Genomic DNA, 144,179 nt, shown 5'->3' on the forward strand with positions numbered 1-144,179 from the left:
CATTAACTATAGTGGAGGAAATCTGCATTAACTATATAGTAGGGGAAATTACAAATAAATTCAGTAGTTTATTTTGCTACTTACTAAACTCAGTAGCGTGGTAGTAATAATTTCTCTAGAGAGCTAGAATCCAAAACATTTGATGAATATAAGTGAGAATTATGAACCTCTAAGTTTGTTTATTTTTCTAAGGGTCATGATCCAAAGGAACCAGAGCAGTTGAGAAAACTGTTTATTGGTGGCTTGAGCTTTGAAACTACGGATGATAGTTTAAGAGAACACTTTGAAAAATGGGGCACTCTCACAGATTGTGTGGTAAGTTAAAATCTAAATAAAGATACAAAAGTTAGATGAAAAAGATTTATGACCTGGGGCAACAAATTGTAACATGTAAAATATGTTTTGTAGGTGATGAGAGATCCCCAAACAAAACGTTCCAGAGGCTTTGGCTTTGTGACTTATTCTTGTGTAGAAGAGGTAGATGCAGCTATGTGTGCTCGGCCACATAAGGTTGATGGACGTGTAGTAGAACCAAAGAGAGCTGTTTCTAGAGAGGTATGTCAACAGTTCATATGCTGTGTACTCAGCATGAAATTGTTACAGAAAGTTGCATTTTTTACTTCTTTTTAAAAATAGGATTCTGTAAAACCTGGTGCACATCTAACCGTGAAGAAAATTTTTGTTGGTGGTATTAAAGAAGATACAGAAGAATATAATTTAAGAGACTACTTTGAAAAGTATGGCAAGATCGAAACTATAGAAGTTATGGAAGATCGACAGAGTGGAAAGAAGAGAGGATTTGCATTTGTAACTTTTGATGATCATGATACAGTTGACAAAATTGTTGGTATGTAACAATTTCTTAAATCTGGGATGAACAAAAAGAAACATTCTAGCTTGAGTTGTGAATTGGATTTGATAAAATTACTTGTAATTCCAATCCATATAATAGAAGGATCACACTTTTTAACATTAAGTGCAATAAACTCACTTTATTATAACTTGCTTTAAATCTGCCTTTTCCAAAGACAAAATTGTTGGTTTTTATTGAAACTTTGTTCTCTTTAGTTCAGAAATATCATACTATTAATGGGCATAACTGTGAGGTGAAAAAAGCCCTTTCGAAGCAAGAGATGCAATCTGCTGGGTCACAAAGAGGTGAGTTGTATGATATGTATACATGTATGTAGAGAAATTGTGAATGTATGTTTAGGACTTAACATTTCTGACTCTCCTAAATTATTTTAAAGGTCGTGGAGGTGGTTCAGGCAATTTTATGGGACGAGGAGGAAACTTTGGAGGTGGTGGTGGAAACTTTGGCCGTGGCGGAAACTTTGGTGGAAGAGGTAGAATGCTTTTTAAATCTATTTCTAACATACCTACCTGATTTTTATGGTATCTACAGTGTACTCATTTTTGTGTTTTGCATTTTCCCTCTTAGGTGGTTATGGTGGTGGTGGTGGTGGCAGCAGAGGCAGTTATGGAGGTGGAGATGGTGGATATAATGGATTTGGTGGAGATGGTAAGACTTTTTCATGCTGTTGTATTTCAGCTACTTTTTGTATATTCTTTCCATCGGGAATTTTTAAAAAATGTGCTTGACTTATTACCCTTTTGTCTAATTACAAATGTGTATGATTTAGAACATCAGAGATAATTACATTCAAGACTGTTTGGAGATGAAATGTGACATGTCTTCAGGGTTATATATATGTAGGTTTACTGACTCCTCTTTAAGTGGTATTTCATAGAATTATGTTTTTTAGAGGTGGAAGAGGACCTTTCATCATACTGTTTTTACACATATAATAATGTTGAGGTCCAATCATGTTATTTTTTAACTCTTGTCTTCAGTCTTAGAATCAATACTAAGTATATCCTAAGGCAGAAGAACAATGAAGATTAGGCAGTTGGGGTTAAGTGACTTGCCTGGGATCACACAACTAGGAAGTGTCAGTTCAGATTTGAATCTGGGACCTCCTTGTCACCAAACCATTCTCACTCCACTGAGTGAGCCACTTAGTTGCCACTCCAGCCTTGCTTCTTGTAAAGCCATATAATTTTGACCAGACACATTTATAGTATCACTAACATGTCATTTATATCTCCAAGTATACAAGTAGCATTAATAAGTAACTTTCCTGAGATTTTACTACCCCTCTGACTAGTAATTAAGATTAGTATTCTAACAGTTTATATCATGGTTTCCTTTGGGTTCTCATTACTGTTGTAGTTCTAGTTTGCCTGATTGTTATCAGTTTTGTAATGAAAAATAGATGAAAGTAACCATTTAAACCAACTAGTATAAGCATAACTTGTTATTGAGGTATTAAGTCACAAGAATACATTAAAACTTAAACTGCAGCATGAATTTTGTCTTCACATACTTTAACAAGGACAGATATTGTTAAATTTTTTGAATATAAGACTAATAAGATAAATTGCTGGAGGTTAGACTGCAGTATGACAATTTTATTGTAGTGTGCTTTTTGAGAGTTTATTTATGAGAGTAATGAGAGTAAATTATTAATTTAGCATTCATAAAATCGGCTGTATTGTAGAATAGGTATGTATTTATGTTCCTGCTTTATTTACTTTTTTTTGTAGGTGGCAACTATGGAGGTGGTCCTGGCTACAGTAGTAGAGGGGGTTATGGTGGTGGTGGTGGACCTGGATACGGAAACCAAGGTGGTGGATATGGTGGTGGTGGTGGAGGCTATGATGGTTACAATGAAGGAGGAAATTTTGGTGGTGGTAAGCATTACAAATTTCTTACTTTAAAATATGGGTAGGTTTAAACTTTGTATTTAGAATCCTGTGTAATTCCAATATTATGGGTGCTCTGTTGAAAACCAGTATCTAATTAGCATTCAGCTAAACATTTTTAGGATATGATCAACCTTAGAAAGGCTTTTAACAATAGTAGGTTAGTAAAAACTTAATGTGAATTGATATTAAAATGAAAGTTCTCATTTTACTTTTGTATGGGTTTTGTTTTTCTTTAATAATTGTTGTCTGCCACATCCTTAGCTAAAATTATCAAATACCACTGTTGTCACTTTAGGGGTTTTTACCTTGATTGGGATTAATGTTCACATCAGTGGATCTGAATGGTAAAGGAGCAGACTTAAACCCTAGGTTAAATACCTAAGCACTTTGATAGTACTTGGGGGTGGTATGTAAGGTTTTTTTTTCTAAAGCTAGGTTTTGTTACCCATGTTAATGTAATCTTGAACATAATTTATGTGGGTGTATAATTGTATTTGTATGAGTTTATTCCATTTTATTACAGTTACAGTACCTGCATGAGCCTGACAGTCAACAGCATTTGAGCGCCTTCTGTGTGCAGTGCTGTATCAATGAGTTTAGAAGTTTGGCTGAGTAAGAAATAATAGCGAATCAAACAGTTGTATTAACTTTTAGGGTATTCACTTTCTGCCTAGACACTAGAAAACAGGGATAGGCAAGCTCTACTGTAGTACAGGGGCTACTAAACTGTTTCTAAGACTTGTGGTATTCATATTGCTTTGATTCTTGCCTCTTTTATTGTTTTGTCATTTCTCTTGCCCCATCCCTTTCCTATTCTCCCCTTCCAATGCCTTAGGCCTGTCAGTTGGCATCCATGGGTATTGCATAGTCCCATTAGTGACACATTTAAAGGGTTGCTAGCATCTGTGGAGAATACTAACATGGTTGACAGGAGAACATATGCATACAAGTAGTTTTACAGGGGAAATGTCATATTTATGTTATTATACAGTAAAAAAAATGACAATCTTTGTAATTTCAGGTAACTATGGTGGCAGTGGGAACTATAATGATTTTGGAAATTATAGTGGGCAGCAGCAATCAAATTATGGACCCATGAAAGGAGGCAGTTTTGGTGGAAGGAGCTCAGGCAGTCCTTATGGTGGTAAATATTATTAATTTCTTTCCTTAAAATTTGAGATCTCGATTGTAAAGAAAATTTGACATACATTGTTTTATTTTCAGGTGGTTATGGATCTGGTGGTGGAAGTGGTGGATATGGTAGCAGAAGGTTCTAAAAACTCATCAGAAAAGGGTAGGTATTCTTATATATTAATCATGATGATAAAGAATAAATGGAACTTTTCACTGAGTGTAATAATTTTTTTATCCTATATTATTCAACAGGCTACAGTTCTTAGCAGGAGAGAGAGCGAGGAGTTGTCAGGAAAGCTGCAGGTTACTTTGAGACAGTCGTCCCAAATGCATTAGAGGAACTGTAAAAATCTGCCACAGAAGGAACGATGATCCATAGTCAGAAAAGTTACTGCAGCTTAAACAGGAAACCCTTCTTGTTCAGGACTGTCATAGCCACAGTTTGCAAAAAGTGCAGCTATTGATTAATGCAATGTAGTGTCAATTAGATGTACATTCCTGAGGTCTTTTATCTGTTGTAGCTTTGTCTTTTCTTTTTCTTTTCATTACATCAGGTATATTGCCCTGTAAATTGTGGTAGTGGTACCAGGAATAAAAAATTAAGGAATTTTTAACTTTTCAATATTTGTGTAGTTCAGTTTTTCTACATTTTAGTACAGAAACTTTAATGAAATGCGGTTTTGAAGGTGTTTCCTTGTTAGTTAACAAGTAGAGAAGATCATTGTTAATTACTATTTTGTATGAATTTTGCTAAAGTTAACTGTAAAGAAACACCTGCTGACTTGCAGTCTAAGGGGAATCTATTCTCCCCAAACCAAACCATAATACCCATTGATATGAATGGGAGCTGACAAATGGAGAGAATAGATCATTTGTATGTTTGCAATGTGTGTTTTAGATAACAACTAGGATTGGGTATTTAAATTAGTATATTTGTGAATTGATAGCATTAAGCTTTACCTTTCAAATGAAAATTTCAAATTACCTTTTGGGTTGTGCATATATATTTTTTTTAATTGTAATTCTCTATGATTTAGTGTGTTAGCTCTGCCAAGTTCTAGCTGTGTTTATTAAAAAGGAAAAAAAAAAAATCCATTCTAGAGTTACCTTGGCCACCTTTGAAACTTCTGCCATAACATAATGTTGGTTTAGGAGATATCTATAGTCTCCTGATTAAGTTCTGGATGATGGAGGGGTGGGAGTAGGGGCAGTAGTTTTATTTTTTCTTTCCCTCTCTTTTGAAAGATTTTTCTTAATGAATTTAAAGAAATAGCCCACTACAAAGTCTTCTGTATCCAAACAAATAATGGATACTTGGGTTTTTTGTTTGGTTTTTATTTTGTGTTAATTGGTTTAGGGGAGGGGAAAGAGGCCCAAAGATCCTCAAAATACTTGCCTTGGTTTAATGTCTTTTTAATTTATACAAGCTGTCAGAGCAAGAGAATAAAAAGCACGCATTGTGAAACACTTAAATGGCTGGCATGCTTTCCTGCTTACACCATATGCATTTTTCTGGATGAAACCAAGGATAGCCTAGGTATAATCCTCTAAAACTACCTTCTTGCAGCAGCAATGTAGCACAATTGTTTGGTACACAAGCTTTTCGCTTCTGAAGACCCTGAATTCAAGTTTGATTCTAAGTAAGAATTCATTTGCACTTCAGTGCCTAGACAACATGTCATCACCATCATCATATATATATCTACTTCAACACAATATTGGTATGAGTTATCAGTTTGCTTGAAAAACACTGATTGTGAAGGAGTTCCATGATCTAGGTATCTTGCCAACACTATGTGGGACAATATCCCCACGTAAAGTCTACTGTTTTGCGCCAGATGATGCTTAATGTTTCTTTAAGTACTAAATATATCTATATATATATGTGTCCCACTGTTGTCCTTTCTTTGGCCGTTGAACATTTTAATCCAGAAATTTCTATTTTCTGTTCAATTAAGCACTGGGCAAAACAAGCAATAAATGGAGGGTGGGACCGGTTTTCAATGAATTTACTCGTGTTGCTTTAACTTGTGCCATTGTTCAGTATTAATATGTGGATGCATGCTTTGCGAGCATGGAAATGGGTTGCAGATGTGGCAATTTTCCAGAAGTCAAACTCACAAACCAATAAATGTCATGAGCAGACAACACTTGATTGTTAATGAGCATATGTCAATAAAGCAGGGTAGAAAAAAATAGGTAAATATTGAAAGTGGTTAAGTTCCTGCCAGTTTTAAGTTCAAAAACTTGCACAAGGACATATTCAATGTTCATGATTTAATCCTGGGTTCTTGGTTCAAAATAAAAGCTTGCAAAGTATTTTCTGACAGTGATAAAGATAGAAGGGGGTAAGGGAGAGGAACATTCCCTTTCAAGTCTGAAATTTGTTTCAAATAATGGTGACACTACTTAATAGGTCATGAGGCCAATTGTACTTTTGTGTTAACTCTGGAATTAGTTTAATAATGAGAAATTGTCAACTTATGAAAAAATTGTTTGCAACCTATAAGCAGGTGGAGTCTGATGTTGACCTGTTTATAAGTTGTATTAGCTTAGTTTTTGTGCACAGAGTGGAAAAAGTAAGCCATGAGGAAGGCGGTTTAACCAGCATTAAAGGACCTAAGATGTGCATTCTAGCACATTATGGATCAAAGGCAACTCAATAAGACAGGACTTCCGCAGCCTTTTGAGTGGACAAGTCAGCATATTTAAAGAATGTCAAGGCAGCAGCAAGAGCTTCAACTTCAGAGAAGTGAAGGCATAAGATACTGTGCTGATAGTGAGCTGCTTTCCAAAGGCTAGTTAAACTCTGCAATAAACAGCTGAAATATCGAAGAAAGTCTAGCAAGAGTTCTTCACCTTTTGGAACATCCTTGAGTGATAGCTACTTGAGTTGGCACAGTCGATAGGTCTAGCATTTAGACCTGCAAGGAAGGGCAATAAGCATTTAGGTAAGGTTTGCCTTTGAATTTTTTCACTAATTAACGGGTAATTTTTTGTAAAGCAAGGTAAGAGTAATCTTTTTGATTTACAGGTTGAATGAGAACTACTTGCCTATATGAGGAATGCCTTGCATATCATCTTAAATTCGAAGGTTTCTGGCTGGGTAAGACTTAACAGTGTACAAAAGAATACCTGCATATGATGTCATTTAGTTTCCCTTTCTACTATACATGTCCCATGCACATTTTAAGCGTTTCATCTCTTACCCAGTTGAGTGATTCCCTACCTCCCCCCTCCTCCCCATGTACACATCATCATTTTGAAACTCCATTTGCTTAATTCTGGGACCATTTTAACAAGGGAACTAACCATTACCTGTGGTTTTTATATTACAAAGCTAATATAAAGCCCTTTGATGAAGCAGCCTGTCCACCTCAGTCAATTGTGACAAACATGAAAATTGTTGACCAGGTTATTGAGTAACGGATAAATTTACTCTTAATGGGGCTTAAACCCATTTACACTGAACAAAGTCACACAACAGCTTCATATCAGTCCTGTCGGGGTCATTGTATGTTCCATTTTAAAGGTGTGGGTTCTGTTCAATGATTTGCCAGTGCTATCCAGCTTATACGGTTTAAAGCTGGTATTTAAACATACCAAACTAATGGATGTCTTTCTATGAGGTGCTTGGAGCATATAAGCAGAGTGTAGGAGATGTTAATTACAAAATGTAAATGTTGGCAGCCTAGCATTTAGGTACAGAACTTGGTTTGCTTCAAGTATATGAACCCTTTTAAAATCCTTATTTCTTAGAATTAAGTATTTATTCCAAGGGAGAAGAATGGGTAAGGGCTAGGCAATAAAGCTGACTTTCCCTAGGCCACACAGCTAGGAATTGTCTAAAGCCAATTTTGAACCCAGGATCTCCTGGCTCTCAATCCAAACCACAAAGCTGTCTCCTATCAGGCCTTATAAAAAGCTTTCTTGTAGAAATGACTTTTAGGTATAAGCATATTTAATGAAACTTAACTACTTGGACCTCCATTTCTATAAAATACTTTTTAATGAAAAGCAAATATGAATAAGTTTATAGGGATATCCTAGGCATTTGAATTTATAATTTTCCACCTGGTTATTTTCTGATCAACAAGATAAGGTATATTGCCCACTGTCTTTAAAATTATGAAAATAATTCAGAGCCTTTTTTTTTTCTTACAAAGACTAGAAGCTTGTGTTTGGTACTCTTATACCAGGTGTAGAATTTGCCCCAATCATTTCCCACAAGAAGCTAGCAAATTTTCCTCATGTGAGATAAAGCAGTTCTTAATCTGGATTTATAATTTATCAAATCAGACTAACAATAAAAGAATATGTGAATCTGATGCATACCTTTGAAATCTTGTAGAATTCAGTTCAATGTTAAATTCTCTAGGAAAAAAGGTTATTTTTTTTTAAGGGTAGGGGAACAGAACAAAACCATTTTCCCCCTAAAAGGGAAAGTGACATTGTTTAGGATTTTGGTTTTTTTTTTTTAGGACTTTATGCAATCTTAAGATGGGGGGGTGGGGGGAGCTACCAAAGTTAGGAAATCTACTCCCTCCTTTTCAAAGGTCTGATGATAATTAAAGGAATTAAGGCTTGTGTACAAATCAGTTATTAACCTCCAACAGGTGAGTATATTCTCTTCCAAAACACCCAACTATTTAATGCACTTTAAAATAACACTTTAGCGGGGGCATCCATCATCAATAACAACATAGACCAGAGGAGCAAAGTACCTTAAATGATCTCAAATGATTTTTTCACTTGGTTTAGTGGATTCATTTCACCAGGAATTTTTGCTTGCTAAACAATGGTAAAGAATTCTAAGTAACATGTATTTAAGTAAAATGTTTTGTTTTTGAAAAGTTAGAAGCAGTCAAACTTGTGCCTATTGATTTCCCCAATTATGAATACAAATTTCATAAAATTTTACACATGGAATAACTGGGTTCAAAACTGTCCTGGATGTATTTGTATCTTAAAACATGATTGTTAACAATTCTTAGTGCCCATTTGACCAAGGGATCTAGATTCATGCAAATCTGCCCTAAAAACTTCTAAGGAGGAGAATCCTAATTTGGCTATTTTACTCTGACACCAGTTTAAGAGAAAATAGCTCAAACTATTGCATACCTAAATGACTGGTGCAAACAGCTTTGTTGTCAAAGGTGGCAGTCAAGTGCTGCTTTGTTGTAGCAGCTGACACCTGTTTCTAAAACAGCAGGGTTTCTGTCATAACAAATATAAAGGAACACTACATAATCTGCTTACTGTTATATTTACTTGCTATTAGGGTAATTGTTTAAACAGTGGAAGAATTTTATACAAGTACTTTCAAAATACTTTAAGATGTTTTGGATATTCAGAACTTAGAAGGGATTGCTCATAATGCTTAATTGTAACAATGTATACAGAAATATATTTTCATTAAAATCTTTTTGCAAAATGTGTGTGGTGTGTTCTGTGCCAACACAATTCTAATTGGAGGCATGTATTGAAAACATTTTCAAAGCAACAGTGATGGTTGGGTATACATGGTCACAATTCAGTGGACATTAAATACAAACAGGTAAAGTAGAAAATAGCTGAGATGCTGATAAGGAGGGGAATCATCTTGTTTAATTCTGCAAGGACTATGGGGAAAATTGAGAAAAATTCTAACAATAACACAAGTTGACCCTAACTGTAGAAACAGTAATGGATGAAATAAGCAAATCCATCAATAACGAGTTCGGATGCCTTTGAAAAGACTAAAAGGGATACAAAGCAATTTGAAGCGCTTTGCTCTACTAATAGTGTAGCAATTTTAAAATAGCATTCAGAGTATATCTGAAGGATACAGGTTATATATTTTAGGAACTTGTACCATCTATAAGTGTTGTTAGGTGAAAGGTGCTTTTGAACTTGGCCTCCTGGTTGGATGGATCATGTGTCTTGGTCTTGTATAACATTTAGTGAGCTTAGACCTGTTTATGACAATGAGTACATATGATTATGATGCAGTAAAATCTATGAGTTGGAGATCAGGTCCTGATTCAAATCAAAGTGGCCACAATTTAGCTGCATGACCTTGGGCAAGTCATTTACCTTTCACCTGTAAGGATTAAGTTGGGTTGCTTTAACCGTAGTTTGTAGGTTATTAGATGCTACCAGAGGTTGTGCAAATTCTGCCCATAAGAACTTTGAAAGTTATTACTGTGTATAGGAATGTAGTGATTGAGATGTTTATGTAATTACTGGCTGCAAGAAGGTATTTAAGGAAATAAAATTAGTTGAGCCATAAAGTAGAAATGTCTTTTTAGCTATCTTAGCTCTGGTATAGATGTCTGGTCATCTCCATTTTGCGCAAAAAAAAACCCATAAGCAGCGATGAACCAAAGTATAAAAATCCCCTTTGGCTACATAATGACTTAAGAAGCAGTTTGTAAACATGTTTTGTATTTTAATTTTGTTGAGTATCTCCCAGTTATATCCTAATTTAGTTTGCAGGTACACATATGAGAGGGCAGCATGCAATGGATCTGGAAGATACCAGCTCCTGGTATTTCACTGGTAGTTCCTCATAATACCAAAATCATTCCTTTGTTTTTAGACAATTAGGTTGACAAGAACGAAATGGATCCCATAGGTATGGTATAAAGGTGGGTATGTAAAGTTCAGCTGTAATGCAGTAACAAACCAGTATAAAATGGAAAGTTTAAATTTCAAAAATGCCCATGATTCTTTTTCTTGAGTACTCTTACACAGAATGATTTTTAGATGTTACCAAGATGGTGCTTGAACATTTATTGCTATTTTCAGTTTCAAGTGTTATATTCAGTATTAAGCTTGGGTTTGTTTGTTTGTTTCCTGAGGCTTCAATTGTTTTAATATACAACTTAACCAATATAGTTGGTTTTAATGTGGAACTTTTAAAATTTGTCAAGCACTGATTATTCCTGTAAGGTATGGGTATTGCTGATAATCCCCATCTTACAAATGAGTAAAGTCTGAATGGTGATTTGCACAAGGTCACTAAAATAACAAATCTTAAAGAGGCAGGATCCAAGTTTTGGAACCTTTTGTACCACTTACACGGAACATGAAGGTAGTAGGTATGAAAGTGGAAGGCATGCTGAACTTGGTAGTCCTAGCTGTAAAAAAGCAAGTAACTTGTATTGGCAATTGATTTAGCTCTAGAGCTAACAAAGGCAGTTATTGTTTTGGTGGTGGACATGTAAAGTATGTTTATCTTATGGGGAAGAAATTCTTTGGACTTTAGTGTTAAAAATTACTGTTGAGGGGCAACAATTAGGTGGCTGTGGAGAGGTCCTGGGTTCAAATGTGGCCTCACTTTCTAGCTGTGTGACCCTGTACAAGTCACAACCCCAGTTACCTAGCCCTTACTGCTCTTCTGTTGTGGAAATGATATCAATTATAAAATATAAAATATATATAAAATATAAATGATATCAATTATAAAATATAAAAGATAGGGGTTTAAAAAGGGAAAAAATATTGATACTTACCCTGCAAAGCCGGATCAATAATACACTGAAAATATGAGGGATTTTGTCAAATTCAGTGGTGATCACAACTATGTGATTAGTCAACATTTGCTACTCCTTGCTTATGTCCCCTGGCATAACACCCCCTCTTAGAATAAAAAGATGTAATGAAATTATGTTGTCTATTTAGAGTGTTAAGTATACCTCCCTAGTACCCATCTAGTAATAGCACCCTTCAGAATGCTAATGCTAAGCATTTTGTAGGTCTTTACTCATCTAAGTGGAAAAATTACATTAAGTATATATTCCTTGGGAGGAGAGTTGCCCTTGATGGGTCTTCAGGAAAAGATCCTGAAACATCTGCATCACCAGTTTAATAAAGGTGATTTATTTATAAAGGTTATTTATTCATAAAGACATTTATAAAATGTCTTACAGGTTGTAAAGCATATTATAGTTGAAGTATTACTAATTTTATTCCCTTTTTATGGATGAGGAGAGTCAAGGTTTGTGAAGATAAACTACTAGTGCCTGAGGAGAAATAAGACCCCAGGTTGTACCTTCCCCTCGTCCACAATAACTGCATTGTCTCATATGAAAACTTCAGACTTTGTTACAGGGATTGAAAGTAAGCTCCAGATATTGGAAATTTATTAAGAAATGAGTGGTTTGGAATTTTTCCATGCTTGACTGAAATGTTGTGACCTGTGAAACAAATTTTACAAGCATTATGACCCACAATGTCTTGGGGATTAGGGAGACAAGGTATGAGAAAGGATTATAACTAAGCATTTTAAGTCTGGTCCTAAAATTGCTTTAGTTCCAGGTGAAAGACAATATTGACATGGTGGATGGGTCATGAGCCTTGGAAGATAGGTTCTGAGTGCTGCTTCAGATGTGGTCATATGATCTTGGACAAGCCAGTTAACATCTGGACTCAGTTTTCTCATCTCTAAAACAAGGGGATTCAATTTCTAGGGCTCCTCCCAGCATTTAAATTCAATTCCTGTCAGGTTTGTTCCTTGATTGCAATCTTCTCTTTTCAAAGATAGTATTCCCAAACATGTAGATTTTGCTTATTATAAAATACAATTCAAATAATACTTGCTATTATGTACTCCTACTAATAAACTTTTTATCCAGAAGTTAGATTTAATTGGCATAAATTTGACCTCTGACTATCAGTGTGACCTTGGGCAAGCCACTTAACATATACCTTAATGAACTGGAAAAGGAAATGGCAAACTACTCCATTATCTTTGTTAAGAAAACACCCTATATGGGGTCATGAAGAGTCAGACACAACGGAAAAACAAAATAAGGGAAGTAACTCCCTGAGGAGGAACTCCCTCAACCAATCCAGACACTGGAAACTTCTACAATTTATAATCTTGGAGTTGTCTGAGATGTTGAGATTTGGAGTTGTCTGAGATGTTGAGATTTTTTCAAGATCACAGAATTGGCATATGAGAGGCAGGATTTAACTCCTCCATCCTGGATATCTTGTCATTTAACCTTCTGACTAGAACATCATCTAGATCAGACTCCCAGAGACCATTACCTTCTCTTCCTATTCAGTGAATTCATTTAACATTGGAAATCCACCCTGAAGTTGAAATGTCTTCCTCGATTACTGCATATTCAGTTGGCCCATCATATCTAGGGGGACCAACCCAGTGCTTCCCATATCTGCCCCAAACATTTCTCCATCTCATTTTCCTATTCTTGCTCTGGGTCAATTGCCCATGGTTCCATTCTCTATCCCACAAGCCAGACCAAAGCTCAGTTCTCTGATTGCCATTCCAGTGTTGTCCCCTCCAGAATGTAAGCTCCCTTAAGGTAGGCTCTCTCACAATAGTATTTGTATCCCCAGTCCTAAGCAATTACATAAGTAGTAGAAATACCTTTTCATTTTTCACATTCTGTAGGCTGGCTTTCTAAGCACTATATCGCTCTACATCTTTATTTAAATTACACAGCCAAAACACTATAGCAACACTATGTATTTTAAGAGCCAGCTGGATAAAAAGTCATCATACCGTTTAGGCCAGTTGAATCCCTGGTGAAAAGCATATTGAATACTTGAAGAATAATTTGCCTTGTAAAGTCTTGCCTGTTAAGTAATCAGAATTTAGGTCTGGAAGAGAATTTAACCTCATTTTCTGATGAATATTCTAAGGCTTGGAAAGGCTAAGTGACTTACAGATTTCTAAGGCTGCCTACATTGCCCTCACCCCCTCAACAGAGGACCTACCCTATAAACTCTACTGAGAAATTTGGAAGTTATCTTTCTTGAGCTCCTTGTGTGGGGTAAGCAGGGAGCAGAATGCACCAGCACTCAAAGCAGGGTAGGGGCCTGGCACTCCATCTCTAAAAGGTTTGCCATCACTGGAGCCGACTGTTAGGGTTAAGTGACTTGCCCAGAAACACACAGCATCTGAGACCACAGTTGAACCCAGGTCCTTCTTTTCTATCATATCTTCAATTTCCTACCCTTCTCAGTCAATTAACAAGCATCTATTAAATGCCCATGTACCAAACAGTATGCTAAGTGTTTGGGAGCCAAAAAGACGTTCCTTCTTCTCAAGGAGCCATGGTCTGATGAGGAAGACCACTTGGAAACCATGGTCACCGAGAGACTACCACTACAAGCAAAATATATATAGGAAAAATTGGTGAGATAATAATTAAAGAGGATCAGGAAAGGCTTCTCATAGGCAATAGCATTTTATCTGGGACTTTGAAGGAAGCCAGGAAAGAGCAGACCAGGCATGGGGAACCCCAGCTTGGAAGAGAGTGCTTTGTGTGAGGAACAGTAAGGGAGCCAGTATCACTGAGTCACAGCACATTTGTGGGGTAGGGGGTGGGAAGGAATAGGAAGCCCCAAAAAGTGGGAAAGAACCAGATTATAGTTTTGAATGCTAAGCAGGGTCTTATACTTGATATTGGAGGTGATAGGAAACCAATGGAATTTACAGAATCTAGTCAAATCTGGGCTTTAGGAAGATTAATTTGACAGCTCAATGGAGGCTGGATTAGAGAGGGGAGAGACTCAAGGCAGAGGGTAACAGTGGACCAAGTATGACGTTTTTAAGAGGCTGCACTAGGGGGGTGGCAGTGTCAGAGGAGATGAGAGTGGATATGAGGGATTTACAAAGTGCTTGGGATCTTGTAAACAGATTGAATATGGGGGGGTGAGTTTGAGAGAGTAAGGAGATAAGGATGACACCTATGTTGTGAGCCTGGATAATGGCATTCCCTTAATTTATTGTTATAGGGAAGTTCAGAAATAAGGAGGGGTTTCCAGGAAAGATAATGGTTTGAGTTTTGAACCTGTTTTTATATTGCAAAGGATTTAATGTAGATGTCATGTTAAATAGAATTTCCTAGTTGTAGAACTTTAAAAAAATCTATACCTTCTGTCTTAGATTAGATCCTAAGTATTGGTTCCAAAGCAGAAGAACAATAAAGGCCAGGCAATTGGGGTTAAGTGACTTTTCCAGAGTCACACAGCTAGAAGGTATCCGAGGCCATAATTGAGTACTCCCATTTTTGGCTTGGCTCTCCATCCTCTGAACCACCTATCAGGCCTCTAAGTCCTTATTAGCAAACTAGAGCTGGGGCAGATGGGGCACAGTAGAGAGAAGGCCAGTCTTAGTATTGATTCTAAGACCACAAAAAGAGTTTTTTAAAAAATAGTGAATTCTAGAATTCATCTGTCCAGTTGGCATCTAGTTTGAGATATCTACTAGACAGGTGGAGATACAAGTCTGGAAGTTAATAAAGAGGGCTGAAATAAGAACATTTGGGAATCCTCAGCAAAAAGATACCTGAGCCCAAAGGAGCCAGCTCAGAACCTTGGGGAACACCCACAGTTAGGAGGAATGACTTAGAGGAAGAGCTAGCAAAGGAGACTGAAGAGAACCAGAACAAAGTATTACCAGGAAAATCTAGAAAGCAGAGAACCAGAGAAGAAAGTGATTTACAGTGTCACAGGCAGTAGTGAGGTCAAGAAGGATGAGGAGTGAGAAAAGCCCATCAGATCTGGGAACTGAGAGATCACTGGTAACTTTATTGAGAGCAGTTGGGGTATAAACTACAGAAGGCCTTTTAGTCACAAAAGAGAAGAATATGGAACAACAGAATGGGGATGCTCAGATCAAGTTAGGGTTTTTTAAGGTTGGGAGCATTTCCTTGGGCAGATACCTAAGCAGCAGGAAAGCCATCAGTAAATGAGAAATGGAGATAAGTGAGAGGCTTAGGGTGACAGAGGAGGGGAAATCTACTGGAGATGGATTGTTCCTGCCAGTAGAGGGGTTCACCTTGGCAAGAAAATCCATTTCTTCATGGGAGACAGGAGTGAAGAAGATGGTGGCAGAAGACAACAATCCTAGTGATTCCAGATGAGAAGAGAGCTTTCCACAAATGGCCCCCATTTTTTTCAGTGAAATAGGAGGCAAGGCTCTCAGCTGTGGGAAGTTTGAGGTGGGATAAAGATTTTGAAGAGTCCCTGGATGGACTGGATGGTGAGTTAATTGGAGAAATGCAAAAGCACTGTCTTGTACAAGTAAGTAGGGCCCAGTGGATATTACCTTAACAAATCTGTTATGTGATTTTCTCTAGATTCTATCTTTCCTTACCTTCTATCTTGAAATCAATACTGTGTATTGGTTCTAAGGCAAAAGAGCGGTATGGGCTAGGCAACAGAGGTTAAGTGACTGGCCCAGGGTCACACAGCTAAAGAACGGCCAGAGGCCACATTTAAACCAGGATCTCCCTACTCTAGGTCTGGCTCTCCATCTACTGAGCCACTTAGCCACTCCCCCCCCCCCCCCCCCCATATATTTTAAGCAAATAAGGAAGCTGTAGCGAGACGGCAAGATCAAGTGCATAACCATCTTCGTGTGTGGTCAGTTCTCCCTCTAGAGTATATTTCGCACCTGTCCTTTCCTCTCCATGCACATTTGCCTCCACCCTGGTTCAGCTTCTCCGCCGCCTGACCGTGCCAGAAGCAGCCACGGCTTCACTTCCCATCCCTCGCACAGCTGTGTTCGCCTCCTCTACCTTCCCAAGGGCCCGTGGAGTTTCCTCACGCCTTTAAGAGAAAACGCCCTGTCTCCCAGTGAAACTGACCCCTTCCCAGGCTTGCTGCGCCCCGCCGTCTCCCAAGCCCGGAGCACCTTGCTGCTGATCCTCCCATCTCTCGGCCTTGCTCCCCACGGTTCCTCAAGCTTGTACCCGCCGCGCCGCCCCGCCCCTTCCTCCCCCCCTCCCTCCCGAGCTGTCTAGAGCCTTCCTTTAGTGAAAATGCTTAGCGTCAGTGTGCTAATACCTGGTCAACGAGCAGTTCAGGAGCCCTGGCTCGGGCCTCCCTGCCCCCTCTCCCTTCCCCTCCCCCTCCTCCTCCCCTCGTGGAAGGAAGTCATTTAGGTCTGAGTGCCTCAGCCTCCGGCACAATGTGCCTAAATGTTTGGGGAACAAGTGCGTTCATACGGACCCCAAAGCAACACAACCCCAACTCGAGCCCGGGCTTTCGTGGCCGCGAGTCACAGGATCAGTCCATGAGGCCGGGATTGGTGGCAAAGAGTAAACAACCAAACGGCTATTTTGAGGTAAACCCACCACTTCGTTCCACAAAAGGAATTTATTTCCCTAAAGATTTTCAGTAGCCGCGTGAGACACCAAGGAGAATACTGCGCCCCCTCCAAGCCCTGGCGGAAGTCTTTTCCGGCTTATTCAGGCTCGGATCAGCTTGCGGGGTGAGTGGATCCCCACAACGCTAGGCGGGAGGTGGAGCCAGTCCCTGAAGGGCTCCTGGCTATCTGAGCAGTCCAGAACCCTTTGGCCTAGGGGGCGGGCCGACTGCGGCACCACCGAAGGCCCAACCGTTGTCCTTTTTTCTACACAGAAAGTTCTTCTAGGACACACAGCGGCGGTGCCCGTTTTTCCGGGCCCCAGGGCTTCTAGGGAAATGTTGGGCTAGACGGGATGACAGAGCGGACAATCAATGTTCACCCTTACTATTTCCCATCCGCATGTGGAGGGCCAAACGAAACAGCATCCTTAAAAAGAAAAACTACTTCATTTGGGCTGACATGAATATTATAATAAAAAAAACAAAAACTTGTGGGAGTGGAAGCACAGAAGGAACACGTGATTTATCGCTTGTTTATATGGGTATAGGATTTGAGGTTTGGCTTTCAAAGATTACTGTTACAAAAATGAACAATATGGAAAGAGGTTGTGAGTGATAATACATGTATAACCCAGTGGAATTGCTTGTCAGCTGGGGGGGGGGTGGAAGAGGGGAGGGAGAGAACATGAATCATGTAACCTTGGAAAAATACTTAAAAATAAATAAATTAAGAAATAAATAAAATTCTGATAAACAAAAGGAAAAACCCTTTACTTTCTGTCTTAAAATCAGTACTATGTATTTGGTTCCAAGGCACAAGAGCAGGTAGGGGGCAACGTGATTTCTCCAGGGTCACAGAGCTAGGAAGTATGAGGCTGGGTTTGAAGGATTTGAACCAGCACCTCCCATGTCTAGGCCTGGCTCTATCCACTGAGCCACCCTGCTGCCCCCAGAACATAATTTTTAAGTGGAGAGATATCTCAGCCACTAACTGCTGTAAGCCAAAATAATGAAAGGTTTTAAACTGCATAAGTAATACAAATAAACATTAGCAAGAATGGGAAAATTCTAAGTTCTTTTATCTATAAAACGCTTGAACATGACACTTTATATCCAGGCTTGGTGCCTTGTCACTCGCCTCCCTGCCACACCTCCACCTTTTGGCTCCCTATGAGCCTCTCCTCAACCCCTCATTTTCTGTGAAAGGCCTTTTCCAGGGCCGCGTCCTGCTCATCCCTTCCCTCCCAGATGGCCTCGCATCCATTCTGTGGGTGGCATTTGGTTTGTTATATCCCAACCAGGAGAGCTCCCTGAACGGCGAGGCCCACGTTTTTGGCCTTTCTTTGTATTTCCAGAGCTTATCGCTGTGTCTGCATAGTAAGCACCCGATAAAACACTTTTTTTACTGATCACTACCATGAGGATTGCTTCAGGGCTTGGCATCTCTGTGATGGGAGGATAGATCCTTGAGAAAAAGCCAGTCTAGACACTGAGAGAAAATATTTCAGAGTTCTCATAGAGAAAAGGGACTTAGCTTATCAACATTGCTACCTATAAACATGTGTATGCATGGACCCATTCTTGAGTAGCAGCAGTTCATTTATTTTCACAAAGGTTGGCACTCTGAGCTGCAAGAATCTTAAACTAGTGTCTGCAATCTTGTTTTAAAAGTGTTTTTATAACTATTTCCATTGATTTCCTTTTTTAACCTACATGCTTCATTTTATACATTTTTTATTATTTTTTCTAAGAGCCATAAAGGGCAGCTAAGTGGCTCAAAGGATAGAGAGCCAGGCTTGGAGACAGGAGGTCCAACGATATTACCTTGGTTAAGTCACTCAACCCCCATTGCCTAGTCTTTACTGCTCTTTTGCCTTAGGCCTAATACTTAGTATTGATTCTAAGACAGGAGGTAAGGGTTTAAAAAAAAAAAAAGGAACATGGGCTTCACCAAGAACCATGACACAAAAGATTAAGAATTTACCCTGCCTTAAAAGAAAATATATCTTTAAATAAATTATAAAAATGAGAGTAACAACCACAAACTACATACAAAATGCAGTCAATAATAATTTCTATAGCACCTACTAGGTGCCACTTTGCTAAGCTTTTACAAGTATTATCTCATTTGATCCTCACAACATCCTTGTAAGATAGATGTTATCTTCATTTTACAATTGAGGAAACTGAGGCAAAAAGGTTAAGTGAGTTGCTCAGGGTCACATAGCTATTGTCTGAGGCCAGATTTGAAGTCAAATCTTCCAGATTCAAGACCCAGTCCTCTTATCCACTGTGCCACCTATCATAGTTTAGTTGACAATAGAGAATGTCATCCTGTCCAAAGAAAACAATCATTTCTATATAAAAAGGTCAAAAACGGATTAAGAATCCTGAAAGTCTTATTCCAGTTTTAAGTATTAAAATTATATTCAAACTTCTTTTAGGATACTTTACATTGATTTGCAGTTGATCATTCAGAAATGATATGAAATAACAGTGAACCACCATATCATGGAAAAATGTCAGATACAATTTGAGTCTCAATAGAAATCCAACTTCATTCTATCTGGACTTAAGAAAACCGAAATAAAGTCTGCTATTACTGACAAGAAGTTGGGTCTTTGTTCAGGGGTCTGCAGAGCTAATTTTACGTTCAGTTGCTTTATGAGCCAAGATCATCGGGAGGCCACAGCTCATTCTGAATTCCAAGATGAGGCTAACATCTGTGTTCTGTCCCTTGCAAGTCTCGGCCAGAAACCTCTGTTTCAGTCAATTTGTTTTTCATGGATCTATATTTCAATAAGGGGACAGTTCCAGCTTTCCAGAATTGCTCTCTTCAGTGTCCTGTTAAATTCAACTAACGAAAAAAAAATGTTTTGCCAGTGGCAAATTTTGTTTAGCTTGAATCTTTTCTAGAAAGAGTACACAAAGCTATGTTCCTTTGGCCTCTTCCTGGAGATACCCCCCTTCTGGCCTTCCTTCCACCCATCACTTTGGAGCCAAAGCTGGGCCTTATGGGGCTAAATCCTAGGATCAGCACTGCAGAGAAGCCCCAACAGTCCCACTCCAAAGTATCACAGGGACACACTACTTGTGATCTCAGAAGCAATGCGAGGTTCAAGCCATCTGAGCTGAAAAATCTCTTAAGTGTCACTTTAGTGACAGATTATACTTCTCTTCCATAGCTTACCATGCAAAGGAGTTATCAGTGGAAGGCACACTATTTAGGGAGGGATAAATTCTGTAGCCACAGTGAGCCATAAATGGATACAAATACAAAGTGGCCCTCGGTCCTATGTGAGCCTCCTTCTACTTCTGAAGGGAGCATGGCAGAAAGGGGCAGAGGGCATTCAGGATGAGCACTATTTTAGACCACATACTATTAATACTCACTGTGATATCTGCCCAGAGGCCCAACCCCACCAGAAGAACTGAACTGTATCCATATCGACATATTGCTATAAATGAAGCCAGAGGACAATGATGATGTTGTCTCTTCAGAGGCAGGTGTTGGCTTTGTGTTTTGCCCAAAGGCAACAAGAAACATCATTTCATTGGCATCTCCACCTTGTTATTATCTCAAAAGTAGAAGCAAAATGATGACTACTGAGACATTACAGCTAAGTTGCATCTGTTAGAGAAGAGGAGGTAAGTTCAATAAGAGATGACTTGTCTATGTGTTTTAAGACTTGGTTACTTCAATATGAAAGTGAGCACACAAGATGGTGAAAAATAAGTTGAAAAACATGGTTTGAAATTAAGAAATTAAAGTGCCCCCCTCACCCCTGTGGAACAAAACAAAAACATGTGATGTATATGGTGCCTGGGACTTCCAGAAAGCAGTGGGCACAGTTTGCATCTCTGGCACTAGCACTACGGCCAGAGGCTAGGACGTCTCATCAACCTGAGTCTCAACTTCTTCATCTCTAAATGGGGTTCATTAATCCCTCTAACACATGCCTCACAGTGCTGTGGTGGGGATCAGATATGGGAAGCACTCTGCAAATCTTGAAGTACGCTAGAAAGGGCAGCTAACAGAGTGGACAACGGTAGAAACTTCATGGCTGTACGTTATTTTTTCAAGTTAAGAAGGCACTGGCTATGGCAAGCATGGAGTATGACAAAAAACAAGACTATCTTAGAAGACCAGAAATAGCTGAAAAGCAGTATGGAGATGACTTCAGAATCGTGTTTTTGTATATTCAGTTCTTTGGTTCAAATACCAAATTAGGATAAAGTTGAGACGAAACTTCATGCAAACTCTATAGCACCAAACCAACCCATTTAAGCAAGCTGTTGACTCTTAAAAATGGGTCAGACATTGAAGTGGATCACTGTTTCTTAAAGGAGTTTTAATTGAGGTAGAACAGTAACCACAACTTGATCCAGAGGGTCCCAAAACGACTTTAATCAGCAAACACTTGATGTCCTTGCCAGTTAGAAAGACATGGCAGCCAAGGGCAATAATAGTTTAGAGTTGGTCTCTAAGGGGGAGAAGAATAATTGATCATTAATCAGAAGCAATATTTCCTCACCAAGCTAGAGGGTAGGGAAGGGGGAAATAGTCTGCTGTAAGGCTTTCCTTATAAAGGTACTAATAAATGCTAGGATAAAGTACATTGGTAAAACTTCCAGGCTAGAACATACATAGAAACACAGACACACACACACATGCATGCATGCATGCATACACATGAAGACACACACACTCTGCTCCCCTGACCCCCTAAAGAAAGAAACTTGGGAGAAGGGGTAATTCTGCTTTTTTGTTGCTCTGGCAGCCAGCACAAAGCCTGGCACATAGTAGGTATTTAATAAACACTTGTTGAATTAGATATACAAATGGCTTTAAGTTTAAAAGGAAAATGACCATGAATATTTAAGTGTCAAAATTCTTTTAAGGACAGGTTGTCATTCCTGTTCGCTTCCTGCATCTTTCCCATTTGGTTCAAAAAGGAACCCCACGTATGAAAGAGACAAGAGACAGTTAAAAGAAATGAAAACACTAGAGAATATTTGCTATTTCTGGTACACCATTCTAGATACCATTGAATATAAAAACAAAAATTTCTAAGGAGGAAAAAAATAGCTATACTGAATGCAAATATGCATATGTGTACACATATACACACATGCAAATATATACATCTCATGTACACATGACTGTATGTGTGTATATATAGGTGTGCCTTTTTTTTTCCATTAAAAATCACTTAATGGAGGAAAGAGGGACAGGGTCCTAATGGGTTAAGGGAATTATGTTTTTAAAAGTTTTTAACTGGAATAATTTCATTTTGCAAATGCAGAACACAAATTGCAGTGCTAATCTGCCCGATAAAATTTTTTCCAAATAAATAGATGTATACTCCTCTGATATGGATCACTGACCTGCTGAGATACTTGTGCCTACAATTTTTCTTGATAAAGAATTTTTATACTTGTTAAAAAAGTATATTCTTTAAATATAAAGCACCCAAATGATAGATTTATAATCAGTAGAAAATAGCACAATGAACAAACTCAAATAAATGAATCATTTAATGAATACACAAATTAAGTTTTATATCTTTATTGGTATTAGCTTTTTTTGCTAAATTAAATTTTTATGTAAAGCAAAATAACTACATAAGAAAATGACACTTTCAGATCATAAGAGTATTTATAAAAAGGCACTTGTGGTTAGTCTTGCAACAAACTATTTAGGGTAAGCTAAATCATATTTTCATATAAATCTATGAATATAACAAATGAGATAGGAACAGTATAAATAAGAAGTTTGCACTATTTACACTTATACAGAAACTAGCCCAAAAGGTGCAACAAGGAAATATTTGCTGTTAAAGTGAGACTATAGATTCTGCATATACATATATGCATTTTATTATTTTAATGCTTTTATACTGTGTGCAATTTCTAGACTATTTTGGATATATACTTGCATAGAATTTTTTTTATAAAATATCAATTATGTATTTCACATCACAGCAGGAGCTTTTAGTAAAACAGTACAAAAACACTACCTCAGTAAAGATCAAATGTTCCCAAACCTAATTTCTCTTAATGTCAGGTTTCTTGCTTTTGGGAACGAGGAACACGTTACCATCCCTTGTTTGCTGCAGGGAATACTCACTAGGGGAGTAGGGCTCTCCATTTTCATCTCGTAGCATGCTGAACACCTCAAGATACAAGGTGCTGAGCTGTTTTTTCAGTAGATGGAGGCTTTTGTCATTTTCTCCTCTTTCTCTGAGCAGCTTTTCCTTTTCATCTTTTAAATGATCCAAATCTTGCTCCAGTTCCACTATGTTTTCCAGTTTTCTTTTCCTGCAGTTCTGAGCAGCCACCTTGTTTTTGCCCCGCCTACGAATATCTCGAATAAGTGCAAGTTGGGCCTCATTAAACTGCTCTTTTGACATCATTTCATTGAAGTCATCCACAGGAAGGTTAATAATCTTTTCTACAGGGAAAGGGATATGAAGAGCCTTTGCTCTCATCTCATCTCTCGTGAAATGGGATTCTAAGCGGCCTGAATGTTTGTCTTTTGTAAATGGGACTTTCTGGTGACCAGGACTGGTGGGCGACTCTCTCTTTGGCGTGCTTACACTCTGCAGAGCATCAGGCGCAGGAACGGTTGGCCCCTGAGTGGGAGACACTGGATAGGGCATGTCCTCCTGAAATGGCACTGGCTGCATCCTGGCTCCGCTCTGCTGTGTGCTTCCAGGAGCACTGTCAACATCTTCCATTTCAGAATCACTGAAGCCCAGTGGCGTGTCTCCATAGAGGGATGACTCCACTGAATGTTCTGGTGATGCCATGTTAGAGCTAGTGTTCAAAGAAATGCCTGAGTCAGAATCATTACATTCTGGGGGGTTTTCAGGAGGGTTGCTGTTAAAGGCCTTACAGAGTGAAAGGTCAGAAATATCAATGGGCTCATTTAAGAGTTCTGAAAGTGACTGGCTGATGTGGGCGGGGGAAGGCATACTGTTGTTTATGTTTGTTTCTGCTATGAAAGTTGAGTAAAATTCCTCGCAAAAATCAGTGTTTATTGTGGCATTTGAATTTAAAGAGTTCATTCTCAACTGGTTAGGGTCTTCTGTGGGAAGGATGTTGCCAAAGGAGTCCTCAAAAGCACTGAGGAAATCTGGATTGCAGGTAGCTACTTCTTTTTCCATCGTGGAGAGGGAAGTGTAGAAATTGTAACTGTCATTGATTTCTGTCGGTTTTGCTTCAGGACTTGGAACTATGGTAGCCTCAGCCAACTTGTCATTTTCAATATTAAGACACTGTATGAAGAAATGTTAAAATAAAATTTTATGTAACCAATACCAAATATTTTCACCCTATTAATAGTAGCTAACATTAGGTGGTGGGCATGTGTATATCTAAGTATGTATGTGCACAGGTAGACACACTCTAGTGTGTCTTTGAGTTGTTCTTAAAGAATTACATAGCCTATTTGAGCTGGAAGAAAGCTTATGATCATTCATTTTACATAGACATAGAATGCTGAGACCCCCAAATTTAAGTGATTTGCCTAAGGTCATCTACATAACAAAGTATAATCTAATTTCTAGTACAGACATTTATAAAGGATTTGTATTTTCTAAGCAGAAGCATGATTTTCAGAATTTCTAGGTCAGACTTGGAACGATTATCATTTGTTCTTATATGGTGAGGCATTACTAAATCTTTCGGTTTGCTATGGAAATGAGACCAGACCTGTTAAGTCACTGAAGTAGGGAACTTCCTCTTCCAATACAGACTAGCCATTCTATTAAAGAGTCTTATGAGAGCTGCATGAGATATCGTGGGGTCCAGTGACTCGCTAGGATCACAAAGCCAGTATGTGTCAGAGGTGGCACTTAGACCTATTCTCCTGATTAGGAGATTTGCTCTCTAGGCATCAAGGTAGCAAAGTGGATAGAGCTGGGCCTGGAGTCAGGAAGACCCCAGACACTTACTAGCCATTTAATCTCTGCCTCAGTTTCCTCAACTATTAATGAAGTATCGCAGTAGCACCTACTTCCTTGGGTTGGGAGGATGAAATAAGAGGCTATCTGTATGGTGCTTGGCAGGGAACCTCACATTGTTGGGGCTCTGCAAATACTTATTTCCTTCCCTTTTTCCTAGAGAGCTGCCATTCACTAAAAAGTTAGCTACTCTACTTATATTAGTATGGGCCACCAATCAGAGGCTGCTAAATGTCACCTTATGGCTTTGGTCCTGGCTCTTGATTACCTGTAACTCTGGAATAGACAACAGCTCCTCCCACACTTGCTCGATATCCTGCATGTTGTTTTCTACTATAGACTGAAGGACAGACGATTCAGGGAGCTGAGCTTGACTGGAAGTAATGAAGACTGGGTTGCTGTCAATGTGATCTGGAACAAGTGACTGAAATGTGGCTGAAGAAACCTAAAATTAACAAATAATTTAGTTAAAATATGAAGCTCTCACCAATAATACATGGCACTATAGCTCCTTATGGAAAGTCCTGTGCCAAGCCATGATTTTAGCTTTTTAAGTTCTTGTGTCTACCTCTTCTCAAACACACCATATTTGACCCTAATGCTTTTCAGTGTCATATATAATTTTGTTGTTCATGATCCAATTGGCCTTCTCCACCTCCAATTTATCTTTCTCATTATATGATAAACTTCAAGCAAATGCTACCATATCTTTTTCTCACAATTATCTGCATGCAGGTGACAGTCAGAAAAAAATTATGAAGTTTGGGCTGATTACCCATACTCCTCTATACCTACTCATTTATCCAGTTAGATACTGGTCTATCCATACAGGCTTTATTTATTATCTTTAAAAATAACCATAAAAAGTGTGCGGCTTGTGTCAATGGCTATTCTAACTACTGTTTTTGGTTAACAGTAACAACAATCTGACTTGGATATTTTTTTTAAAAAGATCAATAGACATGGCAAAGAAAATGTTTAGTATACACTTCAATGATATGCTTTTCTGCATAGAATTTCTTTGGTAAAAAATAGACTCGAATACAGGACTATAATCCCCACAAGCCTTTGCTCCACTTCCCCAAAATGCTTTGTAATCTCACGGGAATTCTGAGGTGGGCCGAGTTCGAGGAAGGATTTAAGCTGGTGGCAAAGGTTTTTGGGGCCTCTTTTGGACTTCCGTTTTGGAGTAGACACGTCTCTTCCGTGATGGGAGGTCATTTTGTCTAGGCCTCTGGCCTAGGCACATGTTTCTTACTTGTATATTCTTTAATCCTTAATAAACCTCTAAAAAATATAATACTCCTTGCAGAGAGAAACTAATTTCTACCTGCCTCAGTCTCCCCATAATTCCTAAATTTTAACTGTTACACTTCCTAAAAGTTATTTTTTCCTTTTTTTTTTTAATAAAGGAGACCTCCTTTATGGGATAGCAAACCACTGAAAACAAGACAAATGCCCATCAAGGTAGATAGTCATTCGGACTACACAAACTGTGGACCATGAATGTTAAGAAATATGACTGCACTATTGGGCAAAATATATGTGACAAATACAGAGAAGCTTGGAAAGATCCATATGAACAGAGGCAGAGTGAAGTACCACCACACATCACAAAAATCAAGAGTGAATGTAACAAAATTCTAAAGATTCAGCAAGACTTGAATGAAGAAAAATGAGACGGCACCCTCAACCCACTCCTTTGTGAAAAGTCCACAGATGATGCACATATGTATTTATGGATTGTAATGATTTTCTTTCTCATTTTTATTTTGGTCTTTAAAAAATACTATTTGTTATACTAGACAGCTCTCCAGGAGAGAGAAAAGAGGGATGCTGGGGAAAGTATGATGATGTAAAATAGAAGGCATCAGTAAAATTTTATTTTTAGAAAATGGAGAGCACACAGAGTACATACTTGAGTCACCTAGAGGAAGAAAGTCCATTCTTACCTCATTATCTTCTACAAATGGGAAGGTCTCTGCCAAAAGCTGCATGCAGTCATCAAAGAACAGAGCATCTGCTTTGGGGATGTCAGCAGCCTAGACATGAGAAGCAGAGTGAAGGGGGAGAAAGTATTAACAGCATCACCAGCAGACAGTCCCTATACATGCACCATGTGCTGAGAAATTCTCTCCCCAAAAGTCATGGGTGCCAGAGTTGAACTTCCCTTATGTTACATTTCAAAGTCGTTTCACAGAGGCAGCAGTCACTTACTTGTGAGTAGCTGGCAGATGTGCTAGGCTCAATGTGCTGGGCTGGCTGAATTGGGAGGAATTCACCTGTTTCTTCGTCTAGCTGCAGTTGAGCCAGAAAGGCTTTCTCTTGTTCTTTCTGGAGTTGTTCTTGTCTTTCTTTTTCAAGTTTCTTTTGTTTTTCCAGCTCATGCTCTTTCCGCCTTTGACTGAAGTCAAACACTTCTCGTCTTGCTCCAAGATCTATATCTTGTCTCCAGAGGATGTCAATTAAATTCATGTCCTAGAATACGGAGAAGAAAGGAAGACTAGGTTAAGAGCTTTCCTAGATGCAACTTCCTTATAGTTGTTTTTTTTTAAACCATATTTTCTGGCTTAGAATCAATATGAAGTCCCAAGGCAGAAGAGCAGTAAGGGCTAAGCAATGGGAATTAAGTGACTTGCCCAGGGTCACATAGCTGGAAAGTATCTGAGGCCTGTGACAAGGAAATCACTTTTAAAAGACTGATATATATTAATTTAAGGTCGCCAAGGAATTCAGCTATGTAATTCCTAAATGAAAACTCAAGTCAGCCGTCAACCTTTTATGGAGTTTTAATTACAAACAGGAGGTAGAAAGGAATTAGAGATAGAGAGATAGAGAGATAGAGGTAGAGAGAAAGGGGAGAGAAGGGAATAGGGCTTAAATACCCCTTCTGTTTAGGCTGGGCCAAAAGGCCCAAGCCCTTAGATAGCTGAGGCAAAGAAAGGAGATCAGTCCCTATTACTCACGTGACCAAAATGGAGAAACAGTCTCAGAGCCCCCACCTTCAGCTTCCTTCAGAGCAAGCTTCTCAGAGCACACTGCAACCACTCCGACAAACTCCTAACCCCCCCCCCCCACCTTCAGACCCCTCTCTCTTTAAGGAAACCATCCAAGTTGCCTCCCCTCAGTTCTCACATCTACCAATCACTGTCCATCAATTTCCCTGTGCCAATGGAGGCTCTAGCTTAACCCAGGACCGCCCAGAGGTCTCTGGCTTTGCACGTGTCTGTTGAAGGTCATATTTTCAAATAATTAAATCTTTGATCCTTTGCTACAGCCCTTCCTAAATCCTGTTAACCTGAGTAGGGTAGAGATTGGAATAATTAAATTTTGATCTATGCTGCAGCCCTTCCTCAATCCTGTTAGGACTGAGTAGGGTGGAGATTGATTCCAAGTATCTCCATTGTGTAACAAGGGAATCACTTTAAAAGACTGATATATATATATTAATTTAAGGTCGCCAAGGAATCAGCTATGTAATTCCTAAATGAAAAACTCAAGTCAGCCATCAGCCTTTTTTGGAGTTTAATTACAATAGGAGTAAGAAAGGAATTAGAGATAGAGAGAGAGAAAAAGGGAGAGAAGGGAATAGGGCTTAAATACCCCTTCTGTTTAGGCTGGGCCAAAAGGCCCAAGCCCTTAGATAGCTGGGGCAAAGAAAAGAGATCAGTCCCTATTACTCACGTGTCCAAAATGGAGAAACAGTCTCAGAGGCCCCCACCTTCAGCTTCCTTCAGAGCAAGCCTTCTTAGAGCCCACACGAACCACACCGCCCAACTCTCCACCTCCCCTGGAGTCTTCAGACCCCCTATCTTTAAGGAAACCATCCAAGTTCCTCCCCTCAGTTCTCCCATCTACCAATCACTGTTCATCAATTTCCCTGTGCCAATGGAGGCTCTAGCTTAACCCAGGACCGCCCAGAGGTTTCTGGCTTTTGCACATGTCTGTTGAAGGTCATATTTTCAAATGATTAAATCTTTACTCTTTTGCTACAGCCCTTTCTAAATCCTGTTAACCTGAGTATGGTAGAGATTGGAATAATTAAATTTTGATCTAGGCTGCAGCCCTTACTCAATCCTATTAGGACTGAATAGGGTGGAGATTTATTCCAAGTATCTCCATTGTATCAATTCTAAAATCAATCAAGACTCAAAGAAATTCCTGTTCTATGAGTAAGCATAGGTCAAAGTCCTTTCCATTGTTCAGCAAAGGGTTTCTGTCCTAAAGTAATCTTAAGAAGGGAAGAGAAGGAACCTCTCATGCCAATGGGGTTCCCATTCCAATAGACTATCAGTAAGAAATTTTCCAAGTATGAAATATCCCAATGGTGAAATTTCCAACATTTATAAGTCTAAGGAAATTTGAGGTTTACAATCCCCCCTGATGATCATTGGGAGACTAGTCTCCCCATTGATCATTTAACATAATCATTTTGTAGTTCTAAATTCACTTCTAACTAAAGATATACACAATATTCAATTTTCTAGGAGAAATTAGAATAGTGAGAGAGGAAATAGAAAAGAAAAGAAAGCAAAACCAATGTTTGCTAGGCGCATTGACAGAAAGCCAAATTAGGGGAAGTCCCTTTTGGCATAAATATTACAATAAATGTTCAATCAAAAGTTCAGTCCAATCAATCACATCCAAAGTTCATTCTTGATCTTCTTGATGAAGTGTAGGTTTTTGGCATCTTTCTGCAACAGTTCATTCTCTGGATATAAAAGTTTCAAGCTTCTTTCTTGAAGATCTTTTCTCGAACAAAATCAAAATCTTTGAAATTTTTTATAACAGTAAAATCTTAAACAAAAGTCTTGGATTTTTATAAAAATACAATCTCAAACAAAAAAAAAATTCAAAAATTCTTAGATTTTAAATTAAAAAACAATCCCCCCCCCAAAATATCAAGTTTAGCTCAGAATGCAATGTTCAGTTATGGGGGTGTATGTGTCAATTATCAAAAGAATAGAAAAATAATCAAAAACATAAGAAAAATTCAAAATAGACCTTGTATAGGTCCAGTTTAAAGTAATTTCTATCCCACAAGTATGTAGGACAGAATGCAGTAATATTTCACTTAGCCATTTGTAGCCAAGACTACAGGAAGTTGCCATAATATAAGAAGAAAAGAATTAGAATTCTATTTTGATGGGGAAATGTCATTCCCTTGTCTGATTTTTTTTCCTTCAGAGATATAGGGAGCCAGCATGATAGTCAAGCTTTGTACTTGTTTAAGTATTTCGAAAAGAGTGTAGATACAAGGAAGTCCTACGACTTAAACATAAGTTAAGCTTCGCAACCTCGAGTCTCACTTTAATATTTCTTGTGTGCTCTATTGGCACTATTCAGGTTTAGTCTGTGCTCCTTGTTTTTATCCCTTTTCCTGGAATCAGACACAAACATTAATCACAGTCCTATAATATTTTATCAATAAATGGCAGGTTCCCATAGTTTAAAGCTTTTAGGCATATATTGATATTATAGCAAGAGTATATATATTAACTTGTATTACTGCAGGGAAAAAATATTAATATTAATTATGTGTACCTTCAGTACAAAAAATGAGAAAAAAATCAAATATTCTGATAAAAAATAAAAGAAAAGAAATAAGAAAAAATAAGGAAAAAAATCAGTAATTCAATATATTCTTGAAAAAAAAACAGCATCCATTTGTCTATGGATTATTATCTCCAATTCATATGATAAGATAGAGTCACAATTCATATGATAGGATAGAGTCAATCAGTCTCAGCAGAAGATGCTTTCTTCACATGTGAGCAGTGAATCCAAGAGTCTCTTTCTCCAATCTTTATAGATGTTGGAGTAGTTAATAATATTTGGAATGGTCCTTCCCATGAAGGTTGAGTAGCTCCAATTCTAAAATCAATCATGACTCAAAGCAATTCCTGTTCTATGCTTAAGCATAGGTCAAAGTCCTTTCCATTGTTCAGCAAAAGGTTTCTGTCCTAAAGTAATCTTAAGAAGGGAGGAGGGGGAAACTCTCATGCCAATGGGGTTCACATTCCAATAGCCAAGACCCACTATCAATAGGAAATTTTTCAAGTATGAAATTTCCCAATGGTGAAATTTCCAACATTTATAAGTCTAAGAGATTTTGAGGTTTACAACCAAATTTGAACCCAGTACCTCCTGTGTCCAAGCCTGAGCCACCAAGCTATCCCTGCTTCCTTACAGTTTTAAGCACATCTTGTGGAATATGAAAATGCTCCATTCTATAAGCACATGTGTGTATATGTATGTATGCGCACGTACAGAACAATTAACATTTATAGATGTCACCACATGGTTAAATTTAAAGTGTTTTACTCAGAACATCTTCATTTAAGATATTTATGATACACAGGATAAAGCCAATTCTCTATTAACCATATGTGAATTTCCCACCATAACTATGAATACTGACTTCACCTTTCAGCCCTTTCTGAACTTTTTCTTTTGAACAACAGTTCATGCTTAGAGAATGTGAATATTTTTTTTATTTTTTATTTTTTTTTTAAACCCTTACCTTCTGTCTTGGAGTCAATACTGTGTATTGGCTCCAAGGCAGAAGAGTGGTAAGGGCTAGGCAATGGGGGTCAAGTGACTTGCCCAGGGTCACACAACTGGGAAGTGTCTGAGGCTAGATTTGAACCTAGGATCTCCCATCTCTAGGCCTAGCTCTCAATCCACTGAGCTACCCAGCTGCCCCCGAATGTGAATATTTTTAACAATATTCTTCTAAGCAAAACTTTAACTACAAAGTAAGCCTGTTGAAAAGCCACAAAATGAAGTGTGATTATTCAACAAATAATATGCACTGACAATATGAAGAGCTGACTGCTAGACACTTAGGGGCGTGTAAAGAAGTTCAAGAGGTAGTCCTTGTCCTCACTATTAGTTTATAATCTAGATGGAGATAAGTTCAACACTAGAAAAAACAATTTGGTTCCTTTTATTGTAAGCTTAAAAACAAAAGCCACAACACTAAAAACCAGTGCCATATTTAATACAAAGGGAAAGGAGATTGGAAACTTATTGAGACCACGAACCTAACTCATCTTTTTAATCTCCTAAAGCCTTATTGGTGAACCTATGGCATGTGTGCTAGAAGAAGCTGCTCCCCTCCCCCTTTCCACCATGCCTGAAGACATTTCTCAAATGATCTGCCCTTCTGCCCAGCAGCCCAATGGGAGCATTTCCTCCCTCCACTGTCTGGGGTAAGGTGGGGGGTGGGGAGGGGAGGAGAGAGGGTTGCAGTTTAGGCTCTCAGTCTCTAAAAGGTTCACCATCACTAAACTTGTCTTATGCCTTGTGGTTTTTTTGTTTGTTTATTTGATTGTTTCTCCAGTTGTGCCTGACTCTTCACGACCCCATTTGGGGCTTTCTTGGCAAAGACACTAGGGTGGTTTGCCATTTCCTTCTCCAGATCATTTTGCAGATGAGGAAACTAAGGCAAACAGGGTTAAGTGATTTGGTCATGATCACAAAGCTAGTAAATGCCTGAGACCAGAGCTAAACTCATAAAGATCAATTCTTCTTAATTCCAGGCTTGGTGCTCAATCCATGGTGCCACCTAGCTACACTGTTTGCACTTCACAGTACTTAAATGTTGGATAAATGAATCACTCACTTTGGGTACTAAGATAATGGGGAATTATCTGAGACAACTGCCCTGGATAGGTAGTTAGACACTGGAGTTAAGCAGGAAAAGAGAGAAGCTGAAAAACACTCTTGAACTTTCAAACTCCAGTGATTAGTAAAATGATGGCACCATTATAGAAAAGTAAGGCCTCTAGAAATAATGTGTGCATTTTTGTTGTTTTTTGTTTTTCAGAGGTAGAGTGAGGGCACTAAGTTTAACTGTACATATACTTAGTTTGAAGTGATAAAAAGCTATCCCACAATCAATTAGAAATATAGTGCCAGCTCTTGTGAAGTCAGGACTGGAAACAAATATTTGGGAACCCCAGGCACTGATAATAAGAAAAAGTAATTTCTATGTTTTGTTTAACTAGGGAATTAAATAATGTTCAGGGCTGAATTTACATGTTAAAATAACTTGTGGCCTATCTAGGGATTTAAGAAACACCAATGAGGTTTCCCACCCAAGAATAACATCCTTACACAGCTCACAAGGGATAGAACACTTAGAATCAGGAAGATTCAAGTCCTGCCTCAGTCACTTATTGATTATTCGATCCAAGACAAGACACCTAGCCTCAGTTTCTCCATCTAAAAAACGGAGATAAGAAAAACACCTACCTCACAGGTTTATTGTGAGAATCAACTTAGCTAAAATGCTATAACCTAAATGCTATATGCTTACAGTATTAGTATGAATCAGATGCTTCCCCACCTATTAACTGCTAGCTGAGATTAACTCCCTGACAGAATGGTAGCTTTGATTCAGTTTAGGGGCAGGAGGATGGGAAGAGTAAAGACACAATAAGGAACACAAACAACTCCCTTTGATAGGGTACCAGGAAGAGTAAAATAGATAAGAACTGATGACCAACCTTACTAATTTTTCGTTTTTCTTGACTGAACTAAATTTTATATCTACTTGTATATGTCCATGTTGTTTCCCCTTAATGATGGGGTAAGAGTCTTGGGGGTAAGGAGTAAAATACTGTTATTTTAAGAATTTTTTTTTAAAGTAAAATACTTTAAAAAGAAAATAAAATATTTTCATTAAATCTGAGCACCAAACACAATGTCTAGGCCCAGCCCCATTACCGAGCTTCCCAATGCTAAAATTAACAATTATTTTAGCAAGCAGTCAAGCTATTTTTAGTTTCAGAAGCAGGGTCAGGCCAACCACCAAACCTAGAGACATCTAGCCCTAGCCTGTTCAGGTCTTAAATGGTGCTGAATATTCACACTCCAAAAAATTTTAGGCTTCCATGCAATTCTTGACTTGAACTTTATAATATATAGATATTTAAAATCTGGCACAAAAAAATAAAAATAAAATCTGGTACAGTTAAAACCCCAAAGCTCCTGTGCTTCAGAAATCTATTGTATTCAGAACTAGATGCTAGTATAATTTGACAGTTAATCTATTCTTGATATAAAATGTATCATTCATATATAAACTATATTTCCCATATGTATTGTGTATATATATTCATTAACATGTAAGAAGGATTAAGAACAAGAGGCAATCTGGAGAGAGGGAAGGTGGAAGAAGATTTCTAAAAGACAAGAGATTCCCTTTTTCAGATATTGGCCGGTTGGGGTCTTATTTTTTATTCCTGTACATAGGTTTAACTGTACATAGGCCACCAACTCTAAATTCAGTGATTTTGATGTCAAAAGATCTGATTTAGTTCTAGATCCACCAGTAGGTAATCAACATTACTTTCTCAGAAATGGAAAACTCACCATTGTTAATTGTTATTACATAGATATTCACTATGTTAAGAATCTACCTTGTGTGCACAGAAAGAACCAAAGGAATAAATACAAGCACTCAAAATCCCATCATGCCCTCGTCAGTCCATCTCTTTCTATAAAAATAAGGATGATACTACATATTTCCCATTTACTTTATAGGATAGGAACTTTTAAAATGGTTTAAGTATTTTGGAGAATCAATAGAAGGAAACTGGATTTTAGGACACCAGTTTTAATAAATCACATCATGTCAGAGTTATAAGAGATTGTAGAGACTCTTCAGTCTAATCCATACCTAAAAAAAGATTCTTTTCAACAACATTACCAACATGTTTTTTATGTTGGTACTGCCAAAAAATTGGGATTCTAAAAAACTTATTCACACATTTTGTTCGATGTACTCATATATTTTCTTTCACACAATCAGTTACTAGATTTGACGCTCTCCCAAATAGGAAGCATTTCCTGCAAGAGGCAGTATGGACACAGAACATGACTGTACTCTTTTCAAAGTTATTACATCATCTAGAAGGAAATAATAATCACAGCAAAACACTCCATGATGTTAGTTGGAGAAGGGTAGGAAAGGGAAACAACCAAGGAAGAACCAAAATCCCCCAACCATTTGTATATAAATGTGTGAAAATGGAATAGTTCTGCTTTTTTCTTTGCTTCTCTATGGAATCAAAAGATTCAGGAATGTACTCTATGGAATTAGGAGAATATAATATACAGACATTAGAGACCTTATTAGATAAGATTTGGGAAGAGAAAAGAACATAGAGGCTTTTCTAAGAATTCTGATAGGCATTTCTTTGATTTGGGTAAAAATATACATGATTGATTTGCTAAGTGTAATCGAGCTTAGGCTTCCTTTTTTTTTTCAGATGGCATAAGGAGCAAATATTGTCTGGCACTCAGTCTTGAATTTTTTTTTTTGGTTCCTTTAGTGATACATTACAGAATCTATTCCAAACTACATCCCTAGCTTGGTTTAGACAAAAGAAGATAATTTTAATAAGATAAGCATAAATGTTCAACAATTCATGTTAAATTACCATCTGGCTCCATTGGAAATATTCATTTAAAATTTATATATCAGCACTTGCCATCTGTGTAATCTGTTACACGTTTTATGAGGAAATGCCTACATTGCGAAGTTGGACAATTAACTCTTACTGCTTTTAGACAAACATCTTTGCAATAGGATAAACAAAGATAGAGAAAGACCTTGAATACATAATCCCTATTACACATGTCCTTTGTATGCAGTTTAAGTGCCCCTCGTTCTACTGTGGACAGATTCAAGGCAGATGGTGCTAAAGTATGGAAAAAGAGGATCAAGAGAAGAAACATGATTGTTAGTTTAAATAAACTCTTTTATAAACTAATCCCACAGAAAGTAATTTTAAAATCAATTATAAATAGGCTTCATTTGTTTTGCTTTTAAGTCAGGAGGGATTTCACAACCTCCAGCCCCCAACTATAAGGAAAGCCAATGATTTTTCTTTGAAAATCCAAATTTCTCCCATGCCTGAAAATACTCTTCTACTTCATCTTGGTTCAATTGTTTTGAGTCATGTCCAACTCTTAATGACCCCATTTGGGGTTCTCTTGGCAAAGATAACAAAGTGGTTTGCCATTTCCTTTTCCAGCTCATTTTACAAATGAGAAAACTGAGGCAAACAGGGTGAAGTGATTTGCCCAGAGTCATGCTGCTAGGAAATGTTTTGAGGCCAGATTTGAATTCAGAGAGATAGTCTTTCTGACTCTAGGCCTGGCACTCAATCCACTTAAAAAATACCTAGCTGCTTTAACTTGCCAATGCCTCTTAAATCTTTCAAAGGTCAGTGTACTGTCTACATGAGGCTGTCACTATCCAATTCCTTTTCCACATACACAGTAGTCCTAAAATCCCTCAAATTCTACGTATTTACTTTGTGGGTATTTTGTATCTATTTATATACATCCAAGGGTAAGAGTCTTGAGGGTAAGGAGTATTTTATTTTCATTAAATCCTAGGACCAAGCACCATACCTCGCATATAGTAAGTACATAATAAATGTTTGATTGACTGAATAAGAATTTTTATCAAAGAATTGCTCCAACTGACCAAATAATTAAACTTTACAGTCAATCAAACACTGGGGATGGAGAGGAAAAGCAAAAACCGTTCCAGGTATCAAGGACATGCATTCCAATGGAAGAGACAACACAACAGTCAGAGGATACAAAGTCCACATAGAGTAGATGGTAAAAGGGGTGGCCTTGTTTAACACCTGTGGGGGTAGAGGAAGGAGGGAGGATGGAAAAGACTAAAAAAAAGTCTTCTGAGAGAAAGGGTGATCAAGTTGAGTATTCAAGTAAGACACTGCAGAAGAGTCTGAGAAACATCTCAGGTAAAGGTAGAAAGCCTGTGAGAAACTAGAAGGCTAGTAGTATGGGCAAATTGCAGAGTGAATGGAGGAAAAGGAATATGAGAAGACCAAGAAAGTTAAGGATAGGTTATGATGAGCTTTAAAAGTCAAGGGACTAGGGGGCAGCTGGCTGGTTCAGTGGATTGAGAGAAAGACCTAGAGATGGGAGGTCTTAAGTTCAATTCTAGCCTCAGACACTTCATAGTGGTGTGTCCCTGGGCAAGTCACTTAACCCGCACTGCCTAGCCCTTACCACTCTTCTAAGAACCAATACATAGAGTTGCTTCTAAGATGTAAGGTAAGGTTTTGAAGAAAAAAGAAAGTCAAGGGACTATATTTTTGATCCTGGAGGTAACAGGATACCATGCTTTTTGTTTTTGTCTTTTTTTGGGGGGGTGACATAGACTTATACTTAGGAGAATCATTTTGGAAGCTGAATGGAGGATGGATGGAGTAGAGAGAGATGTGAAGCAAGGAGTCTAATTAGAAAACTGTTGCAATAGTTTATGAAACAGATGATGTATAATAGTACATGCAAACTGCCCTCTCCATTTCTGCAATGTAACACTTAGAAAAACTTCAGTCTATTCCTGCTTACCAACTGGCATTCCTCTCAAGAGCTATCAGTGAATTTTATTATTAAACCTCTTTTCCCCTTTGGGGAAGAGTTTTCTTATGGCATCTTCTATTTGATGTGAATCGGGGTCTGGTGAAAAACTATGATAGTGGTAATATTTTTTCTTCTAAAAATGTATACAAAATTATGGAATAAAATAATTAACTTATAATTAAAAATAAAATGGGCTTAATTTCCTCCACAATTCCAAATTAGGTAAATACCTAGAACCAACTTTTATATAGTTCTCTCTCTCTCTCTCTCTCTCTCTCTCTCTCTCTCTCTCTCTCTCTCTCTCTCTCTCTCTCTCTCTCTACACACACACACACATTACCTTGGGATGGTTCTCTATTTAAAAGTACACTTAGTTATTATGTAGCATCTAACTGCACCATGTACTGCATTACTTAGGTCTGGTTCATTTTTTAAATCTCCTACTTCTCACAAAGATTTACATTAATATACTGTTTAATCTTTTCCAGTATAAGTTGCTCAACTATTTCAGAGTAAAATCGGGGATGTAGCACAACTTTATACAGAGCCTACTACCTTCTGGAAGTAAGGCTCATGTAAGAACTCCTAGGAACTTAATTAAAAGGCTTTAACAATTTAGGGAAGGTTCATTTCTGGGATGTCAACGTTCTAACTAAACTTCTAAATAGCAGAATATGACTTACACAGTTCTACTTTTAACTCATTAAAACTTTTTTTAGGGGACAAATGACGTGCTCTTCCCCTGCAACATGACAGGACAAGATGGCCTCTAGAAAAAAATTATTTCTCTAACACACCAGAAAATGATAAAAAATGGAGGGAAAGAGGAAGGTAAAGAGAAAAAATGGTTTATATTTAAATAATTCTTTGGATTCCAAAAACAATTATGTCCCAGATTAAATTAATGAGAAGCATAAATATGTGGGCACTCATTATAGCCTTACATATGGAAGATTTTTGGCAAAGAGAACTTAATTATTTTCTTAATCAAGGGGCAAATCTATTAAGATTTGTTTAGTTTGACAAGTCCTCATTATCCTGATGTAATAAGAAATAGAGGACGTGATTATATAATGGCTTAAAAAACTAAATGGAATTACCAAGGAAAACCTTACTAGAATAAGTTTCTTGAGAAATAGAAAGCACAGTAAAATGGAAATCGCATTAGATTTGGCACTGGAGAGGGCCAGGATTCAAACCCTGACTGTGAGATAAATATTTTGGGGACCTCCATCCCACACACCCCAGTGGCAGGACATAGGAATCAGAGTCACATGTCTGATGGCATAGCCAGCATCTTGGCACAGGCCTGGCATAATGTTGCATGATATTTGAAAACCACTGACCAGGGTTAGGAGGTGCATAGGTTTGAAAAGCTAGAGGGGGAAGCTGAGGAGCTCTCTTTTTGTGGACTGGACTTGAACTAACTCTCTCTGGGCTGACTCTCTTCTCCTGAGCCCTCCTATCTAAGCTCTTGATCTCTGAGCAACAGAGGCAACTTCCAGCCCTGGCTGCAATGGGGAACTGGACTTTTTGGAAAGGCTAGAAATTCAATTTCTCTCTTTCTCATTCTTTACTAATAAATGCTTATAAATATAGTAATAAGCCCTTGGATTAAATTTTATAACATGACTCTACCACTTATTATTTGTGCTATCGTAGTTCATTTGTCAAAGATGGGGTTGGTCCAGATTTCTTCTGAGGACCTTTCTGGTTCTAGGTCCACAATCCTCCTCTTCCTCCTTTTTTTTCTTTTTTTTAAACCTTTACTTTGACTTAGAATTGATACTAAGAATTGACTTTGACTTAGAATTGATACCAAGTATCAGATCCAGGGCCAAAGAACAGTAAGGGCTAGGTCAGTGGTAGTGAACCTTTTAGAGACCAAGTACCCTAACTGTACCCTCACACAGCCTATGAGCTTCCCCTCCTCCCCTCTTACCCCAGACAGAGGAGGGAGGAAGCACTCCCATTGGACTGCTGGGCAGAAGGGCAGGTGATGTGAGGAATGTCCTTAGGTGCATAGAAAGGGGGAGGGAAGCAGCCCTCTATAGCATGTGTGCCTTAGGTTTGCCAAAATGAAACTAAGAAGTGGGGGGTAAGACAGTTAGGAAGAATCTAAAACCATATTTGAATCCAGGAAGGACCCAATCTCTAGGCCTGGCTTTCTACCCACTGAGTCTTCTAATTACTCCATACCTTCTTCATCTTGGTACAGATATTCTCTCTACTGCATATTTATTACAAGTTACTGGTAAATAATTTTTTTCACAAGTACTGTATTTACAAATAACAGAATTGTGTCAACAACATTGCAATAATCTCAGGAGATCAAAACCCTTGGGGACAATTTATTCTGGTTTTCCTTTTAAGAAACTTGCTTTTTTAAAGACTTTCCCATATAAGTTAACAATAGCAAAATTCTCAGATTTATACTAACAAAGGCAAGGCAATTTCTTAAACCAAAACAGTTAACAATTTAATAAGCTGAAAAGTAATTTTCCCATTTGTCCTTTCCTTCTTTGAGGAGGTAATTGCTTTGTTCTTTAACTATAAAGTAGTCTACCTATACTTGATTGGCATGTTACTATATACAAGCATTTTCACAGGCGGCTTCCTAGTTTACAAAGACATTTCTTTAGCAATGACTCAATGATCTATGAAATATGAGTCTCCCAATTTACAACAACCAACTTATAACACATGCTCATCATGCTGTCTAGTAAATTGCTGCAGTACAATACAGAGCTAAAGTTATAACCAGACAATGAACCAAATATCCAACACAAATTACTTTCAGGATGAAAATATGCGTCTTGACCTGAAGAAGAAATTGTGGTTGGCAGCTCATTTTTGAAACAGGGTTAGTGCCATCTGCTACAAATACATCATTCTTATTTATACTTTGAAGGTTATAATTTAGCATTCCAAAAGAGATTTTTATACTTGAATAAAGTACTGCTGACAGTATTCATAATGAAAAAGATATATGTAGGGGGTGGTTGTGATTGCCTAGTAAGATTAGCCCAGTTCAATGAAAGTAACCTCCTTTCCCATTCTTGAAAATGTCAATTTATTTTATTTTTTGAAAACCACAATTTTAAATTACCCATGTAAAGGTAACTACCTACCAACCCACAAGTAGATCATGTATTTTCTAATTAAATCCATCACCATTAATGTAAAAGATGTATCATGAACTGTGGTTGTCAGCCATATAACTAGTTGTGTGGCCCTGAGCAAATAATTCAGCCTCTACCTGCCTTAGTTTTCTCATCCAGGGGAGTTAGGTGGCACAGTGGACAAAGTACTGGGCCTGGAGGAAGACTCATCTTCTTGAGCTGGAATCTGGTCTCAGATTCCAGATTACTTACTCAGACAGATTACTTACTAGCTGGGTAACCCTGGGCAAGTCATCTAAACCTTATTGGCCTCAGTTTCCTCATCTATAAAATGAGCTGGAGAACATGATAGACCACTCCAATATCTTTGCCAAGAAAACCTCAAATAGAGCCACAAAGAGTCAGACAGGGCTGAAATTAATAACAAAATCAGGTAATTAACAGCACCAAGCCCACAAGATTGCTTGAGGATCATAGGAGTTAACATATGAATGGGGCTTTGCAAACCTTAAAGCATCCTATAAATGTTTGCTACTTACAAAGCCCACAATAGAACCAAGCTGTCTGGGCCCTACTGGGAACATGCCAAGAACTCTTTAGACCATCAGACTGAGTTGCACAGATATATTGACCATGATGCCAATATTGGTGCCTCAGGGCAAGTCTGAAATCACCCGTCACTGACTTGTAAAAGCCATAGAATGGGAGGGCCTTAGATCACCTAGCTTATTCCTCACCTCATTCATTCTCAGGGAAGTGAAGTGATTTGACCAAGGCCACATGACCACATCTCTCTTCTGAGATACGTGTTTGTGTCTTTCACTGGGTCTGTTAGGCCCAGGCAACTCCTTAAGGTGTCAAATGGTAAAACAGTTCTCTATGTGAACTGGCAGTTTCCCTCCCAGGTTAAAAAAAAATGAAGGAAGTAGTTTGGAATAGTGGTTAAAATGCTGGACTAAAAAGGATGCAGTAGACTTCAGGTCTCAGCTCAGCTCTGTAAATAACTAAGATTAATCATGTCACAGATTTCTGGTGACACTGGACTGCTTATAACTATCTCAACACATAATATGAAGACTTTTACCCTAATAAACATAATAAAAATAATAACTTTTGTGGAGATGCAAATATTTAGATAATAGTACAAATAGATTAATGATCTTAAAAACAATTTTTTTGAGATCATTAAGCTAGATTACCTTTTCTTAGCTCTAAAATTTTATAATTCAAAATTATTTTCCCAGGTGATGAATATCCTAATCCCTGAATGGAATGCATATACAAAACACAAGCATAGAGTAAGCAGAGTAAAGGGGTGATGAGCAAAGAATTTTAATGTTCCTTTTCATGAAGGCTGAGATCCATTTCTGTAAATATCCAAACACAAAATTCTTATAATGTTACACAAGAACTGCAGTGAAACCTAGTTCAGATCCTTTGTTATACCAGACTCTGTATTACATGAAATACTGTTGAAAATAGTGGGCCATAGGCTGAAGCTTTTAAGTTTCTTGTTAATTACACTGTTTATAATGGAATAATATCAAAAGAGAATTAATGTAACTTTTATCCTGGGGAAATCACTGATGGATGACAAATTTAAGGTACATTACTCATTTGTTGTATTTGTAGTATGCTCACTGTACAAATAACAGTGCTCTGGTTTCCAATGATATAATTTTAAGTGAAACTCTGGAAGAAAAAAAGAGGCTGTGTTTTAAAAAAATCCTATAATCTATCAAGTCTCATTCTTTTGTATACCACTCTCCATTTCCTATCTCTGCTCTGTGGTCACAATTACCAAGGAGATATTTCTTTTTATACCTTTCACTAAAAATTACTAACAAGAGAGGTTGGCAATTATTTTCTTAAAACAAAACTACCTTTCTTGGGAGAACTAGGTTGCTTAATGGAAGAGAGTCAGGCTTGGAATCAGGAGGCTTGTGGGTTCAAATATGGCCCCAAACACCTCCTTGCTATGTGATCCTGGGCAAATCACTTAAAACCAGCTGCCTAGACATACCACTCTTCTGTCTTAGAACCAATACTCTGTATTGATTCTAAACTAGAAGGTAGAGTTAAAAAAAAAACAACAACAACCAACTATGTAACAAATAGATAACCATTTGCCAGGGCTATTCTGGGAGGAAATATATTAAACAATTCCTCTTAAAGCATCAGTATGGTGATGAAAAGACCACTATATTTGGTGGAAGAAGGACCTGGGTTCAAAAATCTGTCTCTTTTACTTACAAGGTTGTACAAACTTGAGCAACTTGTTCCCCTCTCTGGCTCTTGGTTTCCACATCTGTAAAAAATTAGGGAACTGAACTAGACCAAGGTGGCAGATAGGAATGCATTTGAAAACACTTCCTGGTTATTAATGTTCATTCCAATTTGAAGAAAACAAAATCTCACCTGAGTCCAACTCTATTAACTTCAAATAGTTTTTTCATAAATGGTAAAAATGAAGTGCTTGAAAAAAATATCCCTATAAATGGATTCAGTTACTTCCACACATCTGCATATACACTATTTAAATAATAGTAATGTTCTTGAAAGGCTGTGTACTAAAGGAGTTCAGTCTTTTAAAAAATCCTTGTAGTGCTCCTTTTGTAGTGGCAGAGAACTGGAAATTAAGGGGATGTTCAATTGGGGGATGGCTGAACAAACTGTGGTATAGAATGGCGATGGAGTACTATTATTGTGTTATAAGAAATGATGAACAAGATGATCTCAGGAAGAGCTGTAGGGGGCAGCTGGGTGGCTCAGTGGATTGAGAGCCAGTCCCAGAGATGGGAGGTCCTGGATTCAAATCTGACCTTAGATATACCCTAGCTATATGACCTTGGGCAAGTCACCTAACCCCCATTGCCTAACCCTTGTTACTCTTCTGCATCGGAACCAACACACAGTATTGATTCCAAGGTGGATGGTAAGGGTTAAAAAAAAAGAGCTGGTAAAAAAAAAAACTTTCATGAACTTACATAGAGTGAAATAAAGAAAACCAGGAGAACATTGTACACAGTAACAGCAATATTGTAGACAATCAACTGTGATAGGCTTAGCCTCTCTCAGCAATACAATGATCCAGGACAATTCTGTTATGACAAAGAATGTTATCCACCTCCAGAGAAAAGACCTGTTGGAATTGGAATGTAGATCAAAATATGATTTTTCACTTTTGTTTATTTGGGTTTTTATTATGGGATTTTGGTTTTATATGATTAGTCTCTTACAAAATGAACAATATGGAAATCTGTTTTGCTTGATAATACATGTTTAACCCAGACCAAATTGCCTACCAACTCTGGGAAAGAAGGAGGAGGGAGGCAGACAATTTTGATCTTATAATTTCAGAAAACTTATGTGGAAAATTGTTATTACATGTAATTGGTAAAAGTATCTTTATAATATTAGAAAAAATAAAGAATACTTGTAGTGAATTCTTTGTAATCTTTTTATAAAACAAAATAGTCACCCTCACTCTATTTCATTCTGACTTTCCTAAAATTTCTTAACTAGATACATTCCTTTCAAGGTACAGCATATCTTCTACTTTGGTAGCTTTGGGGATTATCTAGCACTGTGCAGGTTTTATGTGGGTAGTTGACAGGTGTTAAATTGTTGATGGACTATTAGGCTTAATTAGAAGTACTAGCAAGTAAAGTACAAGCACCATTTCAAATTCAAGGTTAAAACTAAAGAGCAAAGAAAAATTTCATGGCTACCAAGTATAACTGCTCTGGATCAGACATCACTCTATAGTTTATTTCTATAATGAACAGCAGCATAATGTGTGTATAACAGCATGCGACACAAAAGTTCCTGTACAAATGCTATAAAGACAAGTTTTAAAATTTAAAGAGAAAAAATCAAATTGTGCTACATGCTAACATGAGCATAACATAATTTTTTTTCATGTGTATATAGTATATTTTTATATGTACATAATATAAATGAAGTACTATTTAATGTAGTACTACTTCTTATGAGGCAGGCCAAATTAAGAAGGCTGACCTACTTAACAGCTCCTTGTGGAACATGAAAAAGAGGGCAAAATAACAGAAATCTGCTATCAGGAGACCCAGGATTTTGGCAGAGACTATGTCACTATAAAGCACTGGAAAAGTTTCTTAACTTCTCTAGGATATCAAAGTCAAAATAACTGATCCTTAACTGTTACACTAAGGTGCCCTCCCACTTAATGAGAGTTTAAACATACTTTTATTAAGTACATTTCTCAAGCACAGAAATTTAATAATTAATTTTATTTAATAATCATATTAACATAAAGCAGGTTTCAGAATATACTGTTTTAACTTAAGAAATTATTTTGTATTGAACTTCAAAATCCCAAAAAAGTTTGGGATTATCTATCTAAATCCTTAAAAGAAAAAAGTTTACAGCTTGGTTAGGCTATGTTTTCAGAGTTAACTTCAAACTCTGAAATGCTAGATTCACAGAAACCTTCAGGGGGAAAATCTGAAAGTCAGTTACTATAAAAATGAAGTTAGCAATACTCTAATGTGCAAGTGATACACACTGCATCACATTGCTAAGGAAGGGTTTAGGGAAGAAGGGCATCTTTCATTTCTGGTCACTTTTCCAGCTAATGCCATTATTTAACAAAAAAGAGATGGTGGTTCAAAATCAGTGTATGAACTAATTCTGCAGGTCAACTCAACAAACACTTATTTTATATATTTATTTTTTATTTAATTAGATGATTTAGAATAATTTTCCATGGTTACAAGACTCATGTTCCTCCCCCCCCCCCATATATGACGCACAACTTTGCTGAGTTTAACATGTGCCATTGATCAAGACCCATTTCCTTATTATTAGTATTTGCACCAGGGTGATCTTTTAGATTCCACTTTTCCAGTCATAGCCTCACTGACCCGTGTGATCAAGTGGTTGTTTTTCTTCTGCATTTCTTTTCCCACAGTTCTCCCTCTGGATGTGGATAGCGTTCTTTCTCATATTTCCCTCCAAATAGTTCTGGATCATTGCATCAACAAACAATTAAGAACTTACTAAGTGCAAGGCATTGTACTAAGCACTGGGGATACAAGGAAAGGTAAAAGACAAGAAGCTCTCTATCTATTGGAGGATGCAACATGGAAACAACTGTGTTCAAATAAATATGTAGGATAAATTGGAAATAATCAACAAAGAGAAAGAATTACTGTTAAAGGGGGATTGGGAAAGGTTTCTTGTAGAAGGTGAGATTTCAGCTGGGACTGGCAGGAATGCAAGGAAATTAAGAGACAATGATGAGAAAGGAGGGGTAAGAATTCCAGGCAAAAGGGACAGCCAGTGAAGACACAAGCAGTTAAGAGATGGGGCATCTTGTTTGAGAGAGTTCAAGGTACAGAGTACAGATCATTTACCCAGTAAAACCATCCCAGAAGGCAATTCTGTAAATGGTATAAATACTACAAAAGGTACCTTCAGACCAACTTTTCTTTTTCTGTTTTTCAATATCTACTTTAAATTTATCACCAACCAGCTTAATGGGCTCTGACTTAAGCAGTTACAGGACAAAATCAATTATATGTAAATAGGAGCAATAAGAAAATTATATAGGATAAATGTGAATCTTCTCATTGTGAAACTATAATGGCCACCCTAGATTTTTTTTATTCAAGTATTTAGCTAAGATAGAATAGCTTCTACTGTAACCCTTCACTTTAACTTTGTGAATACTTATGTTTCAAACACGTTTGTTGTAGCCAACATATTATCGAGCTTTCCTTTTTAAGCCATTCTGCCAGTCTTCTATGAAACCAACTTTTTAAGACAGATTCAGCTCAATCTTTAATACAAGGCTCTATAAAGCAAGAGATCCTGCATTACTTCTCCATTGGGGGAGGAAGGGAGAATGGGAACCCTGGGACAAAAAGAAGGCTCTTGGTGTAATTGATTTTTGGGAAGTGATTACCTTCCATCTGGTAGACTTCCTTTAAAAAGAAAATTATTTTTGCCAATTCAGTTTGTTTATAACTCCCCTTGTTTACACCCTCTAAATTTCAGTGCCCTAGAGCAAAGCCCTATTTCCCTACCTAAGTGATATCTCTTCTCTAAATTTTACCAACTAGTTACAAAGACTCCCTTTCAGTTGGATGAGTATCTAGGGTTATTCTATGTTTGGCCTTAGAAACAACCACTTTCCTTCATTGAATCAAGCAGGAAAATCCATTAAAGTTTCTATTCAGTAACACATAGTCCAAAAAGTAATGATTCATGAACATGTATACTTATTTTTTTTTAACCTCAGGAAGTTCATGGAAGAATTTTATCTATGTATATTTTAAATTAAACTTTGGAACACATTCTGACTCTCTAATTTAAAATGTATAAACTACAGCCAAAAACTACAATTGGTGCAGTTATAGAACAAAAGTTCTTTACTATTTTTGTGTGTCATGGATAAACCCTTTTATTGAAATATAGTTTTCAAAATAGAAAAAGATAAGCTTGTAGACCTCAGGTTAAGACTCCTGAAATAGAACAACACAATGCTAAAGGAAGTTTCAAATCAGTGATTTTCTATATGGAACAAAACTTTGGGGTATACTATCTTTGATCTTAAAAAAAAAAGACTTGTGTATCAGGGTAAACATCTGGAAAAATTGTAGAGAGATGGAAAAGCCCTTAGAAATTATTAAATTAAACTACTTCAGATTAGAGCAAAAAGAATGAAAGGCGGCTGGTTCAAGGCCATAAATGTAAGCAAAGTCTAAGTTAGACTCAACAGTCACATAACTCTTGACTCCTAGTGAAAGATCCCATACAAGAGGTTTTCAATCTGTAGGCTACAGAATTTATTCAAGGGGTCTGTGTTTCCATTTTAATCTTAATTTTGTCGCATAAAAAATACAGTGACTCAAAAACTTCTGAAGGCTAAGTATCTCACACACATATATTACTTTCCAAATGTAATTTTTGTGAATAGTTCCAAATATATTTATATAAACTGTTGATATATAAAGTTAAAAACAATTATGAATCTGAAATTATATTAATACTTTAATAATCAATAGATACTAATAATACAGCTATTATGAGGGAACCACAAATTTTGATGTTAAAAAGGTTCTCATTCTCAAAAAAATTGGAAATTCCCCACCTAAACCATACTGTAGATTTTACTGAGTAACTAACATCTGGACCCAATAACACCAAAAGTCATTTGAATTATATTAATATTCTGTTTAGAAATATAATTTATATTTTTCATCAACTCTTGTGTCCTATATAAAGCTTCTCTTGCTTCCCCTAAAAACTTGATTTTTTTTTCCTCCAGTGTTTTGAGGAATTAAAAAACGTTTTTGTTACTAACATCAATTATATTTCTGATGTCAACAAAACTATTTAAAGGTTGGGGTGCAAAAAAGCACTGGACTGGGAGACAGAATATTCAGGTTCTAATTCTGGGGCTTTGTCTCTCTGATGCTGAACTTCCTCATTTATAAAATGAAGAGGCTAAAAGTGGAAGATCGCTAAGCACCATCTGATTCTAATTCAATTATTCATTTAACATATATATATAACATATATTTAACATTCATTTAACATATTCATTTAACATATATAACATTCATATAACATATAAAGAACACTGAATTGTAAATTACAATTTTCACTATTTACAGTAGCATAGTTTTTCCATAGTGATTAAGTCTTCAATAGGGCTGAATTGAAAAGAACTCTTGCCATTTACAAAAAAACTCACTGAGGACAAATCAAACATATTAGGAATATTAATACTAAGAAGAATTAATTTTCAAATAATTATCTCCCACAAAGAGTTAATAACAATCTCTACAATCTTGAATCTTTGGTGAATATTGCAACTAAAAATATGATTTGATTATTTCTCAAGGTTATTTCTTAAAACTTCACAAATTACAAAGGTTTCACAATTCTACAAAATGATCCTCATTATTATAAAGGCCACATGAATGATAAGGAGAAATATTAGGCTATTTAAATGGCCTTAGAAGAAGAGAAAGATAACTTAAAAGAATGGTACTTTCTTTTCTGTAAGATAACAGAAGAGAGATTTACATGGACAAGAGATCATTCTTGGAGAGACCTGATGAAATAAGAGCAGAGGAAGGGAAAGAAAAAAAAACTGAGAGTTCTAAGGAAGGAACAGAGACTTGGAGATCCAACTGGCAATTCACTTCTGGCTTGGGGAAGGAGAGGAGAGAGAGGTGAATTCCCTGAAGCTAAGGAGAAACCTATTTCATTGGAGATCTACTGTCCTTTCTGAACCCCTGAATACCTCCAATCAAACTCTCAGTGACAGCAGTCTAAAGTTCTCAGTAGGATTGTAGAGTGGGACTTTTGAAGAAAACTGTACACAGATCCCTTCTAAGGATTCCTCTCTCTTTGTCTCTCTCTACCTTACCTGTCCCTGGACTCCTACATTCAAGTTTTAGTTAGCTTAAGAGTAGGGACTAAAAGGCAGTTGGCAAGAAAGAGGGATCAAGGCTGAGAAGCCTTGAGCCCCTACTTTGGAGGGCCAATCTTCTAGAGGGGATGGACAATTTGTAGGACTTCCCTGTTTACCCACTTTCCTACCTGATATCCTTGCCACCCCTTCCCTGCTTGAACCCCAATAAATCACCTGATACTTAAGAGTTAGGTCTCGGACCAGTCTCTAAACAATATAGTTAAGGGGACTGAAGATTTGGGGAGGGTCACACCCCTCTCCAAAAGGGGGTTGACTTCTAGGTCTCAGGGATTCAAGACTGCCTGACCCAAGGAACTGACATATCTCCTGGGCAGCTGAGTAGTCCTAAGATCCTGAAAGGGACTGACAGTTGTTACCCCTGGAGGAAACAGAGGCATAAGAAATCATCTTGCCTCTCCAGGATAGATTGGACCTCAGGAGCCCTGGACTCTTCTGAGGGGGGCATCTTGTCATCTCACTAAGGCATTCCCTCTATAGTATCCTATCTTCCATCTCCCAGAAAACAATCTCTGGGGAGACATACTCCCCTTTCAAGGAGACAGGATTTGGCTACCTCCACCCAGAAGGAAGGGAGAAAAAGGATCTCTTAATTCTCTCAACCCATTCTCCCTTTCTCTCCATCATCATTATCCCTTCCATTCTCCTGCATTACATTTCCCAGGGCCTGGCATGGTAGAGACTTACTAAATGTTTACTGACTGATTGCTCAAAAGGATAAAGCTACCAAAATTAGAGTCTTCTTTGTAAATGACTCTCAATGCTAATTTAATCTGCATCATTAAAAAAAGAAGTTGGTTAGTATTATAACTAAATTCTCCTTTGATACTGAATAGGCCATTAGCAATAGAGGGATTAAAGAGAGAAATTTATACATATGTGAATATATATTAAAATATACATATATTGCATATGTTTATATATATATACCTATATTTGTATACCACTTTATACAAAGTGCTTTCATATCTTTATAGTCAAGTTAATATATATTAAACAAGAATAAAAAATTCTTGCCTAATGTTGCACATATAAAATTTCATCCATTTCCAACTTCAAACTAAGATCCTATTTTGTTATGATGGGAGGAGGGGAAAGGGGGAATATTTAACTGCCCGTTCTTCCCATTTAACTAACTAAATCAATGTCCAGCCACTCACAATGTTAAACTCAAAGGCTATAACTGAAAAAAGGGTCAAAATTCCTATCTCTGTTCTTATTAATTACATTTAAATAACTTAACACACTCTCAAAATTTCAACTCTAAAAGCAACCCTAGAATTAATTTACTCAAACCCCCTCATTTTTATTTTTTTTTAACCCTTACCTTCTGTCTTGGAGCCAATACAGTGTATTGGCTCAAAGGCAGAAGAGTGGTAAGGGCTAGGCAATGGGGGTCAAGTGACTTGCCCAGGGTCACACAGCAGGGAAGTGTCTGAGGCTACATTTGAACCTAGGACCTCCCATCTCTAGGCCTGGCTCTCAATCCACTGAGCTACCCAGCTGCCCCCCCCCTCCATTTTTATAATTGAGCTCTGATGCACAAAACTGAAGCATGAAACATGCTCAGCAGAAATAAGAAAAAAGTATCAAAAGCCAGAAATTTCAAGTATCATAAAAAATACAAGATATTAGAACTTTTTTTCTTGGGAGAGTTCACAATGTTGCAGAAATGGCACTGAATTAACTCGGTAAACTAGTAGAGATCTCATAATTTTGTTACTAACTAGCACTGTGAGTTGAGGCAAGTTATTTCACCTCTGAATGCCCCCATTTCCTCAAAATAGTGTATGCTAAATACATGCCATGCTAAATAGAAGATAACACATAAGATAATATTGAATTTTCCTTCTACATGTGAAATGAAATTGCAAGAAGCATCTAACTTCTAGGCTTTTGATTTTAATAACTAGTTAAAAAGAGGATCTAGTAATAACATTTATTTACTAGAAGTTCAAATAAATGTCATCAACAACATAGCAACAATCTTTAATGTTTTCTTTAACACTGTAACATTCCTGAGAATTCTTAAATATGATTGGGAAAGTTCCTATAAAATAGCTTCTTAAACCCCTGAAAATAGATATTCTGACCTGGATAAAGGCATTAATGGCATATTTGTCAAATTTGCAGATGGCACAAAGCTGAGTAGAATAGCTAACAGACTCAGGACTGAAAGTCAGAATCCAAAAGTCTTATGATAGGCTATAGCACCTGTCTAAATCTGATATGATAAAATTCAATAGAGTAAATGCAAAGCTTTGTACTTCAGTAAAAAAAAAACAACAACAAAAAACAGCTTTATGAATATAATATGGGGGAGGCATAGCTAGAAAACAGTTGTTCTGAAGAAGATGGGGGGTAGGACTTAACAGAGATGACAAATTCAAGGAGTCAGCAGTGTGAAGACCAGTCAAAAAAAGCTATAATGCAAAACAATTAGTATAGCTTTCAGGAATAGATCGATCCACTGTGCTATGGACTCTTCAAACTCATCTAATAAGTACTATGATTTGGTTTTTGGTGAGATAGTTCTGAAGGACATTAATAAACTGAAAGTTCCTGAGAGGGAAATGGATATAATGAAGGGTCTTGAATCCAGGTCCTATGGTAGTCTTTGAAGGAATTCAGAGAGTCAGCCTGGATAAAAAAAGACCAGGAAGATGAGCGGACATGACAGCTATCTTCAAGTATTTGAAGGTCTGTCATGTGTAGAAGGGATGTGACTTGTCTTTTTTGGTCCCAAGGGACAGAACCAGGAGAGTTGTGTAGAAGTCTCAAAGGAGAGGTGGTAGTTTTCCCTACTTCTTGGAGACCTTCAGGCAGTTATGTGTATTATAGTGGTGATCCCTTTCATATATGAACCAGATGGCCATTTCCAGCTCTCAAACTCTATCAAAGATTAGGAGAAAGATTATGTGAGGGGGAGGGGGACAAAGACTGAAAACAAGTTGACTTGATTTAACACTTCTCTGAAGCTCTATCATCTACTTCACTGTACTTGCATCTGGATCTCCCTCTCTTACCTTCCATACTAGGGTATTTATTTATTTATTCTTTTTAAGTATGTAGAAAGGCCAAAGAAGATAAACCATATGGGTCATGGTGAATCTTCTAGGTTAAAGGCCTTAAGCTATGGAAATTCCAGATCCTCAACTAATACTTAAAAAAAAAAATAGAGGAAGTTTGTATTACAAAACCTCAGAACCAAATTAAGTTCCATGAGCAATGTTTCTGGCAAAGCCTACAAGAAAAATACTTTTGAGGGGGAAGCTGGGTGGCTCAGTGGATTGAGAGCCAGGCCTAAAGATGGGAGGTCCTAGGTTCAAATCTGGCCTTATAGACACTTCCTCGCTGTGTGACCCTGGGCAAGTCACTTGACTAGCCCTTACCACTCTTCTACCTTGGAACCAATACACAGTATTGGCTCCAAGACAGAAGGTAAGGGTTTAAAAAAAAAAAGAAAGAAAGAAAGATACTTTTGAAAAGGCTATCTTCTTTCATTTATCCCCCTCCTTCCAAATCACTACTGCAAACAGAACATCCAAAGCAATAAACCCTAGAGAATTTCTCCTTTCCTATTTGCTATCTTAAAGACCAACAATAAAATAAAAGCAAGCAACTCTTAGTCTATGCTGCAATCAAGAGTGGTTTTTCTTACCTATTATAACAGAGATTTCAAGACAACACTTGCTTATGTAACAGGCCTATCAGTAGCAGAATGTCTCTTTTAATATAAATTTTTAATTTACTTCCCATTTTAAAAACAATTGACAGATGAAATCTAGCAACACCACTTCATGCCTAGACTATAGCAACAACTTTTTAAATTAGTCTGCTAGTCTCCAGACTCTTCTCCCTTTGACACCATCCTTCAAACCACCTTTTGATTCTATTCAAGGTCAAGAATTTAGCTATAGAGGGCCCAACATGAACTAACTCCAGAAGTCCAGTACCTATCCACTATACTCTGCTATACCTTGTTTAACAATTCAATTGTTCTTTTATTCTCTTATTTAAATCATTTACTTCCTCCTACTTGATTCTGGTATATTAATTTAAATTTTTAACTTCCTTAAATTAAAATGCCATTAATTTTCTTTTTCACCTATAAGCTTTCAATGATTTAAATTTGCCTGTGCTTTTGGTTGGACTCTAAAATCTTGATCTACTTAGCATTTGTAGTTATCTTTAAACATAATGTTTCCACAATTTGATTTTTAGACTTACTAAAGTTAGCTTTTCTTTTCATTTAGGCCTGCATTTTTAAAAAATCATATTTTCAAAGCTGATCACTAATTATATTGCATCATGATTCATAAATATATATTTTTCAATTCTGCATTTCTTAAGATTTTTTATAACTTCTCTGAGATCTAGAAGATCATTCTGATAGTTTTACATAAAAATCAACCCTCTATTGAAAAAATTATTTTCATTCATATTTTCTTTACTGGTCATTCACAGCAGGAGACTACCTTTCATGGTTATCCCCATTCACTGGTCATTTCTTGAAGGAATCAGTCATTACTACACCAGATGGAGTCCAAGTCTATACAGATCTTCCAGAGATCTATTAAATTCCTTTCCTACTTCATTCCTATTATGTCTAAAGCTCTGGGGATACAAAAAAAAAATAACATTCCTGTTCTCAAGGAACTAGTATGTTCTATCCACTGTAGAGAAATATGTCTGTAGATATCTGACAATACCTCCTTGGCCTCTTCTCCCTTCTGATTGGAAGGCTTGAGGGTGGAGTACCAAATTCCTCCCAATACCTACCTATAAGACAGAAAACGTACTTTTCAGCTCATTGCACTCTGCATTATTGCTCTGCCTTGTTTCAACTCCATGGAACAAGATGGCCCCTATTTGAATATCTTCTGGTCTCTATTTCCTTCTTTTTGTGTGTTGTCACTTCCTATTAGGATGCAAGCTCCTTACCAGTAGGGACTTTCCCTTTATTAACTGTATTCCCCCAACTTGGTACAAGTATGTGGCATATAGTAGGTGTTTAATAAATGTTTCTTGGATTTCTAGATTAGATAAATATATAATATATGCAAAGTAATTGGGAAGGGAGACCCTGTCCTCCTTTCCTGACTCCATCAAGTTGAAGATGTTCTCTCCTCGCTGTAACAAAATCCCTGTGCAATAATAATCTGATCACAGTGCCTGTTTAGCACCCAGTCTTATGTCATGAGGAAGATGAACTGCTTATATAGAACCAGATGTTTTAGAGTTCAGAAGGAACATTAGAGATGATCTAGTCCAATCCTCTCACTTTGCAGATTTAAAAATAAAGGTCCAACAAGGTCGTCCAAAGTCACACTACAAGTTTAGTGATAGATTAGAGTCATTTCTAAGGACAAATCCAATTTTCATCTCATGACTTCAGGGACTACTTAGGTCCTAATACTTACTGTTACATCATTGGAACAACATCTGCAATTATCCTTTATCAAGAGTCACATGACTACAAAATTCTCTCTAGGGGATATCTCCCCATCTGTGAAATAACTAATCCAGATATTACCACAACTCAGGAAACAAGTGAAATTTGTGTTCTACCATATATTCTTTTTCAGGCAGGAATGACAAGGGCCTAAAGTAAAAACTATCAAGATGTGGAAGTCTCTCAAATTCTGGAAAAAGGCTCTCAATTGTCTTAGGATGCAAATTATAAGTAGCTTTTGACTTGTCTTCTCTTCCCAATAGGTGTGGAATTTTTGAGTTCTGAGGGTAAGATTGGACTGCTACTGAATTAGTACATAAGGCTCAAGAACCCAGTATCTGGCCTCAGTGATGCCCAATTGTGAATTATCATTTTATGTTATTTGTGATTCCTCACTAAGAATTCAATGCAGTAAGGATACAGATACCAAAGCAAAATGGTTCCAAGTGTCCAAAAGCTTATGTTCTATTAGGAAAATCAGCATATACACAAAAGTAAATACAACACATGTACAAAGTAATAGGAAGGGGGGACATCTAACAACTGTGGGAATCAGTAAATGTTGCACTCAGGAGGTAGCTCTTTGGCTGAGCTTTAAAGAGATCTATAAATTTCTAGAGGTAGAAGTAAGGAGAAATAAATTCCAGACATGGGGGACAATAGGAGAAACAGCAAGTAGGCCAGTCTGGTGAAGGAGAGTCATGTGTCATAAATCTTAAGTCAGGCAATGGCCAGACAATGAAGTGCCTAAGCCCCAAATAGAGGAGTCTGTCTTTCATCCTGGTGGTAATAGAGTCATTTAACCTTTTTGACATATTCAGAATGCATGTTAAGGAATCACATTTGATTTGAAGAGTGAAGAAAATTGAGGCAAGGAAGCCAATTAGGAGAATATTAAAATAGTCCAGACAAAAAGTAATGGAGGAGCCATGGTAGTGGCCAAAGGGACAGATGCTGGAAATATTGTGGAAGTAGAAATTTATTAAGTGATTGGATATGAACAGAAAGAAGAGATGAGGATAACTTCTACCTACATACCTCTGAAAGAAATAGGAAATAAATGAGAAAGATAGGTTCAGGTAATGAATTCTGTTTGGATTATGGTGAATTTGAGATGTCTACAGGATATCCATTCAAAAGGTCCACATAGTAGTAGGTGGTACTGTTCTTCAGCTCAGGAGAAAGATAAGGATTGGATATGAAGTTGGGGGTTATTTATTTAGAGATAAATTCTATGAACCTGTGGAAACTGATGAAATTACCAAAAAGGTAATCATTTCTTTAAAAGAGAAGGAATCCCAGGCCAGAACCTTGGGGGACACTGATAAATATTCAGCAAAGGAAGAGGATGGAGAGCTAAGAGGAAAAGCAAGAGAATCAGTGTCCTATAAATCTGCAGGAAAAAAAAGGAATAGGTGATCATTTGCTTCAAATGCTACAGAGAGATCAGAAAAAATAAAGATTATTTTAAAAGCCAGTAGATATAGCAATTGAGATTATTCCATAGTTAAGTCTCTACCATTTCACTTTCAAAGACCATGTAGGTAGTCTAAAAAGCAACACATCAAGGCTAAAGCTACCTTATCTTTTGGATAATCTAGTTAAGTGGGTAGAAGGTTTCAACCAAGGTGGGTTAAATAAGAATCCAAGAAGAGAAAGATCTTGGAAACAATGAAAGCAGGATGGCTTTGCTTCTTTTTTTCTTCCAGTTACTTTCTTGAAATAGAAGTATATTTCTTTTTCAGTAGAATCAATTCCTTAAGAGCAGAAAGTTTTTTTTTTGTTGTTGTTGTTGCTGTATCCCCACTGCCTTGTCCATAGGAAGCAATCTAATAAATGTGAAACACTCACTATAAAGGTAAAGATGAGATAATTCCCTTGCCATTTCTTTCCTCACAAATTTTCTGCATTTTTTTAAAAAACAAAAACCTGAATTCAGGTGTATTCTATAAGGAAGGGAAAGGAACCCCCATATGAAAGACATTAAAATTCCAAATTCCCCAAATGCCACTCTGTTTTAGATTCCTTAATTTTTTTTAAAACATGCTTTAATCAGGTGCAAAACATTTATTTTAGAACAAAGGGTGATTTCAAAAAACAATTTAGTATTAGGTAAAAATGTGCTAAAAGCCAAGATCAAAATCCTAAGGCTAATCAAAAAATAAAATAAAATAAAACTTATTAAGGAAAAAATATGAAAGTTTCTTATACTGAAACATTCAATTTACATTTACATATTTACATATATATTTTTTTCATATATCCAAAAGAAAGAGGCACTGTCAGATTTGCAGTTAGGGAATAACAATTGTATACCATTCTGGTTATACTCTACAAAGTCTGTACCAACACAGGATTTGGAGCTTGTAAGAGATGGGAGGTACAAGGAAGATACCCACTCCCTGATCTATTAGCAGTGCTGCAATTATTTACTATTGTGTAAATGAGCTTACAAAAAGATAGGCCTAATCCCATAGCTCAGAAATATATATGTGGAACAATTCCACAAAATCAGTATTCATTAAACAATTACCAAATTCAGGCCCTGTCACAAGGTTCCTAACACTCAGGGAGAACCCATTACCATGAGCACAAAGTATTACTTCAAATGTCAAGCAAGTCTTTACAAATCAGTCACAGAAACCAAACAGAGAAGGGTTGGGTGACTTGTCTAAGGTCATATAACTAGTCAAGGGCAGAACAACTAGAATCAGATATCTTGGTGCCTGTGCTCTTTCAACTAGATTCCAAAACTGCCTCTCAGATGAAAATAAACTTTAGGTCATTATGTAATACACTCCCATAATCCTGATTCCTAACCAATCTGTACTAACTAAATTTTTCTGAGTTAGCCTCAAGTAATTCAGCCTTCAAGTTATTACTACTGTGGTAAAGTCCACATTCCAAATGAACAACAGAAAATTTTCCTAACTCAAACAGAGAAAAGGCCTTTGATGCCACAGATGTTGCTCAAGCTTCTAGGAGGAGCTCATCAATTATTATTTATTGAATTTCTGAAATATGTCACCTTGAAACAATGTATAAAAAGTTCCTGGTATCAGCTAAGTGTCCAAAGATAAACACATTACCTAAAATGACAGTGTGAAGGCCGCCTAACCAGCTGCTCAAGCTTTACCTTCAACAAATTTAAACAAAAGGTACTGTAGGAAATACAAAGAAGAATGAGATCAGCTCAAGGAGCTTACAGTGTAGCTGAGGAACTAACAAATAAATTAATGGAATAAACACACGAAAAGAAGTCAAAGAACAGGACATAGCTAATAGTCAATCGAGTAGTAAAAATTTATGAATGAAGAGAGAAATACCTATGAATTGAACAGGTCAAATATTTTTCTATCTACCTGAATGACTTCCTTTCTTATCCCGTCTTTAAATAAGGCAGTGTATTACTGATACCACAGTCCAAAAGTTGTAGTTTCAAAGCTTGAGAGGAAAAAAAAAGCATTTATAGACTTTTAAAAAAATCCTTCAGATTATGTTGATATGCTAAATTATAATAGCTTTCAGAGTCACTTATTAACACTGCCCAATAAAGATGGACTTGGCTCTCAAATTCCATTTTGTATAGTCTTTGTGTTTATTAGTAATAGAATGTTAAGTCAAACAAACCCAGAAATGGAGCTATATTCAAAAGTTAGCCTTATTTTTCATATAGCTATGTACTGCAACATTTATAAAAAATATGTTCTATGATATTTACTTTCCATTCTCAGACTTAATTCTAGTATTTAAAAGTGTATTTTCTCTCAAACAGAAAAAAACCCTGGATAGAGGATGAATTATTAATCAGTAAGGGTTGTAATGAACTTTTTATTTTCTTACTCATAATCTTAGGATAAAACATATTTACAAATCCAAATATTATATTTCTCAGAATATTTCTAACATTTTCATAACTTAAATACAAATTTTAAGACATACTACTATTGATTCAATAACCTTTTTAGATAACACTGACAATTCAAAAAAGTCTTGGGAACTGAACCACCAAATAAAATTCAGTTATCATCATCACACATACAAGTATATTTCTTAGTGACCAGAAAATAGTTTTAAAAGAGGCCATCAACTCCTTTAGTTTTTTCTGAGTTTAATCCACTTTTAAAATGTGAGATTTTCATCTCAAAGTCAAACATATTTCTAGTATACAAGTACTTCCTTTAAAACAGAAAGTGTGGATAATGGCAACTTTAAGAGAGAAGGGAGAGAGGGAGGAGGGAGGAAAGGAGGAAGGGAGAGGGGGAGAATTGAGACAAGAAATATTTTTTCCATTTCTCCTTCGGTTACATTTAGACATTAGTAAAACAAATGCCTTATCTCTTCAACAATGCCCATAGGGAACTGTGCCCATAAATTATTTTGATTGAAAATAGATTAATATTAAGGAAGACACATATATATGAAAATATATATGTACATATATATAATTAGTCTCATTTTAACTTCTTGTTATTCACAGAGAATAAAAGCTTGTCCTTACAATTTAATCTTACCAAGAACAACTCAAAAAAGCCTATTATTTTTCCTGTGATACACTGATGAGAGTTGTACATGTCCTCCTACAAGATACTTCCAAAATATCTCAGGATGCTTCATAACTAAAATGTCAAGTTTCTCCCTACATTGAGATAACTGATTTTTCCTCTCATTTTTCTTCTGTACTAGACACTTTTATTACTGCAGTGCAAAACTAACTGCATCTCTCATCTGCAGCACAATGTACAAAAAAAAAATGTAAAGTTTTTATGATGGATATGGAGAACTTCAAGTTATACTTTCTGACCTCCTTCTAGATATTTTCTCCTATGTAAAGAGGGTGACAGAATATCTTCCAGTACAATATATTAAAAAGGAATAGTTAATAATAATAGCATTTATATAGTGTTTATTACATGCCAAACACTGTGCTAAGTACTTTTTACAAGTACTATGTCATTTGATCCTAATAAATTAGAGGCTTTAAAAAGAGGACTCAGAAAGCCAAGATCCTGGATTTTATTCCTTTAGTGAAATCTAGCAAGTAAACAAAAAATATCAATATCTTAATTATACTTTTTTTTTGCTATTAGTTCTTTAGACTCATTTTTCCACTGACTTCAAATTCATGCTTTAAGAGATAAAATTCTGGCATTTTGTTATAGGTTCATTCTTCATGGGTTTTTTCCCAAGCATGAAATTTTAGGGCATATTTGAACAATATTCTCCAAAACATTCTCCCTCTAACAAAAATGAATCTTGAATAGTATTTTATATACTTTCAAAGAAGCATCTTCACAGCCTCAGTTTGGGCCAAAATGAAACCCAATAGTACATTTACTTTTATAATAGTAAGCTAATAGGGTACAAAATCAAAATCATTCTTATAATAGTAAGCTAATAGGACACAAAATCAAAATCATTCTTAGGGAATGGTCCAAGACTACACAATTTCATAAGGATCTATAATGTCCAGCATGAATAGCCAAAAACCAAGATGAATAATGAACTCTTTTGGTAGCAGTACCAAGCCTGGATGACAGTTTTCAAACATGAAGGCATTTAACACCTGATCAAATTTAAAATTTTCTTAAACACGATAATCTTTAAATAACTTCCTAAAAAAGCTCGGAAATCTTAAACAATCTTTTCACTTTTCTAACTATATCACACTTTAAAAATATGCTATGATTTAAAATAATAAAAGAACTTACTTCCAATTCTTCTCAGACTACGTAACTTGCTAGCAAAAAGATCACTATGAAACACAAGAATCCCACCATATGCCGTTAGAAAAAAAGGCAGCGCGAAAACGGAGAAATTCTCTAAAGGAGATGGTGGTGGGTAAAAAGACACTCAAGGTAAAGAAAACTAGATAAATAATTTTAAGTACAATTTTTAATATTTAAGCAAACATTATTTTATACAAAAAAATACAATTTCTATTCTAAGATTGCATCCCTTACCCTTGGCAGCACAAAATTGAGCATATCCTGATTTATACATTTTAGAATTACAATCTGAAAAGCTAAATCCAAAGACAAAGCAGCCCTGGGGAAAATAACAATTGCGCAACAGATCAACAGCTCCAACTTGTCCCTGGCCTTCAGCACTGTAAAAGGCTGGCACGCTATAAAGCAGAAAGGGGCCAATCTAGGGCAGCTGTGACAAACAACAGATAACTTTCACTAAAGCTAGGGGAAAGCATTCGGATAGACTCCACCGAGGCGAGAAATAAGCACAAATTTAGAAATACTGGAGCTCGGGGGTCTGGATGCTTGCGATTTGAAGACTAGATAGTATTTCCAAAATCCTCCAGTTTTGTACAGAGAGGAAAATGGGGTGCTGAGAGGTGGGAGAAACAAGATACACTGAACTCAATTCCCAATTCTCTTCCCCATAATAGGCAGTAAATGACTCTTCTGAACTTCATCGGATGCAGAATCCAAGTTGTGCCTCTCTTCTATCCTGGTCCACGCCTGGGTACCACTGTCAGGGACACATTATTAAAGTTTGCTTCATCCAGTCTTTCACGGCGATCTAGATCACTCTAGCTGCACGAAGCTTAACGAGTTTTTTTTTTAATGTTTTTCCCTGTAACCTAGAAATTACTAGTGAGAGGGATGGATATTATTAAAAATCACCCTTTCCCTCCGGTGGACAGTATTAAAAATCACCCTTTCCCTCCGGTGCCCCAAAGATGCAGTAATGAAGGTAGGAGGAAAGACTACATATGATGAATCTCCACGAAAGCCCAGGCTTCAAACCCAGACGAGAGTCCCGCATCAGGGGGGCTCGTCCACTCAGTGCAGACCCCAAGTGGTCCAAGTCCATTCCATACCTCATTCTCCCCCTGGCGACTAAGCACGAAGGCTTCAAGGCCAGGGAGAGCAGCTCAGGAATGGATGGGCAGAGGTACGAAAGAGGCCCGAGTAGGCCCTGGGGGCGCCCGGGGGAGCTCGTCCTCCCCAGACAACCAGACCCCGAGGAAAAGCGTAGGGGCGGGGCGGCACAGGGTTCATCCCCACCCCCTCCCACGGGGCCAGCGAAGGACCAGCGACGCCTCCTCACCCCACAGCCGCACCCGCGCAGCCGCAGTATGCCGACCGCGGGGAGGAGGGGCACACAGAAGAGGCTGCGGGGGCGGGAACAGCTGTTACCACCCCCTTCTCCTTCCCGTCGGAGCTGGGAATCCCCGCCCCCTCCCGCGTCTCCCCTTCTTCCTCCCTAAGGAAGGGGACCTGGCCCACGGGGGCCGGCAGCACGCGCATGACAGGCAGAGCCGGTAGTAGCTGCCCTCCCTTCTCCGCCCCGCATCCACTGCTTCATGGGGACTTCCTCTCTTCGGCCCCCACGGGCACAATCCTCCACCTCTACCCCTCATTTCTACCCCGGGAATGTCGAGTTATTTTTTTCCCTATAATTCCCGCTTCCTCAAGCGACCCTGGCCCCACCCGCTGGTCCCCACTCGCCCGTGGACTCTCCAGAGAAGAGGGAGGGAAGGAGACATTCCCTTTCCGCCCCACTCCCCGTCCCTGCCCCCATAGGAGTGACGTCTCCCCTCCTTCCCCGCTCCCGAAGGCGTGACGTCTGCCCCCCCCATCCCACTCTCGTAGGCGTGACGTCTGTCCCCCCACCTCCAGTCCCGGAGGTGGCAGCAGTAGCACCTGTTGCGACGGGGGCAGTTCCAAGTCCATCATGCTGGGCTTCTAACCCCTGCGCTGGGGCTCCTCGGCGACACTCCTTTCTCTCTGCTACCGAGACACGGGGCGGAGAAGGAAGCTTGGCTGCGGCGGCAGTGGCGGGGGAGCGCAAAGGTAGCTCCTTGAGTCTCTCCGGCACTTCACACGATTCCGCCCGAAGACCGGGGCTCCCCAACGCAGCCCCAGCAACACCCCGCCTCAGACCGCCCCAGGGGGCGGGGGGAAGGCGTGGTCACGCCCACCAAGGCGGGTGGTTTCCGTCGGACTCCTCCTCCTCATCCAACCCTCCGCCCCCGCCCCTGCTGACTTCCTGCGGGTTTGGGATGAGGAGCTGGGAAGGGATTGGCGTGGGCGTCGCTGCGAGAAAAGGCTGGGCGGTGAGGCTGTCAATCTTCGTTTATGCCCGTCTCCATGGGTGGGGGGGGCGCGGCGGGGGCCGGCGGTGTAAGGAGGTTCTACCCTTCCTAAAGCAAGTTCCTGACCGTTAGGATGTAGATTTAGTGTAGAAAGGGATTTTAGAGGTCATCTAGTTCAACCATGTCATTTTACAGATGAAGAAACTGAGGCTCAGGGAGATTTAAGTGATTTGCCCAATATTACCCATGATAGTAAGGAGCAGAGGAACTATTTGAACTCTGGTCCCCTGATTCCAAAGTTAGAATTTAAAACAGAATTCCCTCATTCTCCCCACACACACACAATCCCAAAGCCAGTTTGAACCCGAGTCTCTCGATTCTAAAGGACCGAAGACTCCTCAGTGTGTTTTAAGCGTGTATTTATTTTAATACAAAATCGTTTCTCCCTGTGTGTATTTTAAAACAACCACTTCGTGTCTGGATATCCTTTAAGACAAATACCACTAAGACCATTTTTCTCCTTACCTTCCTACTCCCTACAAAATTGCTTGGTGTTCAGTGCTAGGAACTTGGAAGCATACTTACTGCACGCTATCTCACCTGGCAAAGAGGATGGCGCCCTTAAAGGAAGCCCTCTGATAAGGAGGACCCTGCTTAGTTTTATCTTGACGCACCGCACCTACCCCAGGGTCCGGCGCCAGCTGAAGAGAACTAGGACAAAAGCCGCAGACTAACAGGCACACACCTTAGCCTCACTTTCCCACCCTCTGCTCCCTGTGAACTGTTAATTCAGCGAAAGTGTAATCTGCAGTAGGAAGTTCTGGAATCACAGTGGAACTCTGGAGTTATGTGTCCCCCCCCCCCCCCCCCCCGTGTTTGCCCACACCCTACCTGCCCTTTTACTTACTTTCTCTGACTCTTTTAGCAATATCACTAGGGTTGGAGCCCCAAGGTCGATCAGAAAAGTTCTGAGATTGAAGTTGATATTGGCCGTCTTGGGCTTTGCAAAAAATGAAACCACTTTATCCTCAACCACCTCTCATTAAGCAGCACTGAACTGTGTTAATCCTTTTTTTTTTTAACCCATACCTTTTGTTTTGGAATTGATGCTTAGTACAGGTTCCAAGATAGAAGATCGATTGGGACTAGGCAAATGGAGTTAAGTCACTTGCCCTGGGGCATACAGTCATGAAGTGTCTGAGGTTAGACCTGAACCCAGGACCTCCCATCCAGGTGTGTGGACCTCTCATCCACCAAGCCACCTAGCCTCACCATGTATGATCCTTAAAAAGGAAATTAACTTATAGAAAGTGATAAAGCCTCAGAGGGAAAAACAGACTGTGAAATCCTAAAATATGTTATTCATGAGATAGTGGAGATTTTTGAAAGAAAGCAGAGAATTATTGTGTACATGACTATCAAAGGGGAGTTTTTATTTTTTATTTTTTTATTTTTTTTAAACCCTTACCTTCCCTCTTGGAGTCAATACTGTGTATTGGCTTCAAGGCAGAAGAGTGGTAAGGGCTAGGCAATGGGGGTCAAGTGACTTGCCCAGGGTCACACAGCTGGGAAGTGGCTGAGGCCAAATTTGAACCTAGCACCTCCCATCTCTAGGCCTGTCTCTCAATCCACTGAGCTACCCAGCTGCCCCCGAGTTTTTATTTTTAAAAAACCCTTACCTTCCCTCTTGGAGTCAATACTGTGTATTGGTTCCAAGGCAGAAGAGCAGTAAGGGCTAGGCAATAGAGGTTAAGTGACTTGCCCAGGGTCATACAGCTGGGAAGTGTTTGAGGCCAAATTTGAACCTATGACCTCCCATCTCTAGGCCTGAATCTCAATCCACTGAGCTACCCAGTTGCCCCCAAAGGGTAGTTTTTAGAACTGGATGAAGTCTTGGAAGTCTTAAAAACTATTATATTTTAGAAAGCTAAGGCCCAGAAAATTCAATTGACTTATTTAATGTCACACATACAGTATATGGCAGAACTGAGATCATATTCCTTGATTCCCAAGTGGTCATCTTTCAATCTTCCCATTATACCTCCCTAACTGCTGGAACATTCTCTCTGGATCTAAGACCCTTTCTGACTCTTTGATAAGTCCAGCTTTTGGTTTCTAGCTTTTATTTATTTTTAGAAATTTTTATATAGTCAATTTAGAACATTATTCCTTGGTTACAAGAATCATATTCTTTCCCTCCCTCTCCCCACCCCTTCCTGTAGCCGTCACGCAATTCCACTGGGTTTTACATGTGTACTTGATCAGAACCTATTTCCATGTTATTGATGTTTGCATTAGGGTGATTATTTAGAGTCTACATCCCCAGGCATATTCCCCTTGACCCATGCAATCAAGCAGTTGCTTTTCTTTGGTGTTTCTGCTCCCACAGTTTTTCCTCTGAATGTGGATAGTGTTCTTTCTTGTAGATCCCTCCGAGTTGTTCAGGATCACTGCATTGCCACTAATGGAGAAGTCTATTACATTTGATTGTGCTACAGTATATCAGTCTCTGTGTACAATGTTCTCCTGGTTCTGCACCTCTCACTCTATCAATTCCTGAAGGTCATTCCAGTTCCCATGGAATTCCTCCACTTTATTATTCCTTTTAGCACAATAGTATTCCATCACCAACATATACCACAATTTGTTCAGCCATTCCCCAATTGAAGGGCATCCCCTCATTTTCCAATTTTTTGCCACCACAAAGAGTGCATCTAGCTTTTATTTTAAAGACTGCTAGAAATAGTATAATATAAAAATGAAGAATCCTTTGGTTTATTTATGTCTTGACAAGCATTTAAGGTGTACCTATATGAGAGATGGACTAGAGGTGGTAGTTCCCAACCTGTGGATGCTATTACTTTAAGGTGACTATCTCATTAAATTATTCCTCATTATAATAGGTATGATTTCTAAAGACTGAATAATGTCACATATGTGGATTCTTATTTTTCCAGTGTATGTAGAAATGATTAGTAAAATACAAATTCACTTACACCTGAGTTCGTAACATCTTTTTGTCATACAATTTCTCAATCAGTGGATACTAAATAGTACAATGACCTCTATGTCATTTTTTTAATGTTAAGAATTCATACTAAAAAGTGTTGGTAGCCAAGAAACTAAATGGTCTAAGATTTTATGGATATATGTTTCTGTGCTAGGTACTGTGGGAGATAAAAACATAAACCTATAATTTAGTAAGGGACAGAAAAAACTGCATAGATGTATAGAAAAATTGAAGAAAAAGGCCAGCCTATGAGGTATTCCTGGGGGGTTGGGGAGAGTGGTAAGAACCAACAGTCTTTTAGATTTCTCTAACCATTACTACTTTACATAGAACCGAAGTGTTTTCCTTTCTTTTATCTTTGAGAAACTAGACCTCTAGAGAGACTTGCCTTCTCCAGCCAAGAACTAAAGAGCTAAAATGGGTTTCTGATCAGGTTAGGTGACAGCTGATGTGAGAACTCTGGAAAAGCTAGAAGATAGAGCAGTAAAGTTCATCATTAGAAGAGAATCATTTAAAAGAGCTTGAAGACAAATGGTATTACCATAGACCTTTGTCCCTTCGATAGAAGTCTGGGGGATGGGGGTGGGGGTGAGGGGAGAGAGAGAGAGACCAAGAGAGGCAGGAAGAGACAGAGAAAGGAGAGGGAGGGAGGGAGAGAAAGAGGGAGGGAAAGAGAGTCTTAACTGGCTGTTGACAAAGGAAACAAAAAAAAACTTCATGGCTATTGGCTAATGAGTTATAGTTCTTCCTGCTAAGGAGAGTCTAATATTACTAATTCCAGCACCTTCTGTAGATAGGTAGTTCTAAAGATAACACTTCAGCTGAAGACTGACTATAGCTAGTAATAAAAAAAGACAATAAATATGATAGCATTTATATAGCACTTACTATATGCCAGGCACTATGAACTTTACAAATATTACTTCACTTGATCCTCATGACAATACTGGGAGGTAGATGCAATTATCCACCCTACAATGGAGGAAACAAGTAAAAACAGATTAAGTGACTTGCTCAAATTCACACAGTTAATAAGTAATTTGAGGTTGGATTTGAACTTGGGTCTTCCTGACTCTAGACCCTAGCTGCCTCTAGCTTATACAGAAAAGGAAGTTTAAATAATAGTAGGCTGATAGATCAGGTTGAATGAGCTATGGAATATCCTTTTCAGGAGAGAGATTTATTAACTAATCATAGTACCATTCCAGTGTATGGCAGAGGTGACTAAAAGATCTGGTGAAAGAATTTTCACAACAGCATCTCTGTCAGATATTATACAGAATATATTGTACCCAGCTAGGTAGTGCAGTATATAGAGTGCTAGACTTGGGGGTAGGACTCCCCTAGTTCCAACCCAGCCTGACATACTTCCTACCTTCCTGACCCTGGGCAAGTCATTTAATGTCTACCTCAGTTTACTCATCTGTAAAATGATGATAATAATAGCACCTAACTCCCAGGGTTGTTGTGAGGATCAAACATATATGAAGTGTTTTGTAAGTAAGGAAGTACCATATAGAGATGCTTTTATTATTAGGTAATGCTGAAAATAATTAGTTGACAGTACCTGGATCAGAGAAAAATACCCTTTGAAGAAGCAATGAAAAGAAATATCCAATGGGCAGCAGGTCTGTCAAAGTAGCATGAAGATATTAGTAGCTATTCAGTGTGAGAGTCATGAGTTATCCTTTCATAACTACACTCTGATCACCTATATTTTCTACCTGTGTGTCCCTTCATCTAGGTGCTGTGTCCACATATGTTCCCCCTATTGGACAGTGGCTCCTTATGGACTCCAAGATCAAATATAACATCCTTTGATAGTCATTTCAAGGCTGTCATAACCTGTCATTCCCACCTTTCTAGTCTTAAACTTTATACTACCCTTCCAAACCCCTGTGCTCTACAATTCAGTGACACTGTTCTCTTCACTGTTTCTCAAACAAGATAACTTCATCTCCCAATTCAGGGCATTTTCACTAGTTATCCTTCATGTCTGGAATACTTTCCGTCCTCACCTCTGTCTTCTGGCTTCTCTAGCTTTCTTTAAGTCCCAGCATTCAAAGTAATGGACCCCCATTCCACTTCCCACCCCACCTGCATTTGTAGCTTTTCCACTCCCCTCTCCTGACCTTCCCACCTTTCCACTTCTTACACATCTCCCTATCATATATTTCGCAATATATTGACTTGGTCTTTCTCACTGTTCCTCATATAAGACACTCTATTTCCAGTCTCAGGGCATTTTCACTGGCTGGCTCCTATGCCTAGAATGTTCTCCTTTCTCATCTCTGACTTTTGGCTTCACTGGCTTTCTTCAAGTTCCAGCTAAAATCTCATCACTATAGGAAGCCTTTCCTGATACCACTTAAAACTAGTGCCTTTAGGGCAGCTAGATGGCTCCGTGGATAGAGCACTGGGAGGTTCAAGTCTGGCTTCAGACCCGTCTTAGCTGTGTGACCCTGGGCAAGTCATTTAAACGCTAGCCCTTCCCACTCTTCCACCTTGGAACAGATACTTAGTATCAATTGTATGACAGAAGGTAAAGATTTTTTGAAAGTACTAGTGCCTTCCCATTATTGATTATTTCCCATTTTTCCTATGTACAGCTTGTTTTTACATAGTTGTTTTTCATGTTGTCTCTCCCATTCAACTGAGCTCCTTCAAAGAAGGAACTAAATTTTTTCCCTCTTTCTTTGTATTTCCAGCATTTAGGTGGGAATTTATTGATTGACTGACATCTAATTCCTATGAAAGCTCTTTCTTCCCAATATGTGCATTTATGTTCAGGGGTGGGTGAACTCAAGGTTTATGGGGGAGGGGAAGAGTTACATAGTTACACTATCCTTTAATTAAATGTATCCTGTTACTTTGTTAAAATTCCTTTGTTCTTAATTGTTACTGTGGCTGACTGGTGAAAAGTAAAATATATTAGTAGGGGCTTACAAACTACTATTTGGAAAGAATTTTGCAGAGGTATGCTGGTGTCTGGAAAAAATTATATATACAACATACTTTAAAATTTAATCTGTATTAGAAACATTTTTTTTCTATCACTTTCTTAAGTTTAGAAAATCAACAAAACAACAAGCTCCGATTTGTACTGTTTGCTGATTTCCAAAGTGTAAATGTTCACACTGAAAATTTAACAGTTGGCTCTACACAGCTGATAACAGCTGGTTCCTATGCAGCACTGATTTGGGCCCAATACACAAATGATTATAATGCAAAGTAGAATGTAATCATAGGAAAGGAAGGAAAGAGCTGCTATTCTGACATGTAGTAAAGGGAAAGATGATTTCTGGAAGTAGGGAAGTAGGGAAAGGCTTCAAAGCACAGAAATAAGAAAGCATGGGGCATAGGATTTATAGCCAGACCTTCAAGATCATCCTATCCAAATCCTTCATCTTCACAGATGAAGAAATGAAGGCCTTGAGATTAAATAAATTGCCTAAGGTCATAAAAGACAAGGTTTGGAAGCTGGACCTTCTGATTCTACACCCAGTGCAAAATATTTTAAAAATTTTGATTAATCCAGTTTAATAGCAACATAGGTCCTGGGTAGAGTAGGAAAAGAAAATGAGAGGGATTGACTAAATGACCTCTTTAAAGTCCTTTCCATCTCTAAACCTGTGATTCTATGAAAATTGGGTTGGAATCAGATTATGGAGGATTTAGAATCTCAAATTTAAAAGCTAGACTTGTATTTGTTGGGAAATGGAGTATCATTGTAAGTTTACCATCATTGTTTTTTGTTTTGTTTCTCTCTGTGTGTGTGTGTGTGTGTGTGTGTGTGTGTGTGTGAGAGAGAGAGAGAGAGAGAGAGAGAGAGAGAGAGAGAGAGAGAGAGAGAGAGAGAGAGAGAGAGAGAGATTGGGTCTTTCTATATTCCCAAGGCTGAAGTGTAGCATCTATGCACTGGCCCAACTCTGATGCTAATTGGCAAAAAAGCTTCAACTTGTGCTATACCCAACCTAGGCCAGTTTATCCCTCCTCAGGCAGCTTGGTGACCCCCCCCCCCCCAATTCCCTGTGGCTTACCATATTGGTAACACCTATTGCCATACTGCAGCTCAGAAATCCTGAGCTCAAGTGATTCACCAACCTCAGCCTCCTCAGTAGTAGGGACTAACAAGCATGTACCACCAACACACCTGTCATTATTAATATTTTAATTAAGGGAGGAGAGATGATTAGCTCTCTGAACCAGGAAGATTAAGCTAGTAGTATCATGTATGATGAAATGGAGGGGTGAGAAACTATATGAGGAAACACAGTAAGGTTTTTTTGATGAGATTTGAGAAAAGGAGAACTATTGAAACTAATATCAGTGGAAATAGATTCGGAATCAACAGTAGGATTTGGCAACTGATTAAATGTGAAGAATAAGTGAGAGCTGAGAAGTTTGAACTCAAATGCCCCTAAATAAGCTGCAAAATTCTTTTTTTTAAATTATGAACTTTGACACTATCACAGATATATATTTTATATTTTTATGACATCTTATACTTTTCAAAGCCTATCCACATATATTTCTGCATACTGCAATAGGCATCTAAGCTAGATGGGACACATGGAGTTATCCAGTCAGTCAACAAGCAAACAAGTATTTATTTTTTTAAAGCCCCTACCTTCTGTATTAGAATGTATTCTAACACAGAAGAACAGTAAGGGCTAGGCCACTGGGGTTAAGTGACTTGCCCTGGGGTGAGAATATCTGAACTAGATTCAAACCCAAGTCTTCCTTATTCCTGGTCTGGTGCTCTATCCACTAAGCCACCTAACTGACCTTTTAAAAAGCATTTATTAAGAACTTACTTTAAACCAGGTGTAAAAGCTAGGGATAAAAATAAAGGAAAAGAAAAAACCAAAAACTCAGCCTTTGCTCTTTAAGACCTTGCATTCTAATGGAAAAGACAGAATGTAATTAACTTAACTCCACACAAAATATAGAAGATAGAAGGCATTCTCAGAGGGCAAGCTAGGAGGGATTGGGAAAAGCTACTTGCAGCAGGTGAGACTGAGTTGAGTCTTAAAGGAAATCAAGGAAGTTAAGAACTGAATGTGAGGAGGGACAGTATTCTAGCTATGGAAGACAATCAATACAAAGGCATGGAGATGAGAGAAGTGTCAGGTGCAAGAAACAGCAAGCAAGTCAGCTAGGACTGGATCAGAATGATTGGAGGGGAGTAAAGTGGAAAGAGACAAGAAAAGGACCAAGGGACAAGATGAAGAAGAACTTTATGTGCCAAATGGAAGACTTTTTATAATAGAAAGCCATCTGATTTTATTGAGCATAGGGTGATATGGTCAGAGAGAGACTTCAGAAAAGTTACTTTTGTAAGCTGAGCGAAGGATAGATTAGAGTGGGAAGAGGTGATACACACACGGATAGTACCTACCTTGAAATATTTAAAAAGAAGCTATATAAATGCTCATTTCCTTATTCATATATATATCTATCTATCTATCTATATATCATGTATATCTATGGAGAGAGACAGAAAGAGGAAAAAGAGAGAGAAACAGAAATGTTATGAAGGTAGAAATGACAGTTTGGCAATGGATGAATATGTAGGGTGAATTAGAGTGAGAAGGAAAGGATTAAACCAAGATTTTAAGCTTTCATAAAAGGGAGAGAACCCTCAGCATTAACAGGAAGTTAAAAAGAGAAGAAAGTTTGAGGAAAAAGATAATGAGTTCTGTGTCAAACCTGTTGAGTTTGAGGTGTATAAAAGGCAGCCAGTAATGTGAAGCTGGTACTCAAAAGAGAGACTAGGAATGGATATATAGAACTGAGAATCATCTTTCTACAGGTGGTATTTAAACTCATGGGAACAAACTCGATGATCCAGTGACAGAAAATGGATAGAAAAGAGAAGAGGGTCCACTCCCTTACTGGGAGACACCTGTGAATTAGAGAGTGTAATGTAAATAAAGAACTAGCAAAAACAAATAAACAAACTCACTAGAAGCATAGGATAGATAGAAAGGAAGAGGAAGTGGGAGGTGGGGTAGGGAGAGAAAGGAATAAGCATTTATATAACTTCTTTAGAGTGACCCTTTAAGGTAAATGCTAATATTATACAGTTTTGGAAACTGAGAGAGACGGAGGTGAAGTGAGCTGCTCAGAGTCATAAAGCTAGTAAATATTTGGAGTTGGATTGGAACTCTGATCTTCTTGACTCCATCCAGGCCTCTCTGGAGAGGAGAGAGAGACTCTAGGAAGAGAAAGTGTTCAACAGTATTAAATGTTACACAGAGATAAAGTAGGATGAGGACTGAGAAAAGGTCACTAGATTTAGCAATTAAGATAAATGAAATGAAGAAAAATTACACAGTTTGACTAAGGTCACATCCCTATTAAGTGGTAGAGTTAGACTTCAAACTCAGGTCATTTTTTTTTTAGTGTATTATCTCTGTATCTTTCATTAGTGTAAGATTAAGTGTGTCTGCCAGTATTACGGCAACTCATGACTGATTGGCTAAGTTTTTTGGTAAATTCAAAGTGTGCTGAGAGCTAACAGAAAAGACTAAAATCAAGGACTCACTTAAGGACACATAGATTATCCAGAAAAGGCCAGAATGAGTATAATTTCTTTTCTCTTAAAGGAAAATATAATTTGTAATCATGCTGATTTGGGATTATGTTTATATGTTAACCAAGGATCTGAAAACAAGCCAATAGATCTTCTTGTTTAAAAGTAGCAACATTCCTCCAAATGAGAACTTCCAAATGTCCCGTCTAAATCTTTTTCTCTTTTTCCTTCTTCTCCCTTCTTCCTTCTTCTTCCCTTCTGTCTTAGTATCAGTTCTAAGACAGAAGAGTAGCACAGACTAGGTCATTGGGATTAAGTGTCTTGCCCACAGTCACCCAGCTATGAAGTGTCTGAGGCCAAATTTGTACCCAGGTCTTCCTAACTCTAGGTCTGACTCTATCTACTGTGCTACCTAACTGTCCCACATATACATATACATATACATATACATATACATATACATATACATATACATATACATATACATATACATATACATATACATATACATATACATATACATACACATACACATACACATACACATATACACACATATATACATATACATATACATATAGAGATATATAGATACACATAGATAGGTTTTTTCATTAAATTATTTTCAATTATAGGTAGAAGCAATTTTGATGATTGTTTTCTGACATTTTGTGATTCATATTCTCTCCTTTCCTTCCTTCTCCCCTCCCCACTCCCCAAGGGCTATTTACCAATAGTCTGATACAGGTTATACCTGTGTTTTCACACAATACACATTTCCCTATTCCTCCTGCAGAAGATCACAAATCACACATGTAATTTAAAAAAAAAACCCATGGAAGAAATAAAGTGAAAGATGGCATGCTTTGATCTCTAGTCAGATTCTAACAGCTCCTTCTTTGGTCTATGGATACCATTTTTAATCATGGGTCCCTTGAGGTTACTTTGGAACTATTGTTTTACTAATAATAGTTTAGTCCTTCATAGTTGATCATTATATAATATTTCTGTTACTATATACATTGTTCTCCTGGTTCTGCTCACTTCAATTTGCATCAGTTCATATAAGTCTTTCCATGTTTTTCTGAACCCATTCTGTTTATTATTTCTTATGACACAATAGAATTCCATTACAACCATATACTACAACTTGCTCAGCCATTCCCTAATTGAAGGACACTTCTTCAGTTTCCAGTTTTTTCTTCTAAAAACTCTTAAATTAAGATATGTGAAATCTCAATTTCTTCCAATAGAAAACTTTTGTCAACCTGAAACAATTTTTTTTTTTAGTTGATAATACCATTTGAGGCAGAACCTAGTTAACACACTAGTTTCAGATCTAGCCATTGACATTGACTATGAGAAGAATTAGACTAGTCTTATCATTCATTTAGGGAACAATAGTGAGAAACCTTCATATGCCCAAGCAGGTTGGGAGCTTCTCATCAGCTTAAAGCCATAAAGAGTGGCCAGGAACAGTGAAAATCTGTGACTTGTCCAGGTCCATAGAACAAACTATGTTAGAGTAAAGACTTGAACCCAGGTCTTGGCTCCAAGGTCAACACTTGATACATTCTAATCGACTACCTCTCACTAGCTATGAACAAGTTATAAACAATTCAGTCAGGCAACTCTCTAAAATCTTAAGTTATAGTTGAGTTACTATCTTTGTTGGTAGAGAGCTCCTATGTTGATGAAATAGTATATAAATTTATTTTTACTGTAGGCAGTTGGAGGTAGATAAGTACCTACCCAAGTACTAAGTAAATACTGTTGTCTAAGAAACTTAGTTGGTATATTCAACAAAATCATGAACAAATGGTTAACACCATTGCTCAAAAAAAAAAGTTCATTTATTTTTAAAAAATAATTTAACCACAAAAAAGTACTTTGTATTGCCCTAACTTAGGTTTGGTGCATGGATTTAGAATTGGAAGAGTTCTTAGAAGCCAGCTGGACCTTTATTATTATTTAAAGAGGAAGAAACATGCCCCAAAAGATTAAATGAGTTGCCCAATGTCACATTGGTAGTAAATGTCTGAGATTGGATTTGAATCTTAGACCTATGATTCTTCATCTTGCATTTTTTCAGTTGTGCCATCTTGCTAAGGATCTGTGGGGAATATAAGCAAGTATATGCATATCCCCTTACCTCAAATAGAACATAAGCTATTTGATGTTTTTCTCTTCATTAAATATCCCCTTAAATATATTGTTTTGATGACCACTGCTTTATAGTACAGTTTAAGATCTGGTACCACTAGCCCACCTTCCTTCACATTTTTTCATTATTTCCCTTGATATTCTTGATCTTTTGTTCGTCCAAATGAACTTTGTTATTGTTCTTTCTAATTCAGTAAAAAAGGTTTCTTGGTAGTTTGATAGGTATGGACTAAATAAGTAAATTAATTTGGGTAGGATGGTCATTTCTATTGTCTTAGCTCATCCTATCCATGAGCAATCAATGTTTTTCCAATTATTGAGATATAGTTTTAATTGTGTGGAAAGTATTTTGTAGTTGTGTTTATATAATTTCTATGTTTGTCTTAGCAGATAGATTCCCAGGTATTTTATATTGTCTACAGTGAATTTAAATGGAATTTCTCTTTCTAACTCTTGCTGCTGAAATGTTGGAAATATATAGAAATGCTGATGATTTCTATGGGTTTATTTTGTATCCTATAACTTTGCTAAAGTTGTTGATTATTTCCACTAACTTTTTACTTGATTCTCTAGGATTCTTTATGTAGATAACCATAAGATAACCTTCACTTGAATAAGTAATATATTTTAATGGAAATTTATTATCCTAATCACCTACAGAATATATATTTTCAATATAAAGAGAATAACTATGATAAGAACTTGAACATGTTTTAGAAGTATAAATAACAAAAGGGAAGAGAAACTACTTGGCATGGAAAATATGCCCTGAGCTGAACTGTAGCATTAAGAAAAGTAAATGTTGGACTTATTAGTGACACTTGTCCATTCCTGAAAAGGAAGACTTCTATCTATATAGACAATGATTCAGTTGTTGTCCTTCATACTTGTAGAGGACCAAAATGATATCATGATGTTGGAGTTGTAAGATTAAAATTAATATCCAATAACTCCAAGTATTACATTTTATAAGATTTATTCATAATCACTTGAAGTAGAAAAAATACAAGAACAAAAGTAAAAGCCTGAATAAAGACATGTGAGAAAAATTCTCCTTCCTGGCATGTACCCAACCCCCCAGCCTCAATCAGGAGAAAAGATTAAGAGGATGGAGCTACACATAACTTATATCTTCCCTATGTTAGTATGTAATGTGAGAAGGAACATGGGAAGCTGGGATTTAGAGTACTAGAGCAAATTCTAATTATATAGGTTGGTACACAACTGGTTGTGTATAAATAGTGCATATGGAAATTTGGGATGGAGATGTCTAAATTCATACATCTCATTTCTTTTGAGCTAACCACAATTCTGCTTTGCTCATAGAGCATGCCATGCTGGGAAGTCCTATGCCAGTGTCTCACAATTGATACCCAAGTTGTTCAAAGGGACATTTAGAGTGTTCTTGTATCACTTTTTCTGAACTCCATCTGAACACTTGCCTTCCAGGCATGCCATAAAATAGTCTTTAAGGCAAAAGTACACTTGCCATTTGAACAACATGGCCAACCAATCGGAATTGCAGTCTCCTCTGTAGAGTCTGAGTGCTTGGCAGTTCACCTTGAGAAAGGACCCCAGTGTCTGGTACTTTCTCTTGCCAGGTGATCTTCAGGATCTTCTCAAGGCAATTCAAATGGAAGTAGTGCAATTTTCTGGCATGGGTGTTTATAGACTGTCTAGGTTTCCAGGCATATAGCAAGGATGTCAGCCCAAGGGCTCTGTAGACCTTCAGTTTGGTAGACAGCCTAATGCCTCTTCTCTCCCACACATTCCTTCAGATTGCCAAACACTGGCAATGCATGGGTCAACTTCATCATCTATGTGTACATCCCTGGAAAGTTTACTGGCCAAGATAAGTGAACTTATTATCTACATCATTCCAAATTTCTCCATTTGCTGTAATTGATGGTTCCATTTATGGATGGTATGGTGCTTGCTGGTGGAGAACTTCTGTTTTTTTAGTATTAATTATCAGGACAAAATTAGCACCAGAGTTAGAGAAATGATTCATATTCTGTTGCATCTCAGTTTCAGAGTCTGAGTTGAATGCACAATCATCTGCAAACTGTAGACACTGAAATAATTGTATGTAAGTAGATATCCTGAGTCCTTACTGGGCCCAATGACCCAGATAACATGTCACAGAGAGTCTAGGTTCAAGTCTAGTCATTGGCTCTGGATTGTCAAGGTTAGGGATGGGACCTTTGATATCATTGGGAACTACCAGTGACAGAGCTTCATATTGATGAAGAATGAAGAACATTGATGTTCCACAGGGTACAATTATTTTATTATCAGGGAGCATCCTGGAATAGGAAGTAGGAAGTTTGGGAGTTATCATCTTTTCCTTTGTGGTAGGCAGTTCCACTGCCGAGCTCACCTAGTTTTGATTGTTGTTCAGTTTTTTCGGTCATATCTGACTCTTGTGATCCTATTCAGAGTTTTGGATACTGGAGTAGATCTTTCTGGTATTTCAAAGTATTGCTGTCATTGATGGCAATGTTATACAGTAGAAAGCATGCTGGTCCAGAAAAAAACTAAGTTTGGAGCCCTTCTCTGGCATTTATTTTCTAGCTGTGTGACAATGAGTAAGTTACAACTTTATTATCCCTGCTATGAGATATTCTATGTTCTTGCTAATAATAACAACAAAATGGAAAACCACAGAGAACATAGTCCAAGACAAATGCATTATCAGTGTTCATCTGGCAAAAGGAGAGGAGTAGCTTTAGGTCCCAGAGACCATAATTTTAGGTTACATCTAGAGATGTGCTAGTGAATGTTTAATAACTGTCTCTCTGGGAGGAAAAATAAGTATTCACAATACATTTTAATGTTTGCTAATTTCTGAAATGTAAATGCTCACACTAAAAAATATTTATTTATTTTTAAAACCCTTACTTTCCGACTTAGAATCAATACTGTCTATTGGTTCTAAGGCAGAAGAGTGGTAGGGGTTAAGGCAATGGGAGTTAAGTGACTTATCCAGGGACACACAACAAGGAAGTGTCTGAAATAAAATTTGAACCCAGGACCTCCCTTCTCTAGGTCTGGCTCTCAATTCACTGAGTCACCTAGCTGCTTCCACAAATTGAACATTTTAAATAGGTTCTCACCTATTTGCCTGAATTTTCTCAAGCACACACCTCGATCATGTCTATCTTGGGTCTCATTCTAGCTCCAGAGGTACACTAGCCAGGCCATCCCGGTAAAACACAGACTATAAACAGGTACATATATGCCGGAACACCCGATGGATGCAACTAGCCAAGATTCCTTTTCCTATTTATACCCTGGAGCCCCTTAATACCTTGACTTCTCTGTACAGTCTTAGACAGAAGCTGGGATCCTTCCTGGTCCACACCTTACATTCTGTTATAATACACTTAGGTCCTGGAACACTCTGACAGACAGATCATTTCAGGACAAGTCAAGCCATGTGCTCAATACAATGCTGGATGGGCAGGCCTGGCCATCCTACTGCAGCTCAATTTCCTCAGCTGTAAAACAAGGATAATAATGCCTGTAGAACTTACCCAGTAGGTTTGTTGTGAAGCTACAAAGAGATGATATACATACAGTAAAGCACTTTACAAATCGTGAAGTGCTATATAAACATCAGCTATTGTTAAAGTGTAAATCCATTTAATTATATTCTTATAGTACTGCCTTGCTAAATCAAGGCTGATGAAAGACTACTTTTATCCAGTATGTGCTAAGCATCGCAGTTAATCATCAATAAAATATTGGTAGGGATATGAATACTCTTAGAGATTCTGACCCTGATATGACCTTGGTTATGCCAGTTATGTAAGATATATGCTGAATGCTTGCTGAAGGAATTTGGACTTGAGGAGCAACCTGCCCAGTGGATAAACTGAATTTCTGTAACCAGTGCCTAAAATAATTGGAGTATTTATTTCAAAACACACCCTTTGAGTCCACACCTTATTATTCAAACTACGGTACAATAAGATGTATATCTTACCACAGAGCCAGTTGTAACTGGTACAGAGGACTCACTCCTAACAGAATCAGAGCAATGGTTAAAAGGGAATAATCAAGAATTTTTATAACACACTTTAAAACTGAATTTTAATGACAAATTGTGCAAATATTCCTTTTTTTTAATTAAATTTTATAACCAGTGCACAGCTTATAGGAGCTGGCAGAATCTATTCTATAATTTCTATGATGGTCTAAGAGCTTGAATTTCTCCTACCTTACTAGATTAAATGCTGAGAATAATTTGGTCATCTGCACTGTCCCTTGTTTGTGACTAGAACCGAAAGAGAGGCTTGTAGAAAGCCATAAGGAGCTTGTATTTGCTGAGAACTTGGCTAGACAGCCAAGGCAGAACTACTCGCATGAGCAGGCTCTGCTAACAGACATTAGCTATTAATCAAATGGTAAAATGGAAGCCCACACAGCAAGGTGAATGCCAGGAGGCAAATACCGTGGCAGATTTTTCTGGGCTGTATCACTTCCCAAAAGCAAGTCCAATTCCAGCCTGGGCCAACAGAGTATAGATCTGTGTTTTATTTGCATTTTAACCCATTGTTGCTTCTTCACTAACAAGGTATATTTTCACCCAGAATCCCAGTACATTAGAAACTGCCTATTCTCTACAAATTAACTAATTGACAAACTATACCTGCAAGCAGCATATAATTAGTTATAATTTGGAAATCAGACATCTGATAGATATAGAGCAATTAAATGACTTGCTCAAAGTAATTACCAAATAAAGGTGTTACCTCCCTCCAGGAAGGCAGGAAAGTTGATCAGTGAGGCAGGAGTGGCAGTAGCTATGGCTAATATTCTAAATAGAAGCATGAGCTCTCTCACTTCCAGGTTCTCTGAGGTATTATATAAAAGCAAGGAGAAGCAGGGACTCTAGGCTATTACTCCTTAAACTGGTCTTTATACTGTGGTTGTTGAATTATATGTCGAATTATAGATTTAGAGCCAGAAAAAAAAAAAAACTTATAGATCATCTAGTCCAACCCCCCTTATTTTACGGATGAGATGTCTGAGGCCCCCGGAGGCGGTGACTTGTCCAAGGTCACACAAGAGGTTAATGATTGAACTTTATTCAGTCCAGGTCTTTGCACCATTATTGTCTTATGCTAACAGGAAAGAAAGCAAGATTTAGGTGAGATCTTTTGACAGAGAAGAGCTATCTGCATTTTTGTTTCTTTGTGTGGTATGTATTCCTAGAGAAAGTCTCCTGGACTGAGCTATATAGTAAACTACCTGAGGATTTAGGAATCTGAGACTGCCAAAGGGCTGGATGGTAATGACTGTCATCAGGTCAATGGAAACCGTGTCCTTAAAAATACTTTTCTGAGTCCTTATTCTTGTTGCTATATGAAGCAGGTAGTAGTTACAGGATTTTGAGAGTATTGTCAATGCTCTATGGACTCTTAATTCCTTGCCAAGAAGAGTCTAGTGAAGGTAATTCATGGGTTGGATGAGGATTTGCAATAGCTACAAGAACTATTCATTTGGCTTGTGGTATAAGAGGAAGATTCATATTGTTGATTATGTTGGATCCACCAATGTTGCTGGATTCAATGGTATTGCTCTACGTCCTCCTCCCCTCCATTACCAAGGATTGAAGATGCAGAAAATACCCATTTGGCAAAGGGTAGGAATTTATTATGGACAGATTAGAAAGGAAAGGAGGTGAGGGGAGACCATGAGAGCAAGTATCCTGGGAGAAAAGGTTTTGACTAGTTATGCGTAAAAGAATCTTTGCCAGGGGAATGTCTTTGATTTGGTAGTAGTTGTTTGTTTTTTTAAACACTTACTTTCCATCTTAGAATCAATACTAAGTCTTGGTTCCAAGGTAGAAGAGTGAAAAGGGCTAGGCAGTTAGGCTCAAGAGACTTGCCCAGGGTCATACAGCTAAGAAGTGTTGAGGTCAAATTTGAGCCTAGGACCTCTTGGCTCTAGCATAGCACTCTAACCACTGAACTATGGAGCTCCCTCCCCTCTTTTTTCTTTTTAAGAATGAAAATAGTCCCCCTTTGGAGAAAATTTAGTGTTTCTATTTCAAGCTATTTCATAGCTACTACTAGGTTGGACCTTCAAACAGAGGGGTCATACACAGATGACCTATTAAAATTAGTTCCATCATTTCATCTGAGAGCCATTTAGAACTGGGAAGGAAGATGCCCACAGAAGTACTTTAAAAAGTCTTGATTGAGAACTTTCAGGACCTCTCAGCAGGGCATCCTATTCTTGAGGTCTGGTGGCCCTCAAAGATATGATCAAATAACTGAATAATTTCTTGAGAAATAGGAAGACTACACTGGGAGATCCCCAAGTTCGTATATGGAAGTCAGCTGGACTAAGTGATGACAGTACTAGTCCCTTTATTGCCTGTGTTTCTGCTATGGCAACTCAGATAATTTAGTCAAGCATTATTAGCATGCTTGGGATTGAAACTGCAACATAGGTGTCCCCAGGGCAGCTAGATGGTACAATGGATAGAGTACATGGCTCAAAGTCAGGAAGTTCCATCTTCCAGAGCTAAAATCTGACCTCAGATATTTACTAGCTGTGATCCTGGGGAAAGTCACTTAACCCCGTTTGCCTCAGTTTTCTCATATATAAAATGAGCTGGAGAAGGAAAAGATAAACCATATCAGTATCTTTGCCAAGAAAACCCCAGATGGGGTCACTAAGAGTCAGCCAGGCCTAAAATGACTGAATAACAACAACGAAAACTGCTCCCTGAAGGAAATTGGAGACTCCCTAAATATAGACAATGCAAGGCTAGATGGAAACCTCAGTTTCCCAGAGCATGATCATACCAGATTCACCAGGACCTGTATTTCCAGTGCAAGGGTCCATTCACCTAATTTGTTGAGTTAGGGAGCAAATAATAATGGGGAAAGAAATCTGCCTATGAAACAGGGAAACAAGTGCTGGAGGTATGGAGAAAGGATCTCTAGATCAGACTCAGAGGAGCATTGGCCTGGGACCAGGGTCACAGTTTTTCTGCAAGTAGTAAGTGCTTCATAAATCCTTTCCTTCACATCCATTCCTTCACTTTATTTTGGGTAAGCCCAAGCCCTGATTGATCCTGGGGCCTTAGGTAATGATATTGCCCAATGCTTAGGGTTATATGAACACTCCAAAAAGAGAAGGTTCTTCAGAGGAGGATTGACATGATAAAAAACCATTCCACTAATCAGATCACTCAGACCAAGTTTTGAGGGTGTTCAACATGGCTTCAGCAGGAGTGGTAGGCTACAGATGCTGAGAGATCAAAACTGCTTACCTCGACTGGAGCTCAAGTTGATATCCTGCTGAGCAAGTTCAGAGAAGATTCCCAAGTCTACATGGCCAGAGCCTTAAGTTGAAGTAATTTTGGGGAAAGGGCCAACCAACAGTCTCCTTGTTAAAAATAATCCCCAACTGTAAGAAGCTCTTGTTAAAATCTGAATCCCCAAAGCAGAATGAGGGAGAATTATATACACAGTGACTATCACAGTGGAAATGAAAAGAACCCAAACCAAACAAGGCAGGCTGAACAGCTTGTAATGATAATGCTTGTCCTTTAAGAAGTGTTGAGAAAATACACTTCCTCTACCTTCACTGCAGAGGCGGGGCACTACAGAGGTGTAATATCACTTATGTTGTCAGACACACTTGATGTATTGGTTAATTTTGCTAAACTTGCTTTTCTTATCTTTTAAAATCTTTGCTACTTACAAGGGATAGTTCTCCAGACACCAAGAAGAAAGAGAGTCAGAAATAAGTGTGACATAAAAAACAAAACATGAATAAAATATGAAATTTTAAACATTCAACTCTTCTACTAACCTGGACTGAGAAATTTCAAGAAAAAAAGGATAAGAGGTAATAGTTTAGTCCAACTGGAAGAACTTTGAAGGTACAAAGCAGAAAGAACTAGTTTAAATAGCCACTGGCAACAACCAGGGCTTTAAGAGCAGAACCAGAAGGAAGATTTACAAAAAGAAGGTAAGGAAAGCAATGTAGAAGCACTAAGATGCAGAATATAGGTGGGAACTTAATGGAATTAGAGAACTGAGCCCAGGGAAAGTGGGCAGCTGTTGCTGGTACTTTGACAACTACATTGCATACCAGTGCAGTGGTCATGAGAAGTAGTATGTCCATACTCTTGCCAGTATGAGCCAATCCTACAAGATATTTAGAGGGAGGCCAGATCACTAACTGTCTCAGGGAGCATGAGGAAGTGGCATCTCAAAAAAGAGGGAGCAGAAGTGTGAGAATAGGAATGTAATGCCACAGTGAGGGCATTTGACTTCCTCACACTAGATGCCTGGCTTTGGTGTGTAGCCATGGCTAGAGCATTGGACTTAGAATCAGGAAGCCTCATCTTCATAAGTTCAAAATCAGCCTCAGATACTTACTAGTCGTGGTAGCCTAGGCAAGTCTCTCAACCAAGTCTGCCTCAGCTTCCTCATCTCTAAAATGAGCTGGAGAAGCATATAGCAAACCATTCTAGTATCTTTGCCAAGATACAATTGAAAGACAACAACAGAGGCCAGGATTCAAGGTTGGGATTGTTTAAACTGGCCTTTATAATTGGAAAACGAGGGGATGCCCTCCAATTGGGGAATGGCTGAATAAATTGTGGTATATGCTGGTGATGGAATACTATTGTGCTCAAAGGAATAATAAACTGGAGGAATTCCATGTGAACTGGAACAACCACCAGGAATGGATGCAGAGTGAAAGGAGCAGATCCAGGAGAACACTGTACACTATGGTACAATTGAATGTAATGGGCTTCTCTACTAGCAGCAATGCAAAGATCCAGAACTATTTGGAGGGACATATGAGAAAGAATGCTATCCACATCCAGAGAAAGACCTTTGGGAAAAGAAACACAGAAGAAAAACAACTGCTTGATCACATGGGTTGATGGGGCTATGACTGGGAAAGTAGACTCTAAACAATTACCCTAGTGCAAATATTAATAATATGGAAATGCGTTGATCAATGACAAATGTTAAACCCAGTGGAATTGTGCATCAGATATGGGAAGGGGTTGGGGGAAGGGAAGGGAAAGAACATGAGTCTTGTAACCATGGAAAAATATTCTAAATCATCAAATTAAATAAAATAAAAATAAATAAATTGGCCTTCATAATGTAGCTTTAAAGGTGAGTATTTTGACAAAAGGTGGAATAAGAGAGCCATGTGAGACCTTGTTATGGCAGAGAAGGGTCACTCCAGGGAGTCTGGTTACCTGGATAGCTTTTCATGCATGTCTGTATTTGCTTTCTCCTGGGAAAAGTGTTATGATTTGGGCTATTCTGTAAACTTACTTGGGCTTGGAGTACACCAAAGGACTGGGCAATGGTTATTCTATATCAGAAGATCAGTGACAACCCCGATAGCACCTTCTAAGTCCTTTTCTAGATTTGGGGTACCTGTTTTGTGGGTCTTTAGAACCTGATGGTGAGTCTCTGATCTATTTTGTAAACCTGAATCATTGGAAATAGTCAGCTCCCAAGCTTATCCTCCAGTCACTAACTAAAAGGAGCTATCCCTTTACTTTAAAAAGCCCTTTTAGATACTATATTTACTGATGGTGTCAAAAGAATTTGAGGAACATGCTGGATCTGTACTCCAAGAGGTGAAGGGACCACACAGGAGGGGAAAGCATGGATGGGCTGTGATCTGCATCATCATAGAAATTAATTATTTCAGGAAAATTTCAATACCACTGGAGTATTGAAGTACCAGCATACCCTGCTTAGGGTTGCCCTGGCCGGCATTGTTTCGTGGTAACATCATTAACAGAGTATAGTCAAAGCCCATCATTATTAACATTGTTCAATTGATCACTCATGCATAACAATTGTTTCTGTACAAGTAACTGCTCTTTGTAATGGGATTTTTGTCTAAAGTCATGTTTTTACAGACCCAGTTACTGATGTTAGGTGGGGTTTACTTGTGCTAGCATCATAGCTCCCTATAGTTCACATTTTTCCACACTCTAATTAATTCCCTAAAGTGTGCAATAACAAAGTGTTGTTCACAGGGGAGAATACAAGCAAATACATAAGACCAGGATTTTTTAGATTTGAAAATCCTAGGCTGGTGAGGAGGGGGGAAGCATGGGGAACAAATGGCCTGTTGGCCACTTTGGTCTCTTCCATTTGAGAGATTTTTATTTCCCTCCTCTTCAAAAAAAAATCTGAGGAGAAATAAAACATACTGACAAGACAAGCTATTACAACCCTTGCATACCTTCCAGTAAATTAAATCTGTCTCCATTGATCTGCCTCAATATTAAAAAAATAATAACTTTTATTGTAGTGAACATTTTAAATTTTAACTACTAGCTTGATCAAGTTTTTAATTTTTAAATATTTTTCCTTGTTTACATGATTCATTTTCTTTCCCTCCACTTTTCTTTCCCCCCTCACAGAGCCAACAAGCAATTCTACTGGGTTGTACAAGTGTTATCACTTGATATCTATTTCCATATCATTCATTCTTGTTCAAATTCTGATAGAAGATGTCCTGTTTTCATTTCTTGGGGTCAAGCTCCTAACAAGCCGTGATTGTGAAGGGCATGTCCAACCCTCTCATTTTACAGATGAGGAAACTGAGACCCAGGGAGATAAGGGGTTTTGCCCAAGAATCAGAGATGACATTTGGATGTACTGAAGTCCTCTGACTGTACAACTAGAACCTTTCTCCCTCTGACAGCCTTGCTACTCCCTCAATAATGCAGGTACCCTGCTTGCTCCCATACTACATTAAGTAGAGTCAGATAAAGTTGAGGGCACATGTAAAGGGGATTAACTTGAGTAATAAGGAGTAATGTTGCCCCTTCCTCTGAGATAAGAGGTTTGGAGAGAGTGTGCATTAATGCTAAAAAAGAATTGAGGAATAAAGGAGAATAACTCAGGGAGCTGAATGCTTCTTTCTAGTCCTACTTTCATTGTTCTGTTATTTCAGTTGTGTCTAACTCCTGACCCCATTTGAGGTTTTCTTGGCAAAGATACTGGAGTGGTTTGCCATTTCCTTCTCCAGCTCATTTTACAGATGAGGAAACTGAGGCAAACAGGATTAAGTAACTTGCCTGGTGTTGCACAGTTGGTGTCTGAGGTTAAATTTGAACTCGTCTTCCTTGTCCCAGGCTGAATCCTTCATCCATTACACCATCTAACTCTCCTTTCCATGATGACATTTTGTCATTGAATTATATCACTCAAAAGTAGAAATAATATAGGAAATAGGAAAATAGGAATATATATTTTGGGACATCAGAAAAATAGGATAATATTAAGTACAAATTAAATTAACATCCATCAAGTATGCCAGAAAATATAATATATCAATCAATAAACATTTATTAAACTTGTTATTCTATGCTATTAGACCCAAGTGACAAAAACGAAAATACTGAAATGCTGAAATCCCAGCCTTCAAGGATCTTACATTCCTACTGGGGAGACAACATATATATATATATATATATATATATATATATATATATATATATATATATATATATATATATATATATATATTAGTGATAGGAACAGACCTATAATTTCATTGGTATCGCCTATACCAAACAGGGGTCCCCAAACTTTTTAAACAGGGGGCCAGTTCACTGTCCCTCAGACCATTGGAGGGCCAGACTATAAAAACCTAACCTAACCAGGCAGCAATATACACAGTGTGGAATCCCCTCCCCCAGATCACTGCTCACCATGCTGATGTCTTCCATTGTGCCGCCACATAATCTTTTGCACTGGCGCCTCGTTCTAAGGATCCACGCAAAGGATTATGTCACCGGAAGTAGTACTGTACAGGAGCAACACAGTGCTTTGCGGAGCAGCCACCTACAGTGCTCCTCTCATGGACCACCAGTGAAAGAGGTACCCCTTCTAGAAGTGCAGTGGGGGCCAGATACATGGCCTCAGGGGGCCGCATGCGGCACATGGGTCGTAGTTTGGGGACCCCAGGTATAGGGAACTCCAAGGTAAGGACATTCTAAGCTAGTGGCATGGAGGATAGAATACTGGATCTGGAGTCAGGAATGGCTGAGCTCAAATATAGCCTCAAATTTTACTAGCTATGTGACTCTGGGTGAATCATTTAACCTCTATCTGCCTTGGGTATCTCAACCATAAAATGGGGATAACAATAGCACCTACCTCCCAGTGATGTAGTAGGGATCAAATGAGAGAATATTTGTAAAGTGCTTTACTTAGCAACTTGTCTAGCACATAGTAGGTGCTTAATAAGAGTTGTCTTTCTCCATGTAATAGGTGACATAGGTGGGATTTGTCATAAAGGAAGGAAGCTAAGAGGTTCAAAGAAGGATGGTTTGGGGAGCAGCCAATACAAAGAATAGGGGGGGAAATGGAGTATCACTGGTGACTAAAGAAAAAGTACAAGAAGGAAGCAATGTATAACAATACTAGAAAGGAAGGTGGAGGCTAGGTTGTGAAGGGCTTTATTTTAAGCAATTCTGATATAAATGCAACCCTGTACTCCAAAGCCCATTAGTTTTTCCTCATTGGTGGACATCAATGTCCTATGCCTACATGAAGGGCAGGGGTGGAGTCGCTGATATTAGAGAGAGGAGAAATTCTCTTCAAATTGAAATTTCTTCAAGTCTTTGGACTTTAATTTGGGCTTCTTTAGTCTCTTTGAGTCTCTTTGGTCTCTGCAGTTACTTGAGGCACGTCTGGTTTCCAGCTTCAAGAGAAAGCTAGAAGATGCCAACCCTCCTTCAGGTTGCTAAAGGAAAAGACTCTGGAAAAAAGCCCACATGAAAGGAGCTGGCAGTTTCCAATCCCCAACTTGCTACATTAGAGACTTTGGGGAATTTCCCATTGGGTGAGATCTAGGGCTCTTGCTCTTGGTTGAGCTGAGTTCCTTTGATTTCAATGAGAAAGTTCCTTCATTGTATATATACCTGGTATATATTCTCTTATGTATACTTTCTCTGCTTTCCATTTTACTACCAATATGGATAAATGGATTTATTTCTTTTTTTTCTTTTTGATAAATGGATTTCTGTTCATTGTGTGCATCCATTGTGGAACTGGCATTTGGTGGGAAGGGAATCAAGTCTTAGATATAAAATTTGGGTCCTCCTTTCCCCATTAAAGAATAATGATTAGAAGTTAGCTTGACCTGAACATCACTTCTCCTAGACTAACAATATTTAAGGGAGCAAATACCAGATCAACTCTATCCTATTACGTCCTCTTTCTGAAGAGAGCAGAGTGGCCAGGCTTCTGACCTCATCTACCTGCTAACTTTCTGGACAAGAAATAGTGTCCCTGGGAAACTGTGGGGCTGGCAGGGGCAGGCTAAGAGACTGGAGAGGATGATTCTGCCTCTCTTTGAGCTATACAACAGCATCCTGCATATAACATTTGAGTATAGTCCTTGTTATATGAATTTCAACATTTACAACTTTTCTATAATTATTGAATATTGAGTTTGATTTAAAAAATACAACTACACTGAAGTCTTTATTCTACATTTGTTCATTGGTGGGATAAGAACTGCATTGACGAAGGTGGTATAGGGTAGCAGATAAACCTTGCTTTGGATCATGAGTCACAATGCCTGAGGCAGCAATTTACCCTTGATTCTTCTCCACTCTTTTGACACTCAAGGTCATGGAAAAAATAACACGTGAAAAATTGCTCAAGATTATCTATTAATTATCCCGGACAACTTCTAATAGTTTTATAACCACTCCTTTTTTAAAAGCAGCCAACAATAAATAGCAATCAACAATTTATCTCTTATAGAGTATGTGGCCTACAGCCAAGGCAGTTTCACAAAGGGTCACAAAATTTGTAAGTGGTAAGGAAATGTTAATACATTTTTAAAATGTAGGCAATTTCTAAAAAGGGGATTTATTTGAGGGAAGCTTCTTTCAAGACTCAGCTATAGTCTTTCCTAGTCTTCCTGAATTTTTTTTTCAAGGACCTTTTATCAGGTACAGTCAGTTCTGCTTTAATGTTTGTTTTAAAAACACCAATTTGTTCCAACCTAATTGATATATTAGAGACCAATTTGATCATGACTCACATTTTATTGACTTTTGTGGGATTCCTTCATGAGAAAGTAGAAAATTGTACAATGTCACAATAACTCACAAGTTACAACCCTTTTGAGGTCCACTTCTACAAGCAAACTTTAGGCTTTTTTCAGGATAGAGTCCTGTATTTATTATATATCATCTGGTGTAGTAAGAGGCCAAGGCAGAAGAAGGGAGAAGGGCTGGTCCATAGATACAATGCTTCAAATTTACAGGACCTTTCCCTCTTCCAGGGGAAAGAATGGGAGATTGCTCAAGAGTTGATGTCCTTCACCTGCTCCCTCCTGCCAGACCTACATGGTCTACATAACTCACAATACAAATCAAGGGCAAGGTTGGATGGAGTTGGCTTCTCCTTATTGTGACTTTGTCCTCTACTGTTCCTTAGCTCCAGCTCCTGCTTAATCCCAGAATTTCTGTTGGTTTCATGATGTTGACATTATATGGGAATGCCTCCTTTTCTCCCCATTAGGTTTGGTTTAAGAATTCTTCTATTTCTCTAGGATCTCTAGATACTTTATGGCTTCCTCTATCTCCAGCCATCTCTGGGGCCACATGGTTCCTCCCCTCCTGGGGTCAAGGGGCTCTGCAGATATTCCAGAAAATTGAAACCAGATTTCAACGAGTCGTCTTTCTCTTACCTGTATCCCTTAGATGTGGTTCTGACAGACTATTTAACTCCCTTTTGGTGCTGTAGGCAGCAGGTCAGTCTCACAAGCTGAAGGTCCCTAGTTCAATCCTCAGAAGGAGGGTGTGATATACTGGAAGAGGCTTCTGAAGATGAAGAGTCACTCGACTTCAGATTGGGTTTAGCTCCCACTTGAAGTGGATTGTCATTCCCCTTGAGGGTCTCCCACTCAGTCTGAAACCGCCAGCCTGGGATTCCTTTCAGGGTAGATTCCCATGGGAAAAGGGAACAAGTACAACTTTGGGGTCTCCAACCTATAAGCTAGTCCTGAAACTTGGGGTTCACCAGATCCCACTAGTCCACAAATTTGGGATTCCTAGATTTCATGTTGACAGTGGAAATGCCAATAAGGGAAGCAAAGTCTCCAAGTCAAAAAGAAAAAAGTTTATTGAGAGAGGGCTGTTCTCATGATAAAGTCGGATTCTAGTCAAGACCAAAGATTTCGAGCCCTGTGAGATGGCCTCCTTTTATGCTCAAAAGAAAAAAGGGAAGTGTCATATACAAATAAAATCAGTCACTTGATGTGATAAGTAGAGAACATGTCACAACAGAAGAAATGATGTATACAAGGGTGGGGTAGAGGTGCTAAGCCCCATTCCATAAGAAAAAGACAATCCCATGATTAATGCTCAGAGAACAAAGTTACAAGTTCAAAGCCATAATACTTGGATAAAATGTTTCTAAATCTAAAGGGGTAAAATAATATTAATTAACTTATGCTAACATTATTTAACTATGTTAAATTACAATTTTGATTAAATCTAGACTTATAAAGAAATAATCATAAAGGCTATACTAAAATAATCATCATAAAGTTAATCATAAAGGGGGTAGGGGATTTCTTACTCAGTTATATAATCATGGACTTAAATTCATGTCCTCAGTTTCTTCATTTGAATAACAAAAATAATTCTTACTACCCATTTAATGGGATAGTTGTGGGGAAAAAAGTCACTTAAAAAAACCCTTGACAATATCTAAGTAGCACAGTGGGTAGAACACCAGGCCTGGATTCAGGAGGACCTAAGTTCAAATCTAGCCTCAGATACTTTCTAGTTTAGTGATCCTGGGCAAGTCACTTAACCCTAATTGCCTAGCCCTTATTGCTCTTCCGCCTTGGAATCAATACTTAGTATAGATTCTAAGAAGGTGAGGGTAAAAGAAATGAAATTTAAAAAAACCTTGCTTTCTTTCTTAGTATCAATTCTAAGCCAGAAGAGCAACAATAGCTAGACAAATGGGGTTAAATTATTTGCCCACAGTCACACAGCTAGGAAGTATCTGAGGTCAAATTTGAACTTGGATCTTCCCAACTCTAGACCTGGAGCTGTGCTATCTAGCTGCCCTCTCCACTTTGTAAGGTATTATGTAAATGTTAGCTATTATTACAATAGATCTACCTAATCTGTTTTTTTAAACAAGCATTTATTTTCTCTTCCTTGCTTCCATACCACTCCTTCAACTGAACAATTTAAAAGTAAAAGAAAACTCTCATTACAAATACGTATAGTCCAGCAAAATAAATTTCCACACTGATCACGTTCAAAAAGAATGTCTCATTCTCTATAGTAATTTTGAAGTTGAAATATACTTCTCAACTTTTAGTTTGAAAATTCCTTTTAAAATATTTTCTACCATCAACTCCAACCTGGAAATATAGAAGGTAAAGGGGAGAAGACAAGGTTCAGCAGCAACCTGTGCCAGGGAGTATATCTTCAGATTATTTGTCCTAAACTCAGTTTAAAGCCTTTAAACCTACTCTCAGTAATACAAACAGAAGTGCCAGTAAATACTAGATTTGAGAGTGTTTTTATAATGTGGTGTCTCTCCCCAAAACTGTCACTTCCTTTCCCCCCAGGAACTCATCCCCTGGCCCCAGGATTACTAAAATCTGTGTCTGATGTTCCAGGTGAGATTCACACTGATGAGAAACTAAATGTCTTCATATCCTGAAGGCCTAAAGAAAAACTCAAAACTCTTTTTCATAATTGAGAGTATATGTAGGGAAATAAATATTTAGGTGGCAAGAAGGAAAAGGGATGATCTAAAATCCTTTAAAAAAATCACATAACTAGAGTAGCATTCACACCCCTCCCGTTTAGCCCTGGGGACAAACAAAGCATGAAGAAAACCAAAGGCGTGGGGATTTAAAGGACAAGTTGCAACATGGGCAGTGGGATTGAGCAGATGGCGGCCTGCTTCTAGAGCTGGTCCTTTTTCTTTCTCTGGTTGCTTTGGTGGCATTGTGATAGCAAGAAAGTTTGTGATTCAAAATTCCCACAGATTTGCCTTGTGTAAGAGGAAGAGTAATATAAGTGAAATAACATCCTGGATTGTGTTTAGAACTGAGAAGCCAGGAGTGTGACTGCCTGGATGGGAGATAAGGGTGAATGCAGTCCTTGACTCTGAAGCCTATGCTGTTCTTTGGGATAGAGGACTCTGAATTCCTGTATCATATCAATGGAATGGATGCTGTCAAGGCAGATAGGTTTTTTTGTTTTGTCTTGTTTTTAATTCTTAATTTGTCTAAGAATCCATACTAAGTATTGATTTTGAGGCAGAAGAGTGGTAAGAGCTTAGCAATTGGAGTTAAGAGACTTGCCCAGGGTCACACAACTTGTAGGTATCTGAGCCCAATTGAAGAATGAAGATGAGTCTTCTTGCCTCCAAGCCAGGCTCTCTGTCTGTGGAGTTACCTTCTGCCCCTGGCAGTTGAGTTCTAGTTGAAAAACCATGGGCAAATTGTGTTGGGGAAATGGAGCTTCCATGCTTTTAACTTGCTGATAGCTAGGACAGTGATGGCAAACCTTTTAGAGACCAAGTGCCCAATCTTCACCCTCACAACACATGTAAGCCCTCCCCCCTTATCCCTGACAGGGTAGGGGGGAAGTGTTCCCATTGGGCTGCTGGGCAGAGGGGGGAGGTTATGTGAGAAATGTCCTCAGGTGTGGTGGAGAGGGGGAGAGAGGGAGGCACTCCCATTGGGCTGCTGGGCAGAGGGGCAAGTCAGGTGAGAAATGTTGAAGAGGGGGAGGGGAAGAAGCACTCCCATTGGGCTACTAGGCAGAGGAGCAAGTCAGGTGAGAAATGTCCTCAGGTGTGGTGGAGAGGAGGAGGGGAGCAGCCCCCTCTGGCACAGGTGCCATAGGTTTGCCAACACAAAGCCAGGGGGTTGATACAGAGATGGAAGGAGGACCATTGGTTGGGGAATAGACTAGAAAATACATTCATGGTTACCTTCTTTGATTCCTGTCTCTAATTTGGACCATTTTCATACAAGTATACATTTGTAAGTACTTTAAAGAGACACACAGTCAAGTCAAAATATGAAAGGAATTGGTAGAATGAGGGCCAAGTCATGATCCCATAGATGGAAATCCCAATCCACACCCTATCTAGACAAGAATGTCAACATCCCCCACAAAGGGGCAGAACTGGGGGAGGGGGGGCAGGAGGAAGAGCTAGCTGCTTTTCAGACTTGAGATATGCAGAGGGAACTTGGAAGTGACTGTAGAACCAACCTCTGAGGGTGGATGGTGATGATGCCTAACTGACAGCACATATCCTGGTCCCGATTGGTGGAGAGGTCCAGACACTGGTCACAGTTCTCTCTAAAGTGCCATACTAGAGCTCCAGAGTTCCACTTTCTAGTCTTAATTCAGCCTTTTAGTTCTCTTGAATTTTTGACTATCATGATTTTGAAATGTGATTTACATAAAGTAAGATTTATTTCATCAAAATAAAAAAAAGATAAAGATCTGGGATAGTGAGGCAGTAGAAGGTAATTTAACATGAAGAATCAAAGACTTTGTTTATTTAAACATAAAATATTTTCATACTTAAATTTTACATTTGTTATGTAAAATCAGGCTCTAGGCTATCCAGATTACACACTACTTTCCCTTCAGCAGGTTGTAACCCAAATTAACCTTTTCACTTATCATTCCTTCTCTCTCCATTCCTTAAGAAAGGTTATCTTCCATGCCTGGAAGTCTTCCTTATTTGCATCTTTTTATTTTTATTTTTTAAACTCTTATCTTCTAGCTTAGTATCAATTCTAAGACAGAAAAGTGGCAGGAGTGTTAAGTGACTAGCCCAGGATCACAGGGCTAGAAAGTGTCTGAGGTCAAATTTGAACCTGGGACCTCTAGACTCCTGACCTAACTCTCTAACCACTGTAGTGCCTAGCTGCCCTACCTCCTCATTTACATCTTTTGGAAGCTTGAGTTCCCAACAAGGGTCAGTTCAAGCACTAGCTCCCTCAAGACCCCAATGTCCCAGATCACTGGGCATTTCTGTTGTATACTCTACTCTCTTCTCTGGGAACATAGCACATAGTATTCATGAAATGGAAATCTTCCACAGCAGGTAGCATCTTACTTTGGATTTATTTTTTCCATTAGCTAGCACACCTGGCACATAGTAGGGACTTAATAAATGCTTATTGACAATGGATAGAGAGCTAGGCTTAGAGATGGGAGGTCCTGGTTTCAAATTTGGGCTCAGATACTTCCTAGCTATGTGACCCTGAGCAAGTCACTTAACCTTCATTGCTTAGAAGACCACTCTTCTGCCTTGGAATCAATACTTAATATTGATTCTAAGTTGGAAGGTAAAGATTTTTGAAATATGCTCATAGATTGTTGATAGTTTGACACTGATAGTTATTCAATGATGTTTTAAAGTTGTCTGAAGTGTACTTAGAATTACATATAGTACAGTATGCCATGTAGCATGCAGTTTAAGTTTAGTGTCTGTTTATATGAAAAGATCTTAACAATTGTTGTCTATGAACAATTATGTTCTCCTGAGGCTCTTAATCAAGATCAGTTTTCTCCTTTCCACATTTCACCATAAAAATGGAAAGCAGCAAGATCATGTGAAAAAGTCAACACTCACCACGTCCAAAAGAAGGACTATTATTGAAACAAGAGTGACATTTGTAAGATGAGCTTATTAAATATTTACTCTTCTATTACCCCTTTTATATATATAGTATACTGGAAGAAGGAGTGTACTAAATTGGGAGAAGATGAGATTGTACTGCATGATTTTGCCTGATGTTTTTATTTTGATAGGAGCCTTTCTTTTTATATTAGGATATATTTATAATATTTCACTAAAAATTAAAACATTTCACAAAATGACTAATAGAGAAAAATGTTTTATATTATTGCACACGTAAAATCTGTATCAGATTGCTATCTCAGGAAGGGGAAGGAGGGGAGAATTTGGCTCAAATTTTAAAAACAGGTTAAAATTGCTTCTACATGTATGTAATTGAGGGAAAACAAGACATTATTCAAAAGCTAAAAAAAGAAAATTAGTAAATTTCAATGTCTAACTGTCATGTGTTTGTGTTTAAGTGTGTATAACTAATGAAAATGGAAAAAAGGGTAAGAAGCAAAAGCTTAGGAAGGAGTAAGTTATCAACAAGCATCTCCTATGTGCGAGGTCCAATGCTAAGCACAGTGCACTTACTGAATTATTACCAAATGATAAGGTAGTTTCTTGATCTCCTTATCCATGTATATATATTTGTCACTAAATATATTTGACTTTTGTGTTATTTGAAACCTGCTATGAAAGTAAGAACTGGGAACAAATGAAATAAAAGAAAAATATCCGGAAGAGCTCTAGGATGCAAAATTGCTAGCTAAACATTCCATTTGTGCCTACAGTACTTCTCAGAGTGAGTTGTTCTATTTTGTCAATGGCTGTGAGGACTTTTGTATATTCTACACCCTGGGAAATGGGGACTGTTTCTAAATGTTCTCTGCAGCTATTTGGTTTTGTAGGTTATGAGCTTTTGCTGGCTGAACTTTCCTAAGCCCGACTGCCAAGAATTCTGAGACTGTGTAAACATTTTCATTTGTTTAAATGTTAATGTCTTCATTTCAAACCTGCATTAATACTTAATCCATCAGGGCAGTGGCCTGTGTCATTCATGTTTAAATTCCTCTCTAACTTAGAATAATTTTTCATTTCTAACTTTATGTATAACTATAAAACAAAAACAATAAGAACAACAATCAACCTTCAATGTGAAATGTGGTTTTAAGAGGAGAAATAGTCAGAATAAGATCAATTCTCATTTCAGCTGCTAGTCTGTGGTTTCTATAGGACAGATCTTACAGAATTAGGCAGAAGCGAGAGGTAGAAGGCTTTATTTATCCTGCCTGGAAAAGTATCTTTTATCCAATTTCCTATAGTTGAGTTTTTTAAACAAGAGTTTTAAGTTGAACAGTTTTGAGACAAAGCCTCTCATTCCATCACTAGAATTATGGCTTAAAATTCAAATAATTCTAGGAAAGAAAAAACAAACCCATTGGTTTAAATTCACACCAAGGTCTTAATTACAAATAAAGGATCTTTTCCACAAAGTATATTTTAATATCGAAGGGAGAGGGAAAAGAGGGAGGGTGTGGCAAATCGAGGAGCCTGGGAATAAACCCTCTTTCACAATCTTGCCTAGGGTTTGTCTGGATCTTAGACAAATCGCTTATTTTTTTCTATCTTGCCTTCTCCCTCTATGAAGTGACAATAGTTCTTCCTTCCCATCCCCCTCTCTATAAGGTGGTGGGTATTTCAGTGTATGCAGAGTCCTGGATTCATTGGGATGCAATGAGAGTAGAAGTGGAATTAGAGATAGGACAAAGCTGAGATTGAATCCCAACTCCAACACTTACAAGCTGCAAGTCACTTTCCTCATCTGCAAAATGGCAGCAATAATACAAATGGGATTCTATTGTATTGTACTTGTACCATACTGTTTTTACAGAATTAACCTATTGAAAACACTTATTGCATATATGAGATTTCTGCACCATTTTTTACCCTAACCTATAAATTTGGCTAATTGGGGTGCTTGAATAAGGGATCTACATCCCCTTCTTCTCATACACTGCTTGACCAAGGTTGTTCTCATAATGTTATTTTACAAATTGGGGTTCATAGGATCATAAATTCAGAGCTAGAAGAGGCCTTAGACATCATAGAGTCCAACAACCCCTGCATTTTACAAATGAAGAAACTGAGGCACGGGGAGTAAATTGAAGTAACATACCCAGGGTCACACAGTAAGTGTCAGATCAGTTTCCAAACCTGATCTTCTTCCCTCCAAACTCTAGCATTCTATCCACTATATCTTATTGCCTCATTGAACTGTGTCAATAAATGAGTAAACCACAGTGTTTGAAAGGGCCAACTGGGTGTTGCTGTATTATCCAGGGTAGGCAGTTATAGGTGGTGCAATGGATAGAGTGCCAAGCCCGGACAAATCTGGCCTCAAACACCTACATATACATGCCACCCTGGGCAAGCCACCTAACCTCAGTGTGCCTTGATTTCCTCATCTGTAAAATAGCACCTCCTTCTAGGGTTGTTGCAAGGATCAAATGAGATAATGTTTGTAAAGTGCTACATAAATGCTAGCTATTATTAATAGGAAAGATATACAGATTTCAGCTCTAAGGTAATTTTGTGGGACCCAGAATGTTGGCCTGGGTGATATTTGGCTTTATGCCTTATTTCAGTCTGGCCTAATCTGAAGCTAACTACACCTCCAGAGATGGGTAACAGTGCTCTCAGACAGTCCAAAATTTCTGCACAGATGCACTAGGCTAAAACTGGTAAGAAATAAATGGGAAACACTATTAGAGGGATGATTGAGGATAGCTAGGTGGCACAGTAGATAATTCACCAGGCCTGGAATCAGAAAAACTAATCTCTGAATTCAAATTCTGCCTCAGATACTACTAGCTATGTAACCCTGAACAGATTACTTGGTCCTATTTGCCTCAGTTTCTCTATCTGCAAAATGAGCTGGAGAAGGAACTACTCCAGTGTCTTTGCCAAGAAAACCCAAAATGGGATCACCAAGAATTGGACATGATTGAAACAACTGAACAACCAAAAGTAGAATGACTAGATGATATAAAAACTATTCCTGGAACTATTATGAAAATTCCTGATAGCACCCACCAAAGTGCAGAGTCAAGGGAGGGAGGACAGCCAGGTGACAGCCCAAATGACTTTGTATTTACTTTTCTATGTACATTGTATTATCCCCGGTAGCATGTAAGTTCTTTAAGAGCAGTGATAGCAAATGTTTCATTTTTATAACTCTCTTCTCCCCAACCCAGAATGGTGTAGTAACTGACATGAGAGGTACTTATTAAATGCTTATTGAATTAAATGCTGAATTGAGACTAAAATAATATTCCAGTGACTGGTGTTAAATGACTATATTTTGACATTCATGTGATCAGAGAGAAAAGAATTTGTATACAAGATGTTTTCAGATTAGTATCAACAAGACTTGGTGATTGATTATATATGGTAAAAGGGATGGTGAAGGAGAGGATGGAATGGAGGACAACTCAGGTCACAAAACTGGGTACTATGCATAACAAACACTGGGAATCCTTGGATTATAGATTTAGCCTTCTTAGAGACCTTAGAGAGCATTTAGTCCACTTTTCTAATAGTTTTATTGTTGTTTAGTTGTTTCAGTGGTGTCTACCTCTCTATAACCTCATTTGAGGCATTCTTGGAAAAGATACTGGAATGTTTTTGCCATTTCCTTTTCCAGCTCATTTTACAGGTGAGGAAACTGAGGCAAATAGCACTAAGTGATGTGGCCAGGATTATACAGTCATTATAACCTGAGGTCAAATTTGAACTCAGGTCTTTTTTTTTCCTTAAATTTTTAAATTTTAATTAATTTTAAATATTTTTTCATGGTTACATGATTCATGTTCTTTCTCTCTCCCCTCCCACCCCACTCCCATAGCCAATGTACAATTCCACTGGGTTTTACATGTGCCATTGATCTAGACCCATTTCCATATTATTAATATTTGCACTAGGGTGATCGTTTAGAGTCTACTTCCCCAATCATATCCCCGTGGACCCATGTGATCAAGCAGTTGTTTTTCTTCTGTGTTTCTGCTCCCACAGTTCTTTCTCTGGGTGTGAATAGCATTCTTTCTCATAAGTCCCTCAGAATTGTCCTGGATCTTTGCATTGCTGCTAGTAGAGAAGTCCATTATGTTCGATTGTACCACAGTGTACAATGTTCTCCTGGTTCTGCTCCTCTCGCTCTGCATCACTTCCTGGAGGTCGTTCCAGTCTCCATGGAATTCCTCCACTTCATTATTCCTTTGAGCACAATAGTATTCCATCACCACCAGATACCACAATTTGTTCAGCCATTCTCCAATTGAAGGGCATCCCCTCATTTTCCAATTTTTGGCCACCACAAAGAGCGCAGCTATGAATATTCTTGTACAAGTCCTTTTCCTTAATATCTCTTTGGGGTATAAACCCAGCAGTGCTATGGCTGGACCAAAGGGCAGACAGTCTTTAAAGGCCCTTTGGGAATATCAACTCAGGTCGTCTTGACTCCATACCGGGTGCTTTATCCACTGTACTGCTTAGCTGCTCAATCATTTTAAAGAATAAACAGAGTTTCAGAGAGATTAAGTTTGCTTAGGGTCATCCAGCTAATAGGCACTGGAGGCAGTATTTGAATCTAAGTCTTCCTGACTCTAAATCCAGCAGACTTTTCACTCTACCTGTCTCTCTGTTATACCCTTAGAGAAAAGATGAGATTGGGGACAGATAGTGAATTCTGTTTTGGACATAATAAGTTTGAAGTGTTGATATACCATCATGATAGAGAAAACAAGAAGAGACTGAAAAAGAGCAGTCTGACATTTAATACAAAAATGATTTTAGTAGAACTTATTAAAATTAATTTTAAAAAGGGCTACACTGAAGTAACAAATATTCGGAAAATATACTAAGATCTGTTGAGACAGAGACCACAGAAATTCCAGACCTTATTGGACTTTGAACTGTTTACTAAACTATAGTTATCCAATACTTTATAAAGAAAGGTATCAGATATCTATTATTTTTAAATTTTTTATTTATTTTTTCCATATTTATTTTTATCAGTGATAATCTTATAAAGCCAAAACCCCAAAATATAAACTCAAATAAACAAGTGAAAAATTGTATGCTTTCATCTGCATTCAGACTCCAACAGTTCTTTCTCTAGAGGTGAATAGCATTCTTTGTGAATTGTCCTGGATCATTGTATTGCTGAGAGTAGCTACATCTATCACAGTTGATCATTCCACAGTATTGCTTTTATTATGTACAATGTTCTCCTTGTTCTATTTATTCAGATCCCTCATAATTAAAAGCATTTGAAATCGTGGATAAGAGACAATGCTTCCCCACCTTAGCTATACGAGGTATATTAGTCAATAGCAGTCAACCCAAAGGCCAAGGTAGGTGAGAGTATCTGAGAAGAAAGAATGGTCAGCAGTGACAATAGCTGCAATAAAGTCAGAAAGGACAGATAAGAGACCATTGGATTTAGCATTTAAGAGATTGCTAATAATCTGGGGAAAGGCATTTAATCCCAATTGTCTAGTTCTTTCCACTCTTCTGCCTTGGGACCAATACTCAGTACTGTTTCCAAGATAGAAGGTAAGGGTTTAAAAAAAAAAAGAAAAATGAGTGATCAGTCTAGTAGTGGAGGCAACAAAAGTAAACAACTCTTTTCAGGAGCTTACCAGAAAAAAAAGGAAGAAGAGATACAGGATGATAGCTGGCAGGGTCAAGATTTTGTGTGTGGTTTGTTTGTTTGTTTGTTTGTTGTGGTTGTTTTTTGGATAGGGGAGATATGGAAAGGTTTGGAAGCAGCAGCAGAAGCCAGTAGAAAAGGAAAAGACAAGGAAAGGAAAAAAGATTAAGGTTAAAGGCAGAGAATGTCAAATTGGAAAAATTCATAGAAGAGGTAGACATGAGAGCATAGCCTTGATGAAAGAAAGGATCATTTCTTACTCAGAAGCTATTGCCAAGGAGAAAATGTGAAGTGAAAATGTAAAGGGATTTGGAATAGAAGAGATGAGGGAGCTTATTATGAAATATTTAATTTTCTCAATAAAGTAAGGGTGGAGATTGGGAATAGTTAGGGAGGTTTGAGGAGAGGTTTCAAACATATGAAGTATTGGTGTGCAGCAGTGAGAGCGCCCAGCCTAGCAAAGATAACAGGCATCTTGAGTGCATCTATTGGTAGCAACTGGGGAAGATCAGTGGTGACATGTCCAAGACTGAGGATTGTTGGTTATAAACAACAACCAGGCAAGGGAGCAAGGACATCAAGGGTGGAGGGCAGTGTACATTTGAATTTGTCAACTGTAAGATCATATTTGGGAGAAAAAAAGAGAATAAGCTAGAGCAGGGGAGAAGGACTAAGAATAGAGAAGAATAGAGTGATGAACTCAATGAAGAAAAATCATAAATTTAAAAGGGATAAGATAGGAGAGATGAAAAGACAGGAAAATAGGAAGATAATTTCAGAGGTCAAGATTAAAGTTGGCACAGTGATGAACAACATCATAATCACCTTCATGAATGACTGAAGCAGAGTGAAGAAGGAGCTTATCATATAATGGAATATTATTATACTATAACAGACAAAATGAAGAATTCAGAGAAAACTTAGGCATAGTTCCAAATTGCTTTCCAAATTGGTTCTACCAATTCACAGCTTTACCAACAGTGAGTTAGTGTACCTGTTTTCCTGCATCCCTTCCAATATTTATCATTTTCTTTTTTTTTGGGGGGGGGGTCAACTTTCCAAACTGATAGATTTGTGATGTAGAAACCCAGAGTTGTTTTAATTTTGATTTCTAGAATTTTTAGTGTTTGGGGAGCATTTTTTTCACATGGAAGGAAGGAAATAAAAGCACCTACTATGTACTAGACACTGTGCTAAATATTTTGCAAATATTATCTCATTTGATCTTTACAAGAAACTTGCTATTATTATTCCCATTTTATAATTGAGGAAATGGAGGCAAAGTGTCTAAGGTCAACCCTATGCCTAATGCTCTAACCACCATATCACATAGCAGCAGTAATATGGCTCTTAATCACTTATTTCTTCCTTAGAAAACTGGTTGTTCATATTCTTTTATCAGAATTGGGAAATGGTTCTTATTTTTATAAATGGATATCACCTCTTTATATATATTGGAAATAAGTCTCTTATCAAAGAAACTTATTTCAAAGATTTTCCCCCCCAAGTACTTGTTTCAAAAGTTGGGAAATCTTGTGTAAACTAATGTTGAGTGGGGAAAAAAATAGAAACGCATAATAACCATAAGGAAAACAACCATGGAAACAGAATGAATGGACTGAATGATCTCGTCTCCAAAGGACTGATGCTGAAGCAGACTTTCTTCCTATTGGTAGAAAGGTAGTGGGTTTACAATCAGAGGCATTCTGGTTAACAACTAGCTCTCCAAATTGCCTTGTTTTTAAATTTAATGTCCTTTATTAACATTGCCTCCCTTACTTTCTTAAGTCTAGACAATCAATAAAATAACCAATAAGCCCTCATTTGTGGCATTTGAGATTACCCAGGTGTCAATGCTCACACTGAAATATTAGCATGCTCTCCCCAACAGTTATGAGCTGGCTCACAGGTCACAAGGCAATTAGAATGTAAGGTCCATGAAAACAGTGTCTTCTTTTTCTTTTTCTTTTTCTTTGTATTCCTAATATTTAGCAGAGTGTCTGGCCCATATTAAGGTCTAAATAAATCCTTTTTGTTGATTCATCAATGTCTAGGTTTTTAATTGTACTTTCTTGTAACAAGAGAGGGTTTTATGGTGATGTTTAGAAAAGCATCAATAAAACTTTTTTTTCTTTTTTTTTACAATATAGTTTATGGAAGTTAAGGAAGTTAATGGATTGGGAGTCCAACGTATTAGAGGAGTCACCAACAGGCACAATGATGTCTCTAAATATGAGGTCATGAAGAATACCTTGATCCAATGAATTCCTTTAGAAAGGAGGGAAAATGACGCAAAGGATGGGAGATGACAGTAACAAAATAGACAATATAGATGAATGATGAAGAGGGCTACATATTGATGGTGGCAGGTGGAGCATGATAGTCACGAGCAATTTATATTCCTTCTTCTCCTGAGATAATATATTGGGACACAAGACAAAAGTAGCCATTTACCCCAGAGAGACCTAGATGTCCAAAAGGAACCCAAGTTGAAGAGATTTTGGATATAGGGTGAATTAGAGCAATGTTCCAGAGGGCATGGTGCAATCACAGGTCAATGAGAACCAGGGTAAGCAGATGGCTTCAATGACTGGGAGGAAAGGACTTTTGCCCTAACCAATGACTCTGAATCACTGGAATTAGGGGAGTAAACAGTGGGAATTTGCCAGCTGCAGGAACCGCTGGAATGGGGGCTCTACTCTCTTGGTTCCTATGATAACTGAACACTGTGTGGTTGTATGGGTAGTACAGTCAGGCCCCAAACACCATAGAGATGGAGGTGGAATCAAGCAGCTAGCTTCTTGAGAAGGGTCTGGATTGCTAAAAACCTGGTGACTGGGGCCACAGGGCAGGATTGACTTCATTCTTGGCACCAGCTATATAACTTGATCTCAGAATGTGTGTGTTGGAGAAGGTGGGGAGTGGATGTGATGTGGCACACAGAGCAGACACACAGAACATTAAGTGTGCTCTTGTCCTGGGTCCCTGCTCTATGGAGATTTGGAGTTCCTGGCAGGAAAGACCCTTTAGTAACTGGAAATCTTTTGTATCTCAGTCTACTTTGGCTACCAAAATGCCTGTGGCATCCTAACTCTTTGGGTGACTAGTGATGCTAAGACTGCAGTAGATGATCAACTGCCTCAAAAAAGTTCTCACTTGGGCTTCCTTCATGAACTGAGAAATAATAATAATAATGGCTAGCAAATATAGAAGAAAGATCAGAGTTCAAATCTAGCCTTTGCTACTAGTTTTGTGACCTCAGGCAATTCATTTAACTTCTATATGTCTCAGTTTTCTCAACTGTAAAATGGATAGTAATAGAACTTTGCTCCCTAATATTTGTGAAGTGCTTAGAACAGTTCTTGGCAGCATATTATTATTAAGTATTATTGCATTTTATCTTCATAATAACTCTAGATGTTAGATGCTATTATAATTATCTCTTTTTCAGGTGAGGAAACTGAGGCAGGCAGAGGTCAAATGACTTACATAGGTTCATATTGCTTGTAAGTATTTGATTTGAATTTATATACATACATACATATATGTATGTGTATATATATATCCTGACTCTAGGTCCATGGTATCATATAGCTACCTCAAAATGATTTTACAGGATCAGCCAACCTGAGCCATTGATTCTTTTCCTGTCCTGGATTCTGTGGTCTTACCCAATGATTTTCTTTTCTATTTTTTAAAAATTCTTTCCTTAGAATCAATACTAAGTATTGGTTCCAAGACAGAAGAATGATAATGGATAGGCAATGAGGGTTAAGTGACTTGCCTAGGGTCACATAGCAAGGAAGTGTCTGAGGCAGATTTGAACCTAGGACCTCCCATCTCCAGGTTTGGCTCTCTATCCACTCAACAACCTCGTTGCCCCAGTCATTGGTTTTCAGCCAAGAGTTAAGCATCTGAAAGGCTATAGATTTTCTAGTTTTTCTACAACTAGGTCTTTCAGGCCCAGCAGGTTGAGTACTTCTCATACTAGATTTGTCAAAACCATGACTTCTTTCTAAATCTTAGCTTTCTCATATGAAAAATAGCATGTACAACATAATTTGCTATATCCCTTCCACTTTTAACCATCTGGGATTCTGAGGCCTTTTAAACAATGCTAACCTAAAAAAATTTTAAACATATAATCCAACAAATATAGTTTTATCCCCACCACATACCACATGTGGAACTTTGATACAAATCACTCCTCTCTGTGAGTCTCTGTTTCCCCAACTGTAAAATGAGGAGAGGATTGGACTACATGATAATTCAAGTCCCTTCCAGAGTTTAATCCTATGGTTTTATATAAAAGAAGATAGGTTTATCAGCACCCAATAAAAGAAAACCAAGTTTCTAATAGAGTAGAACTCAAATTCTTGGGTTGGATTCAGGATATTTTCTCTCTACTCAAGGAACAAAGTCTAAAAATTATATTTTGTTTTTTTTACTGGGATAGAAATTAAATTTGTAAAGTCTCCATGTCTGATTTGAGATAATTGCCAACTAATCCCATGTTGTTGTAAACCTCAAAATTTATTAGACTTATAAATGTTGGAAATTTCACCATTGGGAAATTTCATACTTGAAAAATTTCCTATTGATAGTGGGTCTTGACTATTGGAATGTGAACCCCATTGGCATGGGAGGTTCCTTCTCCTCCCTTCTTAAGATTACTTTAGGACAGAAACCTTTTGCTGAACAATGGAAAGGACTTTGACCTATGCTTAAGCATAGAACAGGAATTTCTTTGAGTCATGATTGATTTTAGAATTGATACAATGGAGATCAATCTCCACCCTATTCAGTCCTAACAGGATTGAGTAAGGGCTGCAGCCTAGATCAAAATTTAATTATTCCAATCTCTACCCTACTCAGGTTAACAGGATTTAGGAAGGGCTGTAGCAAAGGATCAAAGATTTAATTATTTGAAAATATGACCTTCAACAGACATGTGCAAAGCCAGAGACCTCTGGGCGGTCCTGGGTTAAGCTAGAGCCTCCATTGGCACAGGGAAATTGATGGACAGGTGATTGGTAGATGTGAGGACTGAGGGGAGGGAACTTGGAGGGTTTTCCTGAAGGATAGGGGGGTCTGAAGACTGGAGGTGGTTGAGGAGTTTGTCGGAGTGGTTGCGATGTGCTCTGAGAAGCTTGCGCTGAAGGAAGCTGAAGGTGGGGGCCCCGGAGACTGTTTCTCCATTTTTGGTCACGTGAGTAATAGGGACTGATCTCTTTTCTTTGCCCCAGCTATCTAAGGGCTTGGGCCTTTTGGCCCAGCCTAAACAGAAGGGGTATTTAAGCCCTATTCCCTTCTCTCCCCTTTCTCTCTACCTCTATCTCACTATCTCTAATTCCTTTCTTCCTCCTGTTTGTAATTAAAACTCCATAAAAGGTTGACGGCTGACTTGAGTTTTCATTTAGGAATTACATAGCTGAATTCCTTGGCGACCTTAAATTAATATATATCAGTCTTTTAAAAGTTATTTCCTTATCACATTGTCAAGCTGAATTTTGGGATCAGTAATGGGTGTGTAGGCATATGGATGGTGGGAGTGATCCAAGGAAAGGGTCATAGGGCATAATTGATCACATAATAAAGGGGTCAGGGGCTCAAGAGAAGAAGACATGTAGAGCTGAACTAGTTTACCAAGAGTCAAGATGGGGAAAAGAAGATAGAGTGGTTAATGGAGGAAGTGATGGCCTGAGAGAGAGAATTGAGCAATTGAGGGGCACACTTCTGTGATCTTGGACAAGTCATCTAACTTTTTTAGGCCTTGGTTTCTTCATCTATAAAATAATGAGACTAGTTGATCTTAATTCCATCTGACTATTACTATCAATCTGATCTTGAGTTAGTAGACTCAACTTCTTTCAGGGTTCTCATGTATAAAATGATGGGTTTGAACTGTCATCTTCTGGGTCTAAATCCATCATCTGTCTTAATTAGTATAAGCACAGAAATATTTCAGAATATCTGAACCACTTTCTAGCACCATTAGACACATGTGTCCTTTGGTGTTTCTTGAGGAAGGAAGAGATCTTGAAGTCTACAGGCCTTTGCATTTTTATATAGAAGCCCATGCTGAGCTTTTCTCATAAGGCTGTAATGATGGTTAGTAGGAAAGAGAATCATTGGGGGTGAATGAAATGTTGAAGATCTACAGTTGCATGAGGCAAGAATGACAGTTGGGAACTGAACAAGGACTTCTGGGAAATTCTCCTGAGGAGCAGGGTTTTGAGTTCTGAGACTCAGAAGGGAGCAGAAGGAATAGCCATTTCTCTGGGCCATTTCAACACACCTGTGGAAATTTCTGTCATTGACAGAAATGCTAACATCAAGGATTCCTGTTTAAAACATCACTGGTTCCTGTCAAGAAGTCTAATTTCTTCAAAGACTTTCATTCCATGACTTATTGAGATACTAGACTCAAATCGGTGAGCAGTGCTCTCCTCTTTTCCTACCTCTCCCCAAGTGAAGACACTTGGCTGTGGAACTGGACCCCTGGAGGAGCTCGTGCAGGAGACCTCAGACTGCTTTCTTTTTAGATGGTTACCTTGGTGAGTGAAAGGCTGACATTGTTTCTTTGCCTTTCTGGAGGTGTGAACCTCTGAGAAAGGCCCATCATCTTGAGACTCCTTTCTCCTGACTGGGGCTTAGAATTTCTACCTGGCTCTGAGGAAGTAGAGCTCTCTCTCTCTCCTCTTTTTATCTCTTCCTTAATATCTTCCCTCTATTGTAAAAATAAACTACCATAAATTCCATTTGCTTTAGTAATTCATTTTGGGATTTAGAAATTAAATTCCTGGCGACCCCCAATTAAATATATTTCAGTACAACAGCAATAAATTTAACAGCTCACTGTCTTCAACCCTCATTTCTCCATGTAAGGAGTGAGTTCCCCCCAAAATTACAAGGCCAATGTTGTGCCATGGTCATCTTAGATCAGGGACAAGTAGGCCTTCATCAGAATGGCCCTGCATGATTGCAGAACTCAGTCCTTTTTCTAAAAACCTCATTTTAAGTATCCTTTGTTGTACCCAACTATGGGAAGGCCAAAGGGACAAAATTCATCTGAATGTCTAAGTAAAAAGAGCACCACTGGTATTTTAGCACCTTCTGAAATTCATGCATACATATATGCATAGCAGGCACTAAAATGATTTTCAAGGACCAAAAACCCCATTCTGTTTTGGACCTCTTGCAATGTTTTTAACTTTAAAATCCTGCCAAAAAATAAGATAAGACTACTTGGAGGTGTGAAAGGGAATTTTTATTCCCTTTATCTATTTTTAAGTTAATCAATCAAGACCTTAAAGTACCCCTACTTAACACTTAGTAAGTCACTAACAAAAAAAGTTCATGCCTTAAAAGACCAGAAACACTGCCCTGCTTCCCCCCCCCACAACCCTCCAGGCAAATTGAAAGGCTATGATTGATTCCTGAGATGTGATAAGGAGAGCTAATGGGTGGAGAAAACTGCATATAAGCCAGAGCCTGAGAGAGATTCAGGGACTCTGGGGCTTTTTTTGATGGCCTGTAGCCTAGGGAGCATGAGCTCTGGTGGGATCCTTGGTGGTCTTGGTCTCATGTGTGCTGAAGGTTCTTGGCAGTTTTTCAGAGTCTTTGATTCTTTGGATTTTGGCTTCCTGATCTGGACTTTGGATTCTGGTGACATTCACATTTGGATTCACATTCATGGTTTGGAGGCTCTTTTTTTTTTAAAACTTAGGGTAATTTTAGCTAGGTGATATTTTCTACTTCCTTCCTATTTTTCCCACTTTAATATCTCTACCTTGCTATAAATAAAGCTACTAACAGACCACTGACTCATAGTTTAACTTTAACTTTTATAAATGGCAATCACAACAATTATTTTTTTAACCATTATCTTTGTCAAACAAAAATTTTAATTATTACAGAGGGAGAAATTAGGCATGTAAAAGGGAATTCTTTATTCCTGTTTTAATTTAATAGGGGACCTAGTGGTCCTTTTACCATAGAGATGTGTAAGGATAAACCAACCCACGGTGATAGGAAGTAAAAACCAGAGAGATAGGAAGTGAGGTAAAAAATGGATATATAGGGCCCAGAGTGAGTTGCTGGGGGTCAATTGCTGGGAGTTAGGTGCTGGCAGTTGGAGGGCAGTTGGGAGTTGGTTGGTTGGGAGTTGCTGAAGAGAGATCTTGACACGCTTGATTGGGGTGGATCTTAGGAAAAACACTAGATTGGGTTCAGTCTTGGATTGCACTGGATTGGGTTGGAACTTAGTGGGGTGGTTATTAATGATCAGTTGGACTTTATAAGCAGTTATAGGTACTTATAGGCAATTATAGATTGTTATAGGTAGTTATAGCTAGTTTTAGGAGTTAAGCAATCTCTCTCTCTCTCTTTCCTATATACCTCTTTTCCTATATTAAAATTGGTTAAAAGCTGCTCTCTTATTTTTGTCAAACTCCTAATTTAACCCTTACAGGTAGCACAGTGGATGGAATGTCAGGTCTTGAAGTAGAAGGACCTGGCTCAAATCTGATCCCAGATGCTTTCTAGCTGTGTGAACTTGGGTGAGCCATTTAACCCTAAATGCTTAGCCCTTGTCACTCTTCTGTCTTAGAATTGATACTAAGACAGAAGGTAAGGTTTAAAAAAATATTGTCCAGACTAAAGGGCTTTAAAAGAAAGTATTACTTTGAACCCAGTATCTTTCCTTTCTAACTGTTACTTCTTCCCAGCAATCTCAGGCTTGTGGTTAAAAGCATTTTAAGACCTGAATCCAACAAATAAACAAGGAAGTTTTATTTCATTCTTGGCTGGCCCTTTAGAACCTTCAAGTCAACAGTCCCTGATGGCCCTCTGTGTCTGAGGTTCTGGGTGTGAGATCTCAGGAGACTGCTGCCTTCATGGCTCCCTCTCTAACAGGTTGGTTCACACAGGGAGGGTATTTGGCCCTCCCTGTCAGTGTTCTTTCAATAAAGGACCTGCTCCTATATTGCATTTGGCATTTTCTTTGCCTGATTTGAGAGGCATTAAATCAATTATCTATGTCTTCAACTTGGGCAAAATTCTTATTAGTGGGAAATGGAATTATTAATAGGTTAGACAACCAAGGTTGGGAGCACTGTCACAGGACTTGTGTGCCTGTCTAGCTTTGTGGAGTTATCACATTCTGGTATGAATTGCTGTACTTTGTCTCCTAAAAAGCTGGCACTATAAGTGCCTAATACTGAGAAATAGTCCAGGTAAAATTAAAATAGAGGGATCAGAGTAAGGATGAAGCATGGCACATACAGGCTGTTGGTGGTGGTAGGTCTTTGGAGGGAAAGGGGAGTTTCTTATGACCTCTTGGATGAAATACAAACTCATCAACTCTACATTTAAAGTCCTTCCTAGTTGGGCTCTAATACACCTTTCCAGGCTTATTTAATATATTCTTCTTTGTATCTTTAAACTGTCCTCTAAACTGTATTCCCTGTGCATAGCATTCCATACCCAACCTCTGCACCCCTGGCCAAGCAGGCCCCTATGTCTTGAAATGCAAACACTTCTCATTGTAGCCTCAAGGAATTCCAAATTCCTTCAAAGAACAGCTTAATAGTTACCTCCTACATGAGGCCTTTCTTGCTTCCCCCAGTTATTAGCATATGCTCTCCTTAAAATTGTTTGTATTACTATGCATTGTACCTCCTTCCCCCAAAGAATGAAAACTCTTTGAAGACAGAGATCATCTTGTTTTAGTTTTTGCATTCCAAATACCTACCACAATGCCTTGCATGTAGTAGATATTTAATACATGTGGAATTGAATTGAATACTAGAGAAGACTAGAAACAACAAAGAGGACATTAACTAGAAGCATTCTAACAAGGGGGATTGTTAGACTTCAGTTCTTTCAGGCTTCATCACCTGGGGGAATGAAGAGATTGCCCACTAGAATTATTATAATGATAATGATTGGAGGTGGAGGTGAAGAAAGGACATAACTATTTCTGTAAGTGCCTACCATGGGCCAAGCACAGTGCTAAGTGCTTTACAAATATTATCTCATTTGGTTCTCACAACACCCCTGTGGGGTAGGTTCTATTGTTATCTCCATTTTATAGTTAAGGAAAGGGAGGCAAACATTAAGTGACTTGTAACACTGCTAATAAGTGTCTGACAATAGATTTGAACTCAGGTTATCTTGACTCCAGGGTGAGCACTGAATCTATCCAATGTACCCCTATGAAGATTAAATTAACTCTCCCCTGCCCATTCTTAGATTTAATCACCAAAAGCATGTACACCCCACTCAAGCTTGAGTGGGGGCGGTCTGTGAACCATGTGTGTGATAGTGGGTGACGAATCAGATGTGATTGACTGCCCCCTGGGCAGTCCTAAGCAAAGCTTTAGCAGTAATTGGTATAGGTCAAATGGAAGAGAGTCACAGGAAGTGACTAAAAGGAATGATCTTTAAAAGTGCTAAGAACTTCCTGTGAAGTGACTCTAAGGTCTTTGAGCTGACTTTGGAGGAGCTCCAACTTGAGATCTCAGACTGCTTCCCTTTGGACTGACACATGGTGAGTGAAACATGGTGAGTGAAAGGCTGACTCCCTCTCCCTGGATTTTCTGACGGGGCCACCCTCAAGAGAGACTTACCCTTTTGAGAGAGGCTCCCTGCATCCCCAGGTCCTTGGTTCAATGCCAAGGTCCCTCCAGCTAGGGACTAACTAGCCCTGCCTGGGTTGAACCCAGGGCCAGAGCAAAATACTTATCATATAGGCTAGATATCTTACTCAATCCTCTCTCTGATTTTCTTTCATTCTTTCTATATCTTATAATAAATTGTTAAAATAAATATTTTTGGAATGAATTAAATTCCTGGAGACTCTATTCTTAAATAATCCAGTCCAAACTTTTATAAAAACCCCTCACATTTATACCCTTTACACCCCCTAGCTGTAGACTTCTATACTTTTGGGTTTAGCTCAGGACCTCAGAAAATAAAATAACATAAATAAAATTTAAAAATATATATTAGACATATAAAACACACACATATGTTTATCCTTTCAAATAATGTTTTTTGATTGTCTAGTACATGATAATCAATATGTGAAGTACTACCTTACAAGAAAATAGACTGTAAGATTCCTGGTGGGAGAAAGAGGCACAACTTAGAAATAGCCCAGTATGAGAGCTGGATTTCACCCAGGAACAAATTGTAAGAGCCAGATGTTTAATTATACATAAGAAAATCCAAAATTAGTCAATGGTAGGTGCACATTGCAGCATTACTGGTGATAATGTGTGTCAAAACCTGAAAAAAAAGGAACTGAAATTCCAATGTGATGTATATTGCTGGTCTGCTTCTCTATTCTGATTTTCTAGTCATATACTTAAGTGAAAAATAACTTACAAGTCAAAGAAATAGCCAAACATGGATTGCAACTGATTCACACTTTGACCACATCAGTAGTAAACAAACAAGACCACTTCAAGATATGAATTTTGACTATGAGAGAACCTGATAGCCTAACTAGTTTTGATTCTTATCAATCAATCAAGAAGTATTTATTAAGGGGGCAGCTGGGTGGTTCAGTGGATTGAGAACCAGGCCCAGAGATGGGAGGTCCTGGGTTCAAATCTGACCTCAGATACTTCCTGGGCACATCACTTAACCCCCATTGCCTAGCCCTTATTGCTCTTCTGCCTTGGAACCAATATACAGTATTGATTCTAAGATGTGTTATTAAGGGATGTTTAAGGGGAAGAAACAAGAGGTAAAATTTAAATATTTTTAGTTTATTAATGGGAAATGGGATGGGAATGAGGGTAACAAGGAGAAGGAAAATTTCTTAATCTTATCTCTAAAACTAATTCCCCTTAATAACTATCCTATTGGCTAACTTCCTAAGCTAAATAAGTTAAGTTCCCCCAAACAGAACCTCACAGACTCCAGACCAAGATCCCAGAGGTAAAGTCCAAAGCCTGTCCTGGTAGAGATTGATGGTCCTTTTCTTGATCTTCACTCTACCTGCCAGCAGCCTGTTCAAGAAGTCTTTCTCCTCAAGCTGGTATCTCACAAGCGCCAGATATCTTGTAGATAGGTGAAACTTATAGCTACAACCAAAATCTTTAGCAAGAAGACTGTTTTTCAGTTGGGACCACACCCCCTTTGGAATCTTGACCCAGGCTCTCATGGGATTCTGTGTCATGTGACTGTCAATCAAAATGCAGTCTTTTCTCTGTTTACTACAGTTCCCCCCCCCCCCTTTGCACAAAGTCCAAATCGTGTTGAAAACACTATTTTGGCATTTGTGTGCAACCTAAAATACTTACCAATTACCTAAACTAAAAAACTACCCAAAATAACAAATAACCTACATTCAACTATCTTAATCTAACTAACACTAACCTATCCTAGGGAATTTAATAAGGAAAAGGAAAAGGAATTAAATAATGAACAAATACAAATGTCAAACAGAAGCAAAAGCAAAACAAGCAAATAACATCAAAACAAAAAATGAACATAACTTCCATGCAAACATCAAACTCAAATTACTACTCTTATCAGCTAATACAGAATATTGTACTACTATTATAGTACATTAACAAAAAAAATTTTTGAAAATTACAATAAACACAACAATGCATAAATTTTACACTGAAAATCAAACCAAACATGAAACTCACTTTTGCAAATACATGTAACAATACCTATGAGTGAGCTATGTACATCATTTACACACATATATACATATCGCACATACATATAATATATACATGTAAGCTATACATATGTACATATATATACTTATATATACTTCACATTTACATTTATTAAGGAGCTACTATTAATCAAGGGATACAAATAGAAGGAAACAAACCTCATTCTCAAGTAGTATTATCACTTGGGGCAGCTGCCCAGGTCTGGACACAGCACTAAAGCTGGAGTCAAGAAGACCTGAGTTCAAATCCAGCCTCAGAGATTTATTGGTTGTGTGATCCTGGGGAGGTCTCTTAACCCTGATTGCCTCAATCCACCGGAGAAAGAAATGGCAAGCCATTCTAGTATCTTTGCCAAGAAAACCTCATATGGGTTCACGAAGAGTCAGACATGACTGAACAGCAACAATTATTGCCTAAGGTAACTCCACTTTCAAAGGGTAGAGGATAATGTTGGGGTTATGAGCCTGGTTGATTAGAAGAATGGTGATTCCTTGATAGAAATAGGGGAATTTAGAAGAGAGGTAGGTTTGGGATGGGGAAGGGGAAAGAGAATGAGCTCTGTTTTGGACATACTGATTTTGAAATGTCTCTAGGACATTCACTTCAAAATGTCTACTAGGCTGTTGGTGATGCAGGACTGATACTTTGAGGAAGAACCAAGTCTGGTTCCACAAATCTGTGAGTTATATGCATAGAGACAATAATTAATTCCATGAAAATGGTAAAAGTCATCAACAGAAAGATTCTAGTGAAAGAAAAGAATGGTCTAGTATCATTGGGAAGCTGAGGCAAATTAGAGGGCTTGCTGAACTTAGAATAGTGGGAATGAAGCAGAATTCAATTTGCAGAAGAAAGAAGTAGAAATGTGATAGCTATCTCAGTATTTGAAAACCCATCATGTGGAAGAGTAATTAGCTAGTTCCACTTGGCTCTAGAGGGCAGAACTAGGATTAGTGAGTAGGAGTGGCCAATAAACAAATTTAGGCTTGTAATAACTAGGAGTTTGTTGATAAATGTTTAACAACTGGCTTACCTCCTCTCCTTCCCAATGTATTAGTTGTTGTATTACTGTTTTTAAAAGGCTTTTGCCTGGTGAAAAAATTATGTACTCTCACACTGTGGATTCTGGCCAAGTTAGGAGGGACATAAATTTCATTTTTGAGTGAGCACCTTTTGTGTTGTGCCTCTGCTTGACTAATACATTGTCATATGAAATATGAACTGTGAAATGATTTTTTAAAATTATTTTTTCTCTTTATGTTTGTAATAGGATATTTGATTTTTTTTTCTTTCTTTTTTCCTAACCTTGGTGATACTTGAAGTACATGAAATCAGTGTTAATGTTTTTTTACTTGAAGGATAAAGTTTACAGTATAAGTTTACAATATCTATTAGCCCTAGTAATATGTATACCCAAAAGCTTTAGACTATGGAAACCTGCCATTTATTTATAAATGTTATGGGACTTTGTTAAATGATCATGTCTGATTCCAGGAGAAGGGAACAAAAGTGCCAAGTAGCACGAGGTCAAAACAGACCAAAGCCAATCCAGGGAGGATTGTTGAGCTTCTATGCCAATATGAAAGGACTTGAACCTAGTGTGAGAATCGAGGTTGTGGCACTTGACATATGTTAAGATGCAGGACTTCCTTGTACCACACTCCATGTGCAATATTCTGAGTCAAGTACCTCAGTTTGGCTATCATCCTGGCTCCCACTATCTCTGACAGTGAAAGTACAATCAGACCAGGGAATGATTTTGCCCATTTGCTGCTGCTGAAACTTAGTCCTTTCTCTCCTATAGTTTTCTGTAGTCCTGGCTGCAAATGGGTAAAAGTACTGTATTGCTGCTATTCTCCTACAGGCTTGTGGGACATAAGTCACTTTAATTGGTCCTTGCTGTGATTTGAGAATTTGTTACAGGTTCATTTTTTTCTTAACTCATAATTTTATATACTTAAGATTCTTATTTTATTTTTTATCATTTCTGTACTTATTATTTTTATACAGAATTTCATTTTTACTCTTTTATTTGGGATTTTTTTTGGGTGGTTTGTTTTTGTTTTTCTTTTGACAATTGTTTCATATACCTCATAACTCAGTCATGTATCCCAGTGTGATTCTGGTGTTGGTCAACACAACAAATGCAAGATTTAAAACTTTTTTGGAGAAATTTAAAAAGAAACTTGCCAACATCCCAAATCAAGAAAGTGGATATTTTTGTGGAGAAGGTAGTGTAAAGATACCTGAAGAAGCCACATACCACATCAAAAGATCCAGAGTGAACTTTGGGATATAATGAACTGAATTGAAGGGGATTGGACATACTTACTCTGAATGTAAATTCTTATGCCAAAGGGACTGCCCCCTAATTGGCATTTTGTCAATGCATTTATCAATCAGTTTTTGTATTTTACTCTCATCTCTAACTATTGTGACTTCCTCTTAGAAAAATGCAACAATGTATGTACTTTTATTTTTATTATTTTTTTATTTTTTAAAACCCTTACCTTCCATCTTGGAGTCACTACTGTGTATTGGCTCCAACGCAGAAGAGTGGTAAGGGCTAGGCAATGGGGGTCAAGTGGCTTGCCCAGGGTCACACAGCTAGGAAGTGGCTGAAGCCAGATTTGAACCTAGGACCTCCTGCTTCTAGGCCTGGTTCTCAATCCACTGAGCTACCCAGATGCCCCCTGTGTGTACTTTTAGCTAGAAGGTATTTAGAGTTATAAGATAGTTATATTTAAATAATCCATTGGGGAGACTGGTCTCCCAAAGGATCACAGGGGAATTGTGTCAAGGAAGTTCATTCCCTCCCCTTCCTGAGAAGCTTGACCTGTCCATCAATATTCTTCACATAACACAGTTGCTCCAGGTTTTGCATCCATGTATGTGCTGTACGTCAATAAGAGTGAAGGGGTTGGTCCAGAAGGGGCTTCTGGCTTTTGGAATGAATGTGGGGAGAGAACAGGCAGGTAAGAAGGAAAGAGGAAGAGACTTGCAGGCTAGGCACCTCATGGTCAAGTTAAACTATGATTGTCTACCCATTCTAATAAACTTTATAAAATATATATCTAGGTAGAAATATTAATTCAATTTAATCAACATTGTTAACATTTTCTCTATTACTTTTTTAAGTTTAGACAATCCTTAAAACAACAAATAGAGCACTGATCTGTGGAATTTGTTGGTGTAAATGCTAGCCCTGAAAATTTAACAACCAGCTCTCTCCAGCTAGTGTAAGCTGATTTCAGCACACTCCTGGCTATAAGGCAGAATTTTCCAAACTGTAGGATCCAATACCCACTCAGAAGGGATGAGAAGGAATGAGAAGGAATGGTCAACATTACTGATTATTTTCTAGTACAATTCCCTGATATATACATTCACTTTTTCTTCCATGAAAACAAGATTAAAATTAATGTCAACAAAAGGGACTCTACCATGTGGGAATAAATATCTTCTCAGTGAACTGCCAGTGGTTTTTTAAATATAGTATATATAAATTAGGTTAAATTTGAATTATGATAGCAATCTATTACCATCTCTATCATTTGGCATAGACTCATGACACATGATGAGTTGTATTATTATACTGCATTTGAATGTTGTATGTAAACTTTAAGTTAAACAATCTTTGTGTAGAAGTTAAAATGAACTTTTTTGGATGTATTTCTTAACATCATTCCTAATGGTGAATTCAATATAACAAGCTAGCTTCCCAAATAATTGCAAATTTAAAAAAAACTGAAATAACTTTAGAATGGCTATAGAAAATGATTTGAAATAAAAAACCATCCCAATATCTTTGTCAAGAAAACCTCAAATGGGGTCATGAAGAGTCAGACATGTCTGAAACTATTGAACAACAAACCATAACTGTGAATATGAATAGGATAAGCTTATCCATAAAACAGAAGTGGATAGCACAGTGAATTAAAAATCAAAATCCTACACTATATTGAATACAAGAAACATTTGAAGCAGAGGGACACACAAAGGTAAAAGACTGGAATAGAATCTATTATGCTTTAGTTGAATTAAAAATTAGGAGTAAAAATCATAATTTCAGACAAATCAAAAGTAAATATAGATCTAATTTTAAAAGATAAGCAAGGAAACTACATCTTGCTAAAATGTACTATAGACTATGAAATAATATCAATGTTAAACACATATATACCAAATGGTATAACATCCAATATTTAAAGAAGTTAAATGAATTATAGGAGGACATAGACAGAAAAACTGTACTCATGAAAGACCTCAACTTTCTCCTGTCATAACTAGGTAAATCTAACCCTTGAATAAACAAATTATTAAGGAGGTGAATAGAATTTTAGAAAAGTTAGGTATGATAGATCTCTGGAGAAAGTTGACTGGGAAAAGAATATAGCTTTTTCTTAATAGTACATGGCACCTACAAAAAAATTGACCATATATTAATGAATGCATCAAAACCTTACAATCAAATACAGAAAAGCAGATCATAATGCAATAAAAATTACATTGAATAATGGGTCATGGAAACATAGATTGAATGGGTCAAAGAACAAATCAAAGAAAAATCAACAATTTAATTAAAGAGAATGACAATAATAAGGCAACGTACCAGAATATATGGGATGTAGTCAAAGCAGTACTTGGAGGAAAATTTGTATCTCTAAATATTTACATCAATAAAATAGAGAAAGAACAGATCAATGAATTGGAGATGCCATTAAATAGAATTAGGAAAAAATCCTCAATTAAACATCAGAATAAAATCCTATAATTCAAAAGATAGATTAATAAGAAGAAGAGGAAAGGAAAGAAAAAAAAGGAAAAGAACCCCTCCCACATCGCCCAGGACCACCGGGTGCATTTAAAAGTGAATTCTATCAAATATTTAAGGAACAATTCCAATATTATGCAAATTATTTAGAAATATGTTAAAGACAAATATGCTGTTGATTCCTAAATTAAGAAGAGTCCTACCAAATTATTTTATAAAATATATATGGTGCTGATACCTAAACCAGGAAGAAATAAAACAAGAGAAAGAAAACTATAGACTAATTTTCCTAATGAATATTGATGCAAAAATTTTAAACAAAATATTAGCAAGGACATTACAGCAGTATGTCATGAAGATCATACACTATGACCAAGTGAGATTTATACCAGAAATGTAAGGCTGATTCAATATTAAGAAAATTATCAGCATAATTGACCATATCAATAACAAACCCAGCAAAAATCATGTGATTATCTCAATAGATTCAGAAAAAGCTTTTGACAAAATTTAATATTCATTCCTATTAAAAACACAAAGACATAAGAGTAATCAGAGCTTTCCATAAAATGGGTAGAGTAATAAAATCAAAAGAAACCATTGAATAAATAGAGCTACTTTTATGGAAAAAATAATAAAATAGATAAACCATGTCACAATTATGTTCATATTATATTAATGCTACTGATAAAAGCTCTCTATTCAAGAACTGTAGAAAAGTCTAACTTGCTAATTTTGTTTTTATAAGAACAATTCACTTTAAACTTGCATGTGGAAGCAACACATAATCAGGGATGCAAAAGTGTGCTAAAGTAACTTGCTTAATGTGATAATTGTCTAAAATGTAGTATGTTATTTAAAAAATAATCAAAATTCTTTAATTAAAATTCTGGTTGCTGGTATTCAAAGTCAATATTAAAAATCATAACTCAGTGGTGGCAAAAAAGGTCCTAAGGATACTTATAGAATTGTTTATAGATCTGTATCTACCTCAAGAAATATACAGTTCTCATGTGGGAGGGAAGAAGGGACCAGAGAAGAGAATATTCTAGACACCACTTTACTACCTCTTTTCTTTCCCTTAACAGAACACTGAGATAGGAAGAAATTAAGCTCATAGTTCAACTTTATTCAGTTGTCTACTAAAAGACTCAGTTCTTTGATTCAAATGTAGAACATTTAAAAGGGCTGTGGAAATACCAGCCTCTTTGGTTATCTTTAGATATTCTGATACATCTATGATCTCATTGGTGCAGGTTTTTTTCTCCACTGGGACAGATTTCAAATTGTGAATCATTATTGCAACAAAAGAAAAAAAAAGATAATAGAGAAATTCCATTTAAAATAACTATACAATATAAAGTACTTGGTAATCTACCTGTCAAATTTTTAACAGTATAACACACATAATCTGTATAGCAAAATATTTTTCCTTTTCTTTTTACTACACTTGACTTTAGACAAAAGACTGAAAAGCAATTCCTTTTCTTTTTAAAATGTATTGATTCCAAGATGGAAGGTAAGGGTTTTTAAAAAAATGCAATTAATAATAAAGTGCATAATAAAGCAAAATTGATATAAATGTAAACTAGTTTGTTAATGTCTGTTACTTATGCTATCTATTTGCCTTTATTTTATAATTCACTATATAGTGTTTAATGTGGTTATAGAATCCAGGAATATATTACATATTTACAAGAAAAGATCATCGCTTTGACCAAACATATCCTCTTGTGATGAGCCTGGACTGGTTGTCAAACAGAAGAGAGTCTGTCTCTGGGCTGGTACTTGAGACCTTTATAGCTTGTTAGAAATCTGACTAAGGATTTTTGGCACTGACAGCCTCTAAAAAACCCATCATTTCTGTCCCAATATGAGGACTTGTATAGGGCAGTGTTTTTATAGGATAGAAAACACAAGGACATAGAAAATAAGTTCAAGGATTTCATTATCTTTCACATATTACAGACTGACACAATAATTGATGATCATAAATCTGCAGATCACTTATTAAAGATTACATTCCACATGCTCAATAATTTACAAAATGCTTACATGTATATAAGTCTTCCATGTACAGTGGGAGATACAAACCCATAAAAAAACAATTTCTGCCTTCATGATGTTTATGACATATTTAATGTATTTGAACAACTGAGAAATATTCACATGAAAGTAAAATAACACAAAAGGAAAGAATGTGCCAAATGCTAAATGAGTGATACAGATATTATATCCATACATATGAAATTTCTCTTGAGCTGAAAAAGACCTTAAGATCGTTTATCCATGGAATTTCTCAAATTCCTAGCAAGGATTGGCCTACATATTCCATTTTGTTTAGCTGATAGTCAATATATTAAAATGGCAGCCATTTAGGGGTAAACTACTTCTCAGTTTCCTGATCCTTGAATTTATGATTTATTGTCAACGTAGAAAGATGTCTTTAGCTTTAGGTGTAGCATATTATATGATTGACTTGGAGTCAAGAAATCTTGAATTCTAAAAATAAAAAAATAAAAATAAAAATAAAGAAACCTCGAGTTCAAGTCTTGCCTCAAATGCTTAAACTCGCTGACTATAAGCAAGCTATTTGATCTAACTCAGCTGGACTATATGAGGATAATAATAATAGCACCTATTACCTCCCAGAGTATAATCTGTATATAAGATTTTTAAAATAAACTTTAGAAGTACTATATGACACCAGTTAGTATTATCATATTTGGTGGAATGACCCAGGGACCTGTCTCTAATTCTATGATGTTGAAATTTGATCAGTGACTCAGAGAAAGGAATATATGTCATGCTTATTAAATGTGCAGATGACATAAAGCCAGGAGGGCTAGCTAACATTAAATAAGGGTCAATATTCAAGGAGATCTCAAAAGGTCAGGACATTGGACAGAATCTGATAAGATGAAATTTAATGGAAATAAATATAAAGTCTTACAATGACTTAAAAAAATCAATGTCACAAGAATAAGACAATCTGGGAAAAAAGATGGTTAATCAATAGTGAGAAATGGCAGAAAAAAAACTAATATGAACTAAAGCTCTATTTCGCAAGACATGATGTTCAACACTAGGCTTAGGATCTCACTTTCCCACATTTTGAGTATTGTTCTGTTCTAGATATCATATTATAGGAAAGACACTGATCTGAGAGTGGTTAGAGGAGATGAGTGACCAGTATGGTGATGATCCTTGAGATACTACCAAAAGAGCAGCTACTGCAGAAACTAGATGTTTGGCATGGAAAAGCAAAAACGTAGGGAAGCCAAGATGCATGCCTTCAAGGATTTGAAGTGCTGTTCTGTGTAAAATTGATTTATTGTTTCATATAGTCCCTGAAGGCAAATGTAGGAGCAAAGATTAGAAGTGATACAAGATATATTAGGCTTACCATAAGAAAAAGAAACAAAGACATTTCCCAACAAAAGAGGTGATTAAAAGAGGAACTGAGTTATCTTATGAAATAATGTCTTCAAGGAAAAGTTTAGTATTTCGGTCGTGGTGAGGTTTGTATTATATAGTCTCTGAGGTCCCTTCCAACTTGGAGATGTGAAATGTTGTTAAGGCTAGAAATGTTCATTTTGATTTATAAATCTTAAAGGTATATGAGTTTAACTTTGATTAGACATTTATGCAGATTATATCAGAAAGAGGAATAGCTAGCTACTTTTTAATATATTTACAGGGAAAGTGATGCCACTGCCTTGCTTAGTACACCAGATTGTTGATATTTTATTACCCTTTAATCAGGATGTTTCCCCTAATATTTAACCTAAATTAAACTTTCTAACATGGTACATGATACAATGCAAATTATCTCCCGATACTTAATAATAATAACTGACATGTTGCACTTCAAGATACAAAAGATTTTCTACACGTTATCTCATTTGAAGTTTCATGAATTGCTGCAGCCAAAAGAAAACGTACAAACTCATGACTAACTTTTGATGAATTTTTCTTAAATTAGACTAGACTTTAAATGGATAAATTAGAGTATATCACTAGAGTCTATATGTCAAGCCTTTCCTGCTTTTTAAGTATAATTATCAGTGGAGAGGAAAGATCACTATTTGCTTTGTACAAATATTTAGCCATTGATAGTAGTATGCCTAGTTACATTTTAATAATGATGATGATAATAATACCATGAAACTAGATTAAATGACACCTTGAAAGTGTGTATTCTAAATGTATTGTCAAGACAAGATAGGTTTTCCAAATGAGATTAGATCTTTTTGTAGGCAAAAACGTACTTTTCCAAAAACTATACCTATGATCTCAAAGGTTTTCTTAGATGAAATACATTTACTCACAGAATTGCCAAGTATAAAAGCCTCAATGGATGGGAGAAAAATTGGTTCTTTCTGAAAGAAGTAAAAAAAACAAACAAACTGGGCCACAATCCTGAGCCAAAGATCTGATTTTATTTTGTGGGCACAAAATGCAAAAGTCAGAAGTCTGCCGCCATGCCCCGTTTGAGTGTTCTGAGACATCCAATTTCCAGATTACATAGATTTTCTAAGCCTAGGCAATGCCTGAACAGGGGTTATGAACAGGGACATGTGTTCAGAACATAGGTTTCAAATGTATATTCAGAACAGGGGTATCAAATAGGTTGATGAAAAAATTTTTTAGCTTTATCATTATTTTATTTCAGTAACAAATTTATACATAAATTTTCCAAATTTGTTGTCTCCCTCCCTTCTGCCTTCCCTACTCCTAGAGTTGACAAGCAATTCAATCTGGGTGGTACGTGTATTATCACACAAAACATATTTCTATATTATAATGAAATGGGTTTTAATAATAGATTTCAGTAGTAATGAGAGTTATGACCAGGGTACCCCCCCCTTTTCTCCTTTCCTTTCTCCAGTCACTTGGTTATAACACTGAAAGACTAGACTAAGGGCCCGGTTTTCTCATGTCTTAACCTTTAGAGTGTATGGCAAAAGGGGAGTGTACAGGCACTTTCATCAATGCAGAGGTTCTACGCTATTCCTGTTCTGTCTTATTTAAATCACACAGTTATAGCTTATTAAACAATTATGGAGTAATCCTTATAAGTGATTAAAAGCTACTTCATTTTCTTCTAACATATAGTTATTGATCTGATTAAAGTGATACTTAACAAATTATATACCAAAAGCTTTGAATGAGTTCATTGCAGTTAATTTAGTGAGAGGAATTGATCATATGGATAAAGACCTTTGGGATTAATTAATTCAGAAACTAAAATTTTACTACTTTTCATTGCAAGTGGGTGGTGCAACAGATGTTTTTAAAGATGCTTATTTATAGGGTGTGTTGTTGAAACTAGTGCTAGGGAAGAGTTGTTGCTTTGCAAATGTATTGCTAAGTGGCAATGCCATTATCAAGTACAATTTTCCATATAATTTTTGGATTTTTAAAAATGAAAATGACACAATGTGAGAAAATGTATTTTGCATTGAGGGAGTTCAGGATGAAATGCAAGTCTGTAAGCATTGGTTGAAAAATATGGTCTTTTATAGCTTGGGCATATTGAATACCTAAAGGATAAGCACTAGCACTAAGAAATATGAGTGAGGAGCTACACACAGTTTTTTAAGTTGTTACAAGAGTAATCAAGTTTATTATTTTTTTTGAAAAATTTATTTTATTAATTGATTTCAAATGTTTTTCCATGGTTACAAGACTCATGTTCTTTCTCTCCCCTCTCCCAATCCCCTCCCATATCTGATGCACAATTCCACTGGGTGTAACATGTGTCACTGATCAAGACCTATTTCCATATTATTAATATTTGTAATACATGATCATTTAGAGTCTACATCCCCAGTCATATTCCCATCAACCCATGTGATCAAGCAGTTGTTTTTCTTCTGTGTTTCATTTCCCACAGTTCTTCCTCTGAATGTGGATAGTGTTCGTTCTCATAAGTCCTGAATTGTTCTGGATCATTGCATTGCTACTAGTAGAGAAGTCCATTACATTCAATTTTACCACAATGCATCAGTCTCTCTATATAATGTTCTCCTGGTTCTGCTCCTTTCACTCTGCATCAATTCCTGGAGGTCGTTCCAGTTCACATGGAATTCCTCCAGTTCATTATTCTTTTCAGTACAATAATAATCCATCACCAACATATAGTACAATTTGTTCATCCATTCCCCAATTGATAGACACCCCCTCATTTTCCAATTTTTTTGCCACCACAAATAGCACGGCAATGAATATTCTTGTACAAGTATTTTTCCTTATCATCTCTTTGGAGTACAAACCCAGCTGCTATGGCTGTATCAAAGGGCAGACAGTCTTTTAGTGTCCTTTGGGCATAGTTCCAAATTGCCCTCCAGAATGGTTGGATCAATTCACAATTCACAGCAATGCATTAATGTCCCAACTCTGCCACATCCCCTCCAACATTTATTACTTTCCTTTGCTGTCATGTTAGTCAATCTGCTAGGTGTGAGGTGATAATTCAGAGTTGTTTTGATTTGCATCTCTCTAATTATAAAGAGATTTAGAACATTTTTTCTTGTGCTTATTAATAGTTTTGATTTCTTTATCTGAAAATTGCCTATTCATGTCCCTTGTCCATTTATCAATTGGGGAATGGCTTGATTTTTTGTATGATTGATTTAGCTACTTAAAATTTGAGTGATTAGACCTTTGTCAGAAGTTTTTGTTATAAAGATTTTCTTCCCAATTTGTTGCTCCCCTTCTAATTTTGATTGAATCGGTTTTGTTTGTACAAAACCTTTTTAATTTAATGTAATAAAAATATTTATTTTGCATTTTGTAATTTTTTCCAACTCTTGCTTGGTTTGAAAGTCTTTCCTTTCCCAAAGATCTGACAAGTACACTATTCTGTGTTCACCTAATTTACTTATAGTTTCCTTCTTTATGTTCAAGTCATTCACCCATTCTGAGTTTATCTTGGTGTAGGGTGTAAGATGTTGATCTAAACCTAATCTCTCCCATACTGTTTTCCAATTTTCATAGCAGTTTTTGTCAAATAGTGAATTTTTGGCCCCAAAGCTAGGATCTTTAGGTTTATCATAGACTGTCTTGCTGAGGTCACTTACCCCAAGTCTATTCCACTGATCCTCCCTTCTGTCTCTTGGCCCTTATGGTACAAAATAGTACCATATTGTTTTGATGACCACTGCTTTATAGTACATTTTAAGATCTGGTACTGCTAAGCCACCTCCTTCGAAATTTTTTTCATTATTTCCCTTAATATTCTTGATCTTTTGTTCTTCCAAATAAACTTTGTTATTGTTTTTTCTAATTCAGCAAAAAAAGTTTTTTGGTAGTTCAATGGGTAGGGCACCAAATAAGTAAATTAATTTAGGCAGGACTGTCATTTTTATTATGTTAGCTCATCCTACCCATGAGCAATCAATGTTTCCCCAATTGTTTAGATCTAGTTTTAGTTGTGTGGAGAGTGTTTTGTAGTTGTGCTCATATAGTTCCTGTGTTTGTCTTGGCAGATAGATTCCTAAGTGTTTTATATTATCTAGGGTGATTTTAAAGGCAATTTCTCTTTTTAACTCTTGCTGCTGGGATGAATTGATGCTGATGATTTATGTGGGTTTATTTTGTATCCTGCAACTTTGCTAAAGTTGTTGATTATTTCGACTAGCTTTTTGGTTGATTCTCTAGGATTCTTTAAGTAGACCATCATATCATCTGCAAAGAATGAGAGCTTGGTCTCCTCATTATCTATTTTAATACCTTCAGTTTCTTTTTCTTCTCTAATTGCTACTGTTAGGATTTCTAGTACAATGTTAAATAATAAAGGGCATCCTTGTTTCACTCCTGATCTTATTAGGAATTCTTCTAATTTATCCCCATTGCAGATGATGCTTGCTGATGATTTTAGATATATACTGTTTATTACTTTTAGTAAAGGTCCTTCTATTCCTATACTTTCTAGTGTTTTCAATAGGAATAAGTGTTGTATTTTGTCAAAGGCTTTTTTTTGTATCTATTGAATTAATCATGTGATTTTTGTTGGTTTGCTTGTTGATATGGTTAATTATGTGAATGGGTTTCCTAATATTGAACCATCCTTGTATTTCTGATATAAATCCTACCTGATCATAATGAATAACCCTTGTGATCACTTGCTGGAGTCTTTTTGCTAGTATTCTATTTAAGATTTTTGCATCTATGTTCATTAAGGAGATTTGTCTGTACTTTTCTTTCTCTGTTTTTGATCTACCTGGCTTTGAAATCAGTACCATATTTATGTCATAAAATGAATTTGGTAGAACTCCTTTGCTTATTCTGTCAAATAGTTTGTATAATATTTGGACTAGTTGCTCTTTGAATGTTTGATAGAATTCATTTGTGAATCCATCAGGCCCTCAGGATTTTTTCTTAGGGAGTTCTTTGATGACTTGTTCAATTTCTTTTTCCTATATGGGTTATTTAAGTATTCTATTTCTTCTTCTGTTAATCTAGGCAATTTATATTTTTGTAAGTATTCATCTATATCACCTAGATTGCCATATTTATTGCCATATAATTGGACAAAATGGTTTTTAATGATTGCCTTGATTTCCTCTTCATTTAGAGGTGAGGTCTCCCTTTTCATCTTGGATACTGTCAATTTGGTTTTCTTCTTTCCTTTTTTAAATTAGGTTGACTAGTACTTTGTATATTTTATTTGTTTTTTTCAAAATACCAGCTTTTAGTCTTGTTTATTAATTCAATAGTTCTTTTACTTTCAATTTTATTAATTTCTCCTTTTATTTTTAGAATCTCTAATTTGGTTTTCATTTGGGAATTTTTAATTTTTTCACTTTCTAGTTTTTTAATTTACATGCCCAATTCTTTGACTTCTCCCCTCCCCAATTTGTTAATATATGAACTCAAGAATATGAATTTCCCCCTTAGTACTGCTTTGGCTGCATCCCATAGATTTTTGAAAGGATGTTTCATCACTGTCATTTTCTTCAATGTAATTATTAATTATTTCTATGTATTTGTTCTTTAACTAACCAATTTTGGAGAATCATATTGTTTAATTTCCAATTAATTTTTTATTTGCGTCTCCATGTACTCTTATTAATTATTATTTCTATTGCATTAGATCTGAAAAATTTGCATTTATTATTTCTGCTCTTTTGTACTTGTTTACCATGTTTTTATGCCCTAGTATAAAGTTTATTCTCAAAATACATTAAAAGGAAAACTTTGCTCAATTATTTTATAACATGGGGGAATAGAGAAAAAAACACTTCTTTGCTATTACAAAACATATTGATTTTCTTGTGTCAAAGTATTTTAGAATGTTTGAGCAAAAAGAGGAAACGTTTTTCTTGGTGATAATAAAGATAATGAAACTTCATTTTATAATAAAATTTTTATTCACTCTGCCCTCCAACTTTCCTTCTTCAAACTTTCCTGTTATTGTCTAAGGCACCATCAATCCTTTCACTTAGTCAAGTATTTGGCCTAGTCCCTCCCACATAGAAGGTACTTAATGAATGTTTATTGAATGAATGAATTGAATGATTGCAACTTTCGGGGTTATCCTTCTCACTTCTTTCTTCTTTATCCCACATATCTATCAGTTGCCAAATCTTGAAAAGTCTTTCTCTAGAACATCTCTCCTGTATGACTCCTCTTCATTAACATTAAAATATATCAACAACAGCTCCACAATCCTGATCAGACCCTCATTATCCTTCACCTGGGCTATTACAGTGGCTTCTTAACTGGTCTTTCTTTCTTAAATCTCTCCAGAATCCAATCCATTCTGAATTGGGTTTCAAACTTTTTTCTAAATTGTAGGTCTGACCATGTCATCCCTGCTCCTCATAAACTCCAGTGGCTTCCTATTACCTCCACCATCAAAATTAAAGCCCATTTTAGCATTTAAAGCTTTTCACAAACTGGGTGCTCTCTACCTTTCTAATCTTATGTTCCTTCTTACACTGAACTACTTGCTGTTATTCACAAACAATATTTCATTACCTGTCTCTGTGTTTTTTCAACATCTTTGTCCCAGGCCTGGAAACTTCTTTTTTCCCAATTGCTAATTCTCAGAATCCCTGGCCTCCTCTAAGATTCAACTCAAGCACCACCTCCACAGAGACCTTATCTGGTCTCCTGGACTGTTGGTCCCATCCCTTCTAAGGTTACATTCTATAAATGTGATATTTGATTATTTTGTATGTGCTGGTGTCTCCTCTGTGGTCCAATTGATCAAACTCCTTACTTTGGACTTTATTTTCTTCCAAGTGCAGGGAGGAATTTGCCTATTGTCTTTTCCTCAGTGTTATTCACTGCTGTAAATAGGATCCAACTTTGATTAGAATGTACTAAATAAGACAAACTCCTTTAAAAGGAAAGAATGTAAAGTCTCTGAAGGCAGGACTTTAAAAAAAATCCCAGAATTTAGCATGGTACCTTTTATGCAATAAATATTTAATAAATATTTGTGGATTTTTTGAGAGGTGGTCTGACCAGAAAAGAGTTCAAAATGATTATGACCTCCATATTCCTATAAGCCATGCCTTTCTTAATGCAGCTTGAGATCATATTAGCTTTGTTGGCTTCTATATCATTCTGCTGATTCATATAAAGCTTCTAATCCAATAAAACCTAGGCTTCTAATGCCCTAAAATCTCCCCCCCCCTTTTGATAGTCTGCTGTCTAATTATGTCTTCCTCATCTTGGACTTGTAAAGTTGACTTTTGAAATTCAAGTATTAAGATATCCTCACAATTAGGTCTATCAAGAAGTGAAGGTGGCTACCTTGAGAAGTAGCAAGTTTACTCTTACTAAATGGCAACTGCTTGTTGAGTTTCTTTTTCAGAGTTGGGTTGGACTAGATTAGGGTTCCTAACCTAGAGTCCTTGAGATTAAAAAAGAAAATACTTGGATAATGGTATTTCAATAGAATTGGGTTCCCTTGTAACTCCCCCTCCTTTTTTTTTTTAAACCCTTACCTTCTCTCTTAGAATTGATATTAAACATTGGTTCCAAGGCAGAAGAATGGTAAGGACTAGGCAATTGGAGTTAAGTGACTTGTCCAGGGTCACACAGCTGGGACGTGTCTGAGGCCATATTTGCACCCAGGACTTCCTACCACCAGGCTCTCTATCCCTTGAACCACCTAGCTGTCCATAACCTTCTGTTTTAAAAATTGTATATTTAAACTGTGTTTTTTGAGAAGAGGTCCATAGACTTCACACTGCCCAAGGGATCCATGATGCAAAATGTTAAGAACTCTTAGACTCGATGGTTTCTGAGCTCCCTTCCTTCTCTCAAATTTTGTGATTCTATGAATGGACAATCCTAGGAGCAGTTGATGATCATTAACCCAATAGTCATTAAGCATCCAAAGACAATTTTCCCATTCTGTGGAATCTAGCAAATATTTTACTTGCTAGATAAAAAGAGATAGTACAGCCTTTGAATTCTATTCTTCCCCCTTATTCTTCCAAGTCTTAGCCCTTTCTCTTTATCACCTTTGTCTTTGAACTGATCTGAGATGGGGAGAATGTGGTTGTTTACCAAGATCATCCATGAACAAAGTTGTAAAGTATGTAAAATTTGTTCTATACTCCACCGTCCTTTCCCTCTGTAGGTTTTCCTAACACACTAGTGTTTCTATGAGGTATACGGGGAATTCGTGGAGGACTCATACCTCTGGTATGAGGGCTTTCTAAGTCCTTCAGGGCTGTGCATCTACCTTTGATGTCCCACCTTTCACCTAACTCTCCCCAGTGGCTCCAAGAATTTGTAGTGTGCACAATAACCATGCCCCAGTAAAACCATCCTTAGCACATGGACTAAGTCAGGTTGAGGGTAACCTACAGACTTCTAACATATTGGTGAGTTAGGGAGATGTCTACCTGAAGCGTGTTGGTCAGACATCAAAGAAGTCAAGATCATTCATTACATCCCCCATCATTGGGAATCATCTTAACTTTTGTCTTGCCACTCAAAGAACATGAGGTGGATGCCTTTGTTCAACTTTGACTCACCTAAATCCAATTCACACTTAAGACACCACCTTGGGGTGTCATTGGTCCTCTTCAAAAGTAAAGGATATACAACACCAAGGTTTGAAAAGTGCTTTACAAATATTATCTCATTTGACCCTCAAAACAATCCTGTAATATGAATATGACTATTCTCCCAACTTTAATGGATGAGGAAATTAAGGCAAACAGCGATTAAATGACTTGCTCAGGGTTGCACAGGTAGTAAATGTCTTGAGTTAGAATCTGAACTTAGAGTTCCAAGCCCAGTGCTTTGTCCACTATACCCAGCTTACCCAGATGTCCAGAGTCCTATGCTACAGCATCTTCCTAGGATCTGTTTTTCCATCAAGCATTTTGTGCTTCTAACCTTTCTTCTTTCTCTCTCCTGTCTAATTTATCTGTCTTGTATCCCAACCCTAGCAAATCTGAAAAACAAATCAATCAGTTATAGATTTGAATGAGTTCATGGCAAAGGTTACCTTGCACTTCCTTTCCCTTCCTAGATATCTTGTGGGTATTTTAACAGTTGCTTTATGGAGACATCCTGCCTTGATCCAAAGGAATGCCTAATGAGGGAAATTTCAAACTATAGGGTAAAAAAGGATAGCAAAATAGCCATCTTACAGGAGAAATTATTTTTTGTAAGGGTAAGCAGGGTTGTGAGGTATCTCTAAAGTATAATTGAGTAGGTGCTTCTTTACTCCCATCATTCTATAGGGATGCTAAAATGGTAACCACAAAGTAGAAGAGACTGACCAGTGTAATTTTTAAAAAAATATTATGTTTCAGGCATGATGGAGTAATTTTAAGGATTCAGATTAGCTATGGGAACATGAAAGAAAAATGTACTAAGCTTCACTACTTCATCCCATCACTAGACTTAACTCAGAAGGCCTGAATTTAGTTCCCAAACTGGCTTGTGCCTGTTGCTTTAGGGAAATCACTTCAACTCTGGGACCTTAGTTTCCTGATCTTTAAAACAAACATAATAATATCAGCCCTCTAGAAAGTGTTTGTAAAGAAGAAACACCCCGAATGAGATAAAATCTGTCTTTCTCATAAGAAGTGCTAAGAATCTTGAAGTTAGCACTTTCCCTTCCTTTTAGAATACTTCCTCACCCCATCCCCCAAAATAAAAACCTTGGCCTTTCACATTTTAAAGATCCCAAATCTTGTATCTACAATCCAGTGATTTACTCATCTTTTAACTAGATATCCAATTCACTAATCTTTTAAAGATGTCAAAGATGACACATCTGATTGGAACAAAAGGTGGGAGATAGGAAGGGGGAGGAGTTTCTTTGATTGGGAGACCCTATAAATTGGATCTTTGTACTCAATACTTTGACATTTCCTAGGTGCCTAAAGCTGAGGAATGCTCCTTTCATGAAAAAATAAACTTCTGTCTTCTACTCTGGCTTCTGAACTTCTTTCAGTGATGGTGTTCGCTCTCCATGACTCCATTCCACACACCCCTAAATAAACATGAGTTGTTATTGTTATTTATTTTGTTGTTGAGTGTAATTTTTATTGTCAGAGAAAGATACATTTAATATTTCTGCTTTTCTTCATTTATGAGGTTTTTATGCTCTAATACCTAGTTAAGTTTTGTGGAGGTACCATGTACAATTGAGAATAGATGTGTTCTATTAACATAATAGATACATTATATATGACCTAATATATAATTAATGACATATTATATCTTATAATATATTTTATAATATAATATATTGTATAATGGGTATGATTTTATAATATTATATGATATATTACGATAGGTATATTTTTATTCCTATTTAATATTCCTATAAGGTCTAGCATATCTAACTTTTCATTCTTCACCTTAACTTCTTTCCTGCTTATTTTATGGTTAGGCTCATCTAGGTCTGAGAGAGATAACTGAGGTCCCCCATCATTATAGATTTACTGTCTATTTCCTTCTATAACTCATGTAACTTTTCCTTCAAGAATTTGGATGCTATATCATTTCCATTTGGTGTTTGCAGGCTAAATATTGATCAAATTTTGCCATGATACTTTTTAGCAAAATGTGCTTTCCTCTGATTATCTCTTTTAATGAAGCCTATTTTTGCTTTTGCTTAGTCAGAGATCATGGTTGCTACTACCTCTGCCTTTTTTATTTAATTGAAACATAACATATTCTGCTTCAGTCCCTTATTTTAATTCTCTGTATCTTTCTATTTTGTTATTGTTATTTATTATGGTCACTTTGTGCTTTGGCCAGTCATCTCAACAAAGAGGCTTGGTTATCGTTTCTGTCCCTCAAACAACTTCACCAAAACCAATCAGTGACCAGGGCTTGACTTTATAGGGTGTGATCTAAATCTGTTATTATCCCATCATAATACTAGGATTAGGACAGGAAGAAGATGCCCAGAATCAAAAGCTTTAATCTAATACTGAGATAGCTGCCTCATTATGTAGATGGGAGGCAGTTTTTGATTCATGGGATTACCAGTATATAACAAGGCATTTAAAAAAAAACAACCCAGGACTTTGCGGTAATCACATGGCTTAATATTGGAGTTGGAAATCAAATCAGGGACTCAATTGATGGTACAAAAAGGTATTTTAAAATAAGGCTGCACTGTAATTACAGGACTTAACAGAGGAGTCATTGGGAGTACAATGAATGGAAAGAAAAGCACTGCTTCTGAAGCTAGGAGACCTAAGTCTACTTCTTACCTCAGATGCTTAACACTTGTATAATCTTAGGCAAGTCACAAAACCTTATGGGTTGAAATTTTCTTTGCTTCTTATACATCTAGAGAAAGAACTATGGGAGTAGAGGCCCAGAAGAAAACATGTGATTTATCACTTGTTTATATGAGTATGTGATTTGGGGTTTTTGTTTTAAAGGCTTGCTCTTTTATAAAAATCAATAATATGGAAATGGGTTTACATGGCAGTGTATTTATGTGTAACCCAGTGGAATTGCTTATCAACCCTGGGAGTGGGGAGGGGTGAGGGGAGATGGGGAAGGAGAAAATAGAAATCATGTATCCATGGCAAATTTTTAAAAATAAAAATCAAATAAAAAAAGGAAGAAGAAGAAGAAGAAGAGGAAGAGGGGGAAGAGGAAGAGGAGGAAGAGGAAGAGGAAGAAAGAGGAGGAGGAGGAGAAAGAGGAAGAAGAAGAAGAAGAAGAAGAAGAAGAAGAAGAAGAAGAAGAAGAAGAAGAAGAAGAAAAGAAGAAGAAGAAGAAGAAGAAGAGAAATTTTCTTGTAAAAACAAGGAGAATTGGGTCAGATGGCACCTACATGGCTCAATGGATGGCCTGGAGTCAGAAAGAGCTGAGTTCAAATGTGAATTCAGATACTTCTTAGCTGTATAATCCTGTGCAAAGCACTTACCCTCTTGTCTGTCTCAGTTTCATCAGTTGTAAAATGGGGATAGTAATAGCATTTACCTCCCAAGGTTGTTGTGAGAATCAAATGAGATAATATTTATAAAGCACATGGCACAATGCCTGGCGGTAAGTAGGCAGTTAATAAATGTTTTTGTTTTTCACCCTTTGCTTTTTCTGAGGATCCTTTCAGCTCTAGATCTGTGACCCTAATGAATTGGAAACCAAAACCGTTTCCCCATCTTGATTCTTGTGCCAGTACCTATAACAACCCTGTTAAGAGCATGCTTTTATTCAATTTAATTATTTTACATTTTGTAAAAACAATTCCATCTTCTAGGATACATTATATGAAATGAATAAGAAATCTTCATTGTTAGGGTATGCTGTAGCACCATCTAAACAACTGAATTGAAAGTCTAGTTTGAACTTTCTCCCCAAATGTGCCCATTCAGATCAGAATTTCCTATCATTTCCTACTAATTTTCTGCAGAGGATGGGGTTTCACCAGAAAGCTCAGTCCAGCGCCCCCCCCCCCCGGCTGCTTTGCTTGTGGAAGTCCTTCCCTGGCACTAAACTTGGCCTCAATCTTCTAGTGGGTGAGTTTCTAGGAGGGCTTCTGGTCTTGGTGGGATTTTCTTAGATGGGGAGGGAAAGCTTTGTTTGGCACCTGGCAGTTTTTCATTCATGTTCATGCTGCCATTGTTACTGGGAAGCACTGAAACTTCTCTGTTTGTATTGGATACAGCTGGGCAATTAAAAATACAATGAACAAATCTACTGAGGTTTTAAATGATTAAAGAAATTCACCCTATTTTTCAGATAAAATGAAGTCTTCTTTTCTTTTGAGCAACGAAGATTCCAATTAGGAATATGAGTCTAATTTTTTTTTCTTATAAGAAATGTGTGTGTGTGTGTGTGAAAGGATCTGAATTCTTCTTCATGTCTTTGGATGCTCCATGTAATGACTGGCCCACTGGAAAAGATTTCTCTGTGGAGTACATTTTCATAACTCTGTTCTCAAGTCATTATAAACACCTTAACAGCTAGGCAAACAAATATTTTTTCCCCACATTTGGAAACTATCATTGCAGAAGACTGCTGAGAAGAAAAGACTCCTTAACTGAGAATACCAGGTCCCAAATTCTTTCAGTGGAAGCTTGATTCTCAAGATCAGAAACACACCAGTATATTCTAGCTGTTATGAAAAAATATGGGGAATTTTACAATATTATTCACTTACAAAAATGGATAATATGGAAATATATTTTGTGTGATAATCCATGTATAACCCAGATTAAATTGCTTGACAGCTGTAGGAGGGGGAAAGGAAGAAGGGAGGGAGACAGACAATTTGGATCATATAGCTTTGGAAAATTGATATGAAAATTAGTTTGGTAAAAAAATAAATAAACCTAAAAAAAAAAGAAAATACATGGGGAAGGGACAGCTAGGTGACTCAGTTGTTTGAGAGTCAAACCTAGAGACAAGAGGTCCTGGGTTCAAATGTGGCCTCAGATACCTCCCAGCTGTCACTCTGGGCAACTCACTGAATTCCCATTGCCTTCCCTTCTGCCTTGGAACCAATATACAGTATTGATTCTAAGATGGAAGGTAAAGGTATTTAAAAGAAAGCATATTGCCCATCCTTATATATATATATGCACATATATATATATATATAAGTTCTTTGGAAGCAAATGCATTCTCACTACTCTTCCCTTCATCTTTGTTTGAGAACCAAGGAGGCAAATTCAGTTGTGAGAATAAATAATAAGCAAGATACTTATTTTTTAAAGTTTGCAATTTTAGGAGAAACATTTCATATATTATTCCAAAGAATTGTTATCATTGAGTGCAGTTCTTCTAGCGTTTGAGTGATACAAATTTCAGCTTGTGATATCCCTTAAGGCTAAATTGGCACATACCTGCAGATGATCAGAAGTCTGACTAGCTCAGTGAGTTAAAATCCAGTGGGGATGAGGCTGGGTTAAATTACTCCTTGAGCAAGCCTTGAGTCAGACATGTATGAAGGCTCCAACCCCAACCTGGGAAAATCACCCTTCTGGACAGACCAATTGGTAACTGCCAGCTGAGCAACCTTCAGACACTGATTCGGAAGACAGTGTGATACAGTGGATGGGGCACCCGCTTTGGAGTCAGAGGGCCTCGGTCCAATCCTGACTCTTACTATACTTTCTCTGTGAACTTGGATGGATTATTTCACCTCTATATGACTCAGTTTCCTAACCTGTATTTTTTTTTAGCCTATACCTTCCATCTTAGAACAATTCTGTGTATTGGTTTCAAGGCAGAAGAGCAGCAAGGGCTAGGCAATGGGAGTTAAATGACTTTCCCAGGGACATACAACTAGGAAGTATCTGAGGCCAGATTTGAACCTCAAGGAACATTTATTAGACTCCTAGTGTGTGCCAGGCATTGTAATAAGATAATCTGGGAACTATTTCTGGTTGTGGTAAATGGATACTCTGGCAGTGACTAGAGAGCTGCTAGGGGACACCAGTGAGTGCCTACTTGTAAATGGAGAAACTACTACCTTCTGCTTTGGAATGTTCACCTTGATTGACAGCTGAGGTCCTTTACTCTTGGGCTGCATGCTTGGCGTGTCTTTCACAGCATGTATGGGGCAGTGAGGTGGTGCCATATATAAAGGGCTAGGCCTGTAGTAAGTAAGACTCATTTTCCTGAGTCCCTAACCCTGTTTGCCTCTTTCTCTTCATCTGTTAAATGATCTAGAGAAGAAAGTGGCAGACCACTCCAGCATCTTTGCCAAGAAAACACCAAAATGAGGTCATGAAGAGCTAGGCAAGGCTGAAATGACTGAACAACAACAACAAAGTGGACCCAAAGATTGGTAAATGAATTAATATCTATGTAGAGGAAACGCTCTAAAGCAAAAGTATTAAACTCCTGGCAAATTTCCTAGAGTAGTTGTGACTGGATGAAAATATAATGGGAGGGGGCGACTAGGAGGCTTCGTGGTTTGAGAGTTAGACTAGAGATGAGAGATGAGAGATGGGTTCAAATGTGGCCTCAGACACTTCCTAGTTGCGTGACCCTGGGTAAATCACTTAACCTCCATTGCCTAGCCTTTAAAGCTCTTCATGATATTGGCCTTGAGGCTTCTCTGAACAGTATTTTCCAGGAGCAGGTGGACCCTAAACACAGGGGAAGATGGTCTTTTTACATTAAAAAGTCAAATAACAAATAAACCACTTAATTAAAAAGAAACAATAGAGCATTAGGTATTCTGACTTCTAATTGGAGGAAAGATTAGGGACTTTGCAAGTTGGGAAGGGGAAAGTGAACAGGTGCAATTCTCTAAATTCAGAAAAAGACTAAGGTTCTTCTGCCTTGATACCAAAACAGAGTATTGATTCTTAGATGGAAGGTAAAAGTTTTTTTCAAAATGTGATTAGGAAATATTGAACAAAATAAATAAAATACAGTATAACAGCACCGTGCCTGGCACATAGTGGGGGTTTAAGAATTATTTATTCATAATATTAACTTGTGATTTTCCAAGTCAATACTTAGCCCTCAGGGATCCATTTCTATTTGAGTTTGATTCCATTAGGGACTGTCAAGAAGGTCTATCCATCTCCCAGATCCATTCAATATTTTTTTTACTATTAAAATAGTAATAGAATAAGATTCTAGAAGAATAGATTCTGTGCTTCTCAGATTTAGAGACGATGAGTCAGTGACAGAATTAGGATCTATACAGTTCTTGGTAGGCTAGAAAAATGGACCAAATCTTATGAGACTAAATTAATGGTGACAAATGTAAAATCCTACACTTAAGTTCAAATAATCAGTTGTTCCATACAAGAGGTTAGAAAGGCCAGAACAAAGCGTTAAAAAAGCAGGACAGTTTTGAAAGTAACTTGTGGCATTGTTATGCACATTTTGAAAAAAGCAAGTAGTATGAAATGGAGAGTCATAGTTTCATGTGAGGCAAGTAGATGCAGAACACACAAGTGCATACCTCCTAAACCTTGTGAAACCTAAGAATCAATGTAGAAAAATGCTCCAAGTCCAGAATAATAATCAAATGTTTGTTAAAAATGCATTTGTGCCAAACACAGTCCCATTTAGGGGTATAGGGAGCTTCTATAGTCCTAGAGATATTGCTGCTTCCATCCTTCCCAACAAGTGGTGAAACAAGTGATTTTAATGTGCCATGCCAAATTACAGAGAACAACCACAATAGTTAAAGAGGCCTCTCTCCACTGCTTTTCTTTATCAATTAACTGTGAAGGAATGGCAATGTCAACATTATTTGAAAGGCTAAATAACGAGATAAAGACTCTCTCTACCATTTAATGAGTCTAGTTAACTATTTTCCTTCTTTTCATTAGTCAAAAATATGTCTCAAAGAAATTTCCCTGCCAACTGCCAGTATGGATTTCCTCAGGTGCTATGGATACTAATAGAGTCAGAGGTGGTAGTAGGAGATCTCCAGAGGATGAAAAACTTTCATAAGCTTATAGACTAGTAAGTAAACTCATCTGAACTTTTTTTGGGGGTCTCATTCATATATCCTGTTTATTGGGTACAAAAGATTTAATTCTTAACCCTCCAAATAAATTCACTTTATAATAACCTTTTGGACTTGACTATATTCTCAATTTTTACTTGGCTTACTGCTTGTCTATTTCTACTATTTTGGGTCCATTTACCTCCAAGATGAGAAATTTTGCTTTTGTTTTTCTCTTCAGACATCCCACAGACATACACTTGCTTGTATTACAATCCCAGCTATAAATTCCACCTATAATATCTCTCTTCCTCTGTAACAATGCTTTAGTTTTCAGAGGATTGCCAGTGAAACATATTTCTCCATTCTCAACAATGGTGGACAATAGGTGAGAATAAGGCAAAATGTTAGTTTGTTTTGATTATATAATATTTCTTTATTACAGATGAGGGTCCTATTGTGGGAAGTGGCACATTGGGAAGTGACAACAATGTAAAAAATAGTAATAATAATATATTTTTAATAAATGAAAGAAAGTTAATTTAGTCAGCATTATAGAATTCATAGAGTACCAGTCCCAGTTGAGTCTGAATATTCTTCAAACCTAGTCCAAAACAAGGGAGTGGGACATTCTCAGCCCAAAACCATATGGAAAAATATTTAAAATGTTCAAATCAGATCAATAAAATCATATAGATAATAAAGATGTAACCCGTATTTCAAAGTCCAGTTACATGGGAATTCCTTCTTTGCTAGAGATTGCTCTAATACTTCAATGCTTCATGACTTTGTAAAGGGTAAAATTGGTAATACTTTGGGTGAAGAGAGAGATTTTGGTTCTTAGCTTCTAACTTTGAGAAACAAGCATTTCCGGACTCTGTTCAAGTCTCTGATGGGAGAGAAAAGCTCTGGGATGAAGGCAGCAAACCAAAGACCTGGGGCTTTGATCATGTCCCTATCCCCAGATTTCTATACAAGAGACTTTGAGGAATTTCCCCTTGAATGGGATTTGGGACACTCTTTCGTAGTTAGATTTCTTTCCCAATGGAAGAGCTCATTCATTCGGTAGTATTAGACTACAGCCTAGTAGATATTCTCATCAAAATACTTTTTCTGATTACTAATTTGCTATTGGTTTGAATTTATTTGCTGTGTATTACATGTTCATTATGGAACTGACATTTGGTAGGAGAGTCAAGCCTTGGAGATCTCTCTCTGTCTCTCTCTGTCTCTCTCTGTCTTTCTCTGTCTCTGTCTCTCTCTGTCTCTGTCTCTGTCTCTCTGTCTCTCTCTGTCTCTCTCTGTCTTTCTCTGTCTCTGTCTCTCTCTGTCTCTGTCTCTGTCTCTCTGACTCTCTCTCTGTCTCTCTGTCTCTGTCTCTGTCTGTCTCTCTGTCTCTCTGCTTCTCTGTCTCTCTGTCTCTCTCTCTCTCTATATATATATGTACATATATATATCCAGTGGGATACTCCTTTTCTATTAAGGGATGGCAATTAGGAACTCAACACGAATCTAAAAATTATTCTCTTATACTTACAATATTTATGGGGGAAGATGCCTCTTGGTTCTTCTCCCAGCAGGATTCAAAGTCTTCTTGAAAAAAAAGCTGGGTGAAAGAAACTTTAGAGATATAATTTATTCATGCCTCTCTATGAACCACATCTAGAAAGACCCATAAGGATACATATAATCTACTTGGATATAGCAGTCTCCCTTCTTTACAAGTAAATAATATATTTTTGTGGGGTATAGTCCTTAGACCTATGATTTCATTAGTGTGGGGACCTTCTAATGGAATTTCTTCTACCAATGAGGCTCAGAAATTACACTGTAACTTTTGACCTTACTTACTGAGATTAAGTAACTTCTTCAGGGTCATATAGTCAGGGGATCAGAGGGGATATTTGAATTCAGCTTTTCATGATTGAGGCCATGTGTTTGCTACACTACCACACTGCCTATGAAAATTGTGAAATTTATTCAAAATACACATTTTAATGTTAATAATTTTATTCATATTTTTCATATTTCATTCAAATTTCATAAATTTATTCATATTTTATTACTGAATTAAAACAAAAATACACATTTAGAAATCATACTTAAGGACAGGTACATAAATGGTATGCAAAATAGTAATAAAATATAAAAATGTAAGATAATGGGCATGATTATTATTGGTCTTTCTGCTTCACTAATTTTCTGTCCTTGGAAATAAAGATGTGACTTTAAGATAGAGAGCAGAACCAGACAATTGTTTTCTTTGCTTTTATTATTGGCACACTGATTTCTTCCTGAAAGCTATTTAAAAGTAATTCAATACAAAGACTTCATTAAAAAAACTTAAAAAGAATCCTTTTGTTATATAATTACAAGAGATTTTAATTTTTTTAAAAAAGTTTTTTTCTTTTAATATTCTGAATGTTCTATCTTCTAGTGCTGTGAAAATTTTACTGTCTTTTTGCTTTAGTCAATAAATTATTTCTACAAATGTCACACCAAGACTTCTCTGCTACAGACCAGTGGATGAGCCTAATTTTAAATTTTAGTATTACAATTTCAAATAAAACTGAATTTCTTCTTGGAGATACAATGAGCTTTATCTTAATGATCAGGTGTACCTGAGACTGAAATATTTGATCCTTGTGATGGGCTATTGAAGACAAGTCCCTTTTATATAGTTTTACTTTAAAAATTCTATTCTTTTTTTTTAGTGATTTCTATTTCCTTCATATTTATGTTACCCAAAGAATACACTGAGCAAATCTTTAAACATGAGACTACAGTAATGAATGTCACTGTGGGACAGCACTAGAAAAATGGACACCTCCCACCACCTGCTGGTTAGTTATGAATCCTAAACAGATGGAAGGGCTCTGGGGTTTCTCTTTAATATCAATGGGTGGGTGAAGTTACCCCTGAGGTACCCACCTCTTACTCTTACTGAGTTGTGGTCATGGGACCTTCCATCTAAGACACAATGAACCCTTAGTACCTTTTCTATGTTGACTCCGTTAAATGAAGATACAATGCTCTCTGTCCAGTAAGAGTTTGTTCAAGATTTTAAAAGTAAAGATCTTTAGCTTTGTAGATTAGCCATAGTTTTCAGGAACACAAATGGTTGGGAAACATCATTTTAGGAGTTTTTGACCTTGAATTCTCCAGTATCACCCCTAGAAGTTAGCTTCTTGGTGGAAGAAACTGCTTAAAACAAATACAAAGGAATGCTGCAATTTATGAACTCCAGATGGGATTGTGTAGGCCTGGAAGCAGCTGAAATAGTTCTGTTTTGACCAGCTCTGACTAGTTTTATCTTTCAATAGGGAGAAAGTTCCTCCCACTGAGAAACTGTAGATTGTGTTAACAAAGAGAACAACTTGTGTTCAGCAGGAAACTGCAAATAAACTAAAGAAATCCAGATTTTCAAGACTGCTTTTCAGATAATTTCAAGTGTTTTTCTTTTATAAGATGATAATCTGCATTAGTTAATGTTTATATCTTTGCAAAACTGGCAACTGAGTTGTATGTTTTTTAAAAAAAGATAAAATCTTAAAGTAGAAATGTGTATAGTTCAGAGTCCTTATTGAGTGAAGAAATGGAATAAAGTAGTGCTAATAAAATTCAATTTTCTATTCTGTCTAGGAAAATAGGTGCTTAATAAGCATTTGTTGAATGGATGCCAAAAATACTTTCAAATGATCATGGTATTTTAAAATGATCATTTATGTATCATTTAGGATTTAGTGTGCCTCCCATAGTGTCTGTATAAATAAATAATAAAGCAAATTGAAGGAAATGTAGAGTTCGTGAAGATCCAAAGTTCAAATGTTTTTTAAAATTTAAATTTATTTATTTGTTTGTTACATCAAAGTGCCAGGTATCTCTCATTCTCCTTCATCTCCATTTACTAGAGAAAGCATCATTTAACATTATATAGGAATCTCATTTTATAAAATAATTTGGTTATTTATTTCTACATTAAAAACTTGATAACCTACAAATTAAATTACTTTACAAAGTCACCATTGCCTTCTTGAGGAGTGGGGAGGGATGGGGGAAGAAGAATGAGGCAGATTTTTGGAAATAGCTAATGTGAGAATTTGTTTCTCTTAGATAAGCCTATTCATTATAATTTATTATATATTTATAGCAAATCATATGTATTATATTATTATATGTAAAAATAAATAGAAACTCACAAAAAAGAAAAAGGCACAGAAGTTGTAAGAAATAAATTTTAGCACAAGGAAAAATATATATAAAACTATTTTGCTATGTTTCTATTATAGAAATTCTTTCTCTGGAAGTGAATACATACAAATCATCCTTCAAACAATATTTCTGTCCATGATGTTTTCTTGGTTCTGCTTGTTTCTCTCTTCATAATTGCATGTAGGTCTTTCTGTGTTTTTAAAATTTTTATTTTTATAAAAAAATCTTACCTTCCAACTTGGAATCAATGCTAAGTATTGATCCCAAGGCAGAAGAATGGTAAAAGCTATGCAAATGACATTAAGTGACTTGCCCAGGGTCACACAGCTAGGAAGTATTGGAGAACAGATTTGAACAAGGGGCCTTCCCATCTCTAGGACTGACTCTCAATCCACTGACCTACCTGTCCCTTCCACTAAGATTTTAAAAGATTCCTTGTATTTTGTATTTATTTATCTGTGATCATTATGCTTTCTTCCAGCAGAATGCATACCCTTGAAAGACAAGAACAATTTTTAAAAATTGTCTTTGTCTTCCCAGCTCCTAGCCCAGTGCTTGGCACATAATAGAGCCTTAACAAATGCTTCTTGATTGCCATTGCGTGGATCAATCCTGCCATGCATCCAGTGTGAGAGCTGAGGAGAAAGATATTAGGGCAAATCAGAGCCGGACGGAAATTCTAGTTTTCAGAAAGTTTTCACTGTCCCTCTCTGAGACAGGTACTCGCATATTTGGGTGTTTATATACCACCCAGAGTTATCATGAACTGGGAACAGGGACAGAAAGGTCCATCCTGGCAGAGTCACAGAGAAGGGTAGGCATTGGGCTTTCAATGAAACTCTCGGAAAGGCCACTTCCCTGGGTCTTTTCATTTATTTATTTGTTTATTTTTTTAAACAATTACTGGCCACCTTAGTATCAATTTTAAGCCTGAGGGCAACAAAGGCTAGGCAATACCAGGAAAGTGACTTGGCCAGGCTCACCCAGCTCGGAAGTGCCTGAGGCCAGATTGGATTCCCGGGTCTGTAGCCCTGATCACTGGGCATCCGTCCTGTGGATTCTGCAAGCTGAAGCTCTTTCTGTTTTGGTTCAGGGTCTATCTGCTTCTTATCAGCTTGATGTAGCTTTGCCAGGGAACATCTGACCTTGACTTAGTTTTATGTATCTTTGCTTATCAGCTCAGTACCAGACTATACTTTATTCTCAGTGTAATGTCCTTGGGTTTTGATTGAAGTCTTCTCAATAGTGCTAGTTTTTTCATCCATTTTTATCTATCCCTTAATAACTTCGTTTCTAAATCTGCTCACACAGACTAAGCTATAAACAGCACCCATATATCTATACACAGTATGTATATCCATAGGAGCCCTTTCTCATAATTCTCTATCCCAGTTTTCATTCTTGCTTAATTCAGAAAAAAAACCCAAACTAAACTGAACTAAAGCTGTTTATTTCAATTTCTCAACTTACTTCTTAATGAAAAATAGCTGCTATAATTATTCATTATGCATTTGCATATTATTATTCAGTGATTATTCCTTAATGCAGAATTGACTTTAGCTTTCTATTATAGACAACGTCCCGCTGATAATTGTAATTATTGATAAATCAGTGACCAAACTCATAGAAGTATCCACATGACAGTAGCTGGGGAAGGTTTTACAGGTCAGTGGGGCTTGAGTTGGGCATGGTAGGATATGAATTATTGAGAGAGAGGCAGGGAAAATGTTCTAAGCAGGAGAGTAAGAATGAACGCAGCGTAGATGGAGAAATAATAACAGTGTGGGTGGGAGGCAGCAAAGCACAGTCTGACTGCAGCAGATGGTTGATTTGGGTAAATAGTAGGAGATAAATTTGGTTGTAGGGAGTTAAAGTAGGACCATGTCTCTGAGGATCTTGAATACTAGGTAGAGGAAAAAGTAAGAGACAGAGCAGGATTTGGGCCAGAGTGGCTTAAAGAAAATATTTTAAGATTACTTTGGCAAGATGTAACAGTGTCTAATTGAAAAATAACCAGCCTTAGAGTCAAGAATATTCTGGGATTGGGACTACTAGGTGATTCAGTGGATAAAGGGCCAGGCCTGGAGACAAGGAGGTCCTGGGTTCAATTTGGCCTCAGATACGTTCTAGCTATGTGACTCTGGACAAGTCACTTAACCCCAATTGTCAAGCCCTTACCTTTCTTCTGCCTTCATTCTGATACTTAGTGTTGAGTCTAAGACAAAAGATAATAGTGAAAAAAAAAATATCTGGGATGGAGTACTTTTTCCTGCCTGTGGTGCTATTGCCAAATCACTTCATTTCTCAAGGACTAAGACAATTCTCAGAAATTCTGAATTGCAGACCAAGAATTAATCTTGATTAAGTATTTCCTTGCTTGTATTCTCTTTACCAGTGAAATCAGAGTCTAGTAAAAAAAAAATCTGATTGATGGTAACTGAATAATAATAATAATAATAAATAACATTTATAAAGCCTTTAAGAGTTTCAAGATGCTTTATGTATATATTATCTCCTTTTATCCTTACAACAACCCTGGGAGGTAATACCATAAATCAGGAAAGATTGGAGGCAAGAAGATAAGTTAGAAGGTTATAATAGTCATTTAGTCATGAAGTGATGAGTGCTTGCATGAGGCATTTGACATTGGGAATGAAAAATAAGAGATCAATCCAAGAGATATTCTAAAGGAATAATCAGCTCCAGGATAGGCGGAATATAGGAAATGAGTGTAAGGGATGAGTCAAAGATGACTCCAAGGTTTTGGGGGGGCGGGGCCTGTTATCAGGCTAGCATCAGGCCTTAAATAGTTCTGCTCCAAACCATTGTGCCAAGAAATAATTGGGAACAGCTTCCCCCAGTGGTTGGCCAGTCTTGGCAACAACTGAGTGGGGACTGGGGTGGGAGTGAGTCTTCTATGTGCTACTTTATGTCAGAAGGAACTTTCCTTCTCATTCTGTTTGTTCTTTTGTAATGCAGAATCCCTCTCCCTCTCCCAGTCCCT

The 144,179-nt window shown here is 37.4% G+C and overlaps 2 protein-coding genes and 1 long non-coding RNA gene across 10 annotated transcripts in view; 2 read left to right on the forward strand and 1 right to left on the reverse strand.

Moving 5' to 3' along the window:
• The window catches only part of HNRNPA3 (heterogeneous nuclear ribonucleoprotein A3), an 11,905-nt gene extending 2,568 nt beyond the window's left edge, over window positions 1-9,337 (forward strand). For 2 of the 3 annotated variants that reach the window (XM_056794030.1, XM_056794032.1), the window contains exons 2-11: window positions 193-315; window positions 409-555; window positions 637-847; window positions 1,069-1,158; window positions 1,251-1,346; window positions 1,442-1,522; window positions 2,608-2,754; window positions 3,791-3,913; window positions 3,994-4,063; window positions 4,156-5,376. In XM_056794030.1, the coding sequence (XP_056650008.1) occupies window positions 193-315; window positions 409-555; window positions 637-847; window positions 1,069-1,158; window positions 1,251-1,346; window positions 1,442-1,522; window positions 2,608-2,754; window positions 3,791-3,913; window positions 3,994-4,046 (1,071 nt within the window). In that variant the 3' untranslated portion in view covers window positions 4,047-4,063; window positions 4,156-5,376. Of the gene's footprint in view, window positions 1-192; window positions 316-408; window positions 556-636; window positions 848-1,068; window positions 1,159-1,250; window positions 1,347-1,441; window positions 1,523-2,607; window positions 2,755-3,790; window positions 3,914-3,993; window positions 4,064-4,155; window positions 5,377-6,937 lie in introns of those variants that run through there. The other variant, XM_056794031.1, reaches the window with a different exon arrangement.
• Window positions 9,338-16,681: 7,344 nt separating this feature from the next.
• LOC103101191 (uncharacterized) lies at window positions 16,682-26,879 on the forward strand. Its single transcript, XR_467684.3, has 2 exons — window positions 16,682-17,137; window positions 26,393-26,879. It is a non-coding gene; the product is annotated as an uncharacterized LOC103101191 (long non-coding RNA).
• Window positions 22,567-62,497, reverse strand: NFE2L2 (NFE2 like bZIP transcription factor 2). 6 transcript variants are annotated; one of them, XM_007494424.2, is made up of 5 exons: window positions 62,127-62,497; window positions 27,198-27,458; window positions 26,933-27,022; window positions 25,249-25,425; window positions 22,567-24,293 (listed from the first exon to the last, which is right to left on the reverse strand). In XM_007494424.2, the coding sequence occupies exons 1-5, from the start codon at window positions 62,157-62,159 to the stop codon at window positions 23,061-23,063; spliced, it is 1,794 nt and encodes a 597-aa protein (XP_007494486.1). In that variant the 5' UTR covers window positions 62,160-62,497; the 3' UTR covers window positions 22,567-23,060. The 6 variants fall into 6 exon arrangements, with proteins under 6 accessions (XP_007494486.1, XP_007494488.2, XP_056650011.1 ...); XM_007494426.3 differs by having other exon boundaries at window positions 62,097-62,368; XM_056794033.1 differs by lacking the exon at window positions 62,127-62,497 and adding an exon at window positions 61,531-61,562.
• Between the last annotated feature and the right edge of the window lie 81,682 nt (window positions 62,498-144,179).

The sequence above is a fragment of the Monodelphis domestica genome, chromosome 4, assembly GCF_027887165.1.
Source record: "Monodelphis domestica isolate mMonDom1 chromosome 4, mMonDom1.pri, whole genome shotgun sequence".
In the NCBI taxonomy this organism is placed as follows: Eukaryota; Metazoa; Chordata; class Mammalia; order Didelphimorphia; family Didelphidae; genus Monodelphis; species Monodelphis domestica.

Coding starts and splice junctions, on each gene's coding strand:
- NFE2L2 (XM_007494426.3), bottom strand. CDS start 62,159: ATGATGGACTTGGAACTGCCCCCGTCGCAACAGGTGCTACTGCTGCCA. Junction 27,459..62,096: donor TGCCACCTCCGGGACTGGAG/GTGGGGGGACAG, acceptor TCCGTATTCTAG/GACATGAATTTAATTGACAT. Junction 25,426..26,932: donor CATTTGTAGAAGATAATGAG/GTAAGAATGGAC, acceptor TGTTAATTTTAG/GTTTCTTCAGCCACATTTCA.